This window comes from Glycine soja, chromosome 1 (assembly GCF_004193775.1).
Source record: "Glycine soja cultivar W05 chromosome 1, ASM419377v2, whole genome shotgun sequence".
Taxonomy (NCBI): Eukaryota; Viridiplantae; Streptophyta; class Magnoliopsida; order Fabales; family Fabaceae; genus Glycine; species Glycine soja.
Window position 1 is genome coordinate 5,106,296 of NC_041002.1, and position 132,641 is coordinate 5,238,936.

A 132,641-nucleotide genomic window follows, 5' to 3' on the forward strand; every position below is an offset into this window, starting at 1 on the left:
ATGACAATGGTGGAAGCAGAACCAAGTGGCCCAAATATCAGCTCAACTCCCTTAGACTCACCCAAAATACCTTGAACACACCTAACTCATAATTCACTTAAAGGAAAGGCTACTTGGGCAAAAAAAATAGGAATACTTGTTGATCAACCATGGTTAAATTTGGACCCAAAAACTCTAAAGAATGACAAACTAAATACATTTATTTTAGGCTTATTTTTATCAACTGAGCTTTTAGTTTTGGTGGGCAAATATTTAAATTCTAATGTTGATGAAGAAGAGAAACTAAAAATGACTAAATTTAGACAACAAATTAATTAAGGACCAAAAACTAGAATTTAATTTTTTTAAAGAACTAAAATGAGGAATGAAAATTTTACTTGAAACTAAAATTCGAATTTCAAAATTTTGAAAGGACTAAAAATGATAGTAAAAACATTGTGCTACGTGGTACCACATGAAAGTGACATGTGACACACCCATAAGGCTAAGACATGACACTTTCTTGGGGTGTCATGTCACACCTCCATGTGGCATCCATGTCAAGTGACTGTCATGTGTCGTGCTAATGTGAACATTCATTTGTCATATCAGCACTTAATGAACACATTTTAACGTTGGGACTAAAAATATTGACAGAAAATAAAGGGAGGACTAAAAGTTATAAAAAAATATATATGGAACTAAAAATTAGAATATGAAAAGTTAAGGCACCAAAAAATTAATTAACCCAAAAATATAAAGTGTTTAACAATTATGTATTAGCGATAAAATTTCCTGATATGATGGATAATATTTTTAAAAAGATTATGTTATATTGATTGATTCCATGCTTGAAATATATATATATATATATATATGTGTGTGTGTGTGTGTGTGTGTGTGTGTGTGTGTGTGTGTGTGTGTGTGTGTGTGTGTGTGTGTGTGTGTGTGTGTGTGTGTGTGTGTGTGTGTGTGTGTGTGTGTGTGTGTAAAACATATATTACTAAGAAAATATGTTATGTACTAACAATGTAAAATAAGTTTGCACTCTCATCCAATCTTAAATCAACATATATGGTAACTTTATTGACTTTTAAAATAATTACTTCAGAAATCATGCTAAGGATTTTTTTTATTGGTTGATAGTGTAAAATTACTTTACACAATTGGTACATGACCATTAAACTCTACATAAATTATAATTCATATTTCTTTATTTTTATATTTTTTTTATTTGTCTCATATATTCTCCTTCGGAAGAAATTTTATTTAAGAATTGAACACTAATGTGAGCATCTCTCTTGATGGGGATTAATTTTACAATTTATGTTAATAATTCAAACTAATATTTGTGAAGAGATCAAAACAACACAAAAATTGGGTTGAATAGTGACTTTGCCAACTTTTCATGAAACTTTTACCTTTTTGAACTTTTACTCCATATTACCTTTGTGTTTAGAAAACTTTGACATAAAGGTTCATACACTAGGACAACTAAGCTTTCTAGGTGGTTATTCATAAAATTCATTGTTAAATGTTTGACATGATTATGTGAACATAATGTTAGTGCACACTTTCTCATGTTTAGAAGATCCTTACTTAAATAAAAGCATTTCTCATAATATTTTTATTATGAAAACTTAGTTTATGTTATGTAGAAGCAATACTCAGAGTATTGTATTCAGAAAGTTATTTGATAAATCACTTTTTGAGTGACATTTTGTGTGAATTTTTGTGTCATTTTACTATATTTTCTTGGCAGAACTCACATTTGGACACTAATTTTATATTGTAGAAGCACAACTGCTCAGTTGAATGAAAGCATTGAAAACTATATAATTTTATAAAGATTTAAAGACTTTACACTTGATCATGGTCATGGTATTGGTACATTTACCACAGTCGTCATAACCAGCACGACCATAGTCAGATGATAACAACCCTCCCAAAACAATATCAAAGATTCGACAAAAATCGTGGTAAACTCACCACAATCATGGTCAATTTGTGAGGGTCATGGTCACCAAGAGGACAATAGTCAATCCATAATAGCCTAGAGCTTTAGCGTCACTTTCGATCACGACTGTGGTGGATTTACCATGACCATAGTATGCCTTTTCATGTAGATATCTTTAGGAAGCTATATATAAGTCTCTAGGGTTTGTAAAAAAACAATATTTTGTTCACTTTTATCTTTTTATGAATTTGAGAGAACCATGAGGGCTTTTGTGAGTTGAAGAGCATGGGCAACACCACTAAAACAGATCATGATTATTGTTCCTGCTTATTGGCATATCTATGTTTATCTTGTATAGGATTTTTAGTTTTGCTTTAACCATGAGCCGCTAGTCCCCTCAGTCTTGGGGTTATGATGTAACTATCCAAATTACTCATCTCCTTGTTCTTAATGGAATTCCTCATTATTTTATGCTAATTAATTATCTTCCTTACTTTTACTATTTATTTGGAACCAACAATTCTAATACTTAATCATTTGCATAGTAGTAATCATTTGCATGAAATTGGTAGATCTAGGTAGCAAATTTTTTCTACCAAATCGCATGATCAAACTAGTTAGGTAATCTCTGATAGATTAGTTAATCTTTGATTAATCATCCCTAGAATTGATTTTATCTTTGGACTTAAATTGATAGATCCATGATCATTGGGGTATTGATTTAAGGCAAAAAGCATCTTCTGACCTTGATCATAGGCTTTAGTTGATTTTGGGAATTGGTAATTAACTAGGGAATGAATTTCATTAAGACTGAGATAGGGGAAAATTGGTACTAGTGAGTCATAACCCTTGGTCATTCTTATCATCACTAAAAATCTCTATTTGCATTTGTATATTTGTTTTCTTCTAAAACCCAAAACCACAAAAATATTTAAATCCTCTTTTTAATCACCTCAATTGTAAGTTTAATAAACTTGACTAACTGGGAATATAATTGGTCATTTAGGTTCGATATCTAGAATTTCGAGTCCATTGTAACTATTGCATAGGGTACACTTGCCCTTGTGTGAGCCTTACATATTTTATGCATCAAGTTTTTGGCACCATTGTCAAGGACTAATTGTGGAATTCACAACTAGTTAATTTTGTTAAACCAACCATTTTTGTTTATAGAAATTCTTTTATTATTAATGTAATTTTTTCTATTTATTTTTATTCCATTCTTTTATTTCTTATTGCATTTGATCTTCTCCTTTGCTGTTTAGTGCATGCAAACCAAGTCCAAAATCCACCACTTTAGTTCCAACTTGATATTAACAAGTTAATATGAAAACTTTGTGTAGAAGTTCATCAAGAAAGAGAAAGAGCAATGACAACCAATCAGGGCCAAACCCTTATGGACTACCTCACCCTTACCTTGGGAGACACTACTACCATCTTACTACCCAAGTTGGCAGAAGGAGTCACTTTTGACTTCAAGCATGAGTTCATACAAATGCTGAAGAATAACCTATTTAATGGTGTTACCCATGAAGATCCTACAAAGCACCTAAGGAAGTTCACCAAGTTGACAAACATGGTGCGACAAAACTGGGTATCAGTTGAATACATAAGACTTTATGCCTTTCCCTTCTTTCTTAATGGGAAGACATAAAATTGGTCGTGTTCACTGTTAAAGAATCGTATCACCACATGGAACCAATGTACAAGTACCTTCTTATGGCAGTATTTCTCTCCTATGAAGACAAACCAGTACATAAGGGACATTGGAAATTTTATGCAGAGAGAGCAAGAGAGTCTACTTGAAGCCTAAGAGATATTACAAGAGATGATTAGAAGTTGTCCACATCATGGCTTCTACCAACAAAGGCTAGTTCACATCTTCTATGGTGGAGTGTCCTACCACAACAAGACAAGTTTAGATGCTGCTTGTGGGGGTAACCTCATGTTAAAATCCCATGTTGATGCCATCAAGATCATTGGAGATATATATTCTAACCCCTATAACAACTCAAAAGATAGGAGGATTATAAAGAGAGGCATTAACCAGGTGGAGAAGGATGATTCCGAAATGGAGTTGGGAAAACAGGTGAAACCTATGGCACTGAAGATTAAGACACTTCTGAGAGCTCAAACTCAAGTCCTCATCACTACACCTTCACTCCCAACCTGTGATAAATGTGGGATTGTACATGGGTCAAGAGAATGCATTGTTTATGATAAGCTAGTTGCAGCCATGGATGAGATCAACTTTGTTGGGGAATGAACAATTCTTATAATCAATATCAAAGCAACTTCAATCAAGGATAGGGCTTCAAGAAAACTCAAGGGATGTATAGACCTCAATCATGCAAAATCAGAGGCCTAGACAAAAGGAGAGACAACCCACTCTTCCGTAGACCATGCTTCAATATATGACCCATAGTGATAGAGAATGAAGCTAGTGAAGTCTCAACTTACCAACATACAATCCCTCTTGTCCCAAAGACTGCAAGACAACCTACCTTCACAATCTGAACCAAATCCTAAGAGGAGAGGGAAAATGTTAAAGCTATTGTGACTTGAAGCAAGAGAGTTCAAGAGGACTCTGGGGAGAAAAAAGACTCTTCTCTAAAAGATGCAGATGGCGTCTTTATTAAAAATGACCAAGCATCGGAGAAGGTTGAGGTTTCGGTTGATGGGAACTCAATCCCAAAGAAAGAATGAGATAAGAAGAATGAGATATTGTCATCTCCTCATGTAATTCTACCTTTCCCTCATAGGGTTAAGACTGACCAACTGGATGTGCAATTTAAGAAATTCCTTGAAACTTGTAAGTTTATCATTTTTCAAAAAAATATTTACAAATTTTGATAATCTTCACTTATTTAATATTTTATAAAATAGTTAATAAAATATTACATAATAAAACTATACAAAAAATTATTATCAGATTTTTTTTGAAATTTTGACAAAATTTCAAAATTTGGTTAGCCTTTATTTGATTGAGGAAAATGAGTAAAATAAATAAGTAATAAAATAGAAAGAAAAATACATTTTATAGTTGAGGAGAAAAAATAAAGTATGAAATTCACAATAGAAGTGTTCTCACCTTAACACTATATTTGTTTTGATATAAATAGAATGAAAAAAATATTAAAAAACAATTTTTTTATTTTGCTCCTTTTCATACAACATAAAAACAAGGAAGGAAATATTTATTGTAGTGTTATTTTCTCATTATTCTGTTTTTTACATTTAGGGTACAAATAATTTTACACTTATGTTTTTTATTTCTTTTTACTTATTCTTTATTTATCCAAATAAATCAGAAAGATATTTCTTAGTTTGTTTCTTTTTTTTCTTCCCTATTCCTTTTACGATTCAATCAGAATTTGAAATGTAAATGAAAAAAAATAAGAATAAAAAAGAAATATTTTATTGAATTAAAAAGTATATTCATCCATCATCTACTATCTGTAATTATATTTAAAAATCATAAAACTCATTTAATATACTCATACTTTTCTTCCTATTTTGTTTTATTAAAGAAACGAGAAGAATAGACATGACAACGGGGTGGGTCGGGAGTGGGTTTTGCTTACCCCACCCTCGCCCCGATTCCCCATTTTCCTCCCTGCCCCCGCCCCCGAAACCCGACGGGGTGTATATTTACTTTCCATCCCCGTCCCCAACGGAGTCGGGTTTTTCCCGCCCCGCCCCCGACATATTTATAAAATTTTATTAAAAAATTATAATTTTTAGTAAAATAAAAAATGAAATTTTAAATAACAACCATAACATATTTTTAAATTGTACATGCCAACATAAAATTTAATCTAATAATTTCATGTTTAAATATGTTTTGTAAATTAATTATTAGCGGGACGGGTTCGGGGTGGGTATTATTAATCCCATCGCCGATCCCGAACCCGACTTTAACTATAGGGAAAAACCCGACCCCGACCTCGACTCCGGTCAACTCGGCTTTTCCCCGTCAAAGTCGGAGTGGGTCCAGGATAGGCCCCACAGATTCGGGCCCCGTTGCCATGCCTAGAGAAGAAAATCATTTTCTTACTTTTATTCATTTAAATGATAAAATACCAAGATATTTTTATTTTATTTTCTCTGATTTTCTGATCTATTATTTTTTTATTTTGGTTTTCTCCATATAACATTACTGATTCATTTACTTTTTTTACAAAGACATTTAAAAAAAAATTAAAGGAACTTTTAATTAGTTTTAAAAAATAAATATAAATAATTAAATTAATTTTAAAAATAAGTCATATGAGTTGTGTAATTGTATAAGATTTTTTTTTTTCATGTACAAGAAACAATAATAGACACAAACAGGATTAATCTTTTATTTAATAGATAAGACTTACCCATATCAAAATTAAGTTAAAAATCATTTAATAAGATGGTACACACCTCTTAGAAAAATATTGACCACACACTTAATATCAAAATCTGAAAAGAATACTAAAATACTTGTACCTTGTAATTTTTTTTCTTCCCAACACCAGTTGTCAGTATCTTTGGGCCTTTTGATACCTTCCATCTCATGCAAAGGCAAAGCGCCACGCTTTCCCCATTGCCGTTCATTCATCACCGTCGGTGCCCGAGCTTGCACGAATTCCTATCCTCATCTAATCCAACGGCCACAACCCAAAGGAACACTAACCCATAAAATAGGCTACACGACACTCCAAATCCATATCCAAGAATAGCCTTTATTATTTATTTATTGAGTATGGTTAACCACCGTGATTAGAACGTTAGTTAAAGATATAAAAAATATATATTTATTGTAAAAAAAATTTAAAAAATATGAAAAATTATTATGAGGAATGTAATTTTATAAATTCTAATAAATATTTTTTTCTTAATTCTTTAATTAATATCCTAAAAATATGGATTAAGATTTTTCTTTTTTTTTTCATATTTCTTTAATTAATTTTGAAATCTTCTAGACATCTTTCCCTCTCCTACTCTAGTCCAACAATAACAAACTGACTTTACAATGTTTCCCAAATTAAAATATTCCTTGAATCCCCCTTCTTTCTACTTTTCCCATATTTTGACCATAGCTCTCTCTTTTCCCTTCCCCTATATAATGTTTCCACCCACCACATCTCTCTCATCATCCTTAACCTATTCCCTTCTTCTCCTTCTTCCCACTTGCAATCTCTTTATCATACCAACAATCTAGTTTCATTTCAGTATTTCATCTTCTCCTCTTCTATACTTGCTTTTTTCCATTTTCCAACTAAATGGAGGAAACTTTGGTGCCAAAGAGGCCTAGAGAAGAAGCCCAAGTGGAAAGAGGCTTGGACTTTGAAGAAGATTACTCCTCCTCAAAGAGGCACAAGCCATACAACCACATCCTATCCCTTCTTGATTCGGAGGAAGAGGACTCAACACAAGACCTCTCCCCTCTCATGACAACCCTCCAACAAGAAATCACTTGTGCCTCGAAAAATACCCAAGATGCCCTTTTAGTGTGCCCAACTCAAGAAAATGACCAAAACACCCTCACGATCAGTAGTTTAGAGGACAATAATGCAACAACCTCACAAGTTTTGAAGGAAGAGGAAGAGAATGACAAGGAGAGGGTCATGAGACACCTCCTTCAAGCCTCTGATGATGAACTTGGGATTCCAAATAGTGGGGATGGGTTATGGGGTTTTGAAGATAATGAATTTACTAGCGGGGATGGATTTTCTTCTTTGTGTGACAAGATGTGGGAGCTTGAAGATGAGAGAGCTAACTACTATGATTTCTTGCAATCTGAACTCTTCCTAGGGGGGGGGGGAATATAAATATTAGACAATTTCTTTTTCCAATTCTTAATTTCTTATCATCTCTTTTTTAGTTTTTACCAACATTGGATGGAGTTGGGAATGTGGGTGGCTTGTTTGCTCCGTGACCGAAACGGACTCTATTGCAGTTGAAATGGCTGGACCACAAATAAAGGATAAATAAATCTCAAAAAATTATAATTGTAACTTTTTAATAATTATTTATCAATTTATTAATAAATTCATTTTTATACTATGATCAATTATTAACATGTAATTTGTTGGTCATGTAAATGAATTTTTTAATAATATTTAGACAAAGATTAAAATAGTTTTTTTTTAATGTAGAACTTAAAAAATCAATTTTATGTTAAATTTTAGGAATAAAAATATATGTAAACCTTAAATTTAGTATATTTCAAGTCAAGAATAAATACATCGTTATATTTTTTTATTTTAACTACTTTTATGCTTTGAAGAAAACAAACTGACACATGTTTCACATGTAGTTTCATAGTGGAGCACTACCACTTGGGTCACACATTTCACAAATTTTATTTGTTATATTTTGATATTTAATCTAATTAAATTATCAACTGGAGTAAAATAATATAGTATATGTAAGGTTGTCAAAATTAAATTAACAACGTTGTGTACACCAATAATTATAGACTATTAATTCAATATCTTAAACAATTTATTTTACAAAATAAAGGATGGTTTTACAACAACTTAATTTAACAAGATTGCTAAATTGCTTTGATATTTCCCAAATTTTTTTTCTTTTTAGAAATATAAAATTGACATAATAATTGAGAATGAAAACTTGAGAATAAAGAGAGAAGAAAGAAGGGAGGAACAAGAGGTTTGCGAGTTTAAATCTCTCCACATTTCTAAGAAAACTAACATATTAACATTTGTTTATATAAAAGAAAATTTTCTCTCACATGAAGTTTTACTTTTATGATTGTGTGGACTAAATGAATTTATATAATGATAGATTAGATGGTTATTTTAACTGCACGGCCTTCTCTCTTCCTTGTTTGTGCATCAATTATCTCTTCTTTTTTTTACACTTAAATTCTTCTTCATTTGTCTTTCACTTCTGATATTTGCATTTCTTTTTCTTTAATTGTATTTTCATGTTTTTAATTTTTCAGAATAATTATCTTTTTGGTTGTAATTTGGTTTACATGCTATTTGGAAATTCATTTTGTTTAGATTCAAAAGGATGGAAACAAAGCATTCAAGGCCCTTTCTTACCATTATGGTCTATGGTTGCATACTTTATGTTTTAAGCAAGTAGGCGGTAGCAAATGAAATCATTTTTTCTATATATAAAAGAACCTTCATTCGCTTCAAGTAATTTTCATATTAATGCGCTTCAAGCAAGAAGAAAGTAATAACTCATGCTTTAAGGATTTACATATTCCTTTACCCGTGAGTTAAAGTCAAAATTCTCCTTTTATACTTTCACATTATTTTTACATATTTTTTCCTCTTCATCTATTTCTTTATTTTTTGTTGTTCTTCTTCATCTATGGTTATATTTTTCTTTATCTTTTTTTTCTTCATTTATATATATTTTTTAATCCCATGTTTTGCTTCTTTTTTTATCTTTTATAAATTATTTTGCTTATACACGTTTTTTCTTCTTCACCTATTTTATTATCTTTTTATTCAACATCGTCTATTGTTATATCGTTAATCTTTTTCATCATCGTTATATTTCTTATCTTTTTTTTCATCTAATTAAGTTTTTGGTTCTTCTTCCTCATATTAATTAATTTTGTTTTTAATATATTACCGACTCATAATAATCAAGTGAATGCATATATATTTTTAAATTAAAAGGCTTTTTTTATAAAAGAAAACTTCTACATTACTTTAGAAATAATTGTTTTCAATTTACCGAAATTTGTAAGCTTCTTCAACAACTTTTTTTAATTATTCGCCTCAAGTCCCTTTAAAAAAATAAAAAAAGTGTCAAAGATAACTAATTTTAAATTTATTTCTTTTTATTTACTGTTTTCATTACCAAATATTAAAAAAACTATCATTTTTATTTTTAAAAATCTATAAAAAAAAATCTACCAATGTTAACTAAAAGTAATCATTTTTAAAAATAAAAAATAAAAACCTTCCAATTAATTTTTTAACTAAAACTACCCATTTTTTAAATTTCAAATGCCAATTTTTTTTAATTACAACTGTTTTTTTTTTTAAAAAAAAAAAAAAGTCTACCCGACAACCTTCCCAGAATTGGGTAAAAGCCTTACTTTGTTCTTCTTGTATGGGTATATGGGTGTGGGTTTTGCAACATTTAGAATCCCAAAATCCATTTTATTTAAGATCAGGAGTACAACAAATAATAGAAGCATAGTTTCTAATATTTTAATTATTCATTTTAATTGTTATGGCAGATATCTACTCTTTTAACTAAGATGGTTAAAGGTAAATCTTTTTGGTAGCTGAAATGGTATACAACTAATAGATATAACAATGACTTTCAGAAGTATACTCTCTCTATTTTCCCCTTATCCTCCTTGCCTCCCAAAAGTAAAAATACATTGCCTAGAGGCAGAGGATAAATGAGAGGTACGTGCAACTCTCTATTCTATATTTAAAAAATGTTTTTTTTATGTATTGTGAATCATAATACAAAATAACTGACTAAAAGAAAGAACATCTTAGTTTGTCAGAGAAGACAAACGTCTAGAAAAGTCCTCCATAACATGCATCTTAATGGGTTATAAAAAAAGAAAATTGGAATGATTCATAGATATTTCATTTTACTCTTTTATTATTAGTTTAATTAGTTTTTCTTTTTACATTCAGGTTATTTTAGGCACATATATGTAGTGTCTCATGTTGTCATTAGTTGCTTTGACTTGACATGCTAGTGTTTTTAATAAACTTATTTATTATTTATATTTTTTTTGCAATTTTCTTCATTTTTTTAGCTTTTATTTCAAATACTGTATCAGAAAAAAAATAAAAGAAAAGTAAAATTTTCTCTTATTTTGGTCTTCTTTTTTACCCATTATTTAATCTTTGTTTTAAATTTAATTGAAATATTGTTCCATATGTTCAATGTGGTTGAATTTAAGAATATGATGAAGCGACGGAGTGTGTAACAATTGCAGGTTAAAATCCTTATATCAACAATAATAATACTTTTTAGCACTAACAATATTATTTTAGAAGTAATATTTTGCATCAAATTCAAGATGAATTTATATTTCTCTATAACATAAAAACTGGAAGCAAAACTTAGTACCCATAATAAGCTAAATACTAATTTAAGAGGAATTGTTACTGTTTTAACACAATAGAAATGTAATTACGTAATAAAATGTGAATACACAAGTACTAAATAATTAAATAAGAAACAAGTCAATACATAATAAAGTAAATTATAAAATTAGTGTTAACTTTAACTTATGAAAACACGATAATCAAATAAAAATGCGAACACAAGCACGATAATGTCTGTGTCGCGCTTGAGTTTTCGGTAGTTATATTAATGTTAAAATAGAAAAAAAATCACAAAATCTTTATTTTACATACAAAAGTATGAAATATGAAATTCAAATACCTATGTTCGTAGTTAGATTAAAAAGAGAGAAGTTGATGGATTAGGGGCCCTTGTTTAAAAACTTGCCCAACGGTGTGGAGAATTTTTTTTGCTGAATTTCTACGTGGAGGTAAGTCTTCGGTAAAATTTCAATTCAAATTAAAAAAAAAATAACAAAACACCAAAGTCTTTTCATGTGACTTTCCTTATGAATGACCTTGCAAAAAAGAGGAAGTTTGATTAAAAAATAGTTGCCACTCCAAGAACGAGAGGAGTGTCATCATCAAAAACATTGAGAGTGTCATTAACAATTGTTGTGGTAGTTGCACTTGCTTTTGTTGGTGGGTGTTTTAAGTATGGTGAAGTGCTTCACCAAATTAGGAGTGCATCACATTGATGAGGTGATGAAGAGTGGGGAAAGTACTGTCCAATTTTCTGTCAATGTTGATGTGATTCAGTATGGATATTAAGTGTGTTTGAAGATTTCAGAGAAAATTAATTTTAAATGAAATTAATTTTGTTTTAAGTGATATAATTTATGTTTGAATGTTAAAATAATAAAATCAAGTTTGGAGTAAATTTATTAAAATAATTTAAATGTAATACAAAAATTACTCAAACTTATTTTAACTCAAAATTAATTTTAAATTTTTCTTAAAGATAAAATCAAACATATCAAAATTTATCCAAAATCAATTACTGTCAAGTTAATCTTATTATTCTTTTTATATCATCAAAGTTAGATATGCATGCCGAAAAGATATTCTTTATGTATTTAAGTTTGTCTTTGATTTGATTTATCATAAAAAAGATAATTATTTATTTTATTAATTTATTGAGAAAAAAATATAAAAAATCATTATTTCTGAGAAATTTTAATCTCTGCTAAACATGTAGTCCTAATTTTTTTAGATTATGATTAATTCCTCCCTTCTCCCTTTCCCAAGAATCCGCCTAGACCTATTGAGTGGTTTGAGAAGAGTTTTAAGCCCAGTTTGCGCAAGAATTGCCAAGGAAAAATTATCGCAACTTTAGTTATGAAAATAATTGCCATTATTTTAGGATGTAAGTTTTTTTTTCTTCTAAATCTTAGATCGCAGGTATTTCTAATAAGAAGCTATTCTGTCTGAACATGTTTTTTGCTTTTATTTTTTTTATAAAAATTACTTTGTACATGTTAGGAGGGGTTGTAGGGTTGTCTGTGCCGAAATTACTTTGTATTAGTCTGGATGATTTTAAATTTCTGTCTTTAAAAAATAATTTAATGGGAAAGGATATCATGTTGTGAGAATTTGTTAAAGAAGTAAAAAAAGATATAAAAAAAAGTGATAGACTATATTATAATAGCTGTACCAAAAAAATATTACTATATTATAATAGAGGAGACTTAATCACAAACATTTTTTCTACAATCTTTCATCAAGATTTTTAGTTGCTGCAACGTAGAGTATGAGATCATGTCATTACCAAAAAAAACAAGTGTATGAGATCAGGTCATAAAGACAATTTACTTTAGTGGTAATTTTCTTTAAGGAATTTACTTTAGTACGTAGTCTAATTGCCAGCTATAAGTCAAGTAATTTCACCGGCCTACTCTTATTTTAAGATATATATATATATACCAGCTCAGTGTACCGTAGTTTATATCCATATCAAATTCATATTTTATAATTTATAATAGTAATTTTTTATATTATTTTAAATTTTTGATATATTATTAATTATTTTATTTAAATATATTTGTATATACATGCATGTTCCAAAAAAAATATTATTATTGGAGACTTTGACTTAGGTAGATATCTCCTCACTTTATTAATGTTTTGCATATTTCCTTTTGATTTATTTTTTTTATAAAAAAGTTGATTTAGTTATTTTTTTTATTTGCATACTTATTTTTTTTATCCGTATAATTCAAACTAATTGAATTAAATCCCCTTAACATACATGTTTGGTTTGGGATAATAAAAATTTAGTGAAGTTATTTAATTACAATATAATTTATTTTTTTATTTAATTTTCCTTTTTAAGCTTTAAAGGTCTAAAAATGTTTAAACGTAAAAATTATTATTAAAAATATCATTTAATTTTGGTTGGGATTGAAGGAAAATAATTATATCAATGTTAATGATTTGAACCGATACTTGATAATTTGATTGATGCCATATTGAATTATTTTCAAAATTTAATTTCAAATATATTTGCATCATGATGTATATCTTTCCTTTTAACTTGAATTATTTTTTAAAAATATATATTAAGTCATTTATCTACATGAATTTTGTTTTTTTACTGTGATTAATTCTATTTTAAATTAAATTAGTTTCAAAAATAACTTTTTCATTAAATATTTTTCATGAATAAATATCATAAGAAATGAAATTTTATTATAAATAAATAAATAAATATATTTTCATGATTAAATTTCAATCAAATAATTACATAAGGATATATTTCATCAATGATAAGATCTTGAATAATTTTCATTTTCAAGACCTAAATTTTAGTAATCTAATTTTTTTTGTTAAATAATTTTGTATAATTATTTTATTATAATTAATTAAATATTTTTATGAATAAATGTCATAAGAAATGAAACTTTATTAAAATAAATAAATAAATATTTCCATGATTAGATTTCAAACAAATACTCATGAGTAATATATTTTCATCAATGATAAAATTTTGTATAATTTTCATGCGCAAGGTCTACATTGTAGTACAATAATTTTTTCTATTAAATACTAGTTAAGAAATAAATAGTATAATATAACAATGATATCAAAATGATAGTTAATAATAATTTTTTGCTAATTAAAAGATGAAAAAATTGTTAACTAGTCAATTAAAGATACTTTTCATATATTACTGACTAAATACGCATCCTGAGAGCTTGCTTCAAAGATATTTGTACAAGGTGCACAGATAAACTAATAAAACGGAATAGATGAATCAACAATTAGCTTTACAAAGGTAATGACTTAAAATATAGCCGATATTAATGATTGGTGGCCTTGTATTTATAAACGCCTCATCAAATTTTAAAGGTGTTGTTTTTTATTTTTATTTTGATTGAAAATAGAAAATGGTGATGAAATTGTATTTGGTTGAATTTCTGTTTTCATTTTCGGTAAAAATATTTGTTCAAATGAATAAAAAACTGAAAATAATAAAATTTCCTTTTTAATGTTTTTCAGTTAAAACAGAAACCTTATTTTGAGTAAAATGAAAATGAAGTGGCAATGAATCTAATTTTAAGTAAATCTAAAAATACATTTTCTTTTACAAAATTTTTAGTGTTTTTATTTCTTGAAAACAGAAAACAATAAATCAAACCAAATATGTTTTCAGAATTCTAATCTTTTAAAAATGAAAACAATTTTCAGAAAATAAAAAAAATTAAAACAAAAAATAAAAATGTAAACCAAAAACCTTAAAGTTTCTTTTACTTGCGAGTGTTTCAAAATTTTCAACCTTTACATCTGAGTCAAAATTGAGAGACATGACATACGGATAGACTTAATGCGGAGTTGATAGTGAACGTGAAGTTGATATAAAGCACATGCATGTCTTTATTATTTATATTGATAGTTCATATATTTAAAATGGAAACAATAACAATATTAGAGCTAAATAATCAATTATATATTTTTGACTAATAAATTAGAAAGGTCGATTTTAGATTTATATTGATAATTTATATATTTAAAAGTGTAAATAATAATAACATTAGAGATAATCAATCAATTATATAATATTTTATGTAAAAATATTATTGTCAATAATTGAATTAATGATCAACTTTTTTTTACTGTTTTTATATATTATAAAAATCAATTATAATATACTTATACTATATATATATATATATATATATATATATATATATATATATATATATATATCTTAAAAAAATAAAAATAAGAATATTTTTATTCCAAACGTTTAACAATAACCTATTCTTAAATTATATATCAGTGTTTCTAAATAATTAATATTTATTAAACTCTTTATTAAAAATATATAGCTTTTATTTTATTTTGCGGAATATATTTGTTAAACTAAATTGTGCGGAATAACATTTGCTTGTATTTTTAATGTTTGTTAATCTCTTTATTAAAAATATATTGCTTCAGGTACACTTTAGCATGTTATAATTACAAATATATATCAATGCTTCTTAATAATTAACTTTAAAATAATATGGAATAACTTGAAAATTATGCTAAGTTCCTTTTGCTACTACCAGATACGGTGGTTAGAGTTTCCAAACAATCAGTGGTGTGACAACGTCAATTGTTGGGTGGTAACGACGAGAGCGAGAATAATGGTAAGTGGGAAAGAGAATATCATAATAGGAGATTTTTTATTTTATTTTATTTTTTTAAATATAAAGTTAAATAATCATCCTTTAATTTATACTGGTTTAAATAAGAAAAAAATGATTTTTTTTCAACTAAAAAGGTATTGAAGGTTAACATACACGTTTTATTTCTTAAGTGTTAGCAAATCCATATATATATATATATATATATATATATATATATATATATATATATATATATATATATTAAATTTTATTATTTCAACTATTAAATTAAAAAAATTATTAGTAGATAAAACTATAACTTTTTATAAAATTTTAACATGTTTGAATATTCATCAAATAATTCAATTTAAAGTATCAAAATATTTGACAAAAATATATTGTGAGAGTTAATACCAAAATATTGAATGATTGGGTTAGAAAAGTTTGTTGTGATTTTTAAAATTGAAAATAATTAAGTTCTTAATAATACTTTTCCAATAATTCTTTTATATATTGTTCAAATCCAAAAATAAAAATGAGAAAATATTATTAAAAAAATGAATATAAACGAACATAAGACTAAAATTAATATAATTATTAAAATATTAAAAAAATTATATTAATTTTATTTTTTTTAAATCTCATTATTTTTTATTATTTTTTTCACTAACTCTTATAATTTTGAATATATTTATAAAAATTCACATAATCATTTCATATTATTATAAAAGTCTTATAAGAAAAATCTAATAAGTCATAATATTTACATATAATCTTTAAAATCTATAAGATTTTTTTTATACTAAAATAATTTTTTAAAATTCTAGTCCAATACGCTTTTAATTAAATAAAAATTAATATATAACTTCGTTTAAGAATATAAATTTCATCTAAATATTTTATATAAAACATCTTTTTTTAGTATAAGGGTAAATAAAAATGTTAGCTAACATATTTTTTAACACAATATTTTGAATGTTTTTTTTATTAGTGATTGAAATTTATTAAAAATTATAAATTTTGTAGTCCAATACACTCTTAATTAAATAAAAATTAATATATAACTTCGTTTAAGAATATAAATTTCATCTAAATCTTTTATATAAAACATCTTTTTTTAGTATAAGGGTAAATAAAAATGTTAGCTAACATATTTTTTAACACAATATTTTGAATGTTTTTTTATTAGTGATTGAAATTTATTAAAAATTATAAATTTTGTAGGTCTTACTTCTTATTTAGTGATTATTTCTTCTGATTTTATAATTTTTAATTATTTTTAATCAATGAGCAAATATATATATTAAAAAAACATATTAAAAATATATTATTAATGCTTCTCAACGTAAATACTAAAGTCTGATTTAGTACAGTAGAAATGTTTGGATCCGCAGACTGTGGTGACACGTGACGGTGACATTGACCTGGCGAGTGGCGACTAAGCTATGCCTTGCCTTTGTCTGCCATGTTTATGCTGTCAGTATGGTGAATGCTCTCACCTCCCAACATGCATCTTATTAATATACCTAATATTTTAATCATCACACTTATTTTTTATTTATAAATGTTAACACTTATTTTATACCCACGTGGCATCACTTTAACAAATTGTCATGGGTCATGCTTATAATTTATAAAGAATGTTTATCATGTGTTTATTTTTTCAGAAAAAAAAATATTATGGACATATCTTAATTTATTTGATCAAAGATTAATCTTGTAATTTTTGTTGATCTAAGAAAATTTTGTGACAACAAAAGAAATCAAACATAAATTTTCTTGGTTAAGTAAATTGTTTCTCATATGTAAACGTATGAGAATCTTAATCAATCCTATGGTTATATTGACAAATGAATAAGAAAAAAAATAATATAAAAAAGAATAAATAATCAAATTTATTCTAAAAAAATGTGATGTGATGATAAAGTAGTCTTTGAAAAATGAAAAATATAAGTTTAATCCTTAAATGTGCAAAAAAGTAAGACAAATTAGTCATGTCGTTAATTTTGTGAGATCATTTTATCATTAAGTTCAAGAATCAAATTGACAATAAGTTATATTTTTGGACTACCAATTTAGCATTAAGCTGCAAAATTTAGAATCAATTTGTCATTAAATTGTCTGTGTGACTAATTTGTCACATTTTTTACATGTTCAAAAACTAAATTTGTCTTTTTTTTCTTTCAGTGATTAATTTGTCAATGTCTCACTTTTAGGGATGAATTTGACCATCTATACTAAAAAAAAGTTATTTTTACTCATGAATAAGGAAGGAAATAAAAAATTGGTGAGGTCGATGTCAAAATTACTTTCTCTCTAATTTGGAAAGAAAAATAAGAGAAAATAGGTAAATTGAGGTTAAAAAAAACAAACTTACCCTTGAATTATAAAATATTGTTAATTTTGTTTTATTTATTTTAAGTGATAAAATATTTTTAATTTTGACTTTTTTATTAGTTATGGAGAGCATATTTATGTTTTTATTTTTTTTATATTTCATTTTTGTGTAACCATGCTATGTGATTTTGCCAACATATCTTTTCTTTTTCTTTCATTTTTTACTCAATCAAACAAAAGAAGAGAAGATTTATATTTTTCTTTTCTTACACTTTCTCTCCTACCTAACAACTAAAAAATTATTTCACTTTTTTCTATCTTTCTTTTCACCTTCTTTGCTTCTACTTCGTAACCTTCATCGTTACATGGAACTATAAATTATTTTAAGTAGAAAACTTTATTTTAATTCATTTAAAACTCTTCAATTAATTTGATTATAAAAATACTTATAAACTTTTCGTTTTTCAAAGGTCAAAGGTTAAAATGTCCAACTCCAAAATAAAACCATCACACACACACACAACATCATAGTAAACCAAATATCCTTAGAACATACATATAAACATAAACCATACTACAAGAATAAATTACATAAACTCTGAATTAGTCAACACTACAAGTAAAACTAACGAAGAACAATACAAGAAGAATTGCATCTTCACGTCCGAGCATGCTCATCCATGATGAGCATGCTCATCCATGATGACTCCAAAAAAAGGATTTATCTCCTAATCATCTGCTCCCACGAACACAAAGTTAAAGATCATCACAATCATAACCACATCTGTTACATGCAAGGGTAAGCTTAAAAAAAATAAACATGCTTAAAACGAAATAAACTTAAACCATTTAAGCATGACCTACTATCATCATATATAAAACATAACACGAAGGAATCATTCATAAAACATAAGTCTTAAAATCCACATAACAAAGAATATCATAACAATCACCAATTCATCAATCATCATATCAAGATTCAATCATCATACACCATGATTTATCCATCAAACATCATCATCACTAGTCCATCAATCATCTACACCAAAGACAGACTAAACTCCATGGAGATTTCACCTTTTGAGCAGTAACCCAGGCACATCCTTTAACATAGCCACTTTTTAGGATTTGACCATTCGAGAAGACCTAGATTAATCCTACGGGAAATCGTAGTTTTATCGAAAATGGATGATTGGGGGTAGTGACTTACCTTAGAAAGGCTTGCAAATAATTTGATCTATCTATTACTTCACCCACCTATTTGTTCTCTGACCTATTCATTCTATAAGTCCATTCCTGTTAGCCACTATTAACAACCTCCCACAGTAGATTGAGGGTCACCAATCACCCTTAACTTACGTGCCTACTCACAACAATAACTACATTTAGATTCTTTGAGAGTTTTAGGTATGACACATTTGTATCCACCATCTCACTCATGGTCGGTCTCAAGTATTCAAGTTTCATCATCAACAACAATTCATCTCATATGCACTAAAAGAGTTACTAATCCCCCTAGGAATTAGTTTTCAACACCTCGACATGTCATTTGAAGTTAAAACATAAGAGTGATACTCAAGAAGATACCCCACTAGGCAAGATCCCTGGGTCGCTTTAGTGAGGCAAAGTTCTAGCATGGAACTCACCCTCCCAAGTATACCATTTTCTAACAAGAAAAATCTTCTCAAAGGATATAGTTAACTCCTTTTCACACATATAAATGATTCTCAAAACAAGATTATCATCCATAACAATCATATGTTATAACAAATCCATTCACCAATCTCAACACCATAAGAGGTTATAATATCATAGATTTACTATTCATATGTTCATCACACTCACGAACCCACATATAGTTCAATAAGCATAGCAAGACATTCAAACACCTTCAATTATTGCAAATAAACTCACCAAAAACTCATATGAATGTGAATATCATGATCTCAACATAAAGTTAACTCTAATCATAAAACAAAATCATCTCAATGACATCTCATATCATCATAAATTCATTAAGATCTCAAAATAATTAATTTATGAAAGGAAAACAAACATTAATCACATCCACATCAAAATTGACTCAAAGCTGGTCATTGGACTCAAAACTAGCCATTGGACTCAAAACTGGTCAACAGATGCGAAACTAATCAGTGGACATGAAACTAATTAATGGACGTGAATTCTGTAAAATTTCAAAATTCGGTAGAATTGCCTCTCATGACTTCTAAATCATCCTAAAACAAACCCAAACCTTTTTCTATCAATTCCAATAGATAAACAATATCAAAATGTTTTACAAATAGGAAATTTTCATCAATATTAATCAAATAATCAAAAATCCCAATTTCAAAACTCAACCTCAAATGTTTAAACTTCCATTTTTAAATAGCATCTTTCATTCTCAAGCAACATTTAAACCAATCAAAAGCAACCTAAGCATAGAAAAAAGGTAAAGCTTCCCTTACTTATTTAAACTCCAAAAGATGATTTTGTGAAGATGAAGAAGGAAAGGAAGGAACTTTGGGTCCAAGGAGGAAGCTTTCCTCAACTCCTCTAGTACTTCACATTACAAGGGCATTATCCATACTTAAAATCAACCCAAAGTTAGATCTAAACACAAAAACTAAGCCTTTTCCATAGAACCCCCCCATGGGTGTCCTAGGGGAAAATGGAAATAAAAGATGAGAAGGGAAGGAGGAGAGTTCCTTACCATTGAACTAGCCTCAAAACTCGAAAAAAGTACTGCTACAAGGTTCCTTGAGTCAACAAAATTCAAGGTCTCACACTCTTTAAGGAAGAGTTATCTTGGAGAGGAAGAAGAGTGTGAAAATGAGAAGTTTATAACATAACATATACATAAATATAACATTAAAACTCGTCAAGACACACATATAACATGACATATACATAACATAGACATAAATATAACAACCCATCATCTCATAATTAATTATGACACTTAAATAATATTTATTTACTTTTGCAATATAATTAAAACAATTAATCAGGCATTACAAAAAACATAATATTACATAAATCAAACATGGTGTAACATATTAATTCTTTTTACTTTTTTAGATATATGTTGGTAAAGTTTACTAGGGTCAATATAATAGTAGGGTGTTTGAATACTTTGCACAATATTTAAAATTTAAACTTTGTTGTTATCACAAGAGACAATTTTGTTTAGGGTTTGGCTATCCTCATGTGACAAATTTTCAGTATAACCTTATCCTTTAATTAGAAACAAGAGTGAGAAAATTTAAATAATAAAATGAACGGGCATGAAAGTTTTTATGGTAAAGATTTTTTATGGAGAAAATGTTAGGCTAAAGCTTTTAATCTGTGATGTTACAAACTACAAAAGAAACACAGGTCATTAACAAAATGCGGAAAATAAAAAATCAAATCATACCTCTAGCCATTGCCATGAAAGAGTTTTCTTGTTTTTGGTTCTTCCAAGCTCTCTCTCTAGATGGTGTATCAGAATGAATTCGAAGAGATGAGCTTAAGGACCAAACATATGTGCTATATATAAGCAGTCTACTATCAAAAATGCATTTAGTAGCCATTATCACTCATTATTGGCTGTTATAATTCATTAATGGCCATTATCACCCATTAACAACCATTCAATTTGACTTCCGAAACTGATGAGCGTTTCAATTTTTCAAAATGTTAGGACCAGAAATTATTACATTCTCCCACTTGGTCCAAACATTTTGACTCAATGCTCTATCTTCTTAAGAAATGAATATACGAATCATAGTGATAGTTCCTCTTATAACGAGTAATATCATCCATGTATTACAATATGCTTAATTTCCTAAATAGTATACTCAAAGTGATAATAAAACTTAATGAATAAACCCAATGTTTATTCTTGGTCCAAAACATAATTTTTCTCAAATAAATCAATGTGCACCCAAATATGAGAAAATATCATAATATAAAAGTTTCAATTTTAACATATAAGTATACAATCATAAAGTGGAACCAAGTCTCATTCTTTCTACATGATCCTTAAATTTAAACGGTGGCATGCCCTTAGTTAAAGGATCAGCGATCATCAACTCAGTGCTTATATGCTCAATGACCACTTTCTTGTCTTTTACTCTTTCTCTAATGGCTAAGTACTTAATGTAGATGTGCTTACTTCGACTTCCACTTTTGTTATTCTTAGCCATAAAGACAGCAGTTGAGTTATCGCAGGAAATTCTCAAAGGCCTTGAAATAGTATCAACTATCTTCAGCCCAGAAATGAAACTTTTAAGCCATACACCATGTGATGTAGCCTCAAAACAAGAGACAAACTCAACTTCCATGGTAGAAGTAGCAGTCAAAGACTGCTTAACACTCCTCCATGAAATAGCTCCATCAGCCATCATGAAAATGTACCTAGATGTTGATCTATGAGAGTCAACACAACCAACAAAGTCTGAGTCTTAATAACCAATCACATCTAGATTGTCTGTCTGTCTATACATAAACATGTAATCTTTGGTCCCTTGAAGGTACCTCAGCACTTTCTTAGCAACTCTCCAGTGATCAATACCTGGATTACTCTAATATCTTTCCAACATTCTAACTACAAAAGCAATGTCAGGCCTTGTGCATACTTGAGCATACATGAGGCTTCCAACAACTGAAGCATAAGGAATGTTTTTCATCTATTCCCTCTCAAAGTCATTCTTTGGATATTGGTTCAAATTAAACCTATCACCCTTCACAATGGGAGCAAAACTTGGTGAACAATCTTTCATCCGAAATCTCTCTAGAATTTTGTTAATATAGGTTTTCTATGATAGACCCAAAATACCTCAAGATCTATCTCTATGAATCTTAATGCCGATAACATAAGATGCATCACCCATATCCTTCATGTCAAAATTCTTAGAGAGAAATTGTTTCATCTCATGTAGCAAACCCCGATCATTAGCTACAAGTAAAATATCATCTACGTATAAAACAAGAAAACATATTTTTCTCCCACTGACCTTGTGGTATATGCATTGATCCATGTGGTTTTCATCAAAACCAAATGAAGAAATTATTCCATGAAACTTAAGGTACCACTGACGGGAAGCTTGTTTTAAACCATATATAGATTTATTAAGCTTGCAAACCAAATGCTCACCATTATTAGAGGAGAAACCTTCAGGTTGTTTCATATAAAGCTCATCCTCTAAATCACCATTAAGAAAAGTTGTTTTCATATTTATTTGTTGCAACTCAAGGTCAAAATGAGCAACTAATGCCAAGATTATACGAAGAAAATATTTCTTAGATACTGGAGAAAAAGTTTCTTTGTAATCTATTCCTTCCTTTTGAGTAAATCCCTTAGCAACAAGTCTTGCCTTGTATCTATCAATGTTGCCTAATGAATCCCTTTTGGTCTTAAAGACCCATTTACATCCAATGGTCTTTGTCCCATTAGGAATCTCTACAAGGTTCCAAACTTTGTTACTCTACATGGAATTCATCTCATCCTTCATGGCATCATACCATAAATTTGACTCTTCATAACTCATGGCTTGATCAAAAGTTTCAGGATCATTTTCAGCTCCAATATTATAGTCAAATTCTTGCAAATATACAATATAATCAATAGGAATAGCTGATTTTCTTACTCTAGTAAACCTCCTTAATGTTGCATCAACATTTTCTTGGGGATCATGTTGTTCAACTGGTTATTCATCATTTTCATGAATTTGATGATCAACTTGATCTACTGGATTATCAACAACAGTTTGTGGAATGCCAATCATCTGTTGTTCATCATCCCTTTGAACTTGAGGGGTATGAATTACAACCAATCTTTCATTTGATGTGGAAGGTTGAGACTCTACACAATCAATTTCAGAACCTAAGTCCCTCAATTGATCACTCCCACTGATCAAGTCATTTTCAATAAACTTGGCATTTCTTGATTCCACAATCCTAGTAATATGATGTGGACAATAAAACCTATAACCTTTAGACCTTTCGGCATATCCAATGAAATACCCACTAATGGTCCTCGGGTCAAGTTTCTTCTCTTGTGGGTTATATATTCTCACCTCAGACGAACAACCCCAAATGCACATATGTTTCAAACTCGGTTTCCAACTATTAAACAACTCAAAAGGTGTCTTTGGGATAGCCTTGGTTGGAACACGATTTTATATATACACTGTCGTCTTTAGTGCTTCAGCCTACAAGGATTAGGAAGATGGGAATTGCTAAGCATACTCCGTACCATGTCCAATAATGTCTGGTTCCTTCTTTCTGCCACACCATTCTGATTTGGAGAACCAGACATAGTGTATTGGGCAACAATCTCATGTTCTTGAAGAAACTTTGCAAAGGGATCAGGTGCTTGTCCATTCTTAGTATATCTGCCATAGTATTCTTCGCTTCTATCTGATCTCACTATTTTTATTTGCTTGCCACATTAGTTCTCAACTTCAGCCTTAAAGACTTTGAAGGCATCAAATGCTTTGTATTTGTTATGAAGCAAATAAACATTCATATATTACGAATAATCATCTATAAAGGTGATAAAGTATTTCTGACCACGTGCATCCATATCTGGACAACAAATATCAGTATGAATTATTTCTAATATGCTTGAACTCCTATTAGCACCTTTCTTAGACATGTTGGTCTGCTTACCCTTAATGCAGTCCACACAAGTCTTAAAGTCAGCAAAATCTAGAGTATTGAGTACCCCATCTTTCACTAACCTTTTAATCCTCTCAATAAAGATATGTCCTAATCTCTGGTGCCATAAATTAGAGGAATTCTCATTAATATTACACCTTTTAATACTAGTTTGAACATGCATTGAACTATAAGTGACACTATTTTGTAAACCAAGAAGATAAAGACCATTAGACAAGATACCATTCCCAACACATTCAGAATTATAAAATAACTCAAATGACATGTCTTTGAAATTAAAGGAATATCCAAACGGTACAAGTCTTGAAATAGAAATCAAGTTTCGGGAAAAACTTGGTACATAAAAGGTCCTTTCTAATTTTAAAATAAAGCCACTAATTAAAGTCAAAATGCAAGTTCCAATGGCCTCCACATGTAAGCCTAGCTTATTGCCTAATAAAATGCTTTGCTCACTTCCCACTGGTTTCTTTAGGTTTTGCATACCCTGTAAAGAATTTGCAATATGAATAGTAGATCCAGAATCAATCCACCAGGTGTTAATATTAACACTAACCGTATTAGATTCATAACATACTAATGAGATTGATTTACCTTTCTTCTCAAGTCATTTCTGGAATCCGGGGCAATTCTTCTTCATGTGTCCCTTCTTCTTGCAAAAGAAACACTTTGCCACCTTCTTAATATCAGCTTGAGGTGGTATTTTACCATTCACCTTCTGATTAGCTTAAGACTTAGTTGTTTTGTTCTTCCCATAAGCAGTTGTTAGCAATGCACTCTCACCCATCTTCATTACAAGCCTTTCTTCTTCCTGAACACACATGGTCATTAATTCATCGATATACCATTTATCTTTATGTGTGTTGTAGGAAATCTTAAATGACCCATATTCATGCGGAAGGGTGTTCAAAATGAAATACACTAGGAAGGACTCAAACATATCAACCTCTAGTTTCTTAAGTTGAGCTTAAATATCTCGCATTTTCATGATGTACTCACGCACACCTTTCACATTGGTGAGCCGAAGAGAAGAGAACTTCATGATCAAGGTGCTTGCTAAAGTCTTATCTGAAGTGATGAACTGGTCATCAATGGCCTTAAGTAAGTCTCGAACCTTTTCATGCTGGTCAACAGAACCATGTATCACAGTCGAGATTTTGATCTTAATGAACATCACGCTGAGCCGGTTAGATCGCTCCCACCGCTCATATAGCGCAACGTCAACTGGGCTACTTTCATCAATGATTGCAGCTGATTTGTCTTTCCTTATAACATAGTTTATGTCCATCCACCCCAATTGTAGAAGAATTCTCTCCTTCCATATCTTATGGTTATCTCCTTTGAGTTCGGGAACATCACATTGAATATCAGAAAAACTAATAGTTTGAGAAGCTGCAAAATTCAAAGGCTTATGTCAAAATTTGAGGCATACTAATCTTAATTGTATCTTTTACCAATGTAAACATACCATAAAATTGAATCTTGTGACATAAAAATTTCCTGTGGGCTAAATTTTTAATTCAATAAAAAACAATTAAACCTTATGATAAAATAATCAAATTACTTGCTCAAATTCATGCTTTATGGGTATAACATGAAAATAATTTAATTTCTATCGCAAATATTTACTTTATGATAAAATCGACAAATTATACATACCTCATGATGCCTGTGGGTAAGCCATGAAAAATAATATGTAATGTTATCCCAATCAATTATACAGATATAATAAAAATTTCTGTGGGATAAAATTCATTATATAAGTATAATTAATTACAATATTATGTCTAATTCCTTATATGATCTTTAACCAACTTAATATATAATTTTAATCAAAATATAGATGTTGTGACTAATCCATAATTAATCAAAATTATAAAGATCACTTAGACATAAAACTTTATTATATGAGAATAAATCGTATTATGCATTTCAAAATCAAGATGCAATATAATTATGAATAAGATTCTCATATAATTTTATAATTGAAACATAATATTAGGCATTTGATTTCATATATATATGCATAGAATAAAATTTTCCAAAATATATTCATGCATAAATTAAATCAAAATTCCAAAAATTGTAAAGCAGAATAAATATATAACATATGAAAAACAATTGCATATCAGAAAAGCTTTATTGATTTAGTTGTTTGCATATACTATAGTGTTTTATGAGTCATCATTTCGACACCCAGTAAGCACAAAATGTGGGATTTTTTGTTTTTTTTAACACTATTCATCATCTTCAACCTCTAGCGGGTCAAACCCGACCCATATGCAGACCCGGTCGGTTCTCAGTCATTTGGACACCATTTTATACTATTCAAAAGCCAAAAACAAGGAAATCGAACAAAATACAAATTTCTAATCTTATTTTTAAGAAACAAGACCCTTTATACCATAAACGAAATTAAATTGAAAAAATACCGAAAACCGAAAAATGGACAAGGCAGAGGCAATTGTGGCTCTGATACCAAATGTTAGGCTAAACCTTTTAACCTGTGATGTTGCAAACTACAAAAGAGGTCATTAACAAAATGCGGAAAATAAAAAATCAAATCATACCTTCAATGAAAGAGTTTTCTTGTTTTTGGTTCTTCAAAGCTCTCTCTCTAGATGGTGTATCAGAATGAACTTGAAAGATGAGCTTATGGACCAAATACATGTGTTATATATAAGTATTGTACCATCAAGAATGCATTTAATAGCCATTACCACTCATTATTGACTGTTATAATTCATTAGTGATCATTATCACCCATTAACAGACATTCAATTTGGTTTTAAAAACTGATGAGCATTTCAATTTTTCAAAATGTTAGGACCAGAAATTATTACAGAAAATTCAAGTGAAAATCTTTTAGAGTATTTAGCATAGTTTTAGGATCAATCCAATAATGAGTGAGACCTAAAACAAGTTTTAAGAGAAAATTTCTTATTTTAAATGAGAGAGCTATGTTGGATCTTTTTGGTCAATATATATTTCCTTTTTTATTTATAAAAAATAAAAACAAATAATAAATATTTTTTTGTTGGTGGACTTAAAGTTTAAATTTAAATTTTAATTGTTTTGTTCTTAGGTCGACCTTATATATAATTGAATATTCAAAACTTGAATTTGAAACTATTGATTAAATTAAAATAATTTCCCAGTAGAACCACATACCTTGTAGTCTTAATGAGTACTGCTTGTTAGCAAAATAAGTAATTTTTTCTTTATTCACTTATTAATAAAGTGGGAACGAGTAGTAAAATAGTCGTACTTTACTACTTATCATTACCAACAATGCAAAATAACTTAAAAAATTCTTATTATATATAAACTAAGTTGTTTTAATTTTTTTATTATAAGTATATATTTTTAAATTATATAATTTTAGTATAAATATAAATTTTAAAGTTATTTTTTAGCATAAATTTAGGTTTACTTTTAATATATTTTTTTGTTTAAAATTTTATATTATAAAAAATATTTATGGATACTCGTTAATTCTCATAGATATTCATAAAATCTATAGAAGCTCACTTAACATATATTTATGCAGGTAAGAAATAAATTTTTAATGTATTGGAACTGGTGGCAGAGGGCTACTACCCATGCCTACCTTGCCCTGTTACCATCCCTGACAAAGGCCAATAAAAAAAATTAATAGAAATATTAAATCACCATAAAACATTTTTAGAGAAAAATTTGATAAAAAATTCTATACTAAATATTGGGTTTGTGGGTATATTACGTGCAGAGGTCTTAACATTAAACAATGTTAGTTCAATATGCAAATTAAGATGACTTAAAAAATTTATCCCTCAAATTCTAAAAAAAAAATTATCCTCAATAAAAAGAAATTTTTTTAATATATTTATTTCTCATTCTTGAAACAGAGAATTCTTATTATTAAATTTTTTATTATTATTTTGTAAATGAGAGAAAAATTAAGAAAACTTTTTCATTTTTTTTAACAGAAACAAAGTTACCTAATTTTTTATATAGATAATGTTTGTGTGTTGTCAAATATTATTACTGTTTTGTAATAACCAAATAGAAAGTACATCCTTAATATTTTTTAATTTTTTTAAAACTTAAATATATTTTTAATTTTTTTAAAAATTTATAAATTTTATGTTTGATTTCTAATAAATTTTATGAGATGAATTATGTATTTTCCACTACATGTCTATATCCTATTTTATGAGTGCAATTCCCAATCACCTCATACAACTTGCAAATATCATTTTTCTTAATCACATACACATCAGTCATTATAAGTCATTATAAGTATAAGAGTCATCAAGTCATCTTATAAGATTGAAACTTTAGATACATAAAGAAGATTAATCGAGTCTACAAGATGATTGCTAGTTTGAAAAATTTATCAAACCTTGTATAGTCTTTATACAATTTTCATTTCATTTTAATAAATTTTAAAGCCAATATTAAAAAAAAACTCTAGTACAATAACTTTTTATTAAAGAAATACTTAATTGAATAAAGTACACTTAATTGAATAAATTACATCCTAGATATTATTAAATACGTGAATCAATTAATATAAGATTATTCTAAAGATTTCATATTCAAAGAGTAAGTATGTAATTATATTAAATACTTAAAAACATCACAATTATTTTATCTGACTCAAACATTGATATATTTAATTAAAAAAAAAAAACATCCCAAGTCCAATTCCATAAACATCAAGATTAGTTGCTTACTTTTTTGGCCAACCCATTGAAGCATGTGGCAGACTGAGAATTGACGACAAACAAAAAGTCCATAAAAATGAAAGTCAAGAAACATAGTGACCACGACCCTTGAAAACAATAGGCCCGTGCCGTGCCCGGCATGTAGTTGTTTGTTTGTTCTGTTCATTAATCCTTGACCCATTCACTCATCTTTGTTTGAATTGAAACTTTCATCATCTAGTTCAAATCATGCCCCTTCTTTTACTTTTTCTTCTTTATCTCTTTCAGACCTGATTGAAACTTTGAAATTAAGGATTAATGTAACTTGTACATAGATGTCAACCAGCAATAGTTGATTCATATATTTCATACTCTAATTATGTGTTAAACTAGGAAATACAATATATAAAATAGCAAGCTAAAGTAAAACATGTTAATAATCTAACGGATTTCATCCATGAATGACATTAACCTAAATGCTACTATGAGAAAAGCTAATGCCAATTCCAAAGAAAAACTTAGACGCAATTAAGAACATCTAGTAAATGGTTTAGGAAATATTTGGTCTAATTTGTTTTGAGTTGCTGTTGCTGCAAAATGAAGAAGTTGGACCAACTATATTTTTTAAAAAAACTTTTGAAAAGTTAGTTTCACAAACTTGAAAGTCCTATTTTTTTTTTAATTAATTTCAAATTTATAAATTTAAGAATGCATCGCTTTCAAAATTTAATTTAACAAGTGATAAAATTATACATTAAATTTTAAACATAGATTGAATTTTTAATCTTATCTTTTATTTTTAAACTGATTTTAAGTTCCAATAAAATAAATTAATTGCAGTTGCAATCCAAGTTAAAAAGGCTGAACTGGAATTCATCCTGTATTATAATTTATTACAGATAAAGTGTTTTTAAAATATTTTTAATCATTTTAATTGATATATTTCAATTAAAAATAATTAGAAATGCTATTTTACATTCACCTCTTGAACTTTTGTGTTTTTAATATTTTTTAAAATGTGATAATACTAGTAATGTAACATTTTTCAATAAAAGATTAAAATATATCAATCGACAATAAAAAAACACTTGTTTTAAACCACATGCGATTCCGATAGATTTATTAGACATTTGATTAAGTTATAACAATCACTCATGCATTGATCACGTACTTGCTGATAACCAAATACCTTTTAAATTATCTCAACTATTACAATTAAGAAAATTAAGTTACCTAAATGTTCACACAAGGCTGGAATCCAAATAATTAAGATTGAGAGGGAGCACAACTCCATTAAGCCTTCTAATATTTAGTTCAATTACTTTTATTTAATATTTCTACAAATTTTGTGGCTTATTTTTATTTTTTATGTTTTTCAAATACATCAGTTGTCTTCTCATATATTATTTTCTCCTCATTTCTAATCTATTTCTTTTGGGTAAAAATTGTTCAATAAAAATAAAAAGCAAATATGATTTCTCTTTCCCATCAAGTGTGCATTTGGATTGGTATAATTTTAGACACTATAATAAGTTTCCATATAAAAAATTGTTTATAGCCTTGCTCTCTCTTATTTGATAATATTGCTGAAAATTAAATTACAATTTTAGATTATTTTTATCACTGATTTTTATAAACAAAATAGATTTTAGAATAATGATTAAAAGCTAACAGAATATTTTCTCTTTTTATTCCCAATATATTATTATTTTAAATACAAAACTAGTTATTACAACTAATTTCATAACTTTTTTTTTAATTTACTATAAAGAAACAATTCTTTTAAGCATTCAAAAAAACAGAATATCTTAAAATCATTTTTCATTTTTTTGTAAATGGGGACAAAGAAAAATCCAAGAAAAAGAACTAATGGGCAAACATCAAATCATTGCCTAAACAAGCAAGAACTGAATTAGGGATGGGATGCCCACCCTGCCAAAGGTCAGCAACTGTAAACTAACTTATTGATTAATTTTATTGAAAGCACCCATAAGGCAGTGTGCATAATTTTATTAAACATGCCCATAATAGTGAGTACGTGCGTGTTACAATTTTTTAGAATGAAAGATTAATACTGTGTTTGTTTCAAAGAGAAGTTAAACAAATGTCTTTATGTTTGCCTCAAGAGAAAGGAAGAGAAAGGAAAAGGATGGAAAGAAAGGAGGGGATTCCTTTATTTGGTTTGCAAGGACAATGAAGGAAACATACACATAAAGGTATTGTTTTGTCAACATAATCGTTAATGAGAATGATAGTTTAGAGAAATTTAGTCAATTAAGTTGAAAAATCACAAATTACTTTTTCTCTTCTCCAAACCTACTAAATATTAGAAGGGAAGCAAAAAATTGGAGGGCAAAGATTTTAATTCCTCTATACCAAAAAGAAAAGATTTTAATTTCTTATTTTTTCTCTCTTTTCCTCCATAATTTTGAATTAAAGAACGATATTTTATTTTATTTTATATGTTTTTTAGAACTCTCTTCTTTTACTTTCACTTTAACTAAAGACATTATATAGCCTAACTTCAAATCATGTTAATACGGTATGAAAAGTAGGATGATTTATTGTACTGTGAAAAGAAGTAATTTAAAGGGTGCGAATAACATGAGTCACATATAAGTCCATGCTTGTCCGGTTGATAAGTTGTGAAATAAGTTTCAATTTTTTTTTAGGAAATTTCTATTTGCAAATCCTTTTCTTTTTTCAAATTACCCTTGTAACATCATTCTCCCTCATTCCCCCCCTCCCATATACCACTATACCAGCTTCTCTTTCCGTCTCACAGTCGCACATGCCTTCCACCTTCGAATGGACTTGAGGTGGTGGGTGTGTGGAGGAAGAAAAATGCTAGTGTGGTGAAGAGGACCATGGAAAAAAAAGGGGGCGAATAAAGTAAAATTAGAAGGCAAACTTGAAGGTCATTTCTTAATGGAATTCTAGAATTTTGGGCATAGATTTTATTTTTCTGTTTTGAATTCCACGGTCTCTAAGTTGTAAGTTGGGAATTACCTATGGGAGTAGTTAGACATGCATGCAACGAACCAAGTGCATTGGTTGAGTTGGATTTTACACCCCTTTAGAAAAGTGCATTTATGTGACAAAGGTTTCTAAATCATGAACTGTATTTAACACACACATCCATGCCAGAATGAAGAAGGGATAAAGAGTAAAAAGAGATAAGGATAATTTAGGGAAAAAAATAAAAAAGGTGGTGTCTAACAGGATAAGAAAAAAATGGTAGTGGAAATAGTAACTACTATTTTTCTTCTTCTTGATCCGGTTAGGTAGAGGTCCATTTAAGGCCTTTACTTTCTACACTTCTCATTGTACTTCCTACACTTCCTAATTTATGTGAGTGGACAAAATTGTCATGCACCTCCTTCCTCATGTGCATTCCATTGCCAATCCTAACACCTCCCTCTATGCTGCCAAGCCCTAACTCCGCTTCCTCCTTTGATTATGCCACCTCTCCCCCAAGGGTGTGCAACCCCTTCATTTGTGTTGCCCCTCCACCTGCCACGACAAATGCAGCTCGAGAAGCCGATTAGACATTTGAGGCCCCTACTCGCAATGCCAACAAAGGTAAGTGAATGTCATTTTGCAAAATTCATTTTTTGGTTTCTGGTACTGTTGTGGTGTTGGGTTTTGCAGTGGTTTTGGGCCTCCACAAAATGGGAGCCCAAGAAGGGCTTAGGATCCATGGAATGGTGTTTTACAAAACGTTCTTTCTTGAACAGGTTTTCTAGAACTATATAAGAATAGTTGAGGACTAGCTTTTCCAAAAAGACATAATATGCATTTTCAAAATGAGCATTTTTGATAATTTTTTTTTACAAAACATCATTTCCAGAACATGCTTTCTAGAAGCCTAGTAACACAATTATGGAACAATTATTCTAGAAAGATTGTAAACTCATTTTGGAAAGCCTACTGTGGAATTTTTTTTTCCATAATTGTGCTACACATAGAATGTAGATGCTACCTCAACCCAACCTTGACGAAGCTATGCATAGAATGCAGATGCAGCAAAACAACCAATGTTTGTGAGATTTGATCAAGATAACAACATCTATGCCGACACAACCTTCTTGGAGAACATACTCGAATGAAAATGGAAGAAGGTGTTGGGAGTAGGTCAGCTGATTTTAGGAGACTGGTTGAAGAAAGGAAAGTTATCATAAGGGTAGTTTAGGGATATTGAAAAAATTGGGAGTGCAGGAAGCACACAGGGAAGTGCAGAAAGTAAAGGCCTCTATTTAAAGGCTCATTGTTGAAATAAAGTCAAAGCTCAAGGCCCAAAATCTGCCCTTGGTTTTCTAGAGAGAGAGAGAGAGAGAGAGAGAGAGAGCGCAAACTGAGAAACACCACACTGTTGCAGTTCCAATTTCTTCTCGGTAGCTCATAAAAAATGCAAGCGTTTCGACGAAGAATCACAACAACGACAATCTCCAAGGCGAAGCAATTCAGCGCTCTTCCGTACATTATCGCCGGCGAAGTTCCGGCGACTAGACGGTGGTGGTCGAGCCGCAAGTCCCGGAGCGGCGAGGACGAGTGGAACGAGGCGTGGGAGACGGCGTGGCTTCCGGACGACCTGACGCCGAAAACGCGTGCTCCGTGGGAGAGCGACGTCAACTTCCCTTCCTCCTCCGCCCCTGCCGCCGAGGACGGCGACGAGGAGACGAAGGCATTCGTGGCGGAGATGAACGAGAATTGGAACGAGCGGCGGAAAGGATCGAAGGAGAAGGAGAAGAGAGAAGAGAACGGCGCGCTTTACAGCTTGGAGAATATGAAAAATGATTACCGGTTGAAGAAGCAGAGGATGCACGCTGGCTTGTGGATGAAGGAGATTGAGAAGCTCGAGGAAGCGAAATTGGGCGATTCTGACATTGCTGGTGGTGATGACATTCAGAGATTGCTTGATAGTTGCTCCGAGTATACCTCTCTCTCTCTCTTAAATTGGATTCTGATTCGTTAGATGTTGCTTGATTCTGTTAATGGAGTTTGAGTTTGTGATTATTAATTTGCTATTGATTTAAGTTCCACATACATATATCTCATGAAGCATTGAGATCATACTAGTAACTTTTAAGGCATGTTTTTTAATCTAAAACCCTAAAACATAACTCCTAAACCCTAAACTTGTTTTTTTTATAAGCTAAAACCAGAGTTTCTTGTGTAAAGTGTACAATTTGGTACTATTTTTGGACCCAGAAAATTTCTAATGAAGCTTGTTGTGTAAAGAACCGGATTGGTCCTGTGTTGTGTTTTTTCTATTGTTGTGTACTGTGATTATTATTGACCAATGACCAGTTCTCCCAATATCTTCAGCTTTAGGTGAAGGGTGGTGAATCTATGATTGGTTTAATGAAAAGTGCTAGCAGCATAATCTCAAACACACTCCTTAAAACATTGGTTAAAATTTATTTAAAATTACAAAATTATAAGTAGGGTTCCTTAAATAAAGAGCGAGATTTCCCACCATGTGCAAAATTCCCTTGGATTAGTGTCAGCCATGCACTGCAAGCGGGATTAGTTTCTGACCCAGTGGGTTGGGGAATACCCTTGTCTTTGACCCAGGACCAAAAAAATAAATAGAGTGAGATCCACACAATTTTGTGATTTCCAACAAATTTCAGCCAGTAGTAGAGTGTGTTAGAGAATGTTTTGCTAGTTGTGATTGTGGGCAATGCATAGACACAGTCATGCTCCCCTGTGTTGAAATTCAGCTAATAAGAAATGGAGTAGCAGGGATTGGACTTCTGACCAGTTGGTTTTAGAAATATCTAAGATATGCCATGTCAATGACTCAATTACCAACTCTCATTGTAGCTTAAGCTTCACGGTGAAAGATCAGGATTGGTTTTATATCTCTAATATGTACCCTTTCTTTTGCCAACAATATTGCATTGCTTTTGAGAGATGAGGACAAAAGGTAGCGAATGATAATCTATGAAGAAAGTACTGTTTTATTTGTGGGGAATAATATATATGTTTTCTTTCTCTTCAGAATTCTCATCTGTAGATAGGTCTAGGTATTAGCTGGTGACTATTTTTTTTTTACAAATTTTGATGTTATGCTCTCATTTTATTTTACACAAATGTAGATGTAGGTCCATGCTGTGTTATATACACTATTGATTTTTCAGGTCTCTTGTTTGTGTTTTATGTGCTCATTAATGTCTCACAGCATCATAGTTGTAGCATATTCATCTTTATTTTTATCCTGTCACACATTGGAATTGGATCTACTTATGAATTTTGTACTTAAATCCCCTGAACAACTGTAGCATTTTTGACCCTGGCAATAATAATCTCAACAATGCGCATGTTCAAACTTCTGATTTCAAAAACATGCCTGATGGATGGGAAACAATATCAAAAAATCAAGAAGGAAATGTGTGGGAGATGTCCCAGAGAGAAGAAGATATACTTCTCCAGGAATTTGAACGACGTATTGCCTATAGCAAATTTCAGGTGTGTATAAAAATAATAGATTGACATGTTGCTTTTCTAATCCCAATATAAAGCAATGGTGTTGTTTTTTGGAATCATGGTATAATGTCAGATATCTTGGTGTTTCTTCCTAATTTTTGCTTCTTTTATCATTCACAACTTTCTAAAGCTTGTATGCAGATTGCTAGTTTTATCAAGACTCATATATTTAGCCGGAGGAGGCCAATTGATGGGTGGAAATATATGATTGAGTTGGTGGGACCAAATGCTAAGAGAGGGAAGGGTAGTGTTTCTAGAGTACCAAGTCTATCCGATCCCTCTACCCAACCATTTAAGGAGGAGAAAAATTCAGTTGATAAGACTTATGTACCCCGTGAGAGAAGGTAGCTTGGTCATGTGGTGTTGTGTAATCACTTTTATTGTGCAGAGGTCGTTTGATTCTAAAACCCTGCATGAAGGATAAAGCAAGTGACAATATGACCTAGGATGAATGTGATATTAATTGGTGGTCTAAAAGCAAAAGGAATTTTCTCATTTGCGATGTTAGAAGTTACTTCAAATGTGGAGTAATTAAACGCAGATGTACACGAAGATATTAAACAGGGGATCGCAAATTTTATCAGATGTTTTATTTTCTTGTCCTAATCAAGCGAAGAATGCACGAGAGGTTTCATCAAGAATTGTGGATGCATCAAAATATAAACATGGCTGATGGCGTATATTATATTCATTGAACTTACAGAACTAGAAAATAATTGATGCCCTCTGCCTGTTAAAACATTGTAAACAATTAATCTCATCAGACTGATGTGTCTACACATAGTATCATATACGTAGTGGCATGCGATAGCTTTCTTTTTGTGTGCATATGACTCTGAGTGCATTTCAATGAGAGGGGAAATAGATGAGTAGAAACCTGCATTTTAGCAGAAAGCTTCTGACTGAGAATCGAAATTGGAATCGATATTACGGTTAACGTTTAGACCAAAGCTTATTTTGTTTCTGGCATTGTTGTTTTTGATGCAACCAGGCTTATAGCGTGGTTTTATCTTCATGTGTTAATGTGTGTCCTACTTCTACTTGTCTGTTAAAGAAAAAAAAAAAAGCTTGTTATGTCATACTTCGGCAATCTATTATTGAGATAAGCTTCCTTTTTTTGGCACAGAAGATTGCAGGCTATAAGATATTTTAATTGAAAATTTGAAAAGACAATATGCAATGTTTGACAACATTTTTAAGCATAATGGCCGTTTGAACATATAATATAATGTTAATGTATCTGAATTTCTCACATCTAGTTCAATCTTAGTGGCAACTTTTTAGACAAATTTTTAAAAGAAATGCCCATGGTATACTTTGGCACTTTTAATTTTTATTATCAAGTAAAGTTTTATGATAGGCTTGGCAATAAAAAAGGCGAAGTCATTGTTAAGTCAAATTCTTCTTCATCCTCTGGGTTGCTAGATAAATCAAAAGAATTTACATGAGCCATTTCGAGTTAGTTTATGCTGTCAGAGTTCTTAACAGAAATTTTGATCTCTTAGTTGATGCTTACACTTTGGGGGCAGGGGGAAATGGAATGCTTGGTGATGGTGTGTCAAAGGACGGATCCAGAAACCTTATAAAGGATATTGATTTTATTTTTCTTTCTTTACAATTGTGTAATTCAATTCCATTGAAGTCTGGACCAGATTTTCACTCTCAATTTTAATGAGAACAAATTAACCCTTATTCTTTCTCTTTCCTAACTTATTCTATTACAATTGTAAAAAAATAAAAAATAAAAGATGAAATAAAGAAGAGAAGATTAATTACATATATTTAATACTTAATTAGATCTATAATCCTTTTCACCTCTTCCCATGTCAATAACGGGAATGAAAAAAAGGGGAAAATATCTAACTTTTAATAAGTATTTTTTTTTAATTTTTTTTACTATTTTTATACATAAAATTGAAATTATTTTTTATATTAATTGATGATAACTTTAATTGTTATCATAATAATAATAAACACACAACTAGTTTTACACAATTTTACACTAGTTATCACTTTAATCATTGCAATAAAATAACATATACAACTAATTTTATATTAATTAACATCAACCATTATTATAATAACAACATACAAAATTAATTTTATATAATTTTATACCAATTAACTTAAAATACATATGTATGTACATGAAAAGTTCCAAGGGAGGGGATCGAGCCCATGCTCGTCCCTTTCTAGATTCGTCCCTGGGTGTGTATAAGAGTTGGAACCTATTTTAATTCAAAGTTAGATGCATTTATCCCCAAGGCATGCATTAGAATCAAAAGTAGTGCTAGATTTTCATACCATAGTATTGCTTGTGGTTTACAAGCATGTTATTCTAAACATCTAGTTACTAGTAGGAAAGGAGAAAATTTAATAGGAGGAAGATGTTAGGAGGTAGGTTTGGACTCTAAGTAGGCACATATGTTTCTTGCCTCAAGCTCATCATACTTGTGTTGTTTGTTTTTCTGGTGATCTTTACACTTGGGGGGGGGGGGGTGATGGAGGTAGTGATCAATGACTTGTGCTTGGTTTGAAAGGTTTTGGGTGTTTAGGTAGCATTTGGTTGTGCGGAAAGGAGAACATAAATGAGAGGAAAGTTCTAAAATTTGGTATAAGTCTGAGACTTTTATACTTTATTTTAATTCAAAACTTTCATCTCAATTTTATTTCTTTCCATTAGAGTTTCGTTGTGAAGATGGCCATGATTGATGGTGGTGTGGTAGTGGCTAGATATTGCTTGGTAGCATAATCATCATTTAATATTTATAGTCATATCATATGTGCCTACATATTGCTTCTATACCTGCACAGGGGTAGACATGTAACTTTCTTCCTTACTTACATCCTTTGAATGATCTTTCTTCTTCTCCAAATGGTACTCGGCAAGCTAAAGGGTGTGATACCTATAAAAGACACTTTGACGTTCAAGTAAAGTCTTAGTCAAGAGCAATAAATGAGGGTAATAAATGAGAATCAATAGTGTCCTTACCTCGATATTCATGTATCTATTTATGCATACCTTAGTGGGCCTTGGACCTTTGGGCTTTTCCCCAAGGTTGCCCTCTTAGGTAATGTATTTGTAATTATCATTAGGGAACTGATCTCATCCCTAATGATGCTTTATTAAATAATCTGGGTAATCTTTCTTTTAATAGGTCATCATAGGTTGAATGAGACATGCTCGGTATTCAATTAGACCGGCTACCTAGCATAGGGGTATCAAGTATTCAGCTAGGTCGAGTGCCTGATATTACAGGGGGTATTAGGTATTAGGCTAGGTCAAGTACTTGTACTAGGGATATCAGGTACTAGGCTTGGCTGAGCACCTAATAATAGGGATACCAGGTACTAGGCTTGGTTGAGCTCATGAAACTATAGAAGGGTATTAGGTATTGACTGGGTTGAGTACCTGATACTAGGGATATCTGGTACTAGGCTTGGTTGAGCACATGATACTAGGGATATCAGGTACTAGGCTTGGTCGAACACCTGAAACTATATAAGGGTATCTGGTATTTGGCTGAGCGGAGTACTTGATATTAAGGATATTAGGTACTAGGCTTGTTGAGTACCTGAAACTATAGAGGGGTATTAGGTATTTGGTTGGGCCGAGCACTTGATACTAGGTACATAAGCTATTAGGCTTGACCAAATACCTCAAACCATAAAGGGTATCAAGTACTCAATTAGGCTAAGTACCTGATACTAGAAGGTATCAGGAATTGGGTTAGGCTGAGAGCCTGACACTTCTCAGGGTAAGCCCTACGGGATAATGGAGTTGTAGTCCTCCAGTATTCGGCATGACCGAACCGAATACCGGGTACCATCTCAGGGTATGCTTTAATATCCCAAAGGTTTTATTGGGGTGTTATGGGTATTCGGCCTAGGTCGAATACCCATTTGGTATAGCTTCCAAAACTTGGCCTGAACACAAATAAGCATCAACAAGTAGAAGCAATATGGGGTTCAATCATAAAACACATAAAAAAATGCATTGTTTCCAAGAAAAACCAACCAAAGCACTCAACAAGAACACTCATAGTTATTGGAAACTATAGCAGATGCCAATCGTATATAGGAGTGGCCTTTGCAATATGCAAATGCTAAACATCAAAGAAACAACATGAATCATCAAAAGGGTATGCAAAAGATTTGGAGCAATAATATATGAATACCCTTGTATATATAACATAAATCTCATTAATACTTATCGTTTCTCTCAACTTCTATCTCCCAATATCTTTATCTCCGTTACAAACACTCATATATCACCTTTCGTACTTACATTTTTCTTTTTGTTATCTCTTTATCTTTTAAGAGTCATATAGCACAAGCAAAGTTTTAAATTGTAGTTGTGGTCAGGGTTGCAATCCTTGATGTTGTGGGAAATTGCATATAAGTATAGTGGTTGCGGTCGCAAAAACTTTCAAAACTTTGACATTGTGGTCAAAATCACATACACACACTATTTTTTAAAACCTTGAGCAGAAGTGTCCACCAATCATTTTCCAACAAATTGAATTCTAAAGTGGGTCTAAACCTAAGCCTAGTTTGCCATGATTTTCGCAATTTCAAATGTGTACTTGTCATTGTCACTAATTTTGCATTGAGAATATAGAAATAAATAAGTGTTAAATATGTTTTTAATCATCAAAATCGAAAATACCTTCTTTTTAATTCCTCAAATTTAAATATAATGTTTTAGTCTCTATTTTTGGAATATGTCATTTTTTATTCCTTTTCCAGACATTGTTAACTCAGATGGATAAAAAAAATGTCATCCATTATTGCATGTGCTAGTAATATTACATGGATCATGACGTGAGTTAATTCTTTCACATCATACATTTGAGAGAGATTAATAAATTAAACTCCGAAATACTAAAATTGAACTTTTTATATGTTTACAAAGATAAAAAATATATATTTTATTATATTAATTTGTGCATAACACCTAATAATATTATTAATATATTTAACATGTCATTCATTATTGCTATTTTATTATGTAAATTAAGGATAACACTAGATTTAGAAAGTGTTTACAATCATCACAAAAGTTAAAAAAAAATATTAGTAAGGTAAAACCAGTTGCATATATTATCCCATTAATTTTGATTAATGACATTGAGAAACAAAAAGAGAAGTGTTGGGAGTGTGTGGGTGTTGAAACGGATAAGGGACTAAAAGACTAGGGGAAAGATAAATTTATAGACTTTAAGGTGGAGGAAGGTTTTGTACGTCCCCTTGAATCCTTAATTTTATTTTCTTATCTTATCTCATTAAGAAAAAAACCATTTTAGATGCAAATATTCCAGAATAATTCATAAATTAATAGTTAACTGTTGCGAATTGTCCTTTTGCTCGTTTTCTATAGTTTGAGTGAGTGAATCAACAGTTGAATCTTCTACAAAGCTACGTCTTTGATACTTAAAAAGAGTTAGAAAAGTTTGATTTGGAAGAGCAATGATAAGACTTGGTTACATCCCAAGTATAGTTAGCATAATTTAGTTTAAGGGAGACTAAATGGTGTGCGGTTGGTTCTTATGTAGCAGACTTATTTTTGGTGGCAAGTTGAATATTAAATGGAAGTGATAAAAATGTTATGATTATGCTACTTCCACTCATACACGGCTGTAAACTTTAAGCCTGATGAATGAAATATCTGATTCAACTTTATATCTTCAAGCAAAACCTTTGTTGCAAATTCCTATGAGATTACATCTTTACTGTTGTGCATGGAATTACACTAAATATCAGAGATATTTTTACTAATGGGCCACTGAGTAAAATCTTAAAAGGCTTAGATTTATGAATCTTTCCTTCATTGTTCAACTTTTTTATATTTATTCAATGTGAGGCTTATCTCATATTTTAGTTATCTGTTGAGCTGGTGATTGGTTAACCTATATATAAACTAAACACAATTTGTTTATATTCTTATAGACATTCCACAAAAGAAGAAGTGGTGAGCCAGAAATGGAACCAGATCATTGAACTGCTATAATATAGTTGTTTTACTGAATGTAGCAAGAGCATCACACTCTTAAAACTAAAATAACATTTTGTTTAATTGATGATAGAGTTGAGTTGGATAACTATAACTCTAATCATGACCAGTTCCAATGTTGCCACACTTCATCTAATTCAGCTACGACTTCCTATGTATGAGTTTAGCATTTTTTTTTATTATATAGCCGATCTCACTTAGTAAGATAATACTCTGCGTTGTTGTTTTAAGCTCAAAAGTCAATGTGGGTATATCTATTTACTTGAAGTAGGAATGAAAAATTCATATTTACTTTGGCCAGAAGGTAGTGATTGCTTCTGACTTTGGTCATCACTCAATCCCCATCACTTTCTCCCCCTCTTTTATCTTTTCCTGCTTATGTCTTTATAGGCCAACTTGATGAACCTGAACTAAACATATCTAAAGTCACTAAGTTCATAAGTCATACACTTAAATAACTATTTAAGGAATTGTCATAGTGATACTAGTATACTACAGAGAAAAGTTTAAGGGTTAACAAAGTTAATCTATATAATCATCATCAAAGATCATATAATTTCCATTCCTCCTTGCTCTAGCTTCTCTGTCAGCCTGCATATAAAATAAGTATTTTTCATGATTAAAATAAACACAGTTGCTTATATTTTCATGTTTAAATTGCATTTAAAAAGGGCTACTTCCTATAAATTCAGTGCATGAAATAGCCAAAAATAACTATAATTTACAACTAAAATCTTCAAAGAGATTCTTGGTTTTGTATTTCATGTATATAAATGGATTGGGCTGAGAATTTTCTCTCAAGCAATTCACAACCAAATTAGTTATAGATGGTATTTTAGAGTAGTTTTCAAATTCAGGCACTGCTACGAGTTAAAATAAGAAAAAAAAGAGTAATATATACCCAATAATGAGATAAATCCCCCAATTTTCCACAATATAATTATAAGGCTCAGAAAAATGATATATCAACCATGTCTATGGTCTTCCTCTGAGGATCTATAATATGCCAATAAACTTAGTACTATTTCTAGTTCATAATTAAATTATGAGTAATTTTCTATATTTTAAATCATCCAAGGTTTATGGGAAAGTCAAATTCAGTGAGATTAAGAATGAAACTATATCTACTTTGTCACCAAAAAATTTGGAAAATATGTGTACCTTGGTTATGAGTCTTTCAAATGCTTCTGTTCCATGCTCTTCCATGTATCTCTCAGCAGCAGTAAGGACATCATCCTGCTTACTAAAGATGTTCTTTCTAGGAACATACCACATTTGAGAAGTTCCTGGGATTTGAGGCATTTGAGGCATTTGTGGATTCATATAGAATGGTCTAACATAGTGCCTATAAACATGTGCTGCCCCATTAAAGTTTGGAAGAACCAACCAGCAACTGAGTATCAACTTGGCATAGGGCCATATGGCAAGCCTGAAATTAGTCACACAATTTACATTGGAAAGTTGCAGTGGAGCTGGAAACTTGTTAAAACTTTTCTTGCCAAGCAAAGAACATGTGAGAACTTTTTGAAGGGAAAAAACAGATGATAATGCGCGTGTTTGAAGCTATAACTATTAGTTTCAGAAAATCACATCCGAAACGTGAAAAATCATGTCCTAAACATGAAACCAAAAAAACGCTAATTAACAATATAATAAAGATAGTGGTTAAAAATGAAAATTTCCCCAAAATGATAAGTAAAAGTGTGAATGACCTTAAAATAAATGAATAAACTCAAACTTCAAAATAAATTAGATTATTTAAATCAGTCAAACTTAAACTTGTTATTAATAATTTATTCATGTGTGCTTTACTAAAAGAATAATTTTATTTATACATATACTTGTAATTATATTTGTAATTATCTTATGTCTACAATTTAGTTAACTATAATGTTTAAGAGTTGAATTTTAGTTAAAAGACCTTTCAACCATCCTTAAAATCTCGAGTCACTTATATTAATAAAACAGTGTGTCTTTGACCTGGACTAATGATTTGCTTATTGCAATACCATATTAATGGTCTCAGATTCAAGAGATGACAAACCCTTCAAAAAAAAAAAAATAGTGGGCTTAACATGTTACAAGCAAATACCTTAATTTTGGTCAAATATATTTATAAGTAAAATGTTACAAACTACCAAAAAAGACTTGTAAAACACACTCAGAGTTAAAACTTACAATTTATTACTTTAAATTAGACTTGTTTTAAATAAATAAACAATCATTATTTTTCTCAGAAGCCAAAATTAAAATTGAAGGGCATGTTTGATTCCCTTTTCATTTTTTCGAAAAGTTTTTTTATATACAATTTCACACTATTTAGCAATCAATTTTTCATTCAAAATCTATCAAGTTATGAAAATTGTTTCTAAAACAAGCATTTTAAAAACTAAAAAAGCAAAACAGTTGAAAGAAGCATGCTTTCTTATCTTTTTTCCCATCCTGTTTAACCCTTCCCTTGGTTTCACACTCTACTCTATATGTGCCTAGCGCCACCATCTATCAGTTATTTGAGCAACTAAAAACAGAATATACAAATAAAGCCTTGTATATAAACAAAGCATTCCCTTAAATGTTTTGATTTTAGCCTACCCGTTCTTACCCTTATAATTAACATTCAAACAATGTACCAAAAAGAAATTGCATACTAAATAAAATCTTCTATAATTTGCACTACTAGACCACCAATGTATAGCATCCAAAAGTGTCCTGTTTCACTTGTTAACTTACACTTCAAGAACTTTGGCAAATGTGAGCTCGAAGAGTGTGATCAATGAATAGAGAACCCAATAAGTCAGCCATTGCTGATCATCAGTACTAGACCTGGTCTCTATGGCCTTGATTGAAGCATATCTGTCACAAAAACATCAAAAGATACACTCACTCACAAACCAAAACCTTAGACGCACATTGCTCCATTTTAGTACAAAAGTCACATTCAAAAAAACTAAAGGCATATACTTACAAAGGGTAAACAAGGGTGACCAAGGGCCTGAATAAAAAGTAGAAGCACCACTCAGATCATAATGATTCAATGTAATGTAATATACAGAAAAAGTTTTAGAAAAATAATAATCTGAATCTGCTTCATATAATGGCATTCAAACTTAGAGATATAAAAGAAAAGAAGCATACAGAGCAAGAACATCGAAGTTCTTGGCGACCACTTGGAGAAAATTGTTGCCAGAAGCACCCATGTGTAGCAATGCTGTTCTGTTTTCTTCTCCTTTTCTGAAGTGGAACTCAGAAAGAGGGTATTAAAGAGAGACAGAGAGGCTTCAAAAGTGGGACACTACAGACTAGAAAGTAACAAAGACAATGAAAGTATGTTGACAAAAGGAGTCCTTAAGGAGCATGGACCTTAACAAAAGGCTTATAATAATTTTTTCATTATTTTTTTTTCAAATTAATAATTTTATGAATAAATATATGTAATGACATTCTATTGATTATAAATATTTTTTTATATTGTAATTCAATTGTAAATTATTTACCTTGAAAATTATATTAGTGATGTTTTTGATTGATTGTATTTTTTTAAATATTGTGATATGAGTAAAATATTTAAATAACTATTTTTTTTATTAAAAAATTTGATTGATTATTTTTAATGATATTTTTTAATCATGTTTTTTTATGAAAAATCATCTAAAAATTCGTATCCAGTTTTATTGTGATCAAACACAGGTTCATGAGTTGTTCAAGGTATCAAATTTTTATCAATTAAACTCTTGTTTTGTTACTCACTCTCTTTCTTTTTTCATTTTTTTATTGCGCAATTCTATAAAAAAAATATAAATTATGATTTTTCTGTAAAAAGAAGAAAAGATTTTAGAAAGTTTTTAAATGTATTTACGCACGACAGCAGATGCACCGAAATATGCAGTTTCTTTCCTTATGTCATGGACCGTACATCGACACGGCTACGCAGTGATACTGATAGGGTTATCACTGCCAGCTGTTGTCCACGCATCTCACTCTTTTATTTTATGTTAATTAAGTATTTTTAGCATCTCAAAATGTAATAATGCCTTCTAGTATAATTTGTCTTCTCAATAAAATTCCCATGAATTACGTCCGACATACAGATTACGCTCAAATCGAGAATGAAACTGGTAGCTAGTCTAAATAATCAAAACTTATAAAAATATTTTGGAATCTCACTCAAAAGTTAAAAATCTTAATTATGATAATTATAAAAAAAGAAATTCATTATAAAATATAAAATATAGGAAGATAATTTTTATTCTGAGTTAGCTTGTGAGGATGAATTATGTCTAAATTTATTATTTCCATAATTAAATCCCACTTAGGGTTTATGAGACTTAACTCGAGCATTTAGATGAGACCAAATGTAATATGTCTTCTGAGCTCTGTCCTCGGGGTTCTTATAGACATGATCTCCTTCAAAGCTTTGTAATCTAACTCTTAATTAATTGTTATTATGGGTGTCTTATAACAATTTTTCGTCAATTATTGTAGCTCCAGAGGGGGTTATAAGTATGGTTTGTTGTTATTAGTCAGGAATTGGTCAGAACCAATTGACAGAGACTAAGCTATGTGAGAGAAGTCTTAGGTAGATCAGTGGATGACTGGTACGATACACAATCTTTCAGCCTTGAGTATTTAAGTACAAAAAGGCTAGAAGTAGTGGACTGATCTGCGGACGATCAGTGTGGTACATAGTCCTCTAGCCTCAAGTGCTTAAGCACGAAGAATCTTGAAGTTGTGAACCGGTCGTCGGACGACTGATGTGAAACACAGTCCTTCAGCCTTGAGTGCCCAAGCACGAAAAGGCTTGAAGTTGTGGGCCAGTCGGTGAACGACCGGTACAATAAATTTGTGTATACTCATATGAAAACCAAGTTAATAACTTAACATTGAAATGAAATGATTTGTGTACTTGTATAAAAATTGACTTAATTACTTAACATTGAAACGAAATAATTCGTGTATACTCATTTTAAAACCGAGTTAGTAACTTAACATATGAAATGATGTAATTTATATATACTTGTTTGAAAACGAGTTAATTACTTAACATTGAAACAAAATAATTTGTGTATACTTGTTTTAAAACCAAGTTAATAACTTAACATTTAAAATGAAATAATTTGTGTGTACTTGTTATAAAATCATGCTAATAACTCAATAATTCTAAATGAAACAATTTGTGTGTACTCGTTCTATAATTGAGTTAATAACTTAATCATTTCATAATTGAATTTGTAAAGTTCTCGTTATAAAATCGAGATTGTGAGTTGATACTTCATAATTGAATTCATAAAGCACTCATTCTAAAATCCAGATAGCGAGGGATATTTCATAAATGAATTCGTAAAGTACTTGCTATAAAGTCGAGATAGCAAGTGATCTTCACTACTAGAATTTATTGATTTAACATCGCAAGATTAATATCGATTTTTGATAAAAACTGATGTTAACGAGCTCATGTTAACATCGGTTTTTTAAAATAACATGAGTTTATTAACATCGTTTTTTTTAAATCGATGTTAACGAGCTCATGTTAACATCGGTTTTTATCAAAAATCAATGTTAACACGAGTTAGTTAACATCGATTTCTATAAAACCGATGTTAACTTGAGGTCATTAACATCGGTTCTTAAAAAACCGATGTTGTGTTTTTACTTAAATTAAAACCCTAAACCCTTTTCTCCCTGCGCTCAGTCTCCCAAACTCTTTTATCCTCGCGACTTTCCTCGTCAACTGCCATCACCACTCACCACTGTCATTGTCATGTCCATCGTCACCGTCATTGTTAAGCACTCTCACCGTCATGTCCTCCTCAGTTGCTATCATCAATCACTTCATGGCTTCCTAGCTTCGCACAACCCTTTCTCATATTTTTTCCTGGCTTCGTGTCATTCTTCATTGATTGTTGTTGTTTTAGGTTACAGGTAGAACCTGCAACTGCTGGAAGAGTTGTGCTTCGCCACCACCGTGAGCAAACTCAAGTTTGAATGTCAACTGGACTTCGACATCGTTGATTTTGAGGTACTAGCTTCACTTCTAATTGTGGCTTGTTTGAATGGGATGGTTGTGCTTGTGGGAACCTTTGGCACCAATGTGGTTAACATTGCGATGCTGAATTTGTATTGTGATGTTGAGACATGATAATGGCCTGTATGTTATTTGGCTAACTCGGGTTGAAACCTTGTTTAAACTCATCCACGCTTGTATATCACACCGTAAGTACTGCCAACTTCTTCCCTATTAATTTGATAGAGCACAATAATATGTTCTGAAATTAGGAATTGAATGTTGGCAAGTAAGAATAATGTGTCCTTGCCAAGTGAACTACATGTAAATTGAATCTGTTTTTGTTTACATTAACTGTCGAGTGAAGGAATAATTTTTGGATAATTTGATAGAGCACAATAGCAGTATTTGATCATGTAACTGAACAACTAAGCCAAATTTGGTGATTAAATTTATTTTTTAATTGATGCTGTGTGAGTGTGACTACAGAAAGAGAGGGAGAAAGTTATTTTTCGACTTCATGATGTGTAAAGTCATTTTCTTTAGTTCATGGCAGATAATGACAAATTATATGTTATGGGGTTAGGTTTTTTGTGAAATATAGCTGGTGGGGACAATTTCAAATGTGAAAAGTGTGAGTATTTGGTGTATGATATTTGTCTCACCATGAAATTTGATACACAGGTGTCATAACAAAGACACAAATTCGTCTTGCTAGGAAGCTTATATAGAAAGTTTTGGAACTTTGATTTATGTTTTTAGGAACTTGAGTTATGTGACGGAAGGAATAAGCTGTTTTATGCCTTATTTCGGACATATTGTGTTGTTAATAAATTTCTTTTGGCTTTTTAATTTTTTTTTTGGCTTTACCATCAAATTTGAGGGACTTGAGTTAAGAGATAGATATGGGATGATTTTGGAACAGTTAAATACAAAATTATAGAAATAGAATCTAGCTTTGTCTAAATGTTTGAGTTTGATAATCATGTTGATTGAAATTGTTAGCTGGTGTTGGCAAAGATCTTTAGTATCTCAGTTAATCATAAAGGCTAAGATTGTTTAGAATGGAACAATGGGATGTTTACGTGCCTCTTTCATAATAATATGGGCTGGTGATATATTAAACGAGGGAAGTTGAGATGAAGGAATTAAATAGTGTGAATGAGAAACGAATTGCATATATCATACCTTTGATATTGTCGTTTTCCCACTTACATGTATTTCACTTTTCTTTCTATCCTTTTATAATTTGCCATGTAGGTAGAGTTCATGGTTTTTCAATACTCAGGTCATCAAAAGTTGTTAACACAAGTTGGTTTATCACTTAATCCTTTAATTATAGTTTGGATAAAATTTTCAGTTTTGGACATGGAGTTGTAATTAAAAAAAATATCATTTTATCCTAACAAAGAAAACAAAGAGATAATGACATGGACTTATAATTAAAGTTTGTATTTTTAAAGGTTGTTGTATTAACATGTTCAATGTATGTGATAGGCGTTTTTCATTTTGTTGTTTGCATCGTGATAACGATATTCATTGTTGGAGACTGTTAGTGAGCATTATCATAGGTATGAATGTCTTTGATACTTTTGATAGGCTGTTTTTTCTTATGAGTCCTTTTTAAACTTGTTTTACGTGATTAATGACTATTGCTTTGTATATAATTAATGTTCATCATGAGTGAGCCTTAGATTCCCGTTTGAGATTGAATACAATAATTCTTGCGGATAATTTGCAATAATCGTTGTATTGAATCTTGAATTGTTCGTTTGGACAATTTAGGAAGAGTCATATTTTTATAGTAGATTCTTGGGTAAAGGTTAAGTTTATTTTCTTAAATTTAATGAAATTTTGGTACAATGCATTTCTAGTTGTTCTCTGAGTGCATACTTGATTGTCGAGGAATTAATCTCACCACTTTCATGTCGTGTACTTGGAGATCAATGCGAAATGCTGCCGAAATTTCGTCAAATTTAGGAAAAGAGACTTAACCTTGATGTATGAATCTACTATAAAAAATTGTCTTCCTGAATGAGATAGGGCCACACTTTGAATGAAAAAGTGAGATTTTCATGCATCGAAAAACTTTGTGAGTATCACAGAGTTATTAATTACATGGATTGAAGTTGGATGAATGTCAATCGCATGAGCTCTGTGTATGAGGAAGGAGCAGAATGGTTCTTGGAATTCGCCTTCGAAAGAAGTCGACCGGATGAGGACGAAAAATATTTTTGTCATTGTATAAACTATTTGAACAGGAGATGACAAATACTCTACGACATACGAGAACATCTGCTGTGTGATGGGATTAAGAAGAATTACACAACATGAATATGGCATGGTGAACTGATAGACATGTAGAGGGAGTCCCAATATGAACCATTTGATGTACAAATGGGAAATCGCTTAGAGGATATAATTTGTGATCTTGGACAAGAGTGTTTTCAGCAAGCACATGCCCCTATGTATGATACATTGCAAATTGATTCGAAGAAGCCTTTGTATCTGGGGTGTAACAAGTTGTTGACGTTGTTGTCAATGATGTTAAGTCTAGTTAATGTGAAGGCTAGATATGGGTGAAGTGACAAAAACTTTAGTTCACTCCTTTAGGTAGTGCATGATATGCTTTTAGAGAAAAACACGTTGCCAAAAAGTTACTATCAGGTGAAGAAGATACCGTGTCCGATAGGTATGGAGTATTAGAAGATTCATACATGCCCTAATGATTGCATACTGTACAGACAAGAGTTTGAAGAAATGCACAAATGCCTTAGGTGTGAGGTATCGCGGTACAAAGTGAAGGATGATGATGACTGTAGTAATGAATAAAACTCAAAGAAAGACCCCCCAGTGAAGGTGTTGTGGTATCTTTCGATCATTCCAAGGTTTAAGCATCTGTTTGCTAATGGAGACGACACAAAAGACCTTATATGACATGCACATGGGAGAAACTGCGATTGAATGCTCCACCGTCCAGCTGATTCATCCTAGTGGAAGAAGATTGATCGTTTGTATTCGGAGTTTGGAAAAGAGGCAAGAAATCTTAGGCTTGGACTTGCCATTGATGGAATGAATCCCTATGGCAGTTTAAGCACTTAACACAGTTCATGACCTATTTTGTTAGTAATTTACAACTTTCCTCCTTGGTTGTGCATGAGGAGAAAATACATGATGTTTTCTATGATGATATTGGGCCCAAGACAACCAGGAAATGACATTGATGTTTATCTCTATCACTTGATTGAAGACTTGACAAAGTTATGGGACAAGGGGGTTTCAGTGTATGAAGCATTTTGAAATGAAAATTTTGTTTTGCGTGCAATGCTATTTTGTACCATTAATGACTTTTCAGCATATGAGAATTAGAGCGGATACAATGTTAAGGGCCATCATGCATGCCCTATTTGTGAAGAAGACACAAGTTACGTACAACTGAAACATGGAAGAAAAATAGTATACACTAGGCATCGACATTTTCTGAAACCTTATCACCCTTACTGGAAATTGAAGAAAGCTTTTAATGGAAGTCAAGAGCATGAAAGTGCGTCGATACCATTAACTAGTTAACATTTTTTTGAGAGGCTGAACACATGAATACTATATTTGGAAAGACCCAAAAGAAGAAAAAAAAAGTAAAACTTGCATATGGAAGAAAATATCAATATTTTTTATCTTTCGTACTGGTCCGATCTAGATGTCAGACATTGTATTGATGTTATGCATGTAGAAAAAAAATGTGTATGATAGTGTCATCAAGGCGCTCCTTAACATTCAAGGCAAGACAAAAGATGGTTTGAATACTCGTTAAGATCTAGCTGAGATGGGTATACGAGACTAGTTGCATCCAAGGTCTGATGGTAAGAAAATATACTTGCCTCCAGCTGGTCATACTTTGTCTAGAAAGGAGAAGATAAGTTTTTGTCAGTGTTTCGTCGTGTCAAAGTCCCATAGGGATACTTTTCAAATATTAAGAGTCTTGTGTAGTTCAAAGATCTAAAGTTAGTTGGCTTAAAATCTCACGATTGCCATGTCTTGAAGCAACAATTATTAGCGGTGGCGATACGAGACATTTTGCCTAACAAAGTGAGGCATGGCATAACTCGCATGTGCTTTTTCTTTAATATCATATGTAGCAAAGTCATTGATCCTGTCAAGTTAGATGAGCTGGAAAACGAGGTTGCAATTATATTGTGTCAGTTGGAGATGTATTTCTCTCCTTCGTTCTTCGACATCATGGTTCACTTAATTGTTTATCTGGAAAGGGAAATCAAATGTTGTGGTCCTGCTTATTTGCGATGGATGTACCCGGTTGAACAATACATGGAGATCTTAAAAGGGTATACAAATAATATACACCATCTTGAAACATCTATTGTTGAAAGGTACATTGCAAAAGAAACTATTAAGTTTTGTTCAGAGTATATTGAAAAGACAAAACTTGTTGGGCTTCCCGAATCTTAGCATGACGAAAGAGTGAGAGGTAAGGGTTCAAGAGAACTGCATGTTATCACTCCAAGTCTAGAAGATTTGCAACAAGCTTATTTGTATATACTGAATAACAGTAATGGAGTTTTGCCATACATAGTATGTCACAAAGGTTTAGTGAAGGAAATTAATCCAAAAATGTCCAAGAGCAGGATGTTGAAAGAGCATAACAAGACTTTCCTAAATTAGTTTAAAGATATAATCTTTGCTGACGATAATACTTTTGAAACGTTAAGAAAGTTAGCAGATGGGCCGAAAAGAAATTTTATAACTTGGCAAGGATACAATATAAACAAATATTCGATCTATACAAAAATACAAGACAACAAGAGTACAATGTAAAACAGTGGGGTTAGTCTAAAGGTTGAATCTCAACACTTTGTGAGTGTACATGATGACAATCCTCGTCTAGCTTCCATCCCTTACTTTGGAGTCATTGAAGAAATTTGGGAGTTTAATTATGTCAAATTCCCTGTTTGTGTTTTTAAGTGTAAATGGGTTGAAAACAATATCGATGTGTGAATCGATGATTTCAGATTTACGATGGTAAATTTGAAGAAGCTCGCTTACCAAAATGACCCTTTCATCATGGTAGAACAAGCTTAACATGTATTTTATGTTTAAGTCCCTTGTGATGAAAGGTGGTCAGTGGTTCTACATGATAAAACAATTGGTGTTAATGGTGAAGATGATGATTCAATAATTGATACTTGTGTTGGTCATTTGTCCACACAAATGTCGCCTAACGTCATCAGAGAAGAAGAAGTTGACGACGTGCATGTAAATTGTAATGATCATGATGAAGGAGAATTAATTAACATCATATAATGTAATTTATTTTATATTTACTTGCTTTCATTCCCATTCAATTACATAACTTAATATAGTTTTTTGACATTATTTAATTAATGTTGTTTTTTGTTGACAGACACATGGGTACACACCCAGTTCCCCTTCCCCTCCTGATTCGGCAACACATTCCCCTTCTAAATTGAAGCAGACAAGAAAAGCGACACGACTAAGATCATTGGCTACTAGACCAGTTGGGGCGGAGAGACCACTGGTTCATGTGGATCTTGCGATTGGGAAAGCTGATGGTCCACACAAAAAGAAGTTAAAAACATATTCAGGGATCGTCACTCACAATATGGTGGATGTCACATATGAGAATTGGAAACAAGTCCCTACAGCTCGAAAGGATTTGATCCGGGAGAATATTCAGGTATCTCAGTTAAATGTTGCATTGTGTTCTAATCTGTCTTACTAAAATTATTAAATTGTAATTGACTAACAATAAAATGTATTTTTCATTTCTCAGGCTGAATTTGATATCCCTGAAGCATCCGATTTGAGGGCGAAGAAGAAAATACTTCAAATTGTAGGTGAGCGGTGGAGATAGTTTAAGTCCGATTTGACGTCCAAATGGGCACTTGCAGACGACAAGGAGGACGTGGATGATACTGTATGTGAAAAGTACGACATTAGCAAGGAGAAGTGGATCCAATTTTGTCAGAGCCGTAGAGACCCTTCGTGGGGGGTAAGTTTTTTATTTTTATTTTTTTAAAATTTATATTTAAGTATTATTGTCGAACACAATAAGTTAGGTTAATGTGTAATTTTTACAGGATCTTCGAAAGAAGGCACATGCCATTCAAAAACAAAACATTGCACCTCATGTGTTGTCTCGTGGAAGTTATGAATATCTAGAAAACAAATTGATGGAGGAGAAGAAAAAGAAACAATTGGAGGAAACAACTTAATTCGGGAGCACTAACATCATCATTAATCCTCCATCTCCCATTAGACAACACATGAAGTGAAAGATGGTCCGGACAAAGAAAACTGGTCAAATGACGTCTGAGGCAGTAAAGGAAATTGTAGACATGATTGTAAGTCACTTTCATTTTTCAGTGGTCATTGTTTAATAATAATTGTTGGATTGACTAAACCAATTTGTCTGTTCACTAGAGAATTACTTGGAGGAGCAACATGGACGTCAAGATGTACTGACTGCTGCTATAGGGCGACCAAAACACCCCTGGTCGTGTTCGTGCTATTGGAGCCGGTGTCATGATCAAACAATACTTTGGATCGGCTCCAAGGACCTCCCGCACGTCTTCATCCATGGATCACGAAGACCTGGAGCAGTTGACATTAAAAATCTGGGACAAGTTGAAGGAGTCGATCACAGAAAAAGTGACTCGACAACTAATGTTGTCCTTTAGCCAGATGTAGTCCCTGATGCAATCACATGGACTCACACTGCCTCCTGAGCCTAAGGTTGCTCCTTCTGCTGCTCGTGTCAGCATAAAAAAGAGTTGTTTTGATCCCTCGGGGCATGACCCAAACATGGGGGAGTCAAAGAAATGTGGATTGTAAGTCAATGAAAATCCTCCCCGCCTCGTTGTCCTTGGAACTTGGAAGACTTTATGAGGGGTCGACCAATGTTCACAACATCCCTTTGGGCAATGATCAGGTCAAGATTGGTATTGAGGAAGTTCAAGATGCTGATGCTTGCATTCTTGTACCCACTCAGGAAGTTCAGTTAGTGGGGCAGACACTTAACACCTTCCTTGCTTGGCTGACACATCTTGTGAAGCCTTTGTCAGAACAAGTATTTCATTGTATTGCTTTTAACAAGTATTAAAAAAGGATTTTTTTACAATTAAAGTGTCCATTGTCATTAAATTATGCTTATTAACTGTGTAGGATAAACAGGGAGCTGAGGGACCGGTGAAACCTGTAGATAGGCCGAATTCTAATGTGGATCCCCTATATATGATGACATTGACCATCTCACAGCTTTTTCTCAAGCCGTTGCAGGTTATGTGGGATGCTACCGTGTTTGGGGTGTATAATGACAACTTCCCCTTGTATACATTTTAACTCATTGGCAAGTACATTAATTCGTCAAAGTAGTAATCTAAGTATTGCTTCCACAGGGATTTTGTTTGTACTCAAGATGATGTATATCCAATTTTTGTACAATTAATGAATAGATTTAAGAAGTGCAATTTGAATCATTTTTGTAAATTGGATAATTATACTATTCTAAGCTATGATTGAGCAAGAAAAAAAACACTGGGAGTGGCGAAGGATTGTGAATGCAGGAGTTGAATATGTTGGGGGCTTCCTACTGAAACTCCTCTTGATGCGATACAATTAATTTCCTCTATTTAATATTACTCTAATTATCACTTATATCTATTTATGTACTCTAATCGTGATTCCTCACATAAGAGAGCCTAATTCCCCTAATTTCTTTCTTAATCCCTCAAGAACTGAATTAGTTGAACTACATGACTAATGGATATGCATAAATAGGCTAAACAACCTCACACTATCCCTAGCAATAAAGCATTTGGATGTTCTTTCCGGTTCTAAGGATTAAAAATATTTTCCAATGCCTAAACGCTAAACATAGCATATATATGAGTGATCAAACCAAATACATGTGAATAAGCACAGAAAGAGATGATGAAAACTAGTAATAACATTAAATAGATAGTGAGGATCATTACATCAAGAGAGTTTGGTGGAAAGCTCCTCAACAATGGGTGGTTTAACCTCTCATTGTCAAGAGAGGCTTAACTATACAAATGGGATGAAAGTATGAGGGGGAATCGAAGGAAGATAAGTGTGGAGGTAGTCAGTGGCTCCCAATGGTTGTCTTATTCTTCTTCTTCTTCTTCGAGCTCTAGGTTTCCTGTACTACTCCCAACAGAAGTCCTCTTCTTTTCCCCCTGTTTCTCACTTAAAAACCCTTCTGATATGAGTTTTCACGATTTTCATGCTAAGTGCGAGTAAGTGATTAGGCGCTAAACGCACAACACGCGTTAAGCACATCTTCACGTGACTTTAGGCTCTCCAAGTAGTTTCCTCACACTAAGCGGGATCTTTCCGTTAAGCGGCTAGAGCTCGCTAAGCGAGCTTGGTGCGCTAAGCGAGATCATCAGGCTTCAACTTCTCTTCCAATCCCTCATTTGTGCTTCTACAAAACAAAAACCACCAAAATAGTATAAATCTAACTGTTTAGGCATCTACTACACAAAAGCTCAAAGGATGTCAAAATTCCAATGATTCACACAAATGAAGCAATAAAAGAGGAGAAAATTGATAATTCCTATATGTCTTAATTACAGAATATGCTTATGCACATCAGTTGTCAACATAAAGCATGAAGATCTTTCTAAAAGAGCACACGGAGGTCAATGTCTCAACATCTTTGTTATTCAATTGTGGATTCTGTAAATCACTTTACGTTATTATTTATTAGCTAACTTTTTGTTTTAAATTCGTACATAATTTACTTTATTTTAACAACAATAGGCATATGACTGAGACAAGTATGCAAGCGGGATATGCCGGTGTGTATGGATTCCTCGAGACACAGTGCATACAGAGATCTGGGCAATCACAATTTGAATCAGAAAGTTATATTAATAACTACATGCAGAATTGAAAGAGGGATGTGTACCTAGGAGCTTACTTGAATGAGTAAGTTAAACTGAACAAATGAATTTAAATATTGTATGCACTATAATAACTTATTGTTCTCCACTACAGTGCACATTGGCAAATGGTCATCATATGTCCTAAGGACAATGTTGTCATCTGGTTTTGTTCCTTGCACAATAGGTCAGACAACAACCTGAAAGGAATTATTAACAGGTCAGTTGTATTTTCTAATACATTTACATTATCATTACTCGGGAACATCAATATTTTAATTGTATAATACGCACGCATGTTTCTATTGAACAATGCTTTGAAAGGATTTGACGATAGTCAACAATGTAAATCCAAGGCTGCTGCTAGATGGATTGTTGTTAAAGTAAATGATTTAAACAATGCTTCTTGCCTTCAAAATTATATTTTATTACTATGTACACTAATTTGTTCTTAACTTTGAATATCTAAATTTCATAATGTATTTAGTGTAACAAGCAAAGAGGAAACACTGAGTGCGGGTACTACATAATGCATTGGATGTCAACGATAATGTTAGGAAGTTTCAAGAATAATTGGAAAATGGTAATTGTTTACTTCAAAAGTAATTCAATTTGTTATAATTGCTATTATATATGTTTATTATCATATGTTTTATTATATCATGCAATATTTTAATGATGTAAGACCATTAAAACCAGAGAGAATGAACGCGTTTCATATCCAGTGGGCAACATATTATCTGAAAGTTAAAAATGAAATAATTGGTGTTTAAGTAATATTAGAATTATAGTTTAGTTAATTTACATTTTTTACAATTCATTTTATGTATGAACTTTAAATATTATTTTTAATTTATAGTAAATATTCAATTTTTATGGAATTTCTGCTAAAAACTATCTAAAAATAGACTCAAAATTATCTACATTGGTTCTAATTTTTAATTTGTGGATTAATTTGGAGTAATTAAAAAGAAATAGATAACATATTAAAAAAAATCCAATAAACAACATCGATTTTTAGTTAAAACCAATGTTGTTGTTTACAAACAACATAGTTTGACTCATAACATCGATTTTACTAAAATCCGATGTTGTCTTCTGCTTACTAACATCGGTTTTTAAAAAAATCGATGTTACAACAACATCGATTTACACTAAAAATCAATGTTGGTTACCAGAATACAACATCGGTTTTTGCTAAAAATCGATATTATTTTGTACAGATTTCACTCTTTTTTTGTTATTTCTTACTATACAATATCGGTTTTTTTTTTATTTTATAAAACCAATGTTGTGAGGTTTATGTTAACATCGGTTTTGTAAAATCGATGTTAATGTTATTACTTTCAATGTTAGTACTTTTAACATCGGTTAATAACCGATGTTAAAAACCGATGTTAAAAGTCCTTATTAACTGATATTAAAATTCTATTTGCTAGTATTGATTTCATAATTGAATTTGTAAAACACTTACAATTCCGAAATTGCAAGTGATATTTCATATTTGAGTGCGTTGAATACTCATTAGAAATCCGAGTCTATTTAATTATGAAACATCACTTGCAATCTCGGATATTTCATATTGCATGTGTACCCATGTAATAATTGAGTGAATAACTGATTCATTAATAATGAAATACAATGTGTCTACTTGTTCTTAATCTGATTTAGTAGCTTGACATTTTACGGTTGGATTCCTAGCATACCCGTTCAAAAACCAAGTTCACAACTGGTTTTGTAGAATACTCTCAAAAATCGAGTTAATAGATTTATGTTTTTTCGAGTCGATATGACCATTTTTCATGCAAGTTTTAATCCAAGTAATACCAACCATTTTTATATGGTGGCTTTTTTCAAGTCGATTCAAACCAATTTAATGGTGCTTTTTCCTAGTTGATACCTACCATTTATATACAGTGGTTTTAATTCGAGTCGATACCAACCATATATTTTCACGGTGGCATATTCTCCGTGCATGTTTTTATGCCTTACATCTGTTAAAAAATAAAGCAAATAAAAAATAGAGGTAAAAATCACATAAAAATACTATATGTAATAAGACTATTTAAAATATCATTAAATATCTTTACAGATACTTAATAAAAACAATAAATGTCTCAGACATGGAGCAGTGATAAACATAAGAATTATACAAATTAAAGAACTAAAATGCCTTGTGATATTTACGAGAATAATAGGCAAGAGATCACATCCATAGATATCAAGATTCCAATAATACTTAAACTAGGTTATTAATCTTCCATGTAAATTCAAAACTTTTTTTTATTGTGAAAAGCTTAACAGATGGACTAAAAAAAAGTAATTGATTCAATAATATCACAAGGTTGATCATAGCTTTTTAAAATTTTTCTATTAATATAAAGCTCAAATGTTTAATACTGTATCTTAACTGCATATAAATGTGGCACGTAATGATATAAAATACACTTTAATAAAAGAATTTCATAAAATAACATCCGTCTAATATCCTCCTAATGATACTGTTGTATTATCGTTATATTTTATTTAAAATATAAAAAGATGTGTTGAACAATACTTAATTTTGCAAGTCAATTAAATATTAACTACAAATCTTATAAGAATAAACTGATAATTTAATCCTCACATCTAATCCCATTTTTTTAATCGCTACATGTGAAAAACTGTTTGTAAATTGGTCACTGTTATCATTTGCTCAAGTTATAATAGTGTTGGGTTTTTCTAAATTAGGTTAAACTAAAAAAATTAAGCTCCACACTTTAAACAGTTTTGAAATTTTTGTATGGAAAAAATTAAAATATTCAAACAATTATTTTTTATAAAGTATTACAATTTCGTTAAATATATCTTTTCATGTGATATTTGAGCCTATATTATTTTTTTTTATAGAAGAATCCATATTCAATAATATGAGTAAAATAAATTGTATATTGAATAAATATCAGCATAAGTCACAAAAAAAAAAAAAACACAACGAGTCGACCCCATTTTGCCCGAAATATCACAATTATTCGGAATCAATACAAAGTAACTAAACATTAATTATTGCAATAAGTGTATAAAGAAAATAAATCAATATTTAATTTGGTTCCCGTGACAAGGGCATTCTTACTTTCTAGCGTGTGTATAGGTTAAATTGATTCGTATTCAAAGTAAAATTAAATTTAATTGCTGAATAAACTAACTAAATTAAAAAAAAAAACTGAATTCGACACCCTTTAAAATTCAAAAGAATAAGACGTAATTAAAGAAGATCATAATAATCTTTTAATATTTAATTTATTGTAAAGAAAGCCTTTTTAACAGAAAAAGCTTTACAATTAAAGAATTAATTGAGGAGTAATCAAATGCACTTTTTACGATTTAATCATCAGAAATGCATTTAAAGTTTTTTAATAATAGTAAATGCTCATTGAATATCAAGATCATCTTTCAAATTTACCAATTGAATGAGAATTATATGTATAAAATATCAAAACATTTTTTTTATAACAACACCACCAGGGATTTTTGATAATTACTTAACAATGAAATTATGAACATTTTACCATTTAAATTAAGTCATAAACATGTATTGATATTTAGTGTATCGTTTTATATCACTAATTTTTTTATATCAAAATCAACATGAATCATTTACAAATAATCTTGTGCAGACAATGAAATTTCAGTGTATCGTGATTGAGCTTTAGTTTTAGCGTGACAAAACAAAAACAAGCCCATGAACAAACAATCAAGAAGAGTTTTAAAACCACTTTTAGTCAAAAAAGGAGTTTCAATATCACTATTATTCTGGGAATTATTAACCACCTTAGACGTAAATTTTTCTTTAGACACTAAGTTTTCTCTTATCGGGGTAGCTATATATATGAAGTAAATTTTGCTTAAACTTTTCATCGAACAAGTGATGTGCAAACATTTAAATGTATGAAATGAAGTGGCTACAAACATGATCACAAAACAATTTGTATGGATCCAAAAGAGTGTAAGTATCAAAGTGGCAGACTGAGATCGGAGAATGCTTATTTTAATGCTTAGAGTGGTGAATTGATCGGTTAGTAACGATCACGGTCGGCATTGTGCCGTTTGAGATCAACCGAGGATGAAAGGCACATGTTTGATGCTCTGGCGGAGAATGAAGGGTAGAGTGGCTCCTTCCAACTCAGCTAAGAGCGAGTTGTCTCATGAGGTCATTGATTACTTGTGTGTGGTTGCCAGAAAGAGTTTCACCGAAGTCCCAGGATGACCACCAAAATGTTCCTATAACTAAATCTCATTACGAGACCTAATTCAAGAACATTAAATTAAGATCAAATGTAATATATCTTCTCAGCTTTGTTCTCTGGGTTATTATGGTTGTGGCTTTTGGGCAATTATTAGTGCTCCTTCCAAAGGAGGTTATAAGAATGGTTTACTATTATTAGTAAGAAATTGATTATGACTGATTGACAAATATAAGTTATGTGAGACAAGTTTTTGGTCGGTTAGAACTAGAACTATACTGATAGAATATATGATAAGATATTCTATCACTATTTTTAGCCTAACTAATTAATTTGTATTAGAATATCTTATTTTATCAAATACAAATTGATTAGCTAGGTTAAAAATACTAATAGAATATCTTATCATATATTCTATCATATACATAGTCCTTCAATCTCAAGTACCTAAGCACGAATAGACTTGAAATCATGAATCGATGGCGGACAGATGTGGTACACCCATATTCTTAGGTTAATGAAAAAAATCAATTGTTAATTTAATGATACATTACTACTTTTGTCCCTAAAAGTATAATGTAATAGCAATTTAGTGTATGAAAGAATGAAGATTCTAATTTAGATCTTGTGAATATTTAAAAGGTGTGACAATTACAATAGGATGTGATGATTGCAAGTTTACATATTTAGGAACCAAATTAAAATTTTTGTTTCTTCCTAAATTCCCACCGTATTACACTTTTAAGAATGAAAGTGATAATTTAGTCGTTAATATTATATGCATATAATTAATTTTATTATGATTGCATTAAAGACTTAACTGTTTATTTTTTTGCTAATAAATGAGATTAACTTATTATATATTATTATGTTTATAGAAGTTAAATTCCTAAAAAAATAGCGTAATAATTATACTTAAGGATTTCTTCTCACCGTAAATGTTAAAGATAAAGAAAACATGATTATGAAGCATATTCTAATTTTTTTAACTGATGGTGAATACACATTCATTATTTTGCTTGAATTGATAAAGGAAATGAAGTATATCCAAACAATGAAATGGAAGAGGAGAAATATGGAAGATGTCCAAAGTTGATAGTGCGGGAGCTGAACTTAGAATGTTAAGATATTATATAACCATTAAGCAACTTATTTTTTTTATATAAATAATCCATTAAACAACTCTTATTGTGGATGCTCTAAGTAGACACATCTTATTAAACATTTGAAGATAAACATTCATGCATTGTTTGGTTTTCGATATTTGGTTAGAAAGAAAGAAGATGAAAGTTGTGAAGACAAAAGTCAGTAAGAAAAGTAATTTTCTATAGTTTGGTTACCAAGAAAAGTAGGGTAGAGTTGTAGAGAGAAAAACGACCATGATACCCACCACAAAACAAAATCTCATCATCCAAATTTACAAAAGTAACCTCATTTTTTTCTATGTCACGCTTTGTACTCCCGCTGCTTTACCAAATCGGACATGGCCTTTCTCCTTCAAGACAATAGCATTGACAACCTAAACCACCATTTGTGTACTCCACGTTACTTCGTTTTCTAAAAATATACTTATTTTCTACTCTTTCTCTATTGTCTCCTACTTCTTTCCATCCTACTTCTCTCTTTATCCAAACAAGGGTTAAAGTCCTCGTAGCTTTTTAGCTTTTGAGAATGTTTAAGTTTTTGAGTGGTGAGGTATATCAATGTATTAATAAATTTCTATTCATAAAGTCCATATAGCATGGTATACGAAATTTATTTCCGTTAACATATGACATATCTTTTCATAGTTGATTATAAAATGAACTAATAATAGATATTTAGGAAGAGGCAACCATTGAGTTTAACTTATACATTTCCCAATGAAGTTTGAAACACCCTTTTGTTTTTTTATCAACCCTTTTTTATGTTTACGACTTTTAAAATTTGATATATTTGTAGCCAAATTGTTTGTTCATCAATAACAACAAATATAATAATTTCTTGAGGAATGCTAGGTCACACCTTCAAACATACTCTTTTTATCACACTCCCTTTCAATGGTCCACCTCATCTTATTTTCTTAATAAGTTACTTGTTCAACGGTTATTAAGGTTAGGGCATTTTATAATTTTTTATTATTTTTATTGAGAAACAAAATTTGTTTATCCTTGTGCCTAAAAAAAAGTAACTTGCCTCCTTTATTTTAATCATCAGAAAAGAGGTTGTGGTGAGGATCGATGAGGAGGGCAAGGAGGTGGCTTGGTGTCAATCTGGTGGAGGTTGGTGGTGTATCACAACCAAATATGTCACGTGCACACACACACTTAACTATTAAAATTTTAAAATTTTTCTAAATTAACAATTATATGAAATAAGATTTTACGGTAAGATTTTTTTTAATGTATTTTAATTTTTTAGAAGAGGATAAAAATAAGATTTTACTTCATTGAATATTTTTTTAATATCTTTATGTTTGTGATGACTAAAATTTAAAAAGAACATTTTTTTGTGTTAGGAAGACTTTTATTTTACATTAATGGATGTTAATCCCTTTTATAATTACTATTCTTATCATGGAACAATTATTTTTAGAAATTTTTCCTATTTAATCCAATTAAAATTTAGTCTCTAATTATTAATTATTTATTTATTAATCCCTATGTCTTATGAGACATTAATTCTAACATTCACATCTTATTGGCTGTGTTCGACTACTATTCCTGCGTTTGCTCTGTTTTCTTCCTGCTGTCAATGATGGTTCTAGCTTTTTGAATTGGATCGAAAAGGACATGTTACTTGTTAGGGATTCATTTTGTACGGAGCAAGAACAATTTTGTTATAAGGAGGCTGAGGCAAGGCCAATGATTGTTATCTCTTATTTCGGGGGATACACTTTTGAAAACAAGGGGCAAGCCTTTTTTGTTCATAGTCAAATTGGTCATAACATGAGAGTTTGCAGCTGTATTGATCATCACCTCATGGACGAACATGATTCATAAGACCCAAAGTAGAGCCCTAATTATATGACTGCCCTTGGGCAAAATCTTCTCCATCACCTGCATCCCCTACTAAGCCATAGAGGAGATAACCAAAGAAGAGGGTTCAACTCAAGTGGCATTCCAATTTCAGTTGCTCAATATTCACGTATTGTATTGCACAAGGATTGATGTTCTACATGTACTTTTGTCTGCCATAATGGTTCAGAAAACAAATGTATTGTATAGCTATGAGTGCATCTGATTATTTGTAGGTAACCCATATTGTTTTTATGATTTATGGGCACACCTATACTTTTATGTTGCAAAAAAAAAATTGGTCATAACATATATTTCTTCGAAAGTCCTTTTGAAGCTATTTGCATGGGATTGTAAATCCTTAAAGAAATATTGCACATAGGGAAAATATTTGCACCCAAAATAAAGTTATATTGTATGTAGAGTTTGTTTTCCCATTTTGGTGATTGTGAATCCCCATTGTTATTTAAAACATCTTAATGTTTAACATCTGCAATCCTTTGCATATGAAACTTCTCCTTAGTGAATAAACTATTAATCACATTGTTGCACCTAGCTTTTATATATATATATATATATATATATATATATATATATATATATATATATATATATATATATATATATATATATATATATTTATCTTCTTGCTATTGGAATGAAGCTCATGCATTGTGCACGAATATACATGAGCGAGAATGACTTTTATTTATGTCTTCAATGCTCTCTTTTTGTTCTTTATTTTTTTAGTGTAAAGGCAACTAAAACCAATAACATTATAAGAACTGAGTGTTATACATATAAATAATTCTATATAAAAATTGGAATTCTGTATAAAGAAACAAAATATATTTTATCAACCAAAATTTAATAGGTGGAATTTCTATCTCTGAATGTATTTCTTAGCTACATCCCAAATACACTTTTGCATATATTGTTTCTAAAAGCCCACCTAATACATGAAAGAAAATAATACTCTCCATCCAAACAAATAGAACTTGAAAGAAACCTGCCACTTTGTTCATTTGTCAGTTAGCCATCCTCTTTTAAATAATCTTCACATGGGGCTATGCAATTAAATTGACCAAATGAAGAGCAAAACAAGAAAGAGAATAATCCCAATCTATTGCCTTCCAAACCTCCCAAATAGTTTTAATCTTTTTGTTTTATCTTGAAACAATTTACACGTGAATGAATATGAAGGAACTTTTTCTCAAATCCATACAAAAGTTGGCCACATAAATTGTTCTCAAGTCAATAAAAAAACACAAATTGTTATTTTTAAAAGAAAATCACATAACAAACAATCTTATAAATAAACAGAAACTTCATTTATTACCATTCTTGTTGGTATAATCGTCCCTTTATCATTGAAAACAACAAATGTATCCATTGGTTCTTTTTTAGCAAATCTAGACTTCAATTTTATTGATCACATCACAACAAGGAACACAATAATGAGAAATCACACAAAATAGTTATATTATGAAAAGTTTGAAATCATAATAAAATAAAATATCTAACCCTTTTCACTTTTGCATTATATGTTCTCTTAGGTCCTTTCTTAATCCCACTCTTGATTCTTCTTGGTGCTCCTTTCGTTTTTGACACCGGAGGATCTAAAAGTGGCTTCTCAAGTAAAGTGTTATTTATAATATTTTCTTTGTCAATATTCAAAGATCAATTAATGTTTGCACATTTTTTTATTGCTTGTTCAAGTGCATGATATGCAATATGGCAACTATCATTACATAATGATCCTTCATCGAACAATTCAATGGCCTTTTGATATAAACGGTCTTATCTCTCCTTATTACACTACTACAAAAACGCTTATTTATGATGCGCACTCTAAGATGGTTCTTTAGAAACGTCTTAGAATAGGAAGTGGTGCCAATTTTGTAATTTGGGGAATAAAAAATGTTTTTTACATCGCACATTCTAAGACTATTATAAAGAATCGTCTTAGAATGTAACTTGGTGGCAATCTTGTAATTAGTATGAATTAAGACAACGACGGTTTTGATGTAAGACCATCTTCGTAGACCCGTTTCATTAATTGCCACAGTCCCCCTACGAAGAACTACTTTCAAACGACGCCCTCCATATTCAAACACTCTAGCTCCTTCGTGCTGTGCCCTAGCTTACGACATTAGCCATCAACCACTCTCTCCCTCAAAGTGAGCTGCATCGAAATGGAGCAGCCGTGAACCACTCTCTCCCTGAAACCCATTTTCCCATCGAAAGTGTTAGGTCGTCGTACAGGTAAGTCATCAAACGCTCTCTTCCTCAAATGCTTAATGAATGTCAATTGTGAAATTATGATGGATTTGATTGTGTTCTTCTCCGTGTTTCGTATATAAATATATGTGTTATTGTGTTTGTCAGTGGGTGGGTGACTTTGTATTTTGTCTCTGTGACTTTGTTTTTGTGTGCGGACAAGGAGAAGGACTACTGAAGAATGAAGATTCTTAGTGAAATTTTTAAGGTTAGTTTTTTTGTTTCTTTTAAATTTTTGCTAGTTTTCTGAGTGGAGAAGTCCATGAATTAAGGAATTCAATTGGATTATTAGGGTTTTCCTTGTTTGGAAACTGATTAGGTTACTTGTTAAGAGAGATAATGAATTTGTTTAGAACATTGCTGAAGGAGAAAGTTTGATGGTGAGAGGAATAACTAGGGATTGAGGCTTGGAAATGGGTTTCAGGACCTCGATCGATCGGTATGCAGATGCAAATGTAATGAAATAAAAATTAATTTAATGATGTTATTGTGGAAAATGTTCCACATAGACTGCTTACTTGCTCCAAGGTGAGTCAATGAATTGAAGGTTAAGCTTCTTGTTGTTGCTTCTGTTTCACTTTCACTGTGGGTTTTGAACAACTTGACTGACTTACTTTCACTTTCCTAATTGGGTCATTAAAAGTGGTTAGTGTTCATAGCCTTAGGTTGAGTGATTGTGTGTTTGACAATCAAGTGTCACTCCTATTTTCTTGTAGTAAACTTCTTTTCAATGTTGATTGAGAATTTATGTTATTGGGCATCATTGAAGGATTGTGGTCCTTCTAAAGTGGCTATTGGTATGGTGAACTATGCATTCTACCTTGCTTAGTTGCTCTCTCCTTCACTTTGACGTAGTCTTAGTTGTTTTTGGGATGACTGACAGCCTGGTTCTGCAATGCAAGACCCCTATTTCGATATTTTTATCTGAAATTCTTAGCCGTTTCTTAGATTGATCAGGGTGACAGTAATATGTTTTCTAGTATGTAACTGGTTTTCCTTGGGATGTTAGTGAAGTGAATAAAGACCCATCTATTTATTTCTCTACATCTTGTTATTCTTGTCATTTTATTTGCCTTTTCCTATCTACACATTTAATATGATTATGAACTCATTTTGCTACTATGCATTTAAATTTTCAAATTGAATGGTTTAGTTGTTGCAGTATGCTTTCTGTTCTTTGATGATGTATTGATTGGTAATTTGAACATTTGGTTGAAGGTATGCTTGCTATACCATAATAATTCATTTGGGTGTTTTGAAACCTTTGATGTTTTGCTGTCATGACCAAGGTACTCTCTCCTGAGGAGATTGTACTCTTGCTTTTCAGTATTTAAAGAAAGATAAGGTTAGGTACATCCTATGTTCAATGCCTATTATGCCCTCTTCTTCTTTCACTCCTCTTCCTATTCCTTCTTCTTCTTCCTTTTGACAAACTTGTTACTCTTCTTTGAGGCCTCATCCCTTAGGATCTTACTTTCCCACAATACTCTTTCATCACTTCCCTTCTTCTATTTCCTCTTCTGGGTTTGATCAATATGACGTGGCAGTTGGGGTTGGACCAAGCTCCGATAATGTCACCGTTCGAGTTGTTGATCCTCCTACAAGACCTCATTCTGGAATATGGTTTATGTTACTAGCCTCTCCAAATCAATAAGCTAGCTAACAATAAATTAAAAAATGAAAATTAATATTTGTTATAATTTCTAGTAGACTAATTTTTCTTATGTGTGTGTGTGTGTGTGTGTGTGTGTGTGTGTGTGTGTACATGCATGCATCTAGCTAGCTATAGGCTAGGCTAGTGCAGTTTAATTGCTTCTTTTATGATAAAACTCACTTGGTTTTCATTTGTACAATGCAGAGCGAGAGAACCATTCTTGCCACAAATACCTAAGAACTACCTTAGAATTAAGTGAGTATTTGTTTATTTGTTTCTTGTTCTCTCTCCCTTGATGTGCTAGTTTGAGGCTTTTCTTGTCAGTGTGTAATCAATGTCATTTTGATCATGATTTGATCGTATTTGGAGCTGCAAAAACTCATCATTTTTTTTACTTAAAACTTTCAGGGATGGAAGGATGACAGTTCGATTGCTATTGAAGTATCTAATTAGCAAACTCAGACTAGAAAGCAAATCAGAGGTACTTTCAAGTTTTAACCATCTCTTTACCCTTTTATATTAATACTATAAATTAATAATTATAATCTATTTGTTATGTGTATGTGTATGTGCTTGTGTGAAGTAGTTATAGCTAGGGATATGATTTTCCATTGTTGCTCTCTCTCTTGGTCATATCATGCACCTTCCTACTTCCAATTGTTGCCTCCTTTATTAGCATGTAATTAAAGAGGGATGAAAATGAACATAGGGGATTACATAAGTGTCTGAAAAAGAAATGGAACTACCTTCTCATCAAACTACAGTGAGTTTTAGACACCAATTGTCCCATTGATTTGTAAATTGTAAAAATTAAGCTTTCAAATTTAGATAAGTGTATTCTACCAACATTTGTTAATCCTATCGTAGCTACTAACAAAGCCAAAATAGTGGACTGCAGAGCCAAAATAAATACATAGTTCTAATTAGTGACTAAGGTAAAATAAATCAAAATAATAATCATTTCCTTTCAAATAAACTATCTTAAAATATTATATCTATATTGAAATAGAGCATTGGACTTCTCATTTCTGTAAGAAAGGCCAACCCCTGCAGATATACAAACTTAGAATAGTTTTTAAGGTACAAGCTTATAGTATCAATATATCAGTAAGTTAAGTACGTTGCGGTTAGCTTCTACATCCAAAGACATTTTTTTTGCACAATGAAAACTTTCTAGAAGCCAAGTAGGATTGCAACATATGTCATTTGTTATGAGATAAAGACATCAGTCCTTACAGTGACATTGACATTCAACTAATTGTTAAGAAAATGATTGATGTCTTTAATAATCTAATAACAGTAGAAATACTAGAATTAAAGGCAAATGGTTCAGTTACAACAAGAGTTAGGACTTGGGAGAGGGGGAGGGCAACCCTATGATGAGATGATTTTAGAAGTTACAACTTGTTAACTTACACTTTCCTTGGATTCATCTAATAACTGTATCACTCTTCTACCAATAAAGATTAATCAATTACAACATGCATATTATTCGTGATGTATGAACTAAAAGCCCATGACAAGCAACACAACATGGGGAAAGAATTTTGAGTAAATTAGTCAAGAAAAAACAAATCATTCATTAAACTCATACATATTCTTTTGATCTTTCCTCCCTCCACCACAAGCAAAGGAGTATACAATTCCTTAATCCAATCTAAGATCATGTGATTGAGTTTAAAGGGCCTGGCATGTTTTTGGAAAAAAATGTGTAAAATCACTAAAATGAAGCCCAAAGCTTGGATTCTGATCAGGGTTATTGCATATATTTCCTTGTTTAATCTGTGATAATCATGAAAAAAATACACAATTACAGATAAAACTTACCTTGTAGTATTTGTAGGGGCCATGACAATAGCAATTGCCTCTGGTAACATGATCTGATATGAAACCACAGATATCACTAGCTAGGTACAATTAAAATGAAGTATAAAAATGACATACACTTCTGGTTCTTACATATTCTTCTATTAAACTAAGAAAACAAAGCTTGCACTCCAATTGTTTTTACTAAAATCTTATAATCCAAGTTATTAGGCCTTTTCTTTCATAGATTATACTATAAATTCTCATGCAAGTTAGGTTAAAATCCATGACACTATCAACTTTCTTTCATCTTCTTAACAATCTGCAGAAACATCATAATCACAATTCACAAGTAAACCAATTATCTAGCATTACTATGACTATTTCTTGTCCAGGCCCATAGTTAAACATACAGGGCAATACCAACTGCTTTAGCATTTAAATATATGGAAAGCCAGAAAATAGAAATTACAGTGCCATCTATTACCTGGTATGAGTAATGAGTGTGTAGATTCACAAAAGACATGAAACAAGTTTGTGACGGGTGTGTATGAAAAATTGAAAGAATTAAGATAAATACTGATATTTAAAGTTTGTAAACCAAAGAGTGGGTTAAAGAAAAACAATAGATAAAAGCCGCATAAAAAGGATGCTAATAGAGTAAGGTTGAAATTAAAAAGCTTTCTATCTTCAATCATACTTACATATAGTGTAAAATCTATTGATGCATTCAAACATCAAAACAACAACACATAATGGCTTAAAGGATCTTTGGTAGTAACTAACTCAAGCAAATCAAGACAGACAACTAAGGTCATCTTTGAGATAAAGATAAAATATTTGTGAGGGTGTGGCAGCTAAAAGAAACAGAAAGAGAAGAAACTTAGCCAAGACCAAATAGTAACATACAATTCTTTACTATATTTTCTTTTTCCCTATTAAATATCTTGAATCGGAGTACACCCCAAAGCCCCAGGAGGAGAAGGGAGTGAAAAGATGATTTTTTTCCTTTAATTCCTTACCACAACTCATCTGCTGCACCAAGTGCACTTCAATATGCTTTTCTAATTTCCTCAAACCAACATTAAATTCAAAATATGACAGTCAGAATTATTTTGCCAAAAGCTGACCAAATGATTTTGGCAAGCTTGTTGACTCTTACTTGAGTCAGTGGTCCCTACCACTTTATTTCATTAAACAACACCCTCAAATCCTATCAAAATTCTGGCCTTATTTTGTTATCTGTGTAACATTACTTATGTTGAAATTACTGTTTAAAGTAAATTATTTGATAGTGTACAATTTTAGGGTAACCTGTTCAATTCTAAGTCTCTATCAGGATTACAAATAAAAGCAAGTCATTTATGAATAATCCTTATCCTTACTACTCTAAACATGACAACTACACAAGACAAGTTTCATTGACCACTACTTTTACTAGAAATCAAAGCCTTGAATTCTGGAGGTACAAAAGTCGAAAAATCAATGCTTCATATTAAGTTTTTTGTTGTCACCACCAAGGGTAGAATAACATTTACTCATGATTATAATTAAAATAATGAATAAGTAACACCCAAAATTAGTGGAGCACTTACATGTATCCAACCTAAAGGAAAAAGTGATAAGCTGTCTTGAACTTCAAATACTTCTTCTTGGTTCAATGTTTGACACTGGATATTAAAATTCAATTAGATGCACAATTGCTAATTGAAAAAATAACATCAGACAGTAGAAAAAAACATCAATGAATCATGAGAAATTACAATCCTTTGAATCTCCTAAATCCAACGAGTACTTGATAATGTGCTAGTTCTATTAATACGAGTAAACTTGTAAATTAGTTCTCAAGATTGTATAAGTTGGGCATTTTAGTCCTAAAATTAAAAAAAAAAAACAAAAAAACCCTCTGTTAGTCCCTAGGTTTGCAAAAAAGTCATTCAAATTATTCTTTTTCTACTTTATTTTCCATTGTGGGTTTGCACAAAAGAAGATTAAAGTGAATGATATTTTGCAAAGCCAGACTAATGAAGGATTTTTAAATCTCAGGGATTGAAATGCCAAACACATACAATCTCAAGGACTAATTTGGAAGTTTACTCATGTATATACAGTATGCAATTATGCATTACACCTTTCCCTTTTTTGGAGAATATAAGCAATATGTCATTTTACAATCTGATAGAAACCCCTTTGATAAAAAAATGGACATAAACCCCAATAATTACAGACATCAGAACCACTGGAAAATGTAACATCCTGGAAATTACTACCCGGAATTTTTGGAAACGATGTATTTTGAATGATTATATATAAGTATTATTCAGTGTCTATGCCTATATGTTCTTGGTAGAAGTAGGAATAGTGGGGGCAAGATATGCGGGTTAGGCTAATTAAGGAGGAGAAATCCATAACTGGGAGGTTATGGGTTAATTCCTAATTAATTAGTTTAAAAATCATCGTTTTGCGTGCGACTTAAAATTTAACGAAACCAACCTCTAAACCACGCTCGGGGTTTCATTCTGAGCGTTTTGATATATATATTGCTTGCTTTCGAAAACTGGCCCCGGCGGACGCAGAGAAACGCGAGAAACTGGAATCAGAGAAACGACACGCAAACCGAGGCAGGATTTCTAGCGTTTCAAAGGTCAGATTTTCCTCACTTTTGTGACTGAGTATGGGTCACAGTCAAAAAGAGAAAGTGGGTCCTTTTTGCTCCAATCAAATAGGGACATGTGGCAGAGCTTGAATAAAATAATGGAAAAAAGGGAAAACCCTTTTTATTTTAAAACCAAAAAAGCTTTTCTCTCTCCTCACTCAGCCAAAGCAGAAATTCAGAAGCCTTTTCTCTCCCTCTCTCACGTAGCTTTCTTCTTCTTCATTCTCCATTGAAGCTTCAAGCAAAGCTTCAACCTTTGGCCACCATTTCTGCCCCAAATCGTGAAAGGAGAGCATTTTTTGGAGTCGTGAAGTGCGTGGCTACGAGTGGGACTTCGAAATTTCAGGTTTGGGTGGACTTCTTTCCCTCTTGATTTTCGTGGGTATGGGGTTTTGGGAGATATGAGGGTAGTTTTGTTAGTTTTCTGTTGTGTGATGATTATTTGTGAAGACATTTGTTGAAAGCTTGTCGAAATTGCCATGTTTGGGTGAGTTAGACATACCCATTCTGTTTTAGGGTTTTTGTGATGATGTTTGTGATGTTTATATGCTGAAATTGCTGATGGAAATCTGTTAGAGATGAAGGGTAGAACTAACCCAAGGTTAGAAAGTGAGAATGTGATGTTATGAGTGGAAAAAGAGTGAGACTTTGAGAGTTGGAAGGCTAAGTCTGAATTCTGTGGTAAATGGAGGTTAGAGTGAGTTAATACTAGCTTGAAATGTCATTTAGAACATGTGAGAAAGGTTAGGCTGAGCTAGAGAGAAAAACAAATGACCAAAGTGAACAAAGAGCCATTGCTAGGGCAAATTTGGGTGTTGAAGAGTCAAATTTTGATTCGGTGAGATTTTAGGTGTAAATCCAGTTTGAACAAGTCTAAATGGATGTTATGGACTGGTGTGAGGTGAGAGTTTGCCTCAAATTTACCTTATTCTAAATTTCACTTTTCAAACCTAGAAAACCCATTGAATTGAGGGTTTTGGACACCTAGATTTTTTTGTTGCTGTGGTTTGAAGCTTGACCTTGGTTTAGACATGATTGATACATGATTTGGGACTTGTAGGATTTGATTTGGGCAAGATTGGATGAGGGGAAGTGTGGTTTTCGAAATCTGCATTTGTGCAGATTTTTGCTGTGAAATTGTGCAGCAGGATTTTGCACAAGTGCAGAAAAATACTAGGCATTTGCTGGTTGTGGAAAGAGCAGTGCAGAATGAGTTCTGGATGTTTGCTAGTAGATCCCAACGGTCAAAATGTAGGCTTATGCACTAGAGACTTCCAGTAAAATTTTGGAGTCGATCCAACGGTTAACGAATTGGATCGAAGGAATTGTTACTGTGGTCTTTAAGTGAGAAAAGCTGTGACTTTGGTTGATGTGTTGAGCAGAGTTCTCTGCCTTTGCTCTGTTTTGCTTGGCTGTGATAGCTTGTGCTGTTTGAATGTTGTTTTGCTTGGATGTTGTGGAAGCTTGGGAGGATTGATGGGGACCCGGTGTTGAGAGAAACGAGGATATGGGCTACGTGGGAGTACGTGAGCTCAGTTGGAGGTGGGCAACAGGGGATGGTGGGTTTATGCGCGCATTGTGGATGTGGAAAACTTGTTGTGCACCATCGCCCGACCGCCACCTAGTACCACATGTGATGGGTACCCCATAATCCTACAAGCTTGAGATGAGGAAGTGTTGAAGGGTGAAACTTCCTGCTTTTATTGTTGACCACAGAGTGGTACCTGGAGATATGTCGCGGGGGTCAGGAGACCTTGGGGACGTCAGGTGGGGTGCTATTGCCCCAAAACCAAGCTTGACCAATCCCGACCCAACCCGGGCATAGTCGGTCAGTGAGAACCTGTGATGTACCTAAGCAGGCGAGCTCCTGGCAGTCAACAGATAAAAGGAAAACAAGACCACAAAGCAAGGAGGCTTTGGTGGCTGGCCAGCTGTGAATTTTGTGTGATATGTGGAGTATGGCCTCTGGTAATCGATTACCAAGGGTGGGTAATCGATTACAAGGCTTAAAATGAAGACAGGAGACTAGGATGGTCTCTGGTAATCGATTACCACGGGGTGTAATCGATTACCAGGCTTGAAAACGAGGTCAGGAAGCTAAGGAAGCCTCTGGTAATCGATTACCAAGGGGTGTAATCGATTACCAGGCTTAAAAAGGGAACTGGGAGATGGTGGAAGCCTCTGGTAATCGATTACCAGCCTGTGTAATCGATTACACAGAGGAATGGGTCACTGGTAATCGATTACCAGGCATGTGTAATCGATTACACAGTGCATTATTGCATATTTCATGTCCTGAGGCTGTGTAATTCAAGTTTAGCCTCTGGTAATCGATTACCAAGGCTGTGTAATCGATTACCAGAGATGAAAAGCCTTAAAATACCCCTTTTAATTGCATGTAGTGGTTATGAGATGCATTGTGTGGCGGCATAGCTAGATTCTTGTGAAAGAGTCTACCCCTTTCTTTCTTTCTTGTAGATCGTGATGGCGGCGCAGCTAATCCGTGATCGAGTAGAGATGGAGTGCTTAGAGGGAGCTTGGGAGACCCTCAAAGGCAACACGAGGTGCCGATTTCGGGGCACCATTCGATTCACGGCTACTTCTTTGTGCATCCAGATGAACCTGCACGGACGCTTCAGCGCACGTGGAGTGGACAACTCCTTGGATTAGTTTTGTGTATTTTTGAGGGTGGGTGTATTTAGGACTGACTGTTAGGTTTACTTTTTTGTTTTGTATGGGTAGACCTGATGTATAGGAATTTGATGATTGTATACTTGTGGCTGAAGCCACCACTATGGACACCTTTGCTCTGGAATGACACTATATATTTGTAAAACTCCCATATTTTGGACAGCTTTAAATGATGAATGCATTTATGATCGATCTTGTTATCTGAAAAGAAATCATTAGCAAACTTTATTTGTAAAAGAGTTTATCGACTGTATTTTACCCTTTTTTTCACGTGACGACCTAAAGTAATGCTGGTATATTCTTCCTTTGAAACAGCAAAATAATTTAGAGAATTATGAGATTTATTAATGCCTTCTTCTTACTTTTCACTCCTCTTCCTATTCCTTCTTCTTCTTCCTTTTGACAAACTTGTTACTCTTCTTTGAGGCCTCATCCCTTAGGATCTTATCTCCCCACATACTCTCTTTCATCACTTCCTCTTCTATTTCCTCTTCTGGGTTTGATCAATATGACGTGGCAGTTGGGGTTGACCAAGCCTCCGATAATGTCACCTGTTCGAGTTGTTGATCCTCCTACAAGACCTCATTCTGGAATATGGTTTTACTAGCCTTCAAATCAATAAGCTAGCTAACAATAAATTACAAATGAAAATTAAATATTTGTTATAATTTCTAGTAGACTAATTTTCTTGTGTGTGTGTGTGTGTGTTGTGTGTGGTGTTGTGTGTACATGCATGCATCTAGCTAGCTATAGGCTAGGCTAGTGCAGTTTAATTGCTTCTTTTTATGATAAACTCACTTGGTTTCATTTGTACAATGCAGAGCGAGAGAACCATTCTTGCCACAAATACCTAAAGAACTACCTTAGAATTAAGTGAGTATTTGTTTATTTGTTTCTTGTTCTCTCTCCTTGATGTGCTAGTTTGAGGCTTTTCTTGTCAGTGTGTAATCAATGTCATTTTGATCATGTTTGATCGTATTTGGAGCTGCAAAAACTCATCATTTTTTTTACTTAAAACTTTCAGGATGAGAGGATGACAGTTCCGATTGCTATTGAAGTATCTAATTAGCAAACTCAGACTAGAAAGCAAATCAGAGGTACTTTCAAGTTTTAACCATCTCTTTACCCTTTATATTAATACTATATATTAATAATTATAATCTATTTTGTTATGTGTTGTTGTATGTGCTGTGTGTGAGTATGTTATAGCTAGGGATATGATTTTCCATTGTTGCTCCTCTCTTGGTCATATCATGCACCTTCCTACTTCCAATTGTTGCCTCTTTATTAGCTGTAATTAAAGAGGGATGAAAATGAACATAGGCGGATTACATAAGTGTCTGAAAAAAGAAATGGAACTACCTTCTCATCAACTACGTGTAGTTTAGACACCAATTGTCCCATTGATTTGTAAATTGTAAAAATTAAGCTTTCAATTTAGATAAGTGTATTCTACCAACATTTGTTAATCCTATCGTAGCTACTAACAAAGCCAAATAGTGGACTGCAGAGCCAAAATAAATACATAGTTCTAATTAGTGACTAAGGTAAAATAAATCAAAATAATAATCATTTCCTTTTCAAATAAACTATCTAAAATATTATATCTATATTGAAATAGAGCATTGGACTTCCTCATTTCTGTAAGAAAGGCCAACCCCTGCGAATTACCAAACTTAGAATAGTTTTAAGGTACAAGCTTATAGTAATCAATATATCTAGTAAATTTTAAGTACGTTGCGGTTAGCTTCTACATCCAAAGACATTTTTTTTGCACAAAAAACTTTCTAGAACCAAGTAGGATGCAACATATGTCATTTGTTATGAAGATAAAGACATCAGTCCTTACAGTGACATTGACATTCAACTAATTGTTAAGAAAATGATTGATGTCTTTAATAATCTAATAACAGTAGAAATACAGAATTAAAGGCAAAGGTTCAGTTACAACAAGAGTTAGGACTTGGGAGAGGGGAGAGGCAACCTTATGATAGATAATTTAGAGAGTTACACTTGTTAACTACACTTTCCTTGGATTCATCTAATAAACGTTCCATCCTCTACCCAATAAGATTAATCAATTACAACATGCATATTATTCGTGATGTATAAACTAAAAGCCATGACCAAGCAACACAACATGGGAAAGAATTTTGAGTAAATTAGTCAAGAAAAAACAAATCATTCATTAAACTCATACATATTCTTTTGATCTTTCCTCCTCCACCAACAAGCAAAGGAGCTATACAATTCCTTAATCCAATCTAAGATCATGTGTGAGTTAAAGGCCTGCATGTTTTTGGAAAAAAATGTGTAAAATCATAAAATGAAGCCCAAAGCTTGGATTCTGATCAGGGTTATTGCATATATTTCCTTGTTTAATCTGTGATAATCATGAAAAAAATACACAATTACAGATAAAACTTACCTGTAGTATTTGTAGGGGCCATGAAAATAGCAATTGCCTCTGGTAACATGCATCTGATATGAAACCACAGATATCACTAGCTAGTACAATTAAAATGAAGTAAAAAATGACATACACTCTGGTCTTACATATTCTTCTATTAACAAGAAAACAAAGCTTGCACTCCAATTGTTTTACTAAATATCTTATAATCCAAGTTATTAGGCTTTTCTTTCATAGATTATACTATAAATTCTCATGCGCAAGTTAGGTTAAATCCATGACACTATCAACTTTCTTTCATCTTCTTAACAATCTGCAGGAAACAATCATATCACAATTCACAAGTAAACCAATTATCTAGCATTACTATGACTATTTCTTGTCCAGGCCCATAGTTAAATAACAGGGCAATACCAACTGCTTTAGCATTTAAAATATATGGAAAGCCAGAAAATAGAATTACAGTGCCATCTATTACCTGGTATGAGTAATGAGTGTGTAGATTCACAAAAGACATGAAAACAAGTTTGTGACGGGTGTGTATGAAAAATTGAAAGAATTAAGATAATACTGATATTTAAAGTTTGTAAACCAAAGAGTGGGTTAAAGAAAAACATAGATTAAAAGCCGCATAAAAAGGATGCTAATAGAGTAAGGTTGAAATTAAAAAGCTTTCTATCTTCAATCATACTTACATATAGTGTAAATCTATTGATGCATTCCAAACATCAAAACAACAACACATAATGGCTTAAGGATCTTTTGGTAGTAAACTAACTCAAGCAAATCAAGACAGACAAACTAAGGTCATCTTTGAGATAAGATAAAATATTTTGTGAGGGTTGTGGCAGCTAAAAGAAACAGAAAAGAAGAAACTTAGCCAAGACCAAATAGTAACATACAATTATTTACTATATTTTCTTTTCCTATTAATATCTTGAATCGGAGTACACCCCAAGCCCCAGGAGAGAAGGGAGGGAAAAGATGATTTTTTTCCTTTAATTCCTTACCAACAACTCATCTGCTGCACCAAGTGCACTTCAATATGCTTTTCTAATTTCCTCAACCACAACATTAAATTCAAAATAGACAGTCAGAATTATTTTGCCAAAAGCTGACACAAAATGATTTTGGCAAGCTTGTTGACTCTTACTTGAGTCAGTGGGTCCCTACACTTTATTTCATTAAACAACACCCTCAAATCCTATCAAAATTCTGGCCTTATTTTGTTATCTGTGTAACATTACTTATGTTTGAAATTACTGTTTAAAGTAAATTATTTGATAGTTCAATTTAAGGGTAACCTGTTCAATTCTAAGTCTCTATCAGGATTACAAATAAAAGCAAGTCATTTATGAATAATCCTTATCCTTACTACTCTAAACATGACAACTACACAAGACAAGTTCATTGACCACTACTTTACTAGAAATCAAAGCCTTGAATTCTGGAGGTACAAAAGTCGAAAAATCAATGCTTCATATTAAGTTTTTGTTGTCACCACCAAGGGTAGAATAACATTACTCATGATTATAAAATTAAATAATGAATAAGTAACACCCAAAATTAGTGGAGCACTTACATGTATCCACCTAAAGAAAAAGTGATAAGCTGTCTTGACTTCAAATACTTCTTCTTGGTTCAATGTTTGACCACTGGATATTAAAATTCAATTAGATGCACAATTGCTAATTTGAAAAAATAACATCAGACAGTAGAAAAAAACATCAATGAATCATTGAGAAATTCAATCCTTTGAATCTTCCTAAATCCAACGAGTACTTGATAATGTGCTAGTTCTATTAATAAACGAGTAAACTTGTAATAATTATCTCAAGATGATATATAGTTGGGCATTTTAGTCCTAAAATTAAAAAAAAAAAAACAAAAAAACCCTCTGTTAGTCCCTAGGTTTGCAAAAAAGTCATTCAAATTATTCTTTTTCTACTTTATTTTCCATTGGGGTTTGCACAAAAGAAGATTAAAGTGAATGATATTTGCAAAGCCAGACTAATGAAGGATTTTAAATCTCAAGGGATTGAAATGCCAAACACATACAATCTCAAGGACTAATTTGAAGTTTACTTACTCATGTATATACAGTATGCAATTATGCATTACACCTTTCCCTTTTTGGAGAATATAAGCAATATGTCATTTTACAATCTGATAGAACCCCTTTGATAAAAAAATGGACATAAACCCCAATAATTACAGACATAAGACCACTGGAAAATGTAACATCCTGGAAATTACTACCCCGGAATTTTTGGAAACGATTATTTTGAATGATATATAATAAGTATATTCAGTGTCTATGCCTAATGTTCTTGGTAGAAAGTAGGAATAGTGGGGCCAAGATATGCGGGTTAAGGCTAATTAAGGAGGAGAAATCCATAACTGGCAGGTTATGGGTTAATTCCTAATTAATTAGTTTAAAAATCATCGTTTTGCCGTGCGACTTAAAAATTTAACGAAAACAACCTCTAAACCACCCGGGGTTTCATTCTGAGCGTTTGATATATATATTGCTTGCTTTCGAAAACTGGCCCGGCGGACGCAGAGAACGCGAGAAACTGGAATCAAGAAACCGACACGCAAACCGAGGCACAGGATTTCTAAGCGTTTCAAAGTCAGATTTCCTCACTTTTGTGACTGAGTATGGGTCACAGTCAAAAAGAGAAAGTGGGTCCTTTTTTGCTCCAATCAATAGGGACATGTGGCAGAGCTTGAATAAAATAAATGGAAAAAAGGGAAAACCCTTTTTATTTTAAAACCAAAAAAGCTTTTTCTCTCTCCTCACCACAGCCAAAGCAGAAATTCAGAAGCCTTTTCTCTCCCTCTCTCACGTAGCTTTCTTCTTCTTCATCATTCCCATTGAAGCTTCAAGCAAAGCTTCAACCTTTGGCCACCCATTTCTGCCCCAAAATCGTGAAAGAGAGCATTTTTTGGAGTCGTGAAGTGCGTGGCCACGAGTGGGACTTCCGAAATTTCAGGTTTGGGTGGACTCTCTTTCCTCTTGATTTGTGGGTATGGGGTTTTGGGAGATTATGAGAGGGTAGTTTTTGTTAGTTTCTGTTGTGTATGATTATTTGTGAAGACATTTTGTTGAAATGCTTGTCGAAATTGCCATGTTTGGGTGAGTTAGACATACCCATTCTGTTTTAAGGGTTTTGTGATTTTGTTTTATCTTGAAACAATTTACACGTGAATGAAATATGAAGGAACTTTTTCTCAAATCCATACAAAAGTTGGCCACATAAATTGTTCTCAAGTCAATAAAAAAACACAAATTGTTATTTTAAAAGAAAATCACATAACAAACAATCTTATAAATAAACAGAAACTTCATTTATTACCATTCTTGTTGGTATAATCGTCCCTTTATCATTGAAAACAACAAATGTATCCATTGGTTCTTTTTTAGCAAATCTAGACTTCAATTTTATTGATCACATCACAACAAGGAACACAATAATGAGAAATCACACAAAATAGTTATATTATGAAAAGTTTGAAATCATAATAAAATAAAATATCTAACCCTTTTCACTTTTGCATTATATGTTCTCTTAGGTCCTTTCTTAATCCCACTCTTGATTCTTCTTGGTGCTCCTTTCGTTTTTGACACCGGAGGATCTAAAAGTGGCTTCTCAGTAAAGTGTTATTTATAATATTTCTTTGTCAATATTCAAAGATCAATTAATGTTTGCACATTTTTTTATTGCTTGTTCAAGTGCATGATATGCAATATGGCAACTATCATTACATAATGATCCTTCATCGAACAATTCAATGGCCTTTTGATATAAACGGTCTTATCTCTCCTTATTACACTACTACAAAAACGCTTATTTATGATGCGCACTCTAAGATGGTTCTTTAGAAACGTCTTAGAATAGGAAGTGGTGCCAATTTGTAATTTGGGGAATAAAAAATGTTTTTTACATCGCACATTCTAAGACTATTATAAAGAATCGTCTTAGAATGTAACTTGGTGGCAATCTTGTAATTAGTATGAATTAAGACAACGACGGTTTTGATGTAAGACCATCTTCGTAGACCCGTTTCATTAATTGCCACAGTCCCCCTACGAAGAACTACTTTCAAACGACGCCCTCCATATTCAAACACTCTAGCTCCTTCGTGCTGTGCCCTAGCTTACGACATTAGCCATCAACCACTCTCTCCCTCAAAGTGAGCTGCATCGAAATGGAGCAGCCGTGAACCACTCTCTCCCTGAAACCCCATTTTCCCATCGAAAGTGTTAGGTTCGTCGTACAGGTAAGTCATCAAACGCTCTCTTCTCAATGCTTAATGAATGTCAATTGTGAAATTATGATGGATTTGATTGTGTTCTTCTCCGTGTTTCGTATATAAATATATGTGTTATTGTGTTTGTCAGTGGGTGGGTGACTTTGTATTTTGTCTCTGTGACTTTGTTTTTGTGTGCGGACAAGGAGAAGGACTACTGAAGAATGAAGATTCTTAGTGAAATTTTTAAGGTTAGTTTTTTTGTTTCTTTTAAATTTTTGCTAGTTTTCTGAGTGGAGAAGTCCATGAATTAAGGAATTCAATTGGATTATTAGGGTTTTCCTTGTTTGGAAACTGATTAGGTTACTTGTTAAGAGAGATAATGAATTTGTTTAGAACATTGCTGAAGGAGAAAGTTTGATGGTGAGAGGAATAACTAGGGATTGAGGCTTGGAAATGGGTTTCAGGACCTCGATCGATCGGTATGCAGATGCAAATGTAATGAAATAAAATTAATTTAATGATGTTATTGTGGAAAATGTTCCACATAGACTGCTTACTTGCTCCAAGGTGAGTCAATGATTGAAGGTTAAGCTTCTTGTTGTTGCTTCTGTTTCACTTTCACTGTGGGTTTTGAACAACTTGACTGACTTACTTTCACTTTCCTAATTGGGTCATTAAAAGTGGTTAGTGTTCATAGCCTTAGGTTGAGTGATTGTGTGTTTGACAATCAAGTGTCACTCCTATTTTTCTTGTAGTAAACTTCTTTTCAATGTTGATTGAGAATTTATGTTATTGGGGCATCATTGAAGGATTGTGGTCCTTCTAAAGTGGCTATTGGTATGGTGAACTATGCATTCTACCTTGCTTAGTTGCTCTCTCCTTCACTTTGACGTAGTCTTAGTTGTTTTTGGGATGACTGACAGCCTGGTTCTGCAATGCAAGACCCCTATTTCGATATTTTTATCTGAAATTCTTAGCCGTTTCTTAGATTGATCAGGGTGACAGTAATATGTTTTCTAGTATGTAACTGGTTTTCCTTGGGATGTTAGTGAAGTGAATAAAGACCCATCTATTTATTTCTCTACATCTTGTTATTCTTGTCATTTTATTTGCCTTTTCCTATCTACACATTTAATATGATTATGAACTCATTTTGCTACTATGCATTTAATTTTCAAATTGAATGGTTTAGTTGTTGCAGTATGCTTTCTGTTCTTTGATGATGTATTGATTGGTAATTTGAACATTTGGTTGAAGGTATGCTTGCTATACCATAATAATTCATTTGGGTGTTTTGAAACCTTTGATGTTTTGCTGTCATGACCAAGGTACTCTCTCCTGAGGAGATTGTACTCTTGCTTTTCAGTATTTAAAGAAAGATAAGGTTAGGTACATCCTATGTTCAATGCCTATTATGCCCTCTTCTTCTTTCACTCCTCTTCCTATTCCTTCTTCTTCTTCCTTTTGACAAACTTGTTACTCTTCTTTGAGGCCTCATCCCTTAGGATCTTACTTTCCCACAATACTCTTTCATCACTTCCCTTCTTCTATTTCCTCTTCTGGGTTTGATCAATATGACGTGGCAGTTGGGGTTGGACCAAGCTCCGATAATGTCACCGTTCGAGTTGTTGATCCTCCTACAAGACCTCATTCTGGAATATGGTTTATGTTACTAGCCTCTCCAAATCAATAAGCTAGCTAACAATAAATTAAAAAATGAAAATTAATATTTGTTATAATTTCTAGTAGACTAATTTTTCTTATGTGTGTGTGTGTGTGTGTGTGTGTGTGTGTGTGTGTGTACATGCATGCATCTAGCTAGCTATAGGCTAGGCTAGTGCAGTTTAATTGCTTCTTTTATGATAAAACTCACTTGGTTTTCATTTGTACAATGCAGAGCGAGAGAACCATTCTTGCCACAAATACCTAAGAACTACCTTAGAATTAAGTGAGTATTTGTTTATTTGTTTCTTGTTCTCTCTCCCTTGATGTGCTAGTTTGAGGCTTTTCTTGTCAGTGTGTAATCAATGTCATTTTGATCATGATTTGATCGTATTTGGAGCTGCAAAAACTCATCATTTTTTTTACTTAAAACTTTCAGGGATGGAAGGATGACAGTTCGATTGCTATTGAAGTATCTAATTAGCAAACTCAGACTAGAAAGCAAATCAGAGGTACTTTCAAGTTTTAACCATCTCTTTACCCTTTTATATTAATACTATAAATTAATAATTATAATCTATTTGTTATGTGTATGTGTATGTGCTTGTGTGAAGTAGTTATAGCTAGGGATATGATTTTCCATTGTTGCTCTCTCTCTTGGTCATATCATGCACCTTCCTACTTCCAATTGTTGCCTCCTTTATTAGCATGTAATTAAAGAGGGATGAAAATGAACATAGGGGATTACATAAGTGTCTGAAAAAGAAATGGAACTACCTTCTCATCAAACTACAGTGAGTTTTAGACACCAATTGTCCCATTGATTTGTAAATTGTAAAAATTAAGCTTTCAAATTTAGATAAGTGTATTCTACCAACATTTGTTAATCCTATCGTAGCTACTAACAAAGCCAAAATAGTGGACTGCAGAGCCAAAATAAATACATAGTTCTAATTAGTGACTAAGGTAAAATAAATCAAAATAATAATCATTTCCTTTCAAATAAACTATCTTAAAATATTATATCTATATTGAAATAGAGCATTGGACTTCTCATTTCTGTAAGAAAGGCCAACCCCTGCAGATATACAAACTTAGAATAGTTTTTAAGGTACAAGCTTATAGTATCAATATATCAGTAAGTTAAGTACGTTGCGGTTAGCTTCTACATCCAAAGACATTTTTTTTGCACAATGAAAACTTTCTAGAAGCCAAGTAGGATTGCAACATATGTCATTTGTTATGAGATAAAGACATCAGTCCTTACAGTGACATTGACATTCAACTAATTGTTAAGAAAATGATTGATGTCTTTAATAATCTAATAACAGTAGAAATACTAGAATTAAAGGCAAATGGTTCAGTTACAACAAGAGTTAGGACTTGGGAGAGGGGGAGGGCAACCCTATGATGAGATGATTTTAGAAGTTACAACTTGTTAACTTACACTTTCCTTGGATTCATCTAATAACTGTATCACTCTTCTACCAATAAAGATTAATCAATTACAACATGCATATTATTCGTGATGTATGAACTAAAAGCCCATGACAAGCAACACAACATGGGGAAAGAATTTTGAGTAAATTAGTCAAGAAAAAACAAATCATTCATTAAACTCATACATATTCTTTTGATCTTTCCTCCCTCCACCACAAGCAAAGGAGTATACAATTCCTTAATCCAATCTAAGATCATGTGATTGAGTTTAAAGGGCCTGGCATGTTTTTGGAAAAAAATGTGTAAAATCACTAAAATGAAGCCCAAAGCTTGGATTCTGATCAGGGTTATTGCATATATTTCCTTGTTTAATCTGTGATAATCATGAAAAAAATACACAATTACAGATAAAACTTACCTTGTAGTATTTGTAGGGGCCATGACAATAGCAATTGCCTCTGGTAACATGATCTGATATGAAACCACAGATATCACTAGCTAGGTACAATTAAAATGAAGTATAAAAATGACATACACTTCTGGTTCTTACATATTCTTCTATTAAACTAAGAAAACAAAGCTTGCACTCCAATTGTTTTTACTAAAATCTTATAATCCAAGTTATTAGGCCTTTTCTTTCATAGATTATACTATAAATTCTCATGCAAGTTAGGTTAAAATCCATGACACTATCAACTTTCTTTCATCTTCTTAACAATCTGCAGAAACATCATAATCACAATTCACAAGTAAACCAATTATCTAGCATTACTATGACTATTTCTTGTCCAGGCCCATAGTTAAACATACAGGGCAATACCAACTGCTTTAGCATTTAAATATATGGAAAGCCAGAAAATAGAAATTACAGTGCCATCTATTACCTGGTATGAGTAATGAGTGTGTAGATTCACAAAAGACATGAAACAAGTTTGTGACGGGTGTGTATGAAAAATTGAAAGAATTAAGATAAATACTGATATTTAAAGTTTGTAAACCAAAGAGTGGGTTAAAGAAAAACAATAGATAAAAGCCGCATAAAAAGGATGCTAATAGAGTAAGGTTGAAATTAAAAAGCTTTCTATCTTCAATCATACTTACATATAGTGTAAAATCTATTGATGCATTCAAACATCAAAACAACAACACATAATGGCTTAAAGGATCTTTGGTAGTAACTAACTCAAGCAAATCAAGACAGACAACTAAGGTCATCTTTGAGATAAAGATAAAATATTTGTGAGGGTGTGGCAGCTAAAAGAAACAGAAAGAGAAGAAACTTAGCCAAGACCAAATAGTAACATACAATTCTTTACTATATTTTCTTTTTCCCTATTAAATATCTTGAATCGGAGTACACCCCAAAGCCCCAGGAGGAGAAGGGAGTGAAAAGATGATTTTTTTCCTTTAATTCCTTACCACAACTCATCTGCTGCACCAAGTGCACTTCAATATGCTTTTCTAATTTCCTCAAACCAACATTAAATTCAAAATATGACAGTCAGAATTATTTTGCCAAAAGCTGACCAAATGATTTTGGCAAGCTTGTTGACTCTTACTTGAGTCAGTGGTCCCTACCACTTTATTTCATTAAACAACACCCTCAAATCCTATCAAAATTCTGGCCTTATTTTGTTATCTGTGTAACATTACTTATGTTGAAATTACTGTTTAAAGTAAATTATTTGATAGTGTACAATTTTAGGGTAACCTGTTCAATTCTAAGTCTCTATCAGGATTACAAATAAAAGCAAGTCATTTATGAATAATCCTTATCCTTACTACTCTAAACATGACAACTACACAAGACAAGTTTCATTGACCACTACTTTTACTAGAAATCAAAGCCTTGAATTCTGGAGGTACAAAAGTCGAAAAATCAATGCTTCATATTAAGTTTTTTGTTGTCACCACCAAGGGTAGAATAACATTTACTCATGATTATAATTAAAATAATGAATAAGTAACACCCAAAATTAGTGGAGCACTTACATGTATCCAACCTAAAGGAAAAAGTGATAAGCTGTCTTGAACTTCAAATACTTCTTCTTGGTTCAATGTTTGACACTGGATATTAAAATTCAATTAGATGCACAATTGCTAATTGAAAAAATAACATCAGACAGTAGAAAAAAACATCAATGAATCATGAGAAATTACAATCCTTTGAATCTCCTAAATCCAACGAGTACTTGATAATGTGCTAGTTCTATTAATACGAGTAAACTTGTAAATTAGTTCTCAAGATTGTATAAGTTGGGCATTTTAGTCCTAAAATTAAAAAAAAAAAACAAAAAAACCCTCTGTTAGTCCCTAGGTTTGCAAAAAAGTCATTCAAATTATTCTTTTTCTACTTTATTTTCCATTGTGGGTTTGCACAAAAGAAGATTAAAGTGAATGATATTTTGCAAAGCCAGACTAATGAAGGATTTTTAAATCTCAGGGATTGAAATGCCAAACACATACAATCTCAAGGACTAATTTGGAAGTTTACTCATGTATATACAGTATGCAATTATGCATTACACCTTTCCCTTTTTTGGAGAATATAAGCAATATGTCATTTTACAATCTGATAGAAACCCCTTTGATAAAAAAATGGACATAAACCCCAATAATTACAGACATCAGAACCACTGGAAAATGTAACATCCTGGAAATTACTACCCGGAATTTTTGGAAACGATGTATTTTGAATGATTATATATAAGTATTATTCAGTGTCTATGCCTATATGTTCTTGGTAGAAGTAGGAATAGTGGGGGCAAGATATGCGGGTTAGGCTAATTAAGGAGGAGAAATCCATAACTGGGAGGTTATGGGTTAATTCCTAATTAATTAGTTTAAAAATCATCGTTTTGCGTGCGACTTAAAATTTAACGAAACCAACCTCTAAACCACGCTCGGGGTTTCATTCTGAGCGTTTTGATATATATATTGCTTGCTTTCGAAAACTGGCCCCGGCGGACGCAGAGAAACGCGAGAAACTGGAATCAGAGAAACGACACGCAAACCGAGGCAGGATTTCTAGCGTTTCAAAGGTCAGATTTTCCTCACTTTTGTGACTGAGTATGGGTCACAGTCAAAAAGAGAAAGTGGGTCCTTTTTGCTCCAATCAAATAGGGACATGTGGCAGAGCTTGAATAAAATAATGGAAAAAAGGGAAAACCCTTTTTATTTTAAAACCAAAAAAGCTTTTCTCTCTCCTCACTCAGCCAAAGCAGAAATTCAGAAGCCTTTTCTCTCCCTCTCTCACGTAGCTTTCTTCTTCTTCATTCTCCATTGAAGCTTCAAGCAAAGCTTCAACCTTTGGCCACCATTTCTGCCCCAAATCGTGAAAGGAGAGCATTTTTTGGAGTCGTGAAGTGCGTGGCTACGAGTGGGACTTCGAAATTTCAGGTTTGGGTGGACTTCTTTCCCTCTTGATTTTCGTGGGTATGGGGTTTTGGGAGATATGAGGGGTAGTTTTGTTAGTTTTCTGTTGTGTGATGATTATTTGTGAAGACATTTGTTGAAAGCTTGTCGAAATTGCCATGTTTGGGTGAGTTAGACATACCCATTCTGTTTTAGGGTTTTTGTGATGATGTTTGTGATGTTTATATGCTGAAATTGCTGATGGAAATCTGTTAGAGATGAAGGGTAGAACTAACCCAAGGTTAGAAAGTGAGAATGTGATGTTATGAGTGGAAAAAGAGTGAGACTTTGAGAGTTGGAAGGCTAAGTCTGAATTCTGTGGTAAATGGAGGTTAGAGTGAGTTAATACTAGCTTGAAATGTCATTTAGAACATGTGAGAAAGGTTAGGCTGAGCTAGAGAGAAAAACAAATGACCAAAGTGAACAAAGAGCCATTGCTAGGGCAAATTTGGGTGTTGAAGAGTCAAATTTTGATTCGGTGAGATTTTAGGTGTAAATCCAGTTTGAACAAGTCTAAATGGATGTTATGGACTGGTGTGAGGTGAGAGTTTGCCTCAAATTTACCTTATTCTAAATTTCACTTTTCAAACCTAGAAAACCCATTGAATTGAGGGGTTTTGGACACCTAGATTTTTTTGTTGCTGTGGTTTGAAGCTTGACCTTGGTTTAGACATGATTGATACATGATTTGGGACTTGTAGGATTTGATTTGGGCAAGATTGGATGAGGGGAAGTGTGGTTTTCGAAATCTGCATTTTGTGCAGATTTTTGCTGTGAAATTGTGCAGCAGGATTTTGCACAAGTGCAGAAAAATACTAGGCATTTGCTGGTTGTGGAAAGAGCAGTGCAGAATGAGTTCTGGATGTTTGCTAGTAGATCCCAACGGTCAAAATGTAGGCTTATGCACTAGAGACTTCCAGTAAAATTTTGGAGTCGATCCAACGGTTAACGAATTGGATCGAAGGAATTGTTACTGTGGTCTTTAAGTGAGAAAAGCTGTGACTTTGGTTGATGTGTTGAGCAGAGTTCTCTGCCTTTGCTCTGTTTTGCTTGGCTGTGATAGCTTGTGCTGTTTGAATGTTGTTTTGCTTGGATGTTGTGGAAGCTTGGGAGGATTGATGGGGACCCGGTGTTGAGAGAAACGAGGATATGGGCTACGTGGGAGTACGTGAGCTCAGTTGGAGGTGGGCAACAGGGGATGGTGGGTTTATGCGCGCATTGTGGATGTGGAAAACTTGTTGTGCACCATCGCCCGACCGCCACCTAGTACCACATGTGATGGGTACCCCATAATCCTACAAGCTTGAGATGAGGAAGTGTTGAAGGGTGAAACTTCCTGCTTTTATTGTTGACCACAGAGTGGTACCTGGAGATATGTCGCGGGGGTCAGGAGACCTTGGGGACGTCAGGTGGGGTGCTATTGCCCAAAACCAAGCTTGACCAATCCCGACCCAACCCGGGCATAGTCGGTCAGTGAGAACCTGTGATGTACCTAAGCAGGCGAGCTCCTGGCAGTCAACAGATAAAAGGAAAACAAGACCACAAAGCAAGGAGGCTTGTGGTGGCTGGCCAGCTGTGAATTTTGTGTGATATGTGGAGTATGGCCTCTGGTAATCGATTACCAAGGGTGGGTAATCGATTACAAGGCTTAAAAATGAAGACAGGAGACTAGGATGGTCTCTGGTAATCGATTACCACGGGGTGTAATCGATTACCAGGCTTGAAAACGAGGTCAGGAAGCTAAGGAAGCCTCTGGTAATCGATTACCAAGGGGTGTAATCGATTACCAGGCTTAAAAAGGGAACTGGGAGATGGTGGAAGCCTCTGGTAATCGATTACCAGCCTGTGTAATCGATTACACAGAGGAATGGGTCACTGGTAATCGATTACCAGGCATGTGTAATCGATTACACAGTGCATTATTGCATATTTCATGTCCTGAGGCTGTGTAATTCAAGTTTAGCCTCTGGTAATCGATTACCAAGGCTGTGTAATCGATTACCAGAGATGAAAAGCCTTAAAATACCCCTTTTAATTGCATGTAGTGGTTATGAGATGCATTGTGTGGCGGCATAGCTAGATTCTTGTGAAAGAGTCTACCCCTTTCTTTTCTTTCTTGTAGATCGTGATGGCGGCGCAGCTAATCCGTGATCGAGTAGAGATGGAGTGCTTAGAGGGAGCTTGGGAGACCCTCAAAGGCAACACGAGGTGCCGATTTCGGGGCACCATTCGATTCACGGCTACTTCTTTGGTGCATCCAGATGAACCTGCACGGACGCTTCAGCGCACGGTGGAGTGGACAACTCCTTGGATTAGTTTTGTGTATTTTTGAGGGTGGGTGTATTTAGGACTGACTGTTAGGTTTACTTTTTTGTTTTGTATGGGTAGACCTGATGTATAGGAATTTGATGATTGTATACTTGTGGCTGAAGCCACCACTATGGACACCTTTGCTCTGGATGACACTATATATTTTGTAAAACTCCCATATTTTGGACAGCTTTAAATGATGAATGCATTTATGATCGATCTTGTTATCTGAAAAGAAATCATTAGCAACTTTATTTGTAAAAGAGTTTATCGACTGTATTTTACCCTTTTTTTCACGTGACGACCTAAAGTAATGGCTGGTATATTCTTCCTTTTGAAACAGCAAAATAATTTAGAGAATTATGAGCGGTAAGAAAGAAATGACTCCGAATAGAGTTGTGAACTGGCCATTCAGGACTCTGTAGTGAGGATTTTCCTTCGAAACCTTGTTTTGGTGAAAAGAGAAAGAAATGAAAAAGAAAAAGAAGAAAAAAAAAAAATTTACCATGGTTTTTGTTAATTAAATCATTACTATTAAACCAGTCATTATTTTGGGGACGCCACAGAAAACATTTACTCTCTCAAATGCTAAACACATGTGATGGAAACACCGCAGAACTTCAAGGATTTACTTCCTCCCTGCCCTAAGGCCCAATTCATGTGTGTGCTTTACCAACACTAGCTACAAAATATCCTTAAATTGTTGGTGATTCACACACTTGGCACATTGGCACAATGATCCTTTTTCCTTCAGTCATATCAATTTCTTCCTTACTAGTTCGTTTCCACTCAAAACATTGAATTAATAAAGCACTACTATAAATTTTATTTTACATATATAAGTTCTTCAAGAACATTATAAGATGTTTATGCTTTTAACAACCCTAGAAGTTATAAATATCCTTAACTGTCAGTGATTGGCACAGTTGCCACATAGCTTCTAAGGGATATTTTTTTTACACAGTAAGTCCCTTTCTTTCAGTCATATCAGTTTATTTTTAAGTAGTCCTTTTCCACTAAAAACATTGGATTAATAAGGCCAGAGTTAGGTAGACAAATGGTTTAAAATATATACTTAAGTGTACAACTTGCTGCACTTCTGTGTAATTGTAGTACAAAAACAAAAAGGGTAATTTAAACACTATTATTTTTTATTTTTCTTTTGCTTTTTTATTTTTTTAATTAATATGAAAAAGCTTATGTCTATTGGTGTTTTACTCTTCTTTCTCTTGAATCTCCCCTGCAAATCTAACAAAACTGACAATGTTAAGAAATTGTTTATGTTTGCATCCTCTGGTAGTTATGTGCTTCATAACATAAAAACAGAGCAAATGAAGCTTCCATTTATGAAATTATCACTAAAACTTTAAAGGTACATAAAGCATTCAGTTAAGAAAAATGTTTTGAGGGGACTGATTCCTGAATCAATCTTCAAAATAACGTCCAATACCATATGTGTTGTTATGCAGCTGTATTGAATACTCTAAGGGAGAACTCTGCTGCCCATAGTGATCCTACCCAGTTTGAACATATTGTCTTTAGTAAATGATACATGTGGTTTACACAAAATAAAAACTACCCTCAATTTATGCATGGTAGATGATTGGTCTGGTTGTTCATGAGGACATCATGAGCATTATCTTTTTATTTTATATTTTATAATGGTTCTTGTTTTGTTTTCTTCTGCTTATCTTTCGTTGCATCCACATAATCAGGGAATTGCTAGGGTTTTAGGGGGCTGGTTTAGTTGAATTTTAAGCACACTATCTTGAACCTTACGCTTAATCGGTGAATAAAAAACATCAACTTTACTAGTGCCACTAGCATGTAGTTAACAATGGTCGTTCCCCTATAGTGTCTTGAATGTGATTCCAAAAATGTCCTTTCATTGCTTGGCCAAAACCAAGTAGATATGAATGCCATATTTTTTAAAAACCAAATCAGATTTGTATATAATATTGAATTGTTTATATAAGATAAAGGCATGCTAAGTTAGTATGTCATGTCAGGAGCTGTGAAATGAACATAGCATGTTCTTAATTGTGAAAAGAGTCATATATGCAAGGGACGACAATGATTAGAGGATGTGATAATAATTGAAATAGAGGGATCAAAAACCAATTTATCTTGTTTGATTGGCTTCTATATGAATAAGATAATTCCTCACTACGATGGGGCATTCATAACAGAACCAACAATATTACATGACCATGGTAACATGATGGCAAAAAATATCTACTAACAATATTGGTAGTGGGGAGTTTCAATATAAATCTAAAAAGATTGGTAATCTACCACACACCCTTATAAACACTATAACCTGCCATGTCTTTGTTAGCATTCTTACTGTCTAATCTGCTTTGGTGTTAAACGTATGTCATCTGTGTCTTTGAATTCATTTTGTTTTGACACATGTACTCCTACTTTGGATTTAAACATATTGTATTGTTTGTAGGTAGTACTATTAATTCGTCAATCGTCTGTTAAGGATACCAAAAAAATTCATCTTGGTTCACTTAACATATAGTCATCTAATAATCATTGGCATTACCGCAACCAAAGTTTTTGTTTGTAGCTTCTTTTGAGGTACGTATGCCATTCTGACAGTTATGTTGTTAATTATTACATATGTTGTTCAAATGTGCCTATTGTTTATTATTACATGTTTGTACATTGTGAGCAAACCATAGTTTCCCGTTTGAGATTGAATACAATGATTAATACAGAGAGTTTGGATTAACTGTTGTATTGAATCTTGAATTGTCCGTTTGGACAGTTTGGGAAGACTAATTATTTTTACTTAATTCTTACTTATAGGTTAAGTAGGTTGTGTTAATTTTGACAAAATTTTGGTTTTGTGCATCTTGCTTTGTTCTCTGGGTGCATACATGATTGTGGTGATTTGACGTCACCTCTTTCATGTCGTGTACTTGGAGACCAAAGCGAAATGTTGCTGAAATTTTGTCAAATTTGACATAACCGTCGTAACTTGTTTGTGTGAATCAAGTAAAAATTTGTCTTCCCAAATGGGATAGGGTCACACCTTTTTATGAAAAAAGAGAGGTTGTCATGCATATCGGAAAATCTATCCCGTGACAGTACGCCAAACATGGATCGAAGTTGGATAAGTGATGAGTATGAGAATGGGGTTGAAGAATTCTTGCAATTTGCCCAACAAAATGCACCAGAAATGGGTGGATTATATTTGTGTCCATGTTTTAAATGTTTGAATGGGAGACGACAATCATTGAATGACATTAGAACACGTCTTATATGTGATGGTATCAGTCCTACTTATACAAAATGGATATGGCATGGTGAGTTACCATAAATGTCAACAATCCCTCTAAGAGATGCAGTTGATGTACAAGTCGGTGATCATATAGAAGACATGCTTCGCGATCCTGGACAACAGGGTTTTAGGCAAGCACATGCACCTTATTATGAAACATTAGAAACTAATTCTAAGAAGCCACTGTATCTCAGATGTACAAACTTCACACGGTTATCAGGGGTGTTAGCTTTGGTGAATTTGAAGGCAAGATTTGGGTGGAGTGACAAAAGCTTCAATGAATTACTTTTGTTATTGAAGAATATGCTTCCTATGGACAACATGTTACCCAAGAATCATTACGAGGCCAAGAAGATATTATGTCCTGTGGGTATGGAATACCAAAAAATATATGCTTGCCCTAATGATAGTATTTTGTATAGAAATGAGTTTGCCCAAATGCGCTATTACCCTACATGTGGGGTGCCAAGCTACAAAGTGAAGTATGATGAATGCAGTGATGATGCAACCACATACAAGGATTGTCTAGCAAAGGTGTGTTGGTATCTTCCAGTAATACCAAGGTTTAAGCGATTGTTTGATAATGTACATGACGCAAAAAACCTAACATGGCATGCTGATGGGAGGATAAATGATGGATTGCTCTGTCATCCTGCTGATTCTCCCTAATGGAAGACAATTGATCACTTGTATCTGAAATTTGGATAGGATCCCAGAAACCTAAGGGTTAGTCTTGCTTCTAACAGAATGAATGCTTTTGGTAACTTGAGCTGTAGCCATAGTTCATGGCCTATTTTGCTTATGATTTACAACCTTCCTCCTTGGTTGTGCATCAAGTGAAAATACATTATGTTGTGTATGATGATAGCTGGTCCAAGACATCCAGGAAATGACATTGATGTCTATCTTGCTCCCTTGATTGAAAACCTGACAAAATTGTGGATAGAAGGGGTTGATGTGTATAATGCCAATGTTCAGCAGAGCTTTAGGTTGCGTGCAATGATATTTTGCACCATTAACGACTTTCCAGCTTATGGGAATTTGAGTGGATATAGTGTCAAAGGCCACCATGCATGTCCTATATGTGAGAAAAACACAAGTTACATCCAACTAAAGCATGGAAAGAAGATAATGTACACAAGGCATCAAAGATTTTTAAAGCCTTATCACCCATATCGACGAATGAAGAAAGCATTTAATGGAACATCTGAGATTGACAGTCCACCGAAGCCGTTGGCTGGACACGAAGTTTTTGATCGGGTTAAGGACATCATAACTATGTTTGGGAAGACACAAAAAAAGGATGGGTCCGACAAGAATATTTGGAAGAAAAGGTCAATATTCTTTGATCTGCCTTACTGGAGCGATCTACATGTGCAACATTGTTTAGATGTTATGCATGTTGAGAAAAATGTGTGTGATAGTTTAATTGAAACTCTTCTTAACATTAAAGACAAGACAAAAGATGGTTTGAAATGTCATCAAGATTTGGCAGAAATGGGTATACGACAACAGTTGCATATAGTATCACAAGTTCATCGAATGTACTTGCCCCCAGCATGTCATACCATGTCAACGACCGAGAAAAAAGTTTTTGTCATTGTCTTAAAAATGTTAAAGTCCCACAAGGATACTCTTCAAATATCAAGAGCCTTGTATCCGTCAATGAGCTGAAATTGGTTGGATTGAAGTCTCATGATTGTCACGTTTTAATGCAACAATTGTTTCCTATAGCCATTTGCGGAATTTTGCCGGAGAAAGTTAGGGTTGCCATAACTCGGTTGTGTTTTTTCTTCAATGCAATCTACAGCAAAGTCATTGATCCTCAACAATTGGATGATTTGGAGAATGAGGCTTCCATTATCATCTGTTAGTTGGAGATGTATTTTCCACCATCATTTTTTGACATTATGATTCACTTAGTTGTCCATCTTGTACGAGAGATACGGTTATGCAAGCCCGTGTTTTTGCGGTTGATGTATTCGGTTGAGCAATACATGAAAGTGTTGAAAAGTTATATGAAGAAGCAATATCGACTGGAAGCATGCATTGTCAAAAGGTATGTCACAGAAGAAGCTATTGAGTTTTGTTCTGAGTACATAGAAACTGCTACACATGTGGAAGTCATCATGAGTCTACACGGCAAGGTAGGGGAACACGAGGATTCAATGTTGTAACCATGGATCGCCAGCAGGTCTCACAAGCGCTTTTATATGTACTAAACAACACAGCAGAAGTTATACCATACATAGATGCTCACAAAGAATATGTCGCAGCTTCCCACCCAAACATGAATATGATGAGGGTGTTGCAAGAGCACTGTAGGACTTTCATTAATTGGTTTAGAAAAACAATATTCGCTAATGACAGTGCTTCTAAAACATTATCATTGTTAATTGTTGGGCCAAATCTCAATGTCCTCACTTGGAAGGGATATGATATTAACAATTATTCCTTCTACACGAAGTCACAGGACCGTTGATGCTCATTCAGACCACTTTAGTAGTTCATTAGATAACCATCCGATTTGAGCGTCCATGCCTTATTTTGGAGTCATTCAAGAAATCTAGGAGCTTCATTATGGTGAATTTAGAGTGCTTATTTTCAAGTGCCAGTGGGTTAATGGAAATGCGGGTGTCCGTCAAGACAAAATGGGGTTTACTTTGGTTGACCTTGAAAGGATTGGTTACAAGGATGAGCCTTTCATCATGGCAGCACAAGCAAGACAGGTGTTTTATGTTCAAGATCCGAGTGACTCAAGATGATCAGTTGTTCTACAGGGGAAAACAAGTGGTATCCCTTACGATATTGATGCTTCAACACTTGATGTTAACAAGATGCTGACGTTCTCCCCACAACTGCCTTCCACAGATGCTGAAAATGAGAAGGATGATGTACATGCAAATCGTAATGATCATGATAAAGGTTTATGGGAGAATACGACTACGTAACTACGGTATATACCCAAATAATGTTTAACATGTTGAAAAGTTATATTTGCTTTATTTACAATTAATTGTCTTTATTTACAATTTCATACTTAGATGTTGATCTAATTAACATGTGTTTCATTTTTATTTTAATTTTTTTACAGGAACCATGGCAACACCCCCGAGTTCCCCCCACCTTCAGATGCTCCAAGCACAACTACAAAAAGGAAGACTAGACAAACTACCTGCCTCAGAAGATTGATTGCCAGAAGCTTGGATCAGCCACAGCCTACTATGAATGTGAACCCTATTACTGGTAGAGGATCTGGCCCACATAAAGAAAAATTTCATAGTTACCTAGGGGTAGTTGCACGGGAAAAAATCCCCATTGTACATTCCAGTTGGAAAGTTGTCCCTGAATCTCTAAAAAATCTAATATGGAATGACATTTTGGTAAGTGCACTTTAGTAACCATTTAGGTTTTATATTTGTTAAATTAAGTTGCAAAGGTAGTTGTTGACTAAGCATTTGAATACAATTTATTATTGTAGGGTAAGTTTGACATCCCTGAAGGATCAATTGCCAAGAAGGTCATGTCGACAGTTGCCACGAGATGGAGGCAATTTAAGTCCTCCCTTACCTGTGACACCCTTTATCCCGACATATATATAAATAAATAAAATATATAAAAATATTGGTAAACAAATTCATGTGGGTAAAATGTTCACATTTACTTCACTATTATGAAATAAAACTTATTAAAAACATATTCGACTCAAAACAAGGTCGTCAAAATTTACAGAAATGTTTACTAAATGTGACAACCTCTAACCCGACATATATATAAATAAATAAAATATATAAAAATATTGGTAAACAAATTCACGTGGGTAAAAGATTCACATTCACTTCACTATCATCAAATAAAACTTTTTAAAAACATATTCAGCTAAAAACACATTCACTTCACATTTACAATTTTTTTTTTGTTAAATTAGTGAGGTAAAGTAAAATAGACTAACATCATGCAATTAATATAGAAACTTATGCCACAATGTCACATCCTATCAGAGCATTGGGTTCCAACATCCTTCATCACAAGGTTCCTTAAAGCAATTCACCTAGTCATCTGCTCCCCCAAACACAAAGTTCAAGATCATCACAGGATCCAAACACAAATAACACACGGGGAGTGAGTTATCACATTCCTAACTAATAGAGAAACAAGACAACTAGATATACATATCATATAAATGAGATACAACTTACTTAAACATAACTCACGTAATTCCACCACTTTGTCATTTAAAATTCACTTTTCAATCATCAATCACATTACACAAGAATCATACACTCTGATCAAGACATAATAACACATCAATTCATAGTAAACAATTAGCAATCGTTATGCAACAATTATGGTAAGACTCAAGCCTATATGTAATGTGGTACCATGTTAGTGAAAAATCACCTTGGGGCGCTTAGGAGTACATAACAAGACACACCATAAAATGAGTATTTTAGGTTACTCTCACTAAGTAAAATCATAGGGAGACCAGTCAGGGTCACGCTGTTTTGCGAGAATGCTCCAACCGGGTGTATTTACCCCCAGGGCCTACACTCCGAAGAGTCCGTCAGGGCCTCTCCCTCCTAATTCAAGTCCAACCCCTAAAACAATTTTTTTGCATGCAGACACTGCTCATGAATTATACAATACCCATGACCTCACACTCGTTTTTTAAACACGTTCAACATATTGCGCTACAATTTAACACTGGTTCCTAAATAGGAAACCTACACTTTCTCTTTAACACTGCGCATCAACACTTTTCTCAAGATAAACACTGGTCGGGTTATTGTATAATTCACAGCTCACAATACAAGTAATGTCACATCAAGTGTTAACCACACACTTATCACAACTAAAACTCATGTTCACAATTTCACATCTTATAATATCACATACCACCATCACATGTTTACAGGTATCTCACAAATTAACACATGTTCAACTTTGTACTTATACTAAATCTCAATAACAATATTATAATCTTAAAGCAACATGTTATTCCACAATTCATCACATATTCTATTTATAGATATTGCTCATGAATTATACAATACCCACGACCTCACACTCGTGTTTCAAACATGTTTAACACATTGCGCTACAATTTAACAATGGTTCCTAAATAGGAGACCTACATTTTCTCTTTAACACTGCGCATCAACACTTTTCTCAAGATAAACACTGGTCGGATTATTGTACAATTCATAGCTCACAACACAATTATTGTCACATCAAGTGTTAAACAGACACATTTATTCACAACCAAATATCATATCCACAATTTAACATCTCATAATGTCACAATCCACCATCACATGTTTAATTTATTACATACTCCCAATTTGAATCACCATTTCATAATCTCAATATAACAATTTATACCAAAGATTTATCACAATATTGGGAGTAAACCCCCTCAAATAATTTCACACAATTATATCAAAATCAATTAATAAAAATCATAGGTATAAAAAAATGAAAACACCAAGATCACTCTATTTTGTCAACCAATTTGCATCAGGACATCAATATTGTATTTATAATCATAAAGGAAAAATTGAAATTTAATAAACATCCCAAAATAAACCCAATTTAATCCTCTAAGAATCCTTACACTTGTTCATTCTAACCCCAATTGCGATAAACTCATCCCTTACCTCGATATAGTCACTCAAGCATTCTCCGTTATCAATTGTGACATTTATCGTGCTCTCTAGAGCTCCTCCTCTGGTTGCTCTGTTAGGGTTCCCAAACATTAGAGAGAAGGAGCAGGGATTGAAGCCTTCATTCCACTGTCTACGTGCGATGAGTATTTCTCCTTCCACAGACATTATTTTGTAAAACCCAATGTTCAAGATGTGCAAAAATGAATCGCAAACCACATATAAAAATTTCACGACAATCCAACGGTTAACGAATCCGAGATCATAGTTTTACCGAGACAATTTTGGGTTTCCGTGGGAAAGGAAAAAGCTACGATGCAAAGGATATTTCTCTTAGCTCTAACATATTTTTGCAATTCCCAAAGGTGAGAATGTTTAGAATTGAGTTACGAACCTAGTTCTGAAATATCACGACGATCCAACGGTGAACAAGTCCAAGATCATCATTTTTCTAAGACAGGTTTGGTGGTATGCGGTAAAAGAGAGCGTTTTGGAAAGAGGAGAGGGAAAAACAAAATTGAGAGGAAGAAGAGGCATCGTCGGTGTGAAAACTAACCTAACACGTCTCTGTTTATAAAGGATACTCATAGTCTATCATTTACTCTATTTATTTATTTTTATTATTTTATAAAAAGGAACTCTATTTTATTTCCTATCAAATGAATAAATCAAATATATTTTTTCTTGAAACCATTATTTTAATGTAGCTATTTCTCCTTATTTATTTATTTATTTATAAAAACCTTATCATTTTTCTAAAACTCTATTTATTTATAAATACAATCCTTTTTAAATAAGTTTACCAAAAAATGGGATGTTACATTACCACTAAATATGTATATGCTGACAAAGATAGTGAAGATAACCATGATCCATCTGCAAAGTATAGTCTGGATCCACATACTTGGGAACAATTTGCAAAGAGCCAACAAAAGCCTAATTGGCAAGTTTGACGTAACTTGTTTTTACATAAAATTTGATTTAGGTAAAGTTTGTTAAACTAATTATTTCACGGATACTGTTTTTACATCATGACAGGGAATAAGGAAAAAAGCTCAGGAGATTCAAAAATTCAATGATTGCCCCCACTTATTGTCTCGTGGGGGATACGATCTGTTGGGAAAAAAAATTGAAGGACAAGAAAAGGAAGACAAAACTCCATGATGCTGAGTTTACTGAAAATTCAGCTATGATCGAAGACCCTCCATCCCCGATTGCAAGACATGTCAAGTGGAAGATGGCTCGAACAAAGCGATATGGCCAGATGACATCTACAGCGGCACAAGAGATCTCTGACAAAATTGTGAGTTGATGTTATGAGTTAATTTAAACTAGAACTATTTGTATGATGATAACCTAAGAACCCAATGTTCCCTTTTTGTTGTTGTCATAGGATGATTTACAGGAACAAACGACACAAGGCAGTTTTGTGCCAGATGGTCGTCAGGACATATTGAATACTGTGCTTGGCCGACCAGAGCATCTTGGTTGTGTTCGTGTAGTTGGACATGGTGTCACCATCGGCCATTACTTTGTACAAGCATCGCGTGGCTCCAACACTTCTTTGGCAATAATCACCGCAGAACAATTGGTTGAAATCATAGGAAATCTAAAGGAAGAGTGGAAGAGAGAAGTAGAAGAGGAAAACAGACGGAGTATGGAGATAATGAAAAAAGAGTTGAAGGAGGCGATCAAAACTGAGTTATCCCAAATGGCCTCGCAACACTCACCCCCATTAGACGCGCTTGACCCTGACGTATTAGCTGCACATGTAAGCACCAAAGGAAGTTGTGTTGAAGTTGTTGGAAATGTTGTAACTAAGGAGCCTTCTGCGGTTGATGTCACTACTATGGGGTTGTACATAGTTGGTGACAAGTGTACACGGCTAGTGGCCTTGGGAAAGGTGTTTGATAATGCTGCCACAATGTACACAATGTCCCGTCTTCATCACTTACGCAGATGATGTGGTCAAGGTCAGTGTTGTGATTGTTTACAACAGTGACGTGATGGTCCCATTTCCCAAGTAAGAGATTCAGTATGTCAAGGAGGCCATTAACATTTTCATTGGATGGCCGACACATCTTTTGAAACCTATCTCTGATGTAAGTAATATGATTTTCCCTCTGATTGTTGTCATTGACATTGACATTGGTAATACCTCCTTGTAGGGCAATATATGTAATTGTTGTTTTCTTTAACCATATAGGATTCAAACCATAATGTGCAGAAACCAGTGGGACGTGTTGATGGGAGCAATGTAGGTGCTGCAGAGGATCCATTGGGAGATTTGATGAAGATATTGTATGACGTGTACCAAAAGCTAGAGGAACTCCCGTGGGATGGGACGAAATTTGGGCTTCCAAATGTAGAAGCAAGATTTTTCATCACACATGTTGATGTAGCTAAGATAATAGCAGGTGACAAGTGTCTGAACATATCTATACTGCAGTTGTGGATGATGTAAGTCATTTGAATTACAAGGTTTCATTTTTATTACCTCATAATGAATATTGTTTCAAAGTAATAGCTTATCAATAATGATTTGCTTGGGTTCGAAATAGGTTTATGGATGACTGCTGTAGAAGCAAAGATCATGGTTCAGTGTATGGTTTCCTTGAGCCTCATTCGATACACAATGCTAAGGATAGACGTCAACAATGTTAACATTACATTGAAACATGGGTCAAGGAGTCACAACGACAACTGTACTTAGGAGCTTACTTGAATCAGTAAGTTAAAGTTGTGTAAATGCTTTCTAATCATTGATGGTTTATGAAGTAGCTAATTATAATTGCCGACTTTAGGGCACATTGGCAACAACTTGTTCTATGTCCAAGGGAAAACATTGTTGTTTGGTTTTGTTCTTTGCGAAAAAAGCCTGATATTAACATAAAAGCTGCAATTAACAGGTTCTCCTCAAATTTATAATTGATTTACTGTATAATTGTTGTTCAGACTATGACAAGGTTTGTCATGAAATATATGTTTTTTTTGTAATTTTTGTGACAAGTCCAATGAAGACAATAACCAGTACTTTCGAAGGTATGTCTGATCAAGCTACACCTTGGTGGATTGAACCAAAGGTTAGTAATTATTTAATCAATAGGTGTTTGCAATGAAGACATTTTACACTTTCTATGGGTTCAATGTTAAATATGTTTTCATTGTAAAATTTAGAGTCATGTTCAAACCGGAGGCTATGAGTATGGATATTATATCATGCATTGGATGTGGTGCATAGTTACTTGCGGTTTGAAGGATGATTGGAACAAGGTATATTTACTGACACAAATTTCAATTGTTAGAATCTATAATATTTGTTCAATTATGTTTGCAATCGTTGCTAATAATGCCATGGGTTGTTAATTTTGTAGTGGTTTTCTGATGGAACAGCGTTAGAAGTGGAAGCCATCACTACACTTCGCAAGAAATGGGCAACATACTTTTTAGCTATTAAAAAAATTGGATGTTAAATATGATTTAGATTATGTAGGACGAAATTTTTTCCTTCATGACATGCTTTATTGTGAACATTATAAACAATTTTGGTTAATAATTGACAATTTTTAACAATAACTTTCTTGGGCTCTGTCTACATGTATGTCTTGATGTCTATATGAGGTTGTTAGTCAGAAGCACAATTTGTTGGAAATAGCAGTAATGCTTCAAAATTGATCTTCACTTCCTTTGAGTACAAAGGTATAAATTACAGGGCTCATAGTGCTTCATTGACTGATTTTTGTGGTGTTGGAGCTAGAAATACATCAAATACAAAGGCTTTTCAGTCTGCAATCAGTCATCTGAGTCAGTTTGCTTCTAAAGGAAGGGTTCAACTGTATGTTCCTACTGGGAAGTGGCTTACAGGGAGTTTTAGTCTAATCAGTCACTTCACTTTGTATGTAAACAAAGATGCTTTTCTTATTGCATCTCAGGCATGTATTTTGTTTTATGTTCACTCTTTTAAGACTTAGTGATCACTAATATGATGAAATCATGACCTGGTTAACAATCAATTTCCGGGTTTGCAACAACTATGCTTGTGTTCTCTGGGTGAGATAGGCTATATGGATTACATAACACCATTAGATTCGATTAAAAATCAAATCCTCTTAAATATTATTCATTGTAAGATTTTTTAATAATTTATTTCAAGTTTGAACATCTATCCTTCTTTTATATGACTAAAAATATTGTAATCTACGTTCCTCAGCAGTGTTTCTTGTAACCTTCTTTGTATGTGTTTAGAAATCTTAACTGATTTTCTGTCATCTTTTTTTTTCATAGGTCTTTGCATTCCATCTTAGTTTTTCTGCTCACTATGATATGTTGGAGGCTTCTATTTTGTGGTGAGTATTTATTGTTATTTCTATGCCTACTATTATGTTTCTTTGATAGTTGGTTTTTTGTAGTCCTTATTGAGCTAAGGAGAATAAGGTATTTCTTGATTGAAGCTTTGTTTCTTATATTGAATATCTACTCTCTATAGAGAGTTCCATTTCTTTTAATTGTTGTTGTATTCTTAGGTTGTATTGGATATGGGTATCCCTGCTTACCTAACAATAATGTTGCCGAACTAACTTCTTCCATTTAATGGTTTTTAACATATTGGCAAATACTTGTAGGCTTGCAATGCTCATGCTTCTGTTGAACACATTTCCAAAAGCAACAAAGTATGTCAAGAGTTAGTTTTTTCGATTCTATCATTTCTTTCCTAAAATGCTTATGCTTCACAAAGAAGCATTCATTTTTATGTGTTTGTTTCAGCAACTGTAAGCTTCGGAAAGGTTACTTATGAACAAAAGCAAGAAGTTGAAAATTCTGGGTTGGCAATAAATTCATGGTCAATGCAAGAACATGTCTGTTCACATGCAAGAACATGTCTGTTCAAAATTTGTTTTATGAAAAAAATGAGGGCATGGTTAAACCAAATAGATGTACTCTGAGACTTTGACACACAGATTTGTTTGGTCCAAGGGACCGCATGATTGATAACTGTTAGTCATTATTTATGACTAACTTTTGTATTGAATAGTTACATGAAATTAGCATCTTTCCTCAAATTTATGGTTCTTTTTGTAGGAATTGTACATATTTTCATGTTTAGTTTGATTTTATATAGTAGATACTCACATTTTGTGAATTAATGTTGAAACCACTTCAGTTTCAGGCTAAAAGAAGAAAAGGTTCAAGCAGTTGATGTCTCGCTAAGCGAGACATATGCGCTTAGCGAGTGGCATCCTCTAAGCGGGGCATGTAGCTCACTTAGCATGCTAGGAAACCCTAGAAGAGGATCAGTCAGAGATGTGCTCGTCCGGCGCGCCGCAAGCTCGCCCAGCGAGTCATTTGTCTCTTCTCGCGCTTAGCACGCCCAGCTCGCTAAGCCAAATTTCACTTACTCTCGTTAAGCGAGCCTTCAGAAGCTGAAACGTCCAAGTAGCCTTTAAAACACTAAAGTTGGCGAAAACTAAAGAGAGGAGTCGAAAAACAGAGCCAAGGGAGAAGCTAGAGCGACAAAAACAGAGTCACCAAGAGAGTTTAGGTTAGAGGAGTGAGATTAAGGTTCTAAAGGTTGAAGGAGACATCCTCAACCCTTCTTAGCCATTTTCCTTCACTCAAAATCTATTCTTCTTTGTATTGAAAGCTCATTACTTGTAATGAAAGGCTAAATCTCTTGGTTGGGAAGTTCTACTGAACCTTTGATGTAACATTCTTTCATTATCTATTTAATGTTGTTTTTATGTGTTCATTGCTTCTATCCTTTCTTATTTTTACATGCTTGTGGCTTGATCACCCATTAATTTTATAGTTAGGATTTTTAGCATTGGGAAGTGCTTTAAAGTCTTAGAACTTGGTAGAGCAAGCTACAAAACTGTATGTCTAGGAATGGAGTGCATCAATCTAGTCCATATTATGTTGTAGACTTAATGCAACTCTTGTAGGCTGAGTTTGTTGAGGGATAGGGGTCGAGGTTTAAAGAGAGTTAGGCCCATTCACTTGAGGGATCTTGATTTGGGTAATTTCTCAGCATAAGAACACTAGGATAACATTAAATAGAGAAAAATACATAACAACATCAAGGAAAATTCAGTAGAATGACCCAACGCTTTTTACTTGATTGTTTTACTTCTCAAACTTTAGATATTTAGTTTATAGTTAACTAGATTTTAGAACAAAATCCCAACTTGATATTTGCTTGCTTTCATTTTATACAAATGTTTGCTCACTGAATGTACAATTTTGAGTGAAACAAATTCCCCATGGATACGATACTCGGTCTTATCGTTTTAATATACCACTTGTGCGAATCGGTACACTTGCCAACATTCACGAACAATAACTTCTCTTAGGCTTTGATAATTTTGATTTGTAACTTAAGCATGATAGGAGAAATGGGGTAAAATAAGGTGGTATGTGTCTCTGTGATGAACATTATTAATTTATCATGTCAGATGAGTGTGATCCTGGATAAAACAAGTGGAGTCTCATAATATCAGATCCTCTTGTTTTAATCTATACAACTATACATGTTTGATTTCAATGACTTGGAAAAACCCAAAGTATCTATGTTGTGTAATATTACATCTTTTGTGCAATACAAAGCTTCTCTCCACTCACAGTCTTTCAAATGCTATATCCTTTCATCATCTAGAACATGTGTTTTCATCCATAATCAATAATTCTAAAAAAAAATGAATAATGATAGGTAAGTTTTAGCTCAGGCCGCTATTTTGGTGGCAACAACAATGATGTTGTTTCTCATCTTCCATTTGATGTAGGATTTGACGTATAAATATATCACATGTGTAGATATCTTGATATGAAGCCTACCACTTTATGCATTAGACCTTTCCTTACATGTGTACATTTTTTTAATGTTTATATTTTAGGTTGTAGGGATAATTGCAATAGTTGGGGATTCTGTCACTGACTTGAAAGTTGGTATGCCTTGTGCATTCATGACTTTTGGAGGCTACGCTGAATTCTTAATGATGGGTAGTGCTTAACATAATGTTTTATATTTTTCCTTTCATATTAATGACTTAATTATTGGAGTTTCCATGTACCACTTATTTAGAAAACCATGTGTTTGGTTATTAAGTTGATCTAATAATGATACTGCGATGATATTTATTATGATGTAAGTTATTGAAGTTGTCTTGTTACTTGGGATAGATTCCTTCAAAACATGCTCTTCCAGTGCCTAGACTAGATCCTGAAGTTGTTGCCATGCTTACATCAGGATTGACAGCCTCAATTGCTCTAGAAAAGGTTGACTAATATAATATTGTCTCCTTGCTTCAGATGTATCCTTATTTCTAAGTATTTGAGATTATACTCATCTTTGATATCAATGTAAATCAAGCCTTTTTTTTATTATCTTCTGTGAATCTTCCACTGGCTTGTCTTAATCAGAGTTTCCTTTTTTGTACACTCAAAAGGCAGGACAGATGGAATCTGGAAAAGTGGTCCTTGTTACTGTTGCGACATGAGGAACTGGGCAATTTGTTGTTCAGGTACTTCATAAATCCCATGCCACTTTTCTCAACCATATGTGCTTGTGTATATGTTTCCAAGAACTATTTGTTGTAACAAATTGATTGTTTCTTGATATTCTATAGTTGTAGGCTGAACCTGGGAAAACTAACCAATATTTTACAAAAAAATCAGCAGAATTTGTATCTTTTACTCTATTTTTTTCACACTTTCTATATTGATAGACATTTATCATCATACTATTTTATTCTCTTTTTTTTTCCAAGCATTAGTTGTTCTTGAGATCACACAAAGGACTCTTGTATATATTTCCTTGATTCTTTAAGACCAAAGATAAATGCCCACTATTTTAAGACAAAGATTGCTTGTTCTTTTTCCATTTCTTATTAAATGCTTGGAGATGAGGTCCTATTCTATGAAACAAAGAAAGGCAAAAGAAAGTAGTCAAGATAGACTATCTCTTTACTTAAAATAATGGACTTCACAGGTGGAGTGTAGTAGGAAAGTATTTGTGTAAAAGAAGCGGTTGAAAAATAAATAAACGAAAAAATTTGGAAAGCTTGCTCAAATCTATTAATAGATAACTTGGTTGGTACTTCAATCTTGATTTTGTAGTGTAAAATTTATGCAATTTCTCTGCATAAAAGTTTCTTTGTTCGGCCTATTAATTTGGATTATTGCGCAGCTAGCAAAATTAGCGGGAAATACAGTGGTTGCAATTTGTGGAGGTAGGGCAAAAGCCAAGCTTCTGAAAGATTTGGGAGTTAACAGAGTCATAGACTATCATAGTAAAGATGTAAAAAGTGTATGTTTTGTAAATCCTTTGATTCTTTTTAGAGTTCCTTCAACCATAACTGCTTTTATTGAAACAGTTAGGTTAAAAAAATCATTATAACCTAATTAACCATTTAGATGGTTGACGTGTCCTTTGATTTAAATATTTCTTTCACTGACAGTTGGCTCCTTCGTATTAATTCTCTTTTTTTATTGTGTTAAGATATTCAATATTTTTAGCATATTAGGATATACATATATGTATAAGGTCAGACCCTAAAAATGCACATTCAATGAAATCAACACAATTACATTATGCCATTCGTGTGTTTTCAGGTCCTTTATATATTTATCTAATTGAAATGCCCAACAAGTTGCTATTTAGTTTCTAACAAACGATCCTAATTCTATTCAAATTGCTTGTATTATCTCTTCTATTGTGTTGAATGAATTTTCAGACTTAGTTTCCAGAATGTCCCTGATATTATTGACTATTGAGTTAAGTATTGACACCCCTCAATTTTTGTTCCTTTTATAGTCCTTTTTTTTTTATCATACACTAGCAACAACCCAATGAGCCTAAAATATAAAAATAAAATTATTGAATTCCAGAAGAAAAAATATTTACCTTTTGTTGAATAATAAGAAAGTAGAAATTCATCTTTAACCTGTGTTGGAAGAAATGTCACAAGTCACAACATCTCTGTTGAGCAATTTGCATGATGGAATACCTATAAACTCTCTTTAAACAAATGTGCTCTATCAAACAGGCAAACATTACAATATCATCGTATTACATTTGCTGACAAAAGCTGTGAATATCAAATGTTCAAATCATTAATGAATATACAGAGACCAATCAAACACCACAACTTAAATCTTTAATGAATATCAAATGTTCAAATCATGGCTCCAATTTTAGTGAAAATTGGCATCTTACTTTGTTGATTCTATTTTGGTTCTTATCTTTATTGGAACAAATGATGTAAATTAAATATACAGAGAACTCCCAATATGCAATATCATTTCATTCAAGTTATTGATAATAGTCCCCTTTTCAGTTTTAGGATATCATACAGGAATGCTTGGAAGTATTTTTTTCTATCAAAGACAAGTAATAAAGTGTAAACAGAGTTTAGTCTTATTAGTGTGTTTTAATTTTGATTTTAGTCTAACAGAAGTAATATAGAGGGCAATTGTTTTTATAAGATTTGGTTTAATATAACTTGTTGGAATATTGTTATATAAAACATTGTTTTTAGGGTAAAATTACCAACAACTGCACCTGTAAAAAAACTGATTCAATCTCTATAAGGACTTCTATATGAATATGCTGTATTAGGAAGTGTTCAGTTTCCAAATTTAATTTTGGATGGTGGAACCAATGTCTTTTTTAAACTACTCATTTTGAAATGTAGAATTAGATTTTACATTGTTACCCAAACATTATAACATAAATCTTTTACTAATTTTATGTGCATATATCTACATTTCAGGAAGTTTGCTCCCTATCTCTTCTAATCTCCTGTTTTGTTTGTTGTATTGTTATGATTGTGCTGTTGGACTGATACTTTATATGCCGAGCACTAGAGTTTTTATCATCTAAAATAATGTATTCATGTGTCTAAATCAGGGGAAACACAACCCATGAAATAGTCAATGCCACTAAGAGTTGTTGTAGATTTGCACAACCTTTAGAGTATTGCATAAGCAAAGGGTGTGTACACAACTAGACATAACACATGTAGTTGGTGTTGTTAGCAGATTTTTGGCTAAACCAGGAAAAGAGTATTGAAATGCTATGAAGTGGATTTTAAGATATGTCAGAGCAACTTCCAAAGTCAGCTCCTTGTCACGGCCTTATAGAATATAGTAAGATAAACTTAATTTAAAGATCATATGTTTTTCATTTGTACAATTATGAATAACATACAAATTATTTAACACATATGCCACTCGAGTTTGTATACTCTTTTCAACTGTCAATAATAAAAATTGCATAGCAAAAGTTTTCTCAATTAATACGGTTTTAGTTGTTTCACGACTTGTATGATTCACGCATAATGAAATGCATCGTATGCTTAACATGCATTATTGGTCAAACAAGCCCTAAACGTACATGACTTTTGATGATGGATATCAATAATTATAAAATAGTTGGGGAAAAAAAATTCTTCTACGACGATTATGTCAAAAACCGTCTTAGAATAAGACGATTATTTGCATAACTGTCTTAGAATCCTTTACATACTAAGACGGTTGTACCAGAAAACCGTCTTAGTATGTAAAGGATTCTAAGACGGATATTTGCATAACCATCTTAGAATTCTTTACATACTAAGACGATTACGGAACCGTCATCGTAGATTATTTCACAATTAACGATGTGTGTTTCGACGACAGCTCATAATCGTCGTAAAAAGTCAAAATTAACCGACTTAGAAAAGCGCTTTTCTAGTTGTGTTAAAACACAAATTTTCATTTGTGTTTCCTTTATGAAGCCTGTTTCTAATGTCCTTGGTCCATCTTCTCATTATATAGCATGATGGGACAACAAATAAAGTAGCTTCTTGGAGTGTCATCAATGTCTACAAAATACCCATTATACTCAAATAAGCGACATATGTAAGAAATTTCTTCCTTTGTTGCATCCCACTCTAGTTATCATTTTTTGAAAGTCCTAGACTTAAAAGGAGGTAATTTGACCATCTTCATTCTCTTTTGTAAGATGACATTCAGATAATCCTAACACTTCAATTTGGAATTTCTCGAAGACTTCATGCATATAAATCCTTGTCATTTGCTTCTCAAAAGGCGATGGTGTCTTAAGGACAGGTTTCTTGTGCTATGTATTGAAATCAACAAGCATTTTTGTGTCTTCTCTATCTTGTAAGACAAGTTTATATTTTTCAACAAATTCTTTTAATGTAGTTTTCTTGTTCACGTATTTGTCAAAAAATGAGTTGATGCTCTTTGATATCTGAGTTGTATATATGCAACCAAAAGATGTATCTTTCAAGTAAACAAGAATCCAATGCTCACGTTTTCCATATAAAGATTGAATCCATTCATCCTCTAATAGTTGAAAATTTTCAATCATTTTTTTCCATTTATCTTTAAATTGCTGCTTTAACCAAGATTTGTAAGGAAAATTGTAAAGATATGTCATGAAGTCTTCATGTTTTCTCAACATATGACTAAGTTTTTCGGGTACCTTCCTTAGTATGTGCCAAAGACAAAAATGATGTTTAGCATTTGGAAATACCTCTGCAATAATTGTCTTCCATGCTCTGTTGTGATCAATTATAATTGCATTTGGAGGCTTGCCACCCATAGCTCTAAGCCATGTTTTCATCAATCATGAAAAAGTTTTTGTGGTCTCATATGCTAGTAATGCACAACCAAGTAACCTTGATTGAAAGCGATTGTTCACGCTATTGAAAGGAACAAGTTACATATGATACTTATTTGTAATATAAGTTGTATCAAAGGAAAACTCTTCGTAGTCATGTCTACCTTTTGCATCCACCCAAAAAATATTTCTCACACAACCTTCGTCATTCAAATCAATTATATAAAAAAATCTTTGATTTTCTTCTTGCAAAAACATAAAATACTGTAACATTACATTTGCATCTCCTGAAACTAAAGCCAAACGACGATCTCGTTCAAGTGATTTCTTATATCTTTCTCCAAGCAACCAATATTTTCATATCCTTCATGTTGTTTGGTCATTGTGACAACAATTTTTCTTGTCTTCACTCCAGCATGTTGCAAATTTTTAATACAATTCTTTTGTGCTTGATTGATACCTCAGTGGCAAGGAAAATAACGTGCATGTGATGGAAAAAGCTCATGATTGTGATCTTTGATAATGCTGTGCACAATCCATTTTCCATCACAACTTCTTCTAATTCATAAGCAAGCATCACACTTCACCTTCAAACAAGGACGTGGATTACGTGCATTGGATTGTTGCTTCTTCCCATATCTTATGTAAGCATACTTCACATCAATTAATTGTCTATCAAGTTTTGAACGACGACTAGTTTTAATTGACACACAAAATCCAACATACTTAGCATAACCATTGTAGAACAAATAAGCTTTTTATCGTGACTCAAATTCCATTCCAATGTAATAAAGGTTCTTGAGCACCATTAGCCTCATAGCCAGCAACAATATCAGTCTCTCAACCAACATGCACTCCATTCTCATTAACTACTTCCATTGATTCATAACATTGCAAACACATACACAAATAATAATATTAACGTTAACTTAAACCAATAGCAATCAATCGTCATATATATTAAATAATTAAGAAAATTTTCTATTTTAGGAACTTTTGTTTTTTATAAGCAGGACATCATATTATTAAGAAAAGAAAGTGGTTATAAATTCCAGAAGATTAGAAAACTCAACAACTTTATAATGCCTTATGCCTTCATCTATATTCATAACACATTATGCTTAAAAACAAATTCCAAAATTTATGCAAAACCACACTAATTAATGGATGGTAGTACTATTGTGTATCCATTTAAAAATAGGAAAATGCCCCTCACCTGATTCAAAAGAGTGGATAGCTTATCCTTAACGGTTTCCACGATATGTTGTTGCACGCTCATTCTATCGTTGACAGGACAAATTCTAATGAGGAACAAAATAAGTTTGTTGTGGTCTTACAATAGGGTTTGCAATTCTTCTTTGTGTGATGAAGAAGACCTAAGCTGCGTTGAGAAATAACAAAAGGATCAATATTTTGGAGCGTTTTAGAGGATCTGTTCTTTTTTGTTTGAAGATTATTTTTGTTCTTAATAAAAAATAAAAATAAAAACAAAACAAAAAAAAAAAACTATAGAGTTTCATAACCTGAATAACTGGTGAACAAGTACCTCATTAAAAAATAAGATGAGGCAGACTAATGAAAGGGAGTGTGGTAAAAAGAGTGTGTTCGAGGGTGTAACCCTAACATTCCTCTAATTTCTTTTATCACAATTAATAATGATCAAAATTTATTAGGACTCAGAAAATAATAAAAGTTTCATTATTATTTAATAAATCTTACTCTTAATTTCATGAATTAAAATAAATTTTAGTTAATAATAAATTAAAAGACATTCCCTCCATTACAAAACATATGATATTTAAAGTTTTTGCACAAGTATTAAGGAATGTAATTTTTTATTGAATTTCAAAAAAATATATTAAGTAACTTCTTATTATATTCTTTATATTTCTAACTATTGACTCATTTACTCTTCTTATGAACTACTCCCACTAAATATTTATTAAGGATAGCCTTGAAAAAATAACATTGAATTCGTAATATTTTGAATAATTTTCTTTTTCTAAAACGTCATAGATTCTGGAATGGAGAGTATTAATTATTAAAGAATGTGTTGCTAAAGTAGGAAAAAAAAACATTTATGACACATTATCCTTAAAAATCAGTGTAATAGTAGTTGGTAATCCTAACATGACAAATTAAGTTAGTCATCTTGGGCCATCCATTGTTTTCTGGGTTATTAAAATGTTTGGAATTACTATTCTCAAATCAAATTTTTCTATCTACACCCAACATGTTTTAAAAAAGATTAATCTTAAAATATCATTTTAACGAAAAATGTTTCTATTTAATATTTTTTTGCATTCCTCTTACACAAAAAAAAAAATATGCATTTGTTTTTTAATTTTTTTCTTTTAAAAAATTAATTAATTGTAGATATAAGTTACTTTTTTAAACTAATCAAATTAATGATGATATAATTTTAAAAAAAATTAAATTAAATTAATTGAGATTCAATTTATCTTTTTTTAATTAATTAGTATCATATAAATTATATTTTTTTAATTAAAATTGAGTTAACTATGATAGAATTTATCATTTATAAAAACAATCAAATTAATTATGAATTTATGATACTAATTTGTATTAATTTGATTACAATAAAAAGGTAACTTATGTCATGATTAATTCAAATTTTAATTGAAAAAGTAATTTATATCACAATTAATTTTATTAGTATTAGAAAAGGTAACATGTGTTATAATTATGATAATTTGTATTATAATTAATTCAATTACTATTAAAAGGATAACTATATCATAATTAAAAAAATAAAATAAAAATATATAGCAAGAGTGAGTGTTTTGCAATTCCACCCATTCAGATTAGTTGGTGATACCAGAGTGATGCAATTAATCTAGAATTTAACGAAAGTTTTATCACTCACACAACCATAGCCTAAAAGAGAACAATAGTCAATATAGTGGAATAGACTTTTATATGGTAGAATAAGAGAACAAAAATCAACAATCTTTCGTTGGATCACACCTCGGACTTACCATAATAATATTAAAAACAACCTTGTAAAATTCTCTTGAAGGGAATGTCCCAGCGTAAAGCTAAGCTACTAAGGATGCTTGCTTAATACAATGTTTTCAAGAGCAGCCACCTAATTTAACAATTTTAAGTTTCTTCTTATTGTGCATGACAACCAATCAAGTTCCAACTACCATGGCTAAATACACAACCAGGTTGTACGTTCCGGTGTATCTATTTTAAATCTTCATCTTTACATTCCTTTTACTACCTACTACGATTTGACAAGTAATTAATTAAACAAAATTAAATGCTTAAATGACTTCGAGCCAGCTATACTATGCCAACCAGGTCCCAACTTCAAAAGTTATATGCTGTCCAGTTCTTGGCTCAGTAGAAAAAGAAAGACTAAAACAGTAAGTTTTTTTAATGGTTAAATTATTTGCTTACTCTCTATAGTTTCCCTCATTTTAAGTTTTAAGCTATATGAGAAAATTGAATGTTTTAATCTCTTCACATGTACGAAAGTTAAATTTTGACTGGATTATTATTAGGACTTAAACATATAAGAAAAGTTGAACCTAAAAGATTAATAGAAGATCTTCAAAAGTAAAGTAATTTATTCTATGTGATACTTCTAATATTGTCACTCATTTAAGGATTAACGTCCACCATGGTTTTTTTTTTATCGACAATGACCTAGTGGTAATTCTTTTTCTTTTGACGACTTCACTACTTTATTAGTATTCAGTTTGTACTTAATTTAGTATATAGACATTTTTTTATGTGACCCAACTCTTAATGAAAACTATAAAAACTTAAGCACATCCAAAGAGTTCAACCAAAAAGATTAGTCATTAGGGAAAAAAGACTCAAGACTTTGGTAAAATTTATTCTATTGAACGTGAAACTCTTAATCGTCACTCAGAACTAAATGGATGTAAAATTACTACAATTTTTTCCAGGATAAATTGTTTCAAAAGACTATATTGATTAAAACATATAGTTTTCTCGTATATGAACTAAAATATATATAAAGTAAAGACAACTACAAAATCATAGTTTAACTTTTTATTTACAATTATATGACCCTTTTGTTTCTGGTAACGGGAGAAGCGTCTAAAGGATCCTAATTTTTTTTAAAAAAATATTTGACCATAGCATAATTATGTCACTTAAATCAAAGTGATGCTTAAGTAATGTTTTTCCCAAAATGGAGATTCCGAAATTCGAAAGTGCGAAATAAAATTATCCTAAACCAGAGTCTGCTTCCAATGCTTTTTTTTTTTAACTGATCCGTTTCCATGCTACCAACCATTCTTAGGTTAGAAGATCCTTATTTGACTAAACATGCATAATTGTAAAGTAGATATGACGTAAAATTAGACAAATAATTAATTCTAAATGGATTCATGCATAATTAGTTATGATCCAACTAATTATTTTCTTCAACTAATTCAGCTATGACAATATATTCCTTGCTGTTGGCAACAGGTCCTCCTAAAATATCCAATTGCAAAACATAAATTGTAAGATCAACTAATCAATTTATATTTTTTTTCCTGGGTGGGTTAGGAACTATAGTATCTCCCAATTCATTAGGTAAGAAACCAATCACACATATATACCTACATGACCATAGTTAAGCCAAGAGAATTTTGTATGCAAAAAATCTAATACGAATTTTTCGACTAAATAAATCATGTTCCACATGTAAATGCAGACATTAACATCACTGTGTCAATCCTATCCGTTTAATCAATTTATATACGTGATCTTTTTTTATTTATGTTAGCATTTAGCAATATGTACATATCAGTAAAACAGTAAAAAAATGTGCTATTATCTTTGTAAACAGAAACTCAATTATGGGTGGTTGGCGATATATCAGATACAAACAAACATGATGAATGCTGAAATTATGCTTTAGGCCCCACGTTCTGATCAACCTAACCGTTTATTTTGGTGATCCTTAATGACTCTCTGTATTTAAGTTTGTTTTTAGATTCACACAGTAACTGCATTGAAAAAAAGGATAGGTATCTACTGGTGAATAAAGAAAAAAACTGCAGTACTTTTTGTTGGACCTATATTATACGAAATCAGAATTAAAATGAACACAGTTAGTTCCTTACGACCAAAATGCCCTCCGTAATGATTCAATGGTAAAGGAGTCAGTTTTGAAATAAAGTTTCAACTTTTATAACAATACAAGGCTTGAATTGGATGAGTTCATTTGCTTAAAATTAATTTGTACTTCCAAAAGAATTATACTTTTCTTACAGAATGATGTTTTGTACTTGAACTGTCTATTCTCAAGAAATTAATTTGCCTACTATTACAAGTAAACCATTAAATATTTATATTCGTGGTAGATTTTATAGATAGAAGATTCTTAATAAACTTGGTTAATATACTCGACAGTTAATACAGGTCAGAGACAGTAATACATAACCCAAATAGGTTCATGTGAAAAGGAGACAAATTAAATCTAACAAGGTTATATGCTTTGACAGGGAATACGGTGAAGTATAGGATAAAATATAAAGTAACCGCATCAAGTACTAAATTTAAGTGATTTGAATATAGAATAAAAAAGAAAATAGAGAAGTGCATAGCAAGTCTTTGTTATTTGGATTTGTATATTTTTTAATTCTTTGTTGCCATACGTAAGTTGCGTAAAAGCGATAGAAGAATTATAAATCTTTTTCACACTCTCTAGTGAATATTGTTTGCTCACATATGTTTGAGGGTATATAATTATATATAGCACCTCACGAATTTTGTATTATATTTCAAAGTATAGGTGACGTTTATAAGGTTGTATTTTTTTATAAATTAATAAATTAAGGTTAAGAAAGGTTATGAAAGAAGGAAACTCATCTAAGTTGACATCCCAAATCACATTAAACTGAGAAAAAGATGAACAAAAACAACATTGGGGGAACTAGGACAAAACCTAAGGGGAGAGCTAACAAAATCTCTATATGAAGGAAGAGAAACTCTATTTATAAAGATCGTGCTAAAGATATAATTAAAGATAAATTTAATAGATATAACAACTATATAAAATCAGAATATATTATCATATCTTTTAACAGATCGAAATCTGTCCTAACAAAAAGATGAACAGAGTCCCATCTAGAGAAACTATCATGGGAAGAGGTACCAAAGTTTGCAAGTTTATCAACACACGAATTACCCTCTCTCTATATACGAGAGAAACAAAAAAAGGTCCTGCAACCAAGACCAGAACTTAAGCGCAAATGGGCAATTGAGAAAAAGATAGACTAGTTGATTCAAAGGAGCAAACTCAAAGACAACATCTAGAGGCCAAGTTGCTCTTCTCTGGAGCTGGTCCTCGGTTGGCATTTGGTTGTGAAGCAAGCGCCATAAAATGAAAGTTCTAAAGGGAGGAATATAGCATTAGACAAGAGGCTTAGGCTACAAAAAATGATCATTTGCAAGCTTCAAAGAGAGCACACCATTCTCAGCATTGCGATCTCGAGTAATGTGCAAATTTTTTAGAGAAAAAAAGGAGAATTTAGTAATTATTTGTTTGTGAAAAAAAGGAAAAATCTCAAATATACTTTATAAAGTCAAGCAAGTCAGAGACCCAGCATAGTTTTCACGAAATTTTACTCACACGTTACTAAAACACCACCAAACAAGTCAGAAATTCAGCATAGAGTGCAAAAAATGTTAAAAAAAAAAGACTTTCGTCAAGGGAGTCAGAGACCTAACATGACATTCGCTAAATTTACACACACGTTTATTAAAACACCACCAAGCAAGTCGGAGATCCATCATGGAGTGCACGAAATGTAAGCATGTGCTAAAGAGTACTAACACAAAATTTTAAAATGATTAACATAGCATCAAGTAATCAATAGACGAGACATGAACAAATAAATCGAATGGGAATAGAAAAGTATAGAATAGAAGTAGGGAATACATTTAGTAATTAAGGGTGTGGGGTTAAAACATGGGAGAAATAAATAAGTGACAGAATATTTACAATACACTATGAACTAACCAGACAATAATAAATAAAAAAAGAATAATAGAGCCAAACCAGAAAAAGGATGGTGTAAATAGCATTTTCTACTTCATTTGGGCTATGCCTAAAAAGAGTGGGGATGTGCATGTAAATGGAGCCAAACTATTTTTTGAAAAAAATGGGTCAAGCCCAAAATGAAAGAAAAAATTGTATGTGTGAAAAAGGTGGTGTTAATAGCAATATATATTTTGCTTATATTTTTTCATTTTTTTTGCTTTTTATTATATATATATATATACACATATACGAAAAAAATATTTACAAAAAAAAAAATTCTAAGAGTCTCACTAGTGGTCAAGGGTTTACTGTCGAGTTGAAACGAATCAAGCAGGGGACTAAAAGAAAAAGGAGAACGGAGGGGAGGAAGAGTGAAGGAAAAAAAAAAGAGAAAGAAAGAAAGAAAGAGATGAGATGAAAGGAACAAGGGAATACTTGGAGCTCCCTCCCCTTTTTTTAAACTGCAGTGCGAAACAACACAATGTAGTGGGCTTCTTTCGCCTCCTCAAAATTCATGTCTCTTTTTATGTGTGTTCACTATGTATTTTTGTGTAATTCTTTTCTTCTCTGTAATTGTGTGTCATTGTGTTCATACCTCTTCCTTTTATAATGTTCTTTCTTCTCCCATCCTTTATAATTCTAACCTTTTTCTTATTATTTTTTCCTATTTTATTTTTGTTCTTCCTTTCCTTTTTCATTTTTTATTTTTTTATTTTCTTTCTTTCCTTTTTTTTTTCTTTTTCATGTTCTTTCTTTCCTTTTTTTTTATCTTTTTTCATTTTTTTTCTTTCTTTCCCTTTTTTTTGGTTTTCTCTTTTTTATTTTTCCCATTTCTTTTTATTCTTCCTTCCCTTCTTTTTGTATTCTTTCTTTCCTTTTTATTTTTATTTTTTATTTCCTATTTTCTTTTTCTGTTTTCTTCTTCTTCTTTGGCTTTTTCTTTTTTATTTATGTTTTTTTCAATTACTTGTCTTGATAGAATTAGGGTCTCACAATTGCTCCTCTTTTATTGAAAATAAAAGACAAGTAAAGACGATAACACTAATTCTGTTCGGGTGATCCTTCAAAAGATCAAAACATGAGAATGAAGAGTCTTTAGAAAGATCACAACTGAGGACTTTGAATCTATGAAACATAAAGCAGAGGACATTGAGTCCTATGAAACTAAAAAGGAGGACGTTGAGTCCTATGGAACTAAAAACAAAGGACATTGAGTCCTATGAAACATAAAACACATGACGTTGAGTCCTATAAAACTAAAAAGGAGAGGACGTTGAGTCCTATTAAAGTAAAAAGGAGGACATTGACTTCTATGGAACTAAAAATGGAGGATATTGAGTCCTATAAAACTAGAAAAGAGGACGTTGATTCTTATCAAACTAGAAAGGAGGACGTTGAGTCCTATGAAACTAAAAATGAAGGATGTTGAGTCCTATGAAACTAGAAAGGAGGATGTTGATTCCTACGAAACTAAAAATGGAGGACATTGAGTCCTATGAAATTAGAAAGGATGATGCTGAGTCCTATGAAACTAGAAAGGAGAACATTGAGTCCTATGAAACTAAAGACGGAGGACATTAAGTCCCATGAAACTAAAAAGGAGGATGTTGAGTCCTATGAAAGTAAAAACGGAAGGCGTTGAGTCCTATGAAACTAAAAAGGAGGACGTTAAGTCCTATGAAAGTAAAAACGGAGGACGATAAGTCCTATGAATTTAAAAAATAGAGGATATGGAGTTTCATGAGACATAAAGCAAAGGATGTTGAGTCCTATGAAACTAAAAAGAAGGACGTTGAGTCCTATGAAACTAAAAAGGAGGATGTTGAGTCCTATGAAAGTAAAAATGGAAGACATTGAGTCCTATGAAACATAAAGCAAAGGGCGTTGAGTCCTATGAAATTAAAAACAGAGGACGTCGAGTCTTATGAATTTATAAACAGAGGACATTGAGTCCTATGAAACATAAAAATAGAGGACGTTGAGTCCTATGAAATAGAAAACAGAGGACATTGAATCCTAGGAAACTAAAGACATAGGACATTGAGTCCTATGAACATGCCAACAGGTACTAGTACACAGAGTCTCAAACTTGTAAGAAGACGAGAGGTTGACTCTCTAAAAGGGTCATTCATCCTAAACTTAAAAGGAAACCACTAGATCTCGGAAACTGGCATATAGAGAGAAGACTATGCACTTAAAGCCTGATATGAAGCATATGAGTTTTGGAATGCATGCGAACTTCACAGTGAATACAGGCTTTGTACCCAGCAATGCAATGCAATGCAGAAAGTTTTGAGTCATGAAAATTGTGCAATGTTGATGACATTCTTTCTCTCTTTTTATACTTTTGTGGGTCTTTTTTTAAATAAAAAAAAAAAAACATAAATTAGATGTCTCTTTCTAAAAGATGTGATGATTCATGCAACTCAGAATGTATATTTTGTTTGATTCAATCTCTTGGCCATTTTGGATAATGGTAGTGGAGCCATTTGACATTTAATCAATCAATTGAAATATTGATTCCAAGGTTTGTCCCTTTCTTTTTATTTAAAACTTCGATTACTTTGCACGACAAGGAAATATAAGGCTTCGGGATTGACCGCGTGAACCATTGATTGATGGAAATGGATTGTTATACTTTGGTATATTACCAAGTGAAACTTTCTTGATTTAAGATCATATAGGGATACCATGGGTCCATCAATCTCGTTGAAGCTTGATGATATGGGATGATTCCGAAAGAATTTATGTAACAAAGGCTGCCTTGGATTTGAAAGGAACCCTAGGGACTCTGTGTGAGCGACTGATGTTGGATTTACCCTACTATCACAATTGCCTTCGCGCATCTTTCACGAGCTTCTAGTCGAATGAGTTTTCTTCTTAAATGTGCAAGTGCGAACCTCATAATTCTTTTTTTTACAATCACAAGCGTGTGCGTATTTCATTCCTTTTTTAGCAAATAATTGTTAAATTAACATCATTTAAGTTTTTGTATAGAAAACATTAAAAGCGATGAATTTATGATGCTTAGTGAGTAAAATAAGGCAAAAAAAAGCAGGATCATTTAGGAAGTAGGGATAAGTAAGGAAAACAGAGATAATTAAGGAAAGCATACTAATTCAAGAAAGTAAAGGCGGGTTTAAAGAAGCCCGCTTAGCTAAGCTAATCTGCACCTATAAAATAAGAAAATAGAAGAAGGAAAAAACACCCAAAAATTCCAAGAGAATACAATTCCTTATAGAAGGCAAAGGCTAGAAGAAGGAGAAGCAAGTATTGGGAGTCATTCCTTCCCTCCATTCCCTTTCTTATCTTTTCCCCCTTTACTAAATATTCTTCTCTTTGTTGGAAACTTGGCAGCCAACTACTCTTGATGTAATTTTTCTTCGTATCTATTTAATAATATTACTTTTGCATTATCCTTTCTTGTGCATAATATTATTGCTTGTGACTTGATCACTCATTTGCATGGTAAGTTTTAGGGGTAACGTTGAGAAACATTATTTTCTAATAGAATTGGGAAAATGCATCTAAATAAAGTCATCACTAGGGATAGATTATTTTTGTTTAGCCTAGTATACATCTCTATTCTTAATGCAATTTACTATTTTAATTATGCAAAAGGATTTGGGAGAGAAAATAGATAAATTAGGCTCTTTCATGCAGGAGACCAAAGTTAGAGTATACTAGTAGATGTAGGTGTAAATTGGAATAATTATAAATAGAGAAAAATCATTAACATTACATCAAAGAGTAGCTTTGGTAGGTTAAGTTCTCAACATTATGATCTTCTGAATTTACTAGCTTTTTTACTAAAAGGGGGTATTTTTAAGCGTTATTTTCCAATCGAGGATACTTTTAAAAAATTACCTAAAAGGAGGTAAGTTTGAGTTAGAAATTATAACACTTGTTACCACTTTCTATATTTTTTTAACTGAAGTCGTAAAATTATTTACGACTTTAGTTAAAATTTTTTTTTACGACTTTAAAGTCATAAGAATTTTTTATTTTTTTTTGTTTTACAACTTTAAAGTCGTAAAACATTCTTTTTTTGGGTTTATGACTTTGAGGTGGTAAGCCACTTTTTTTAATGTTTCAGTTTTTTTTTTCAAATTTATAATTTATATGGTTTATTTTGTTTTTCTTATTTTAAAAAAAATTTAAAAAATTATTTAAATGTATAATAAATAATATTAATTTGACTTATTAATAGTATATTTCTTATGATTTTATTTTATATGTTATTAAATTATTTTAATGTTTTATTATTTAAACTATGTTATATATTTTTAATATTATTTTACTTAAATGTTTTAAATAATACATATTTTATACATTTAAATAAACAAAAACATTAAAATGTATAACATATAAAAAAATTAAATTTTTTTATGGGTTTACGACTTTTTTATTTAAATGTATAACAAACAAAAACATTCAAATAAAACAATATTAAAAATATATAACATATTTTAATTAATAAAATATTAAAATAAATTTATATCATATAAAATAAACCCATAAAAAAATATACTATGAGACTTCAGTTAAAAAAAATAGAAAGTCGTAATAAGTGTTACGACTTCTAACTTAGAAGTCGTAACACTTGTTACGACTTACCCCCTTTTATGTAATTTTTTAAAATTTACCTCCGATTGGAAAATAATGCTTAAAAATACCCCTTTTTAGTAAAAAAAATCTGAATTTACTTCTACAATATTATTGAGTTCGCAATTTTTTTTGTCTTTAATTAATTAATTTAAATTCTTGTTTAAATTTCAAATCAATTTTTTCTGTTTTCCTCAATCTTTTCAAATCAATTTTCTTAACTTCTTTTATTAATAAAATATTCATCTACCTAAGTACAAACAAAGTCTCTGTGGATTCGACACTCAGACTTCCGTTTTAACTTTACTACTTGGGATGAATTGGTGCACTTGCCAATTCATCAACATATATATACCTTAACTTTTGCCTAGGCTACCTTTTCAGGTTTTTAACCTACCGGGTGAGAATTTCTTATTTTCCCTTAGGTTCGCTTGGAGCCCATGCGTGGTGTCTCTGTCATTGCCCCAGTGTAGGGTTTGGAGGTATCTATTGCTAATATTTGTCACGCCTTTGTAGTAAGAAGAAAAGAAAGAAACCGTGCAGGTTCTTGAAATAAAATTTTCAAGGATGAGAAACTTTCAGTTGACATACTAAGCCAAATGACTCTTACTTTTCAATTTTCACATCACTTTTAAGATAACATGAGGTCGCATGCATGTCTGTATTTAGTATTTATTAATTTAAGAAAAAGTCAATCAAATGTTATTCAATTTTATTCATTGCTTACGACACCTCCACTAAACGCGTAGAACGTGCAATTTCTGATTGGGCAGACTTGGAGATCAACTCTGGACCACAGGTCACATAAGCAAACAAACCAGTGACATACATTCATATTCCAATGAAATTTAAATAGATATGAAAAGATGTGATTGTGAGAGAATGAGAGATGATGGCATCAAGTTCATCCATATTATTAGCATTGTAAATATTGTTTACAATAATAGCATCAACATGACAATCCTAATGCATCCCTGGAATGTCCAACAGCAAACCTACAAATTGCCCCAAGCATCATGCATAGTATCGCTTGGCGACATCAGAATTCACAAGTGATTGTCCTCTTGAAATTTCGGTCGACTTACATCAATCAAACTTTGCACCTTATGTTTTAGGGCCATACAATGTTTAATGGAATGCCCTGGGATTCCACCATGATAAGCACACATCACATTCGGGTTGTATCCATGGGGGAATGGAGATTGAGGAGTCTTTGTTGGGCTTGTTGATACACTTGCATTGTTGAGCAGATAAGGGAGTAAGTCAACATATGATATCGATATTGGGGTGAATACTACAAGCTTCTTTTCTGGGAAATTCCTTCCCTGGTTGGTGATTTGGTTGGTATTAAGGGTGGTGTTTGGTCTTGGTTGTGCAGCGGGTGGATTTTATGGTCGGTTAAGTGCTCTTGGTTGGTAGGGCGGTGGGTAGTGGGCGGGACTGATATTGGCTAAGTAGTGACATTGGTGGGGAGGTGATCGAGGTTGTACCCGAATCAAATAAATATTAAAATGTAGTAACTAGGAAGTAATCCTAGGTCATTTTCCAACGAGCAATGATACACCAAATGTTCATAACAGATAGTAGGAAATAGTAACAAATTAGGGGGGGGGGTGTTTGCTTTTGTAAATTAAACAGCGAGTAAAATTGAATTAGAAATTATCAGAATTAAAATACGTTGCTTCCCCTTGATTCACAAGCAAGTCTCTTATCCTAGGTTGCGAGAATTTATCCTTTATCAGTTCAACCACTTAATCCAACCCTAAATTAAATTACTATGCGAAATTTAACATAAAGCATTCATTATGTGATTAAGCATCACACACACCAATTACTCATAAACGATCATTAAGCATGAACGTAAATTAAGCGCAAATACAATTAATCAAGTACTAAGCATTGCATGAATTGATAGCAACAAATTCAGAGTAATTAGTGAAGAGGAAAAACTGAACAGAATTTAACAGTAATAATAGAACCTCAAAGAGAATTGTGCTTGATCCTCAAGAGAAAACAACGCTGCGGACTTAGCCTTCCATTAATCAAATAGAGAACGAAATTTTATTGATAAAACTAAAAGTCTGAACTGGAATTGTAAAAAACGAAAATAAAAGAGAAAGAAAAGAGAGACTAAAACTAAAATCGAAAAATAGAAGAGAGAGAGGAGAGAGAGCTAAACTAGAACCTTGGTGCTGTTATATAGTTTTTCAGCCCCAAAGCTTACAAATCTGTTTTAAATCCAAGCCCATAAGTAAAATCAAATCAAATCCAGATAAGATAAGATAAGATCTAGATGAAATAATATCTAGATGAGATCAAATCTAAATAATATATAGATAAGATAAGATAAGATAAGATCTAATTTTTGTAGAATAAATTAGTCTGCTCTCTTCAAGTCCAAGCCCAATTCTGGATTCAAGCCCAAGCCCAATTCTAGATTCAAGCTCAATGCTTCATTAATTCTTGAAATTAGATTAAAAACATCAAATTAGCTGAATGGGCCCAAATAATAAAACTGCTTAATAAATTTGACAATTAAGACTAATCAGTATTTAAAATGGTGCAAAAATGGTTAAGAAATAGGAGAAAATAATGGCATATCAGGAGGATATCGGTATATGGGACTATAAAGGGCTTGTGGAATTTTTGGCCATGTGGGAACAACAGCCACAACATGAGATTCTCCCTCCTTTTTCCTCTCGCCACTCATCCCAGGTCCCCTATTACTAGGATTCATAGAAGTAACATAATTAAATTTTCCTTTTCTTAGACCTACTTCAATTCTCTCACCAACAAACAGTAGATTTGCAAAACTCGAAGACATGTAACCTACCATCTTCTCGTAATAGAACACTGGCCATGTGTCCATTATCATAGTTGTCATCTCTCTCTCTACCATAGGGGGTACTACTTGAGCAGCCAGGTCTTTCCACCTTTGAGTGTATTCTTTGAATGATTCATTGTCTCTCTTACACATGTTTTGTAGCTGCACTTTATCTGGAGCCATCTCAAAATTGTATTGATATTGCCTAATGAAGGCATCCATTAGATCCTTCCAAGAGCAGACCCGAGAGGGTTTCAGGTTAGTATACCAGATAATAGTTGCCCCATCCAGGCTTTCCTGGAAGAAATGCATTAGCAACTTTTCATCTTTCACATACGACCCCATCTTCCTTCAATACATCTTTAGGTGGTTCTTCGGGCAAGTAATCCCCTTGTATTTATCAAAGTCTAACTCCTTGAACTTTGGAGGAAAGACCACGTTAGGTACCAAGCACAATTCTAACATGTCAACAAAGCCATAATTTCCCTCCTTCAATGGTCCTTAGCCTCTCCTTTATATAATCAAATTTCTCCTTCTCAACTACAGCAGTAGGCCCTTCTCCCATTACAAAATGCAAGGGTTATGATGGTGGTTGATACTGAGGATCCCCCTGAGAGTTTAGCATAGAGACACCAAAAAACGCATTACTTTTAATAGTATATCTTGGAAAAACCCGAAAACCAGTTAGAATATGGTCTTGGGGAGGTTCATGTGTTTCCTCCATGGGTCGAGAGACATGGGCATGAATGTGATCAGGTTAGGGTTGTTGATTCTCGATATTCTCACCAGAGACATATACAATAGTGAGCGGTGTATAATTGGGAGGAAAACCATATGGTGGAAAAGAATATCTACTATGGACCCAGACATAATGAGTCTCATATGCGTTGGTCGTCGCCGTGCCTCCCTAACCTCCTTCGTGAGAGACCAGATGAATCTCTTGATCGAAACTAGGCAGGTGAGATGGGTCCCTCTCAGCAACAGTACTGGCAGGAACAACTGCAACAACATTGACCTCCATCATCGTCCTCATGCTCATCATTGCATCCATCATCATTGTCATCTGCTCCTTCATGGTCTCCATATCGCCATTCATCTGCTCATGTACTTGTTCTATATCACTCATTATCTTAGTCTTGGCACAAGTCTGGTATGGGTGCCATAAAGCATGGTCTTTCTTACTTACCACAATGATTACTTTTTCTGATTTAAAGGAAAGAATGTAATGAGCAATGCGTAATAATGCGACAAAACAAATATGCATGAATGCACATAAATGATAAGTTGTTGAAGTATTGCGAATTTTACATAGAATGCTTAATAGAACATAGGGTCGAATCAACTCTAATTTCATTAAAATAATATCACATCATCTCAAGGTCAAAATACAATTGGAAATAAAATGCAGGCACATCAACAATTCTTGATTATGTAAGTCATTAGCTCCATTTGCTGCCCCAAGTTTTGCAAGCTGGCTACTTCCAAACTTTTGACCTTGACTTGGTAAAACCTTTTTCTTAAAATGCTACACTTGGTTCGACCCTATGTTCCAAAGAATAGAAATTTTGATAGTTAATACTTTGATAATCTATCATAGAGGAGATATAATGAATAAGCAGGATATACTTATGTGATGCATGACAGATGTATTTATGCGATCGACACGAGAAGCTCGAAAGACCATGCATTTGGTACCATGTTCACATGATTTTGTATCATTTTCAGGAAAGAGGAGTTTATAACCCCAACATGGTTTATTTATAGATATCACTATAGTACCCAATGCATGTAACCAAGAATGCAGTGTAAGCTTTCGTGCTTCATTGTGACTCTGGAGATATAGAGGAGAATGCAAGGCATGAGCAAATATATGTTAGGATCATGCATGAGTGAACATGGCATGTGAATGACGACGACAGAATGTATGATTATTGTCTGAAAAACATGCTAAATGGATATGTATGAAAATGCAATGACTTATGCAAATGCAATGCATGAATATGATGAATGATGAATGCAGAAATGATATGCCAATCGCGATGCTATGAAGAAACACATCATGTGATCAAGGAAACAAGGTAAGGGTCTAAAATTTCACTATCTAGTGACAACTTCCAAGGGTAGTTTCATGTAATCTCATTGGCCTCTAGAGATATCATCCTCTTCAGTAACAACACGACGGCGATAGGAACTACCAGCGATAATGCATCACAAAAAGAGAAAAACTCTATATGAGATTTCACTATCACCAAGCATGTTGAAGACCCAACATGACCACAGATCGACCTCTGCTACCTATGGCTTACACAGACCCGGGTACATGGCCCAATATCTCAAAGTGTGTGCAAAAAGTGTAGGTGTCGTGTGTGAACAAAACAACCTAAGAACTACCCAACCCCACATGCAAAACAACCAGAAAATTCCAAGGCAGATACAACAAATATAGCACATGTCGTCTACCCTAGGATTCAATGGCACAATTTACTTCTAACTACGAAAGTGATAAAAAGACACAAAGCAATAACAACGCAGCAAAGGATATATATAAGTGTAAGCGAAACAAAGAATGAAAGAAACGAGATCAAAGCAAAACCATGAAAAGAACGATAATAGAATGAAATGACAATGAACGAGAGCTCAACAAAAGGATAAATGAAAAAGGGAAAATAAATAAAGAAAAAGTCATGATAAAATTGCACACTCGATTAAATGGCTTAACTCTTTAATTTTTCCCTAGTGGAGTCACCATCTATCGAAACGTGGGCCACAATGGGACAACAATAAAAAAGATAAAAAGAGGTCTTCCAAAAAGAAAAACTGGGGGAGTTGCCACCTATGTTTATTTAAGAAAAACGTCAGGAAAACCAAAAAGGATAAGAAATGGTCTACAGTTTGAGAAAAATGATTCTGGAGTCATTTACGTACAGGGAAGGTGTTAGCACCCCACACGCTTGTCATGAAGATGACAACCTTTAATCGAGTGCTAAAAATAAAGTGACTTTTTAATTATTTATTTTCCCTTTAGAAGATGAGTTATGTTTGTTATATTTTTGTTTATTTAGAAAAAAAGAAGGCAAATTTTTATTTTTTAGGAAAAAAAATGGATTTTATGTTTTTTTTTTAGTTTTTAAGGTCGACAAGGGGTTTGCCTTCCCTCCTACATATCCTCAAGTGCAATGAGAAAATCAGACTTACGTAGTTCTTTGGGTAGAAAATAATTTGTGTCTTGGGTTGATTTTATTTTTTTGAAAGATTTGTTTTAATTGCATGACAAAAAATCGTTAAGGCATTGGACCTTGAAACGACATCGACATTGAATTTTAAGAAAAACAACAGAGAGAATCGCTCAAGGCATTGGACCTTGAAGTGGTCTCGAGTAGTGTGCAAATTTTATGAAGAAAAAAAGGAGAATTTAGTGATTGTTTGTTTGTGAAGAAAAGGGAGAATCTCAAGTATATTTTGTAAAGTCAAACAAGTCAAAGATGAAGCATGGCTAACATGAAGTTTTACTCACACATTATTGAAACACCACCAAGCAAGTCGGAGACTCAACATGGAGTGCATAGAATGTGAAAAAAAAAGACTTTTGCTAAGTCAAGCAAGTCGAAGACCCAACATGACATTTGCTAAATTTACTCACATGTTTATTAAAATACCACCAAGCAAGTCAGAGACTGAGCATGGAGTGCATGAAATGTAAGCGTGTGCTAAATAGTACTAACACAAAATTTCAAAATGATTACCATAGCGTTAAGTAATCAATAGATGAGACACACACAAATAAATCAAATGGGAATAGAAAGGGATAGAATAAAAGCGGGAAATACACTTAGTAATTAAAGGTGCGGGGTTAATCATGGGGGAAATAAATAAGTGACGAAATATTTGCGATACATTATGAATTAACTAGACAGTGATAAATAAAAAAAGAATAATGAGCCAAACTAGAAAAAAGTTGGTATAAATAGCAGTTTTTACTTCATTTGGGCTATGTCCAAAAGGAGTAGGGGTGTGCATGTAAATGAAGGTGTGACTAGTGATATTTATTTTACATGCAATTATTTTTTGAAAGAAAAAATGTATGTATGTATGTATATACATACATATATATATATATATATATATATATATATATATATATATATATATATATATATATATATATATATATATAAAGGTGGTGTTGATAGCAATACTTATTTTGTTTATATATATATATATATATATATATATATATAAAGGTGGTGTTGATAGCAATACTTATTTTGTTTTTATTTTTCCATTTTTTTCTTTTATTTTTTCTTTTTATTATATAATAAATTGATGGACAAAAAATATTTACAAAAAAAAAATTCTAAGAGTCTCACTAGCAGTCAAGGATTCACTGTCGAGTTGAAACAAATTAAGCAAGAGACCAAAAGAAAGAGAAGAAGGGAGGGGAGCAAGAGTGAAGAAAAGAAAAAGAAAGAGAAAGAAAGAAAGAAATGATATGAAAGGAATAAGGAGATATGTTGAGGTCCATCCCCCTTTCCTGGCCGTAGTGCCAAACTACACGATGCAGTGTTCATACCTCCTTCTTTTATAATATTTTCCCCCTCCATTCCTTTATAATTCTTTTCCTTTTTATTATTATATTTTTTATTTTATTTTTGTTCTTCCTTTCCTTCTTTTATTTTTTATTTCCTTATTTTCTTTCTTTCCTTTTTTTCTTTTTTAGTTTTCTTTTTCTTTCTTTCCCTTTTTATTATTATTTTTTCATGTTTTATTTTTGTTTCCTTTTTTCTTTCTTTCTTTCTCCCTTTTTTTTTGGTTTTCTTTCTGTTTTCTTTTTCCTGTTTCTTTTTATTCTTCCTTCCCCCTTTTTTTGTTTTCTTTCTTTTCTTTTTTAATTTTTTATTTCCTTTTTTCTTTCATTGTTTTTCTTCTGCTTCTTTTTTTGTTATTTTTGTTATTTTTTCTATTTTTTTAATAACTTATCGAACAGAATTACAATCTCACAACTAATAACTAATTAATAGTTAAAACTAAAAACTATCCCACTTCATAGTTTAAAACATTTAAAATTCTATAAAACCTATAATAAGAAAAAAAAAGGCAACATGGCTATAATAACATTACATTTATATTTTTGGTACATTTTGTACAAAAAAAATAAAAATATTTTATTAGACACGTTGTTATTTTTTAAAAGTTTAGTTGTGAAATAATATTTATAAAATAAAAAATATCATAATGCAAATGGTAAAATAATACAAAATAGATCAACTTGTTTTGTCTCCATACTATTAATCTGCTCAAAATGGACCATGAAAGTTGACTTGCATTGACAATTGACAAAGGATATGCTTGCTGACTAGCTCACTAAAAAAATAGATTGAACGGTTGACTCACTAAAAAAATAATTAGAAAAAAATATAAAATATAAAAAAATAAACATGCAAATATTATTTAAAATATTTCTAATAAAATTTAGATACAACAAAAAAAATATACCATATTGGTGTTAAAAAAAATGGGTTGGCTGGTTGATTTACCCTAACCCACCCCAAATTATTTCCCTAATAGATTAAGCATGGTGAATCAAAATGGATTGATTAGTTACTGATCCCAACTCACTCTACAAAAAGAAAAAAGAAAAAAAGATAGGTCGACTTGTTGGATCTACCCCTTATTAGAAGGGATAAGATGTAGTAATTAATACATGTTTTTAATCAATTCTTGAATTTCTAATTAGCCACAACTCATTTATCATATTGACATAATCATTCATAAAAAATGATATAGTTAAATATTTATTCAATTGATCTAACTAAAAATTATATATTTTAAAGTGGATGATGAGAGTCTGACTCACACAGATTTAGTAGGCTTGGTCCACAAATTAAAGCAGTACACGATTAGATTGTGTTCAAACATTTTGGGGAATTGCTAGGGGCACTAGACAGAATTGTTGGTGCACCCAGCAAATTTTCAAAATCCCAAAAATGCCCCTGAGCGTTTTTGTTTTATAAAAATGCGCTTTTTCATTTTTCGTTGCTTCGTTCGATTCTTTCTTTCTTTGAGCTTGTGCTGTGCGATTTTTTGAGGATTCAGAGAGTTTGGTGTGTGCTGAAGTTAGAGAGCTCTGCTTTGGTGTGATATTTTTCGACTAAGGTACATATTTTATAGCTTTTGTGTGTATGATTGTTTATTTTGGGTACCAAAATGGTGTAAATGGCAGGAAACGAAGAAGGTCTTCCGCGACGAATCCACGGAAGAAGGTTCTTCCGCAGTTGAAAAATGCAACTGCGGAAGAAGGTTCTTCCATGGAAAGTCGCACAAGAACTTCTTTCGCTGGATTCAACGGAAGAAGATTCTTCCGCAGTCGCTAATTTGAACTGCGGAAGAACCTTCTTCCGTTGAATCCAACGGAAGAACCTTCTTCTGCGGGATTCCACGGAGGAAACTTCTTCCGAGGGATTCCACGGAAGAACCTTCTTCCGTAGTTGCATTTTTGAACTGTGGAAGAAGGTTCTTCCGTGGAATAATTAGTTAAATGATTTTTTATTTTTAAGATTATTTTGTATTTTATTTGGGTTAATTCTATCTGTAATTGTTGTGAAACATAAAATTATATTACTTGGTTTAAGTGTTGATTTATTTGCCTAGGTTGAAGTATTTTTTGGTAACTTTGTAGGTTATAATTTTGAAATTAGGTAATTAAAATTTGATTTTAGTAGACGTAGATTTTATTTGTGTGCGGCTGTGAGATGTTGAATTTCTTGGTTATTCGTAGTTTGTTAATTTTTTTGGGTTGTTTTATGGTTCAAATTATTTAGTTGAATGTTGAAATGTAATAGTTATAGTTTGAATTAAGATGGACGAAGATCAATGGGCATATTACAGTGCGATGTCCGAAGAAGTTGATATGGATTTTGAAGATGGACAAGATTGTGGTGTGAATGAAGGACATGTTGATTGTTCAAACGCTTTTAATACTTCTCAGGTGATCATGTTGATTAGTTTAAGTCGTCAGGTTTAATGTATGACTTTTGTAAAAATTAATATGTCGGGGTTGTGTCGTAGGT

At 32.4% G+C, this 132,641-nt stretch overlaps 3 protein-coding genes, 3 long non-coding RNA genes and 1 pseudogene across 7 annotated transcripts; 6 read left to right on the top strand and 1 right to left on the bottom strand.

Annotated features, from left to right (window-relative positions):
• Positions 1 to 7,047: 7,047 nt before the first annotated feature.
• On the top strand, positions 7,048 to 7,926 carry LOC114411093. Its single transcript, XM_028374858.1, has one exon. The coding sequence runs from the start codon at positions 7,192 to 7,194 to the stop codon at positions 7,738 to 7,740; it is 549 nt and encodes a 182-aa protein (XP_028230659.1). The 5' UTR covers positions 7,048 to 7,191; the 3' UTR covers positions 7,741 to 7,926.
• Positions 7,927 to 33,594: 25,668 nt separating this feature from the next.
• LOC114411098 lies at positions 33,595 to 36,728 on the top strand. 2 transcript variants are annotated; one of them, XM_028374864.1, is made up of 3 exons: positions 33,595 to 34,225; positions 35,581 to 35,767; positions 35,916 to 36,134. In XM_028374864.1, exons 1-3 carry the CDS (start codon positions 33,702 to 33,704, stop codon positions 35,991 to 35,993), a joined length of 789 nt encoding a protein of 262 aa, XP_028230665.1. In that variant the 5' UTR covers positions 33,595 to 33,701; the 3' UTR covers positions 35,994 to 36,134. The 2 variants fall into 2 exon arrangements, with proteins under 2 accessions (XP_028230665.1, XP_028230662.1); XM_028374861.1 differs by having other exon boundaries at positions 33,600 to 34,225; positions 35,927 to 36,728.
• A 5,291-nt stretch (positions 36,729 to 42,019) lies between these two features.
• On the bottom strand, positions 42,020 to 45,140 carry LOC114411109 (HVA22-like protein c). The gene is made up of 5 exons (XM_028374871.1): positions 44,934 to 45,140; positions 44,764 to 44,790; positions 44,529 to 44,651; positions 42,960 to 43,227; positions 42,020 to 42,389 (listed from the first exon to the last, which is right to left on the bottom strand). Exons 1-5 carry the CDS (start codon positions 44,993 to 44,995, stop codon positions 42,321 to 42,323), a joined length of 549 nt encoding a protein of 182 aa, XP_028230672.1. The 5' UTR covers positions 44,996 to 45,140; the 3' UTR covers positions 42,020 to 42,320.
• Positions 45,141 to 66,039: 20,899 nt separating this feature from the next.
• On the top strand, positions 66,040 to 74,891 carry LOC114401739. Its single transcript, XR_003664366.1, has 5 exons — positions 66,040 to 66,222; positions 66,346 to 66,445; positions 68,096 to 68,146; positions 68,300 to 68,372; positions 74,832 to 74,891. It is a non-coding gene; the product is annotated as an uncharacterized LOC114401739 (long non-coding RNA).
• Positions 74,892 to 81,825: 6,934 nt separating this feature from the next.
• On the top strand, positions 81,826 to 97,605 carry LOC114411116. Its single transcript, XR_003666426.1, has 6 exons — positions 81,826 to 81,959; positions 83,609 to 83,659; positions 83,813 to 83,885; positions 92,993 to 93,123; positions 96,924 to 97,212; positions 97,311 to 97,605. It is a non-coding gene; the product is annotated as an uncharacterized LOC114411116 (long non-coding RNA).
• A 2,713-nt stretch (positions 97,606 to 100,318) lies between these two features.
• On the top strand, positions 100,319 to 103,399 carry LOC114401789. Its single transcript, XR_003664372.1, has 7 exons — positions 100,319 to 100,795; positions 100,886 to 101,594; positions 101,699 to 101,952; positions 102,054 to 102,221; positions 102,297 to 102,575; positions 102,670 to 102,765; positions 102,867 to 103,399. It is a non-coding gene; the product is annotated as an uncharacterized LOC114401789 (long non-coding RNA).
• An 86-nt stretch (positions 103,400 to 103,485) lies between these two features.
• Positions 103,486 to 106,770, top strand: LOC114406686 (annotated as a pseudogene).
• The last annotated feature ends 25,871 nt before the right edge of the window (positions 106,771 to 132,641 follow it).

Bases quoted from the DNA above. Each gene is read 5' to 3' on its own strand.
- LOC114411093 (XM_028374858.1), top strand. From the start codon at position 7,192: ATGGAGGAAACTTTGGTGCCAAAGAGGCCTAGAGAAGAAGCCCAAGTG.
- LOC114411098 (XM_028374861.1), top strand. From the start codon at position 33,702: ATGCAAGCGTTTCGACGAAGAATCACAACAACGACAATCTCCAAGGCG. The intron at 34,226-35,580 runs GTATACCTCTCT...GAACAACTGTAG, and splicing joins TTGCTTGATAGTTGCTCCGA to CATTTTTGACCCTGGCAATA. The intron at 35,768-35,926 runs GTGTGTATAAAA...GCTTGTATGCAG, and splicing joins TTGCCTATAGCAAATTTCAG to ATTGCTAGTTTTATCAAGAC.
- LOC114411109 (XM_028374871.1), bottom strand. From the start codon at position 44,995: ATGGGTGCTTCTGGCAACAATTTTCTCCAAGTGGTCGCCAAGAACTTC. The intron at 44,791-44,933 runs GTATGCTTCTTT...CTTTTTATTCAG, and splicing joins AACTTCGATGTTCTTGCTCT to GCCCTTGGTCACCCTTGTTT. The intron at 43,228-44,528 runs GTAAGTTAACAA...GACTAATTTCAG, and splicing joins TTTGCCAAAGTTCTTGAAGT to GCTTGCCATATGGCCCTATG.